Below are 144,179 nucleotides of genomic sequence, written 5' to 3' on the forward strand. Positions count from 1 at the left end.
TTTCCACAGTTTATTGTGATCCACACAGTCAAAGGCTTTGGCATAGTCAATAAGCAGAAATAGATGTTTTTCTGGAACTCTCTTGCTTTTTTGATGATCCAGCGGATGTTGGCAATTTGATCTCTGGTTCCTCTGCCTTTTCTAAAACCAGCCTGGAACATCTGGAAGTCACAGTTTCATGTATCTGCTGAAAAGCTTGCTGGAGAATTTGAGCTACTTTATAGCGTGTTGAGATGAGTGCAATTGTTGAGTTTGAGCACTTTGACATTGCCTTCGTTTAGGATTGGAATGAAAACTGACCTTTTCTAGTCCTGTGGCCACTGTTGAGTTTTCCAAATTTGCTGACATATTGAGTGCAGCACTTTCACAGCATCATCTTTTAGGATTTGAAATAGCTCAACTGGAATTCCATCACCTCCAGAGCTTTGTTCGTAGTGATGCTTCCTAAGGCCCACTTGACTTCACATTCCAGGAAGTCTGGCTCTAGGTGAGTGTAAGTGATCACACCATCATGATTATCTGGGTCGTGAAGATCTTTTTTGTACAGTTCTTCTGTGTGTTCTTGCTACCTCTTTCTAATATCTTCTGCTTCTGTTAGGTCCCTACCATTTCTGTCTTTTATTGAGCCCATCTTTGCACGAAATATTCCCTTGGTATCTCTAATTTTCTTGAAGAGATCTCTAGTCTTTCCCATTCTATTGTTTTCCTCTATACTCAAAATTATGTTATAGAAGTCAACCTGAGGCATCCTGTAATTAAGGAGGTTAGATATACACCATCCATCCATGTGAAAAAAGTGAAAAGTGAAAGTGAAGTTGCTTAGTCGTGTCCGACTCTTTGGGACCCTGGGGACTGTAGCCCACCAGGCTCCTCCATCTATGGGATTCTCCAGGTAAGCATATTGGATTGGGTTGCTGTTTCCTTCTCCAGGGGATCTTCCTGACCCAGGGATTGAACCCAGGTCTCCCGCATTGCAGGCAGACGCTTTAACCTCTGAGCCACCAGGGAAGCCCATCCATGTGCTTATATCAAATCCCCTAGGCCTGCATTTGTACCACATCTAGCTGGAGGTGGGATTGAAATCTATGTCATAGAATACAATGCCATCACTTAGTCTGTAAGAAAATTACCCATAAATTGGCCTCATTAATAATCTCCACTGATACCCACTGAACATTCTACTTCTCAGTTAATTCGTTGAAGGAATATATATATATATGCATATATATCAATAAGGAAATTAAATATCTAAATGTTGAGATTAAAGAATATAATTCTAGGAAGTAAATAAATGTGTATGTATATGCATAAACACACATGCTGCTATAATCATCTGACCACATATATCAATATTAGTTTATTTTCCAAATAATTATTTCTTTTCAAAAACAAGTCTTGATTCTTATCATTTTTGTGACATTTCTCTTTAATATGTGAATATCATAATGGAACTTAACCTTTTCTTAATATTTAGAGTTGACCTTAAAGTGAAAGTTAATATTCTGTCCTGTAAAACAGTGGTACTGTATCACAGGTTCCTGTCCACGTACATAAAACTTTCTCATTCTTGGGTTATACTGAAAGGCTTCAGTCTCAGGGGAGAAGGTGTCCGTGTTATTTACTTCTTTGCTGTTGAGGATTTCTGTTTCCTCAAATGAGAGAACTAGAGATAATCATCACTTCTCTCTGCTATCATGAGTCTGCCTCTGTGCTCTTCTTTTCTCCTCGATCTCACTCCCTACACCACCACTGGATTTTCTGATGTTAAATGCTTGTTGGAAGTATTCATCCACTCAATTCTTCATCCTGCTAATACTGAATGAGCCTCTCCTATGTGCCAGGCACCATCCTGGAGATAGAGTAGATCCCATTCTCATGGAACCCAGAGCCAATGGGTGCAGACAGAGATTAGCCAGAAAACTGCACAAATAAATGCAGCATCCTTTCTGAGGAATGAGAGACTAGGGTGCAGCAGGGAACCCAGAACTAGTCAGGGAGACCAGAGGAGGCTTCTTTGAGAAAGTGGTGCTTGAGCTGAAATCTGGAAGCATTAACTGGTGAAGAAGAGCATGGAGAACATTCCCAGCAGCAGGAAACATGTGTGCAAAACCCCTATGGTCTAAGAGGACAAAGAGAATCCATGACACAGGCCCCCCATAGCCAAGACCCAGGCCTTTCAGTCTCCAGTCAAAGAGAATGGGGGGAGGCTGAGGTATAAGTGTGTGAGAGACAGATGACAACAAATTTTGCATTTGGAAACACCACCTTGGCCACAGATCGCAGGATGGCTTGGATGCATATGTATGTCTAATAGGAGAGCGTGGAAGGACATCCAGTGGCTTAGACTAAGGTCAGAGTTCTCAGTCTGGGCTCCACAGAATCTGTGAACTTAGATGGGAAAACAAGCACTTCTTTATTTTCACTAACTTCTAACTGAAATTTAATCTCCTTCCATGAGGACTGTGTAATAGATAATAATCCACCGTAGTATCAACACCACCTGTGACCTTGTAACCAAGAGAAGTCACAGGTGTGTTCAGGTCACATTACAGCTGCTGCAGATATATCAAGATATCATTTACACTCAACATTGCTTGAAAATTACTAGAGCTGTCAGGCCTGCCACTGTATCATGTTATTATACAATGCATTAATAAAGAAGCACATATTTTATTATAATTCCATTTTTAATATTTTGATATCTGCACTTTAACATAACTGGCTTCCTTTGTAATCCTATGTACTTTATTTCATGAATTTAAGTCTTATTCTGAAAAGAGGCCCATGGGCTTCACCAGGCTGCCAAAGGTCTCTGTTGCACAAAATAAATGAACTCCTATGGGTGAAAGGGAGAAGACCATTTGAGAGCTACTTAGAATGGCAGTGCAACATAGCCTGGACGGGTGTGCTAGGTTGAAGGCAAGGGCCTTGGGATAATTATTAGAGGTCTGGTTCATGCAAGTGGAGAGACAGTAGTGCACTAGTGTTTTACTCAAGTGAGAACACAGTAGAAGAAAATCACAAGCACATCTACAGATGAAGTGCAAGGGCTGTAGTTAATGGACTCAGGGGCATCTAGTTCAACCAATTTTATCTCACTTTTGGGATCATGGCAAAGTCTCAGATAACTGAATATTAGTAAGTAAGGTGTCACCATGAAAAGACACACATATATAATAGGAAACCTCATCAAGAAAAGTATAAGCTTCTATTCACAATGTCCAGTTACAGAGTGTTTTTAATTTTCACAAATGAATCAGTTATCACAAACTCTGCCACTTTCTCTCCAAGACTACTTTCCAGGGGATTGGATTTCTTTCCCTGGAGGAATCCAGTTTTCATTAAAGTTAAGGAGTGGATGTCATCACTCAACATCTTCTTTCCTGGGGGGTGGGGGGGTCTGAATCTCCATTCTGGATGTTAAAGATCAAAAAATCCTACTGTGGCTCCTTCAGGAAAATCAGAAACAGCACCAACCTAAATATCTTCATTACTTCTATTTCCACCCATGAAGAACATATTGACCATGCCAAAACAATTAAACAGACTTAAATCATGAGCCACAAGCCAAACAGTTTCCTTGGTGACTTCACCCAAGCCTCCTGCCAGCTAGCCCATCAGGCATCTGCTGAATTCCAGGCAAGGGAAGGGCTGCAAACAGGGAGTTTAAATTCAGTGTATGTCTCCATTCCTGTCTACCTTCAAACTTGTATAAACCTTCTAAATACTTCTGCATACAGAATAAAGTTTTAAACGTGAGAGTCAGGGAATGCAAATACTGGTTTGGCCATTAGCTCTGCAGAACTCAAGAGAAATTTTCACATTTTCTCCTGTTTTTCCCTTTTGTATGTGGAAAGAACACTTCGGGCAAGAATAACTTCAAAAACTGGTAGATGGTATTTGAGAAAAAGTAATCTCCCTTACCCCCTTACCATGCCCAGGTGTCCATTCACATTGTGCCAGAATTAGAACTCTTGCAATAATTTTTTTTCTGTTCATCTTTGGTCCACTTACCAGGCCCCTACTCTCTCCTGCAGAAAAATCTCAAAGAAACAAAAGGCAGGGAGATTTTCCTTTTTTAAGTCTCCTCCCCTAACAAGAATTCTGTGATTGACACTATGCTGTGCAGAATCCATTTCAGTTGTCCTGCCTCCAAAGTCCCAGAACTTAATACAAAAGGTAACATTTTATTTCATTAGTGAACCCATTCAGTGTTCTCTTATTACTTTTGATCCTGTGCTCAAGATAAAAACACTTTTTTTCCCTAGAGGTGTTAACTGTTATAAACAGGCTGCTTTCTGAGACAGCCAGTTCTTCTTTGACCTACAACACATTTCAACAAAAACGTTTGAATCAAACTGATTAGCTTTAAAAGAAAATTTCCAGATTAATGTCTGTCTGGCAGACTCAACTGCTTGGCAGTTGCATGAGCTTAGCCAGGTGGCTAAACACATTTCTCAAACTTTATTTTTCTTATTTCTTATTATATAAATGATATAGAAGAAATGTTGAAGTAGGAGAGAACTTAGAGGGGGGAAAAATATAGTGTGCTTGTACGTATCTGCAGACTGTCATCTACATTCAAGGGTAAAGAAGGCATATTTGCTTAACTTGTTTATCTAACAAAGCAAAACAAAATCTGCGTGTTGGAACTGTTTGGTTCTAACAAAGCGTTGGTTGGCTGCAAAGCTTCAAAACACAAACTTAAAGAAATATACCCCACTAGCTGATAAAAGACCACAGAAAGAGGGGTGCCTTCTGAGCAAGAGAACCAGACTCCCGCAGCCAAAGATCTCTCTCTACCCGCTTCTCCTGCTCTCTGTACCTCTCTGCTGCCTGCCTTCACTCCTGCTGGTCACCTTTACCTGTTGGCTAAGACCAGAGCCACTTACGGTTCACACAGTTTCATCTTCCCAGCATCTAGGCAAGAGAGTAAAGAACCACTTTCTCTCTCCTACGAGCTTCTGTTTCTGTAAAGCCAAGGGAAGACGCTGATTGGTCTAGCTGAGGAAGCATGTACATTCTCGGACCAATCATTGTTGCCAGGGAATAAGGTGCTGTGATTGGCCCAACTCGGCACCAACTTCTTGCCTGGTGGCAAGCACAGTGCTAGAGAGTTGAGGTCAAATTTTGTAAGTGCAGCTCTAGCTTCCTGAAATACAGTCTCAGAAGGAAGGGGGAATACTAAGCAAACAAAATAACAAGTGCTTACCCCATTTATGTGGCTATCATGACAATACAGTCTTTGCCAAGTAAGATTTTGCCCTGGTTTGACATTTAAGATGCCAGAGATTAAATTATTATAAACTATTTCATATCAGAGGCCTTGTTTCCCCAAAATACAATTATAATTGAGTGAATCATTAATAATGATATAACATGATAAAAAGAGTAATTCTCTAGGGCAGAGAAATGGGGAGGTGTCTGGTCAAAGCGCACAAAGTTTCAATTATGTAGTTTCAATTATGCATAGGTGCTGGAGATATAATGTACAGCATGATGACTAACTAATAATACTGTTCTTGAAATGTGCTGAGAGATTAGATCTTAAATGCTCTCATCACACACACAAAGATGGCAACAATGTGGGGAGATGGATATGTTCATTAGCTTGATTGTGGTAATCATTTCACAACATGTATATATGTATAAAAACATCATGTTGTATATCTTAAATATATACAGTTTTTATTTGTAAGTTATACTTAAATCTGAAGAAATAAATTGATATAGTTCATTTTCAGCATTTCTTCAATTAAAGGAATAATTCTATAATGATGTAAGCTGGACTTCCCCCCCGCCCCATTTCTAGCATTCTCTTGAGGATATTTTACTCAAGTAGGTCTTTCTGGAAATAAAATAAAACAATGAGACATTGTCTCATCATTTACACTAGGCTACATTAATAATTTTAGAGCACCATTAATAATCTTTCCACATTAAAATAAATGCTCTAGAATTGTTGTCATTCAGCTATGTCAGCAGTGCCCAAGACACTAAATGAAAACACTATGAACACCTTTTATCAGTGGAAATGGCTGTGTCCTTCAGCACACAGATGTAAGAAAGCAACACTAGGAGCTGATATAAAGGTGTCTTTTCTGCATGGTGTTGGGACACCGTAACCGCTGACACACAGGACTCTGAACCAGAGAGCCGGAGGGCACTGCAGGCTGGTGACTTCTTTGGCTTTTAGAATGACAGCTTTGGGGTAGGTAAACTTTAAGGTGCTTTCCAGTTCTAAAATATAATTCTAATGGAAAATAATGTAGCATAATTGGAACACATCAAAGAGCCAGTTACTTAATCATTGGGATGAAAGCTAGTTGTCAGCCTCTCATCGATAAACAGCCCATTGCTGCCCTCTGGGCTGGGCATCAGGGATGCAGAGTGAGTACATTGCAGTGTTTGTCCTCAGGGAGCACACAGGCTGGAGCTGTGGAGGGGAGACAGGTGTGTAAACAGATCATTAACAGGCGATGTGGCAAGGGCGCTGGGAAAAGAGCAGACGAGCAGAGGGGAGGAAGGAAAAACTCAGCCTGCGAGATGCTGAGCAGAGGAAGCGCTGTCTACAATGAGCCTGAAGAGCCAAGTTCAGTAGGCCGTCTATGCAGAAGGCCCAGTTTGAGGGGGAAAAAATCTGGCGGGAGAGGGAGGAAAGCACGTGCCAAAGGAGCCCAGGATGTTCTAAGAAAGGAAGTCTGGTGAGAGTGGGGCAGATATGAGGACTTTCTCCTGTTGGCAGGAAAAGCCTCTAAAGGGCTGCACACAGGAGTTAGGCACCCTGGGACTTGCCTTATAGGAAGCTTCCTGGTAGCAGTGTGGAGGGTGGATCGAGGGAGATGGGCCTGAGCACAGGGACCCGGACCCTGTGGGAAGCTCCTGCATCATTAGTTGAATGAGCTGGTGAGGGTCTGGGTTAAGACAGAGGCAAAGGAGAGAGAAGACAGGTGCTGCTAAACAAAAAGAAGTTTTTCCCAGGGCCTAAGAACTGAATTACATTTATCATGTTGAGTAGGAAAACCTTTCCTTGGACTCTCTTAGGTTAATGAACTAGGGGCCTGTGAATTAAACTGAAAGACAGATTAACAAGAGAAAGAGCACAGAACTTGCGTTAACGTCGACATGCATAGGAATCCACAGAAAAGAAGTGAGGTAAGCCAGAAAGATAAAGAACATTACAGCATACTAACACATATATATGGAATTTAGAAAGATGGTAATGATAACCCTATATGCAAAACAGAAAAAGAGACACAGATGTACAGAACAGACTTTTGGACTCTGTGGGAGAAGGAGAGGGTGGGATGTTTCAAAAGAACAGCATGTATACTATCTATGGTGAAACAGATCACCAGCCCAGGTGGGATGCATGAGACAAGTGCTCGGGCCTGGTGCACTGGGAAGACCCAGAGGAATCGGGTGGAGAGGGAGGTGGGAGGGGGGATTGGGATGGGGAATACATGTAACTCCATGGCTGATTCATATCAATGTATGACAAAACCCACTGCAGTGTTGTGAAGTAATTAGCCTCCAACTAATAAAAATAAATGAAAAAAAAAAAAAAAAAAAGAAGTGAAACTCAAAAAAAGCAATCAGATTCAAAGGTTTATATAGCATTTTAACATGGGGAAGGGAGGTTGAACTTCAAGGGAGGATTAATCATGGGGAAGTGACTAGGATATATAGGGAAACTAAAGGAAGATAAGTTATTTTATTTTTATTTTATTTTACTTTTAGTTTTATTTCTGCAAGTTTATCTGGGTGTCAGCTCCCCATCTTGCTCTTCCCTTCCTGGTGGTGGGGCAGGACCTTCACCAAGAAAAATCTATGCCCTCCTTTTAGGCAGATAAAAGAAGGGCAGGAACTCTTCCTGTATCTGTTAATTCCGATTGCCTTCAGCTCAAGAGTATCCTTATGCCAAATTGGTATACTCGGAGGTGGCATATTCTGTTGCTCTGCATGTGTGGTTTTAAGTTTAAATTCACTGAGTCTCACCTCCAAAATGAAGATAAAACTTTTCAGATTGCACTTAAAATGGCACAATCCACTTAAACCACTCAAGAAAATAGTAAGCATTCAACAAATATATCAACATCATTTCTATTATCATGACCTCCTATCCAATCTTCCCTGAGGAGACATAACCAAGAGAAGATGACCAGTCCTCTTGACATTGGCATAAGGTCAGTGTAGACTGGGACTCAGTGGGCAAGAGAACCCAGAATGATTAGGAGTCAAAGAGCCAGAAAACCAGGGAATAAGTGTTGTTCGGGTATCCCTGGGTCAAAGCTAGAAAGGCCAAACTCTAACATCAAGGTTAAGGGACTAGCATGGAGGCCAAAATATAAAACAAAGACAAGAAGGTCAGGCAGACACAGGGACCAAGTAAGAAGCCTAGAGCAAGGTCTGCAAAGAAAAAAGACTGTTCAGAACAACTGGTGTGTGGACAGGGCTGAAGAGCCCAGGAAAAGGATGGCCCTGATGGGTCAACTTGGTTTGAAAGACAGGATGGGCTGGAACAGACACCATGGACCAGCACCTACCAGTGACCCTGAGGACACCTCCCAAGAAAAGACCCAAGAGCCTCTCGTTGTAAAGAATCTCACCAGTTTTAAGGTAACAGCGGCAGCATGCAGGCATTCTCATTGTTTTTCCCCTCCAAGACTGGAGACACATGGGAAGAGACGGTTCCACAAAGTGAGATCTGATCTGCCAGACCTTGTTCTAGATGGGTTCCTGTATTAACCCTTTCATCCCCACAACCCCATCAAGTAGACACCGTCCTCATCCCCATTTTACAGGTGAGTCAGGTGAGGCTTAGAGCTACTGAGTAACCTGAGTGAGGTCGTCTAGCCTGTACAATCCCAGCTGTCTGATGCCAGAGACCCCCACCCCGTCTGCTCTACTGCCTCGTGCCAGGGCGAGACCTGGGTAGAGGGCCGGAGGCAGAGATGGAAGCCCAGCCTGGACAATGGATGCCTCTTCCCTTGAGGTGGAAGAGAAAGTGGGGATGGTTAAATAATTTGGAGTTTGGGGGATAGGAAGGAAGCTGCTGTTGTTGAGACTTAACAGCCTATATTTTCTCTGAAAAGCCTAGCTTGGTTTGTGTGAAAGAGTTGGCAGAGGGTGATGGTGGGGAAACATGTTCTAAGGATTTCCTGGAAGGGGCCCAGGGCCCTGAAAGGCTGAGAGAAGGGCTGGCTCTGGGTTCTAACCCAAGCAAGAGTGGGCTTTCCCAGATCAGGTGCAGCTTCTAAAGTCAGGAAGCCATGGGCGCCTTAAAGAAGACCCAGCCACAGAGTGCTGGCCTTTTAAAATGCTGATCCAAATAAATAAATAAATAAATAAAATGCTGATCCAGAAGTCCAACACAGACAATACTTGTGGGAGCCCACCCTCTGACCTAAGCTTGTTCTGAAGGTGCAGCCTTGGGCATAAGATCATTCCTGTCTCCTATCCAGTGGCTTTGGGCAGTTTCCCCAGCATCACCCAGTCATAATTGAGCACCTCCAAGTGTCAGGCACTCTCCTAGCTGCTGGGGAAACCACAGCAAACAAAACAGGCAAAAATGCCTTCCTCCAAGAAGCTTACATTCTCATGAGGAAAAGAAAATAAAGCAAATAAATAAAAATATAGTTTGCTACATAGTGTCAGTACAATGGAGGAATGTAACACGGGAAGGGGTGCAGACAATATCAATGGTTGTTTGCAGTTTTAGATAGTGTAACCCAGGGGCACCTCCCTGAGAAGATGGCAGTTAAGTCAAGACCCAAAGAAGGTGAGGGAGCAAGCTAGACAGTTATGGTGGGAACAGCATTGCAAACACAATAAACAGCCAGGGCCAGGGCCCTGGGGCAGGAGTGTGGCTGGCTCACTTAGGGAACTAGGAGCCTTGTGTGGCTGGAGAGTAGTAGGAGAGTTGGCCAGAGACTCAGCACAGAGCCAGTCCTGTTGGGCCTCCTAGAGCACAGTTAGACTTCTCGCTTTTACCAGGAGTGAGAAGACAGGTCAAAGGTCTTGAGCAGAGGCGTGATGACGTCTTTCCTGGGTTGTAACAGGATCACTCTGGCTGCTGTGTGAAGGTGGAGCAGAAGCAGGGAGAATGGTTGAGAGATTCCTGAAAGGGTGCAGGCAAGAGATGCTGGGGACTTGGAACTGGGTAGTAGTCGTGGTGGTGGTAAGAGGCTGGATTCTGGATATCGAGTGAATGCGGAGCCAGGATTTCCTGGCCAGTTGGGTGTGAGATGACTCCAGGGCTTTTGGCCTGAGTAACTGGAAGATAAAGCTGGCATGTCTGAAATAGGGACGATTGCAGGCAGAGCAAGCCAGACTAAAGAATCTGGAGTCGCAGAGCCTGGTGTGAGCGCTCAAGAGAAAACATGTCATGCTTTCATTTCAGACATTCAGGGAGCAAGTGGTTTTTAGTTTTAGTTGGAAAAGGTAGTTAGGTGTTTCCCACCACTTCACTTAAAAGGATGAACCAAACTATCAGATTACCAAGTCCTCGCCAAATGTCAACAGTTGGCTGGCACCAAACGATGTGAGCTAATACATAGCCCTGAGCACAAACAGTGAAGATCCAGAACGTTGTGATAGACACGGAGGGCTGGATTGAATCGGGAAACCAGGTCAGCACCACAGCACACTGCCTGGCACCACCTGGAGCTCAGCCTCATTCTCTCAGAATGAACCTTTAGTTAATGGTGCTTGGTGTTTGACTTCTTCCGTCACAGCTGAGAAGAGCCTTCCTCTACCTCGAGGGCAACCAGTGGGGCCGGGAGAGGACCTATGCAGGGGACAATGTGGCCAGGCTTGATCAGCAGCTGGAGACCTCTTTTCTACCCCCACTTGATTGAGATATAATTGATGTATCATGTTGTGTAAGTTTAGGGTGAGCTTCCCTGATAGTTCAGTTGGTAAAGAATCTGCCTGCAATGCATGAGAACCTGGTTTGATTCCTGCGTTGGGAAGATTCACTGGAGAAGGGATAGGCTACCCACTCCATTATTCCTGGGCTTCCCTTGTGGCTCAGCTGGTAAAGAATCCACCTGCAATGTGGGAGACCTGGGTTCAATCTTAAATACATTGTGATGATTTGCTAGGTGTATATAGTGTGAAGAGCTTACCACAGTAAGGTTAGTTAATACGTCCTTCACCTCATCTAATCACCGTCTTGCTTTTGTTGTTCTGGTGAGAACCTTAAACTACTACACTCACAGCAACTTTCAAATGTACAGGATAGTATTAGTATGGGGCTTCTCAGGTGGTGCGGTGGTAAAGAATCCCCCTACCAAAGGAGGAGACACTGAAGTCTCGGGTTCAATTCCAGGGTCAGGAAGATCCCCTGGAGAAGGAAATGGCAACCCACTCCAGTATTCTTGCCTGGGAAATCCGATGGACAGAGGAGCCTGCAGGGCTACAGTCCATCGGGTAGTAAAGAGAGGGACACGACTGAGTGACTATCGCTTTCAGTTTATATGTACATGTACATTCTGAGAGTTTGCTCATTGACAGACATGAAGGAAGGTGCATCGGACAGACACAGAGTCAGCCTTCAAGGCGTTAGAGTCCTGAGAGGATGTCCGCATCTAAACAGATGGCCCCCTCCAGCGTCAGCAGACTCTGGTCTGTGGGGCATACATGTGGTAAACAGGAAGGGAAGAAAGAATCGTGTGCACATAACACATTCCACCACAACAGCTGGTTCATTTCAAGTAGATCTGTGGAGGTTGTTCTCGCTGAGAACATCTCTTTATAAACCAGAATGTTTTAGTTGCCATCCACAGTGAAAGCCTTGTTATCAGACCCTCTATCACTTTCATTAACATAGAATCTCTATTAATGATGCCTCTTTTTAGATAGTAGTCTAATGATTATTAACTTAGATTCTTCAAGGTCCCAGATGCTTCCTGAATTCTTTAGAAGAAATTAAACAGAACCATAATTAGTTTTTTTTAAATGTGGTATATGTATATATACATATTTCTATCACATTTTGTTTATCCTTTCATCTGTCAATGGAAACTTATGTTGTCTTCATGTCTTGGGTATTGTAGATAGTGCTGCAAAGAATGCAGGAGTGCAGATATCTCTTCAAGATAGTGATTTCATCTCCTTCAGATAAATATCCAGAAGTAAAACTGCTGGATCATAGGGTAATTCAATTTTTAATTTTTTGAGGAAATTCCCTACTGGTTTTCATAACAGCTGCACCAATTTACATTCCAGCCAACAGTCTCTCAGGGTTCTCTTCTCCACGTTGTTGCCAACATTCGTTATTTGTAGACTTTTGATGATAGCCATCATGACGGGTATGAGGTGATACTGTTTTTGATTTGCATTTCCCTGATGATTAGTGATATTGAGCACATTTTCATGTACTTGTTAGCCATTTGTATGTTTTATTTAGAAAAGTATAAAAATGTCTATTCAAGTTCTCTACCCATCAGATTGTTTATGTGTTGTTGGGTTCTGTTTGTATTGCTATTCAGTTGTATGAGTTTCTTATATATTTTGGATATTAAGCCCTTGTCAGATATATCCGTTCAATTCAGTTGCTCAGTTTGTGTCTGACTCTTTGTGACCCCATGGACTGCAGCACGCCAGGCTTCCCTGTCCATCACCAAGTCCCTGAGCTTGCTCAAACTCATGTCCATCAAGTCGGTGATGCCATCCAACCATCTCATCCTGTGTCGTCCCCTTTTCCTTCTGACTTCAGTCTTTCCCAGCATCAGGGTCTTTTCCAATGAGTCAGTTCTTTGCATCAGGTGGCCAAAGTATTGGAGTTTCAGTTTCAGCATCAGTCCTTTTCTCCCATTCCATAGGTTACCTTTTCACCTATTAGATTGTTCCTTTCACCATGCACAAGTTTTTTAGTTTGATGTAGTCCCATTTGTTGATTTGTGCTTTCGTTGCTTGTGTTTTGGGGATCATATCCAAAAACCTCCTTGCCAAGACTGATGCCAGGGAGATTTTCCTTTACATTTTCTTCTAGGAGTTTTACAATTTCAGTTATTATATTTAAATCTTTAATCCATTTTGGAGTTAATTTTTGTGAGTGGTGTAATCTGGGGTCCAATTTCATTCTTTTCCAAGTGACTGTCCAGTTTTTCCAACACCATTAGGAAAATTGATGACACGGTCCCTTCTCTGTTGAGTATTCTTGGCAGTTGGAGACCTCTTGATTGAACCTTTATGAAAATCAACAAGGAACATGCCAAGGCCAATTGACATGTCAAATCTGTTGTCCCCCTTTAAAAATTCACATTTATACACAACCCTATGGAGGACATTTAGCTAATATTGTGGGGTTTCAGCACTAGGATCCTGTAAAATCATCAACTTGATAATTTCACAGATGATGCAAAACAGTCTATAGCCAGAGTTACACAGCTAGTTAGGGGCAGAGCTGAAACAAAGATTCCACCATCCTGACCCCCATCACAGCAGAGCCTTCGCAGCCTGTCCACCAGCTCTTAGAGAGAAAACTTTGAACCTGTTTTCTTATATATACAGTTGAGACTATGATTGAACAGGGTTTCTATGAAACATCCTAAACTCCTAATTATTATTTTGCCCTGTGAGACTTCAGGGTAGTGTCTTCCTCCAGAGCACTGTTCAGTGTGGCCACATTTCCCAGCATCACCCCCTGTTGGGTGGCTCGGACATTCTGGGTTTTGTCAGTGCTATGATGTAAGAAGGGTCGAGAACTTTTCTGTTTTTTTATATTTTATTTTTTAATACTAACCTTAAAATATACCAATGTTGGTGGCCCCTCCTTTTTAGACCATCAACTCCTTGACAGTCTTTCTTACTTCTTAGAAAGCTGGGCTGAGAGTCGTCTCAGACCAGCCTCTACTCAAGGGCCAAGGAAAGATGCTCAGTATGGCCAACAATGGGAGGAAGGAGGATATAACTCTCAGACCTCAGTCACAGGTAGGGGACCATGTCAGGAAACACTTGGGTGCTATGAGAAAGGTGGAAACCGAACCTCCTTTAGACTGTAATTGGTTTCCTTGTAGTAAAGGTTGTTCTGAAGCTCTGAAACACTTGCATTTTTCTTGAAGTCTTTCCTTCTTCACTTTAAGTTCATTTTTAAAAGTCTTCTAGATCTGTTTTTTTTAATCTTAGACATAAGCTGTGTGTAAGGCTGACATGAAGGATCTGCTCAACAAATGTGTGTTGAAAGCAAATTGTAGTAAAAAGTCATATGATAAAATAAGTGATCACGCTCATTATCAGCTTTAGCTGAGCGTTCCAGAGGACTTTTCTAAGTTGTAAAAAAAAAAATTGTAAATGGGTTCATTCAGTAAAATAAAATGGCAAATACTTGCTAAAAGGTTAACTTTTTAGAAAAGAGTGAGTCTAAATTCAGCAAGTGTCATCAATGCATTATCACCAGAATGGTGTGATGTGATATATAGAATATTAGCTTAATAACCTGCAAAAAAATACCCCAAATCTCAATCACCACTTTATTTTTTTTATCCAAGGATAATGTAAGCTACATTGAAATTACTGTAATATTTGGAATACTGCCCAAGTCTTCTAGCTAGACATACACAACTGTAAATACGATGGGCTTATATACTTTGTTCCACTGTGCACCCTCACGCGATCTCAATTGCACAGAGAATACTTGGTTTCTTTGGAGAGTTATTTAGCTGAAGCTTTCATCTCTGTTTTTATATTTAAGGTCCTCCTTTGCTTCTTCTTTTTTTTTTTTTGGCTTCACTGCACAGCATGTGGGAACTTAGTTGCCCAACCAGGGATTGAACTAGAGCCTCCTACATTGGAAGAGCAGAGTCTTAACCACTGAACTAGCAGGAAAGTCCCCTCTGCTTCTTTTTGGGGGAAGGAGGGAACTAGGAGTCCACAGCATGTCACGTCATATGGATATACAATCAGTGTGAGTAGTGAAGTGTCCAACTCAGTCGTGTCCAACTCTTTGCAACACCATGGAATATAGCTTCTGTCCATGGGATTCTCCAGGCAAGAATACTGGAGTGGGCAGCCATTTCCTTCTCCAGGGGATCTTCCCGACCCAGGGATGGAACCTGGGTCTCCTGCACTGCTGGCAAATTCTTTACCACCAAGGAAGCCTCATACAATTAATATTAACCCAAAACAATTCAAATATGTTCTTCATAAAACTAAGTCTTTGTTACTCTTCATATTCTGCATAAGCATTCATACATACACACAAAGAAGCACTTTATATTATAAATCAACATATTTCAATAAATATACATATATTAATATATATGTCAAAAAAGAAAAAAAACACTTATCTCCTCAAATTAACTACATGAGTTTCCAGGAGTATTCACCAAAACTGTACCATAGGAATTATTCCAGCCCAAATTCCTGCCCCTTTACCACACCAACACAACGAATTCATCACACCTGCCAAATGACCAGTCTGTCAGTGAACTTATGTATTGCATTTGTAAGCACACATTCTAATCCTTACCCATTTTCTGTCTCTCTGTTTTGTCGAGAATCGTGCTTTAACCTGTCACCATTCAGAACACTCAGTGACCAATATTTCCTCCATGTGGAGCCTCACTGTTCCTTGACTGAGGCACACAGATGACTTCCCAAGGCTTACCCCTCGCAGCTGGGCATGGCCTTGTGATCACACCTGACCATTGGGCTGAAGGGAGGAGGGAGTACCCTTTCTGAGAGAAAGCACAGAAAACCCCATGAGATCCTCCAGGGTGACAAGGGACAGCTTACTCCAATAGCGCGTCTATATATTAGTTAAATTAATACAAGATGGCGGCACCTCCATTCCCATGAGTTTCTAAGTGGCTGTGTTCACAGAGCCTCCTGCCGATGGAGGGGAACACATAACAGGTTGCTGTGTTAGACTGCTAAGCTTTGGCGTTGTTCGTTTCTGCAGCATCCTGATGAATCCAATGACTTTAGCTGGCGTTGATTCTATCGGGGCACCAGGTATTGCCCCAATAAACATTCTGCACCTTCTCCAGGAAGCTCTGTTTTCCCACCCCGGGGAAAGACATAAAATTTAGTTGCACGGACGCCTCCAGGAGGTAACTTCTACCTGAAGAAACACCACCTTCCTCCAGTCCACCTCAGCACATCTCTGCCGCTCTTCACAAACATTTTGTATTAAACACGTTTATGGGCATCCTGGAAAGACAGTTGCTGGGAATCCCTATGCAACTAGAAGTCCCTGGCAGGACCTTCCTCCTGGGTAGCTCATGCCCAGACACCATCTCCCTGGGGGAAACGATCCTGTCCTCTGCTGGCCCCCGCGCTCCTCACTGAATTCAATTTACAGCCTCCTTCTCTACAAAGCAGATGAAGACTTGCCTCAGTATACAGAGGAGAGAGGGTAGTTCTCCTCAGTTCATAAGCAAGCATCTGTAATTCTGCATTCCTCTATCCTCTTCCAAAGAAGGAATCAGCTGCTCTTCACTAGGGCGGTCACAGGGATGACCTCACTTATCGTATCATCTGTTCCAATGCAGGCAATTCCCGGCACATGGTACCAGCTCAAACTCCTCCACACTCCACTTCTGATTTTCCAGGGTTTCCTTGTCTGCCAGTTTAAGCCTGCCCCCTCCTGTTATTTTTAGATTTGATTTTTACTCCTTATAAAGGGCCAAGGCTGGGGATAGGGAGAACTTTTTTTTTCCTTTTTAATTAGAAGCAGATGACAAAGAAACATCAGTCACAGAAAATAATAGAAGTCACACTGTCTCTGGCTCCCATGCCTGCATTTCCCCCATCAGCCACCACTGAGCAGAAAAGCAGCAATGCTGACCCAGTCTCCTCTGCCTTTTCTCGAAGATACACATTATCTAAGCTGATGTCTACTGAGATTTCATTAGCAAACAGCCTGTGCTGTTCTTCCCCCTTCCTGCTCGCTGAATGACTGCACCTCAGAGCTGCTGGCAACCCACTCCAGTATTCTTGCCCGGAGAATCCCATGGACAGAGGAGCCTGGAGGGTTATAGTCCGTGGGGTCGCAAAGAGTCAGACATGACTGAGTGACTTAGCACAGCACAGCGCAGTACAGAGCTACAAGAGAGCGTCTGTGACTCTCTCCACGTCACCGGGGAGGAGCCCAGAGCCAAGGGTGGTCAAGGGCAGTGCCCGAGCACGTCCAGCCTTTTGAGGTCTCTCCAGTCTCACTGCCCAAACACGGAGCCTGTTTGTTGAATGCATGTTTCTCTGCTGCTAAAAATCAAAATAGAGCAAGAGCTCCTTCCAGGGAGGAAACCCCTGACTTGCATGCCGTGTTTCTCAGGCTTTAGAACCCTGCCCAGGCAGGCAACGGTTCAGGGTTGGCTCCTTCTCACTTGCACCCATCTTGTTCCCCTCCTTTCCAAAGACGGTATTTTCTTTCTCTGTCAAGTAATTGTAGCCTTGTGCATACACCGTGAGCCTGGATATTTGTTTGCTTGCTTGTTTGTTAACTCAAAGGTAGTTTAGTTCCAGATTTTCTTACAGGACTTCATTTAGATTCAGTTTCAAAGTCACATTATTAAATGTGTTTACAGTTAAGATGTGCTGTTATCAGATATGGGCTTCCCAGGTGGTGCTAGTGGTAAGGAACCCACCTGCCAATGCAGGAGACCTAAGAGATGTGGGTTTGATCCCTTGGTTGCAAAGATCCCCTGGAGGAGGGCATGGTGACCCACTCCAGTATTCTTGCCTGGAGAAGCCCAGATGGACAGAGGAGCCTGGTGGGTTATGGTCCATAAGGTCACGAACAGTCTGACATGACTGAAGTACACACATCCACATTATCAGATACAATAATTCAAAAGTCCTGGTCTGTAATAGAGACACAAACATAGAAAACAAAGGTATGGATACCAAGGGGTAAAGGAGAGGGTGTGATGGATTGGGAGCTTGGGATTGACATATATACACTACTACGTATAAAACAGATAACTAATGAGAATCTGCTGATGCACAGGGAACTCAATGCTCTGTAGTAACTTGAACGGGAAAGAAAGCCAAGGAAGGGGGGATATATGTATAGACAAGGCTGATTCACTTTGCGGTACAGCAGAAACTAACCCATTGGGAAGCAATGATACTCCCATAAAAGAGAGCAGGGCTTCCCTGGTGGTCCAGTGGTAAAGAAGCCTCTTGCCAATGCAGGAGACCCGGGTTCAATCCCTGATCCCTGAACTATGCCTTGGAGCAACCAAGCCCCTACCCCACAACTATTGAGCCTGTGCTCTAGAATCCAAGAGCCATAACTACTGAGCCCACGTGCTAGAACTATTGAAGCCCTTGCACCCTAGAGCTTGTGATTCTCAACAAGAGAAGTCACTGTGATGAGAAGCCCACGCACCATAACTAGAGTGTATTCTGCATGGCAATGAAGACAGCGCAGTCTAAAATAGCTAAATAATTTTTTTTTCTAATTTAAACAAATAAAAGGCCTGGTCTGTGCACTCAGGTAACTCACATGGAACAAGCTCAGTACTTGCTGTGGTCATAGCATGAAGTGCAGGTTGCTATCCTCAGACTTCTACCTTTCTTCCTTGTTTCCCCAAATGTAAAAGGAAGACCTTGAGGTGGGTGTGACCGGATGACGTCACTTACAGGGTGTCAGTGAGCCCGAGCCAGGGGAGGCCTGGGGAGGACCACCTTCGTTCCTGTCCTACAGCCAATGGAAAAGGCATGTGTTCTGAAATCTCTGTGCTGCTCACCAGGAAAATTAGGATACTTGATTGAAAAAGATAGAAACCCAAACTAGCTTGAGCAAAAAAGGCAAACTTCTGCTGAAGCTGAAGCTCTAATACTTTGGCCACCTGATGCGAAGAGCCAACTCATTGGAAAAGACCCTGATGCTGGGAAAGATTGAAGGCAGGAGGAGAAGGGGACGACAGAGGATGAGATGGTTGGATGGCATCACCGACTCAATGGACATGAGTTTGGGCAAGCTCCGGGGGATAGAGAAGGACAGGAAAGCCTGTTGTGCTGCAGTCCATGGGGCTGCAAGGATTTGGACACGAGTGAGCAACTGGACAACAGTTGGAAGGCTGGGAGGGGCAGGGAGGCCACTGGGTGCCAGATGGGGCGGGACCCGGAGCCTCAGGGCCCCCAGTGCTCCCCTCTCCCTCCCATGCTGAGTCAGCATTATTTCTCCCCGGCTGGCTCTGTTCTTAGCGTGGAACCATGAGTTCTTTCTCATCCCCAGTATAACCATCGGGGAAGAGATTAGCTCCCTCTTCCCAATTCCAGCTGCAAACCCCCCCAAGGAATGACTCCTCCACGCCTGGGTATTGAGGGCCTTTCTCAGAGGAGGTGAAACCATGCAAGGCCCTGAAGTCACCCAGACTCACACCCCACACCCCCAACCCTGCACAGTATGGGGCCGCAAGCAAATTTCTTAGTTTCTCTGAGCCTTGCTTCCTTCATTGTAAAATGAAAAATGAGTTTGGGGTGGGGGGTCAAAAATAATCTCTTCTTCAAAGAGCTGTTGAACATTTTACACAGATAACCAATGTCAAGGGCTGGTGCAGAGTCTGGATATATGAAGCATCAATAAATGTTCATTTTCTTCCAAGGTGAGTCTTAAAGTCGAAGAAGAAATCAGTACGTGAAGATGGAGAGGAGAATTATTTGGAGCACAGGGAACCAAATGGGAAATGCTAGACAATTCAGAGTAAGAGGCACTACAGGAGTTGTTAAAAAGAGGGTAATTGAGCCTTAAATCACTCCTACCCATAAATCACACACCAGACCCACATTTTAGAAAAAAGGGGGGCCAGGATTAGCTTTTGGGAAGCAGGAATGTCAAGTGGATCAATCAATCTGTAGTTTGTGAGACATTCTCTGCTATCCAGGGGAAGATTATTTCAGTAAAGTAACATTTTAGGGCCAACATAAAAGGAATTGTAAAAGATTTGGATTTTGATGAACTCTGAGGAGCAGAAGCTGCCTTTACTCACATTCCCTTTATAACTTCTTGGAGTCAGGCCAATGAACGGACCCAGCTGTGGGATAACTTGAATTTACTACTAGTTCTAGAAAAATATTCCCTGTGTTGTCTTCCCTCATACATTTCATCCTCTAGTTTTATGAGAGGAAAAATAGCCTTCATATTACACATTTCTTAGGTAGGATTACTACATCAATGGAGCGCTGAAATCAATAGATTGTAAAAACCTCCAGTTTTCCCAAAGCTTAGAGAGTTTCTTACACCTAAGAATGGGTGAGTTTTGCATTTGAATCAGTTTAACCCACACCAACCCCTGGAGTAAGAAATGGCAACCCACTCGCATTCTTGCCTGGAAAAACCCCTGGATGGAAGAGCCTGGTGGGCTACAGTCCATGGGGTCACAAAGTGTCAGACATGACTGAGCATGCACACAACTCACACCAACATCTGCTCTTGATAAAATAATTTGAAATTTAATGTCTTCCTGGGGGCACAGGATCAAATTCTACCCCCTCTCCCGGCTCTTCATCCCTTTCTTCCATAGTCCCCATGTCATCTCCTCCTCCAGTTCGTAAATGACCATGATGTCTGACAACACACTAAAATTTACCAGCCCAAAATGGTATTGATAAAAAATAAATAAATAAATAAAATTTACCAGCCCAGGACACACTCATGGTGTGTGGCATCCTACACAGTTTAACCTCAACACCTCTCAGGTTCATCCCACCTGCTTGAGCTTTGATTCAGTGCCGAGCCTGGCACTAAGACCCAGCCCCTCAGCGAAGCATTCCTTACTGTCCCAGCACACAGGCAGATTCTCCTCCAAACTCTCTCTCACTTACAGCATCAGTACTTTGATCTTAATCAAATGCTTCAGAGTTATTGCACTTCCATCTTTATGTGCTTGTGTCTGGGTCCTTGCTGTGTTTTTGTTCCCCAGCACCCAGCACAAGGCCAATACATGGTAGAGACTCCATAAATGCAAGCGTGCATGAGTGAGTGAGTGAATGGAATGCTTTTCTACACAGCTTGGCAGTTAAGCCTTCGGGAATTGGGGTGTATGTCAGATTTAGATCTAAAGACAGCAGATTTTGGCTCAATGCTGTCAATTTCTCTTAAAACAAATTGTCTCATGGATCTGGAGGAGCTAAGGTCAGCATATGGAGATGGGATGAAACAGCAGGCTATGAGGGATGAGCTGTGGCCAGGCACATATGTGAGAATGGGGACACGGGGTGTGCAAACATCCCAAATTTGGGTCCAGGAACCACATGACCTGTGCTCTGCCCCTGGTCAATCACTGAAAAGCAGGTTCTGGGATCTAGGGCAAGACACAGAATCTTCCCAAGCCCAAGAAAATTCATTGATTTTGTTGTTGTTTAGTAACCAAGTTGTATCCAACTGTTTTGTGACCCCATGGATTATAGCCCACCAGGCTCCTCTGTTCATGGGATTTTCCAGCCAAGAATACTGGAGTGGGTTGCCAATTCTTTCTCCAGGGGATCTTCCCGACCCAGGGATCAAACTCATGTCTCCTGCATTGCAGGCAGATTCTTTACCACTGAGCCACTAGGGAAAGCCCAAGAAAATTCATAGACATCTACCAATGTGTATACAAACTCCCACTCTCCATTAGTGGAAAAAACTCCAGCATCCATTTGAAAGCCTAATCTTGGACCCACTGTCAACCCAGCAAAAGATTTGCTCAGTTCAGTTCAGTTCAGTTCAGTCACTCAGTCGTGTCCGACTCTTTGCGACGCCATGACTGCAGCACACCAGGACTCCCTGTCCATCACCAACTCCCGGATCCCACCCAAACTCACGTCCATTGAGTCGGTGATGCCATCCAACCATCTCATCCTCTGTCGTCCCCTTCTCCTCCCACCTTCAATCTTTCCCAGCATCAGGGTCTTTTCAAATGAGTCAGCTCTTTGCATCAGGTGGCCAAAGTGTTGGAGTTTCAGCTTCAACATCAGTCCTTCCAATGAACACCCAGGACGGATCTGCTTTAGGATGGACTGGTTGGACCTCCTTGCTTCCAAGGGACCCTCAAGAGTCTTCTCCAACATCACAGTTCAAAAGCATCAATTCTTTGGCTCTCAGCTTTCTTTATAGTCCAACTCTAACATCCATACATGACTACTGGAAAAACCATAGCCTTGACTAGACAGACCTTTGTTACCCCAGGAGAAAATCACATGCAGGCCTGAGGGCTGCCTGGATTATCATGACAATGTGGCGGGGGACATCAAAACCAGACAGGTGATCTGCAGAATTAAAGACCAATCATTCCCTCTCTCTCTTGACACACCAGAGCCTGAGTATCCTTCTACACTAGAAACCAGATTGGCTAGAGGAGGGAAAAGGAGGAGAAATGTCCAACTTTTGAGCATTTACCAGTAAGAGCCTGAGTTAACTGTTTTAAACCAGAAAATGGAGGTACTGATTTTGTTTTCAATTTAAGAACTTTCCCCAGCCCCTAAATCATCTGTGGGATGGGGTTCAGAAATAAGACGAGGTAAATTGTGTTCTATAAAAGAAAACCTTACAATGCTGACCCATGTTCCACTACAGAACTGCTGCTTTAGCTAAGTCATTCCACGCTACCCATTAGGAGATCCAGTACTAAGGCCCAAGGCTGAGACTGGGATGAAAAGAGGGGGAAGTCCTAAAACACTTTTAGCGTTTCTTTATAAATATATCCTTTTCAAGACTATATATATATATATATATATATATATATATCAGGACTTCCCTGGTGGTCCAATGGTTAGGACTCTGCAATTCCACTGCAGGGCACACGAATTTGATCCCTGGTCAGAGAACTAGGATCCTGCATGCTATTCAGCACAGCCAAAAAAATAAAAAGTTATCAGAAGACCACCAGCAACTCCAAAACTCCAAACTCAAACATTTATTTTTCTAACATAGGATTGTGGGTCTCCTTCTTCACTTCCTGTTGTTTTAAGGTCACATTACCATATCTCCCCAACATTAGATACGTGTTAACAAAACTAAGCCCAGGCCCCTCCCTGGACAGTCAGGTTCATCAGGTTGGTGTGGACCCAAGAATCTCTGTCCTTAACAGGTGACCAGGGAAGGAGGGGAGACACTGCTTTACGGCAGTGGTTCTCAAAGTGTTCTTTGTCACTTGGGAACTTATGACAGATGCAAATTCTCCACCACTCCCACCCGCCCGACACCCCCCACCCCCCTGCCCCCGAACCTGCTGATTCAGAAGCTGTGGGCGTGGCGCTCAGTGATGTGGATTTGACTAAGCTGTCCAGATGATTCTGATGCACATTAAAGTTTGAGAACAACTGCCTTCAGGAAGGGACAAACAGGGAATGATGAAAGTTTATCACAACTAGATGTCACTCATGGATCCACACTCCACCTGCACCCAAGAACCTAACAACAATTCACCGTGTATCCTTGTGTCCGACATGGCATGAGGTTGCTGTGACAAGAGTTCCCAGACTTGGCGGTCGGTGACGATCTCCTGGGAAGATTTGAGGGCTCCTGCTGCCCACGTGGCTCCCCATTTTGATCAAATCAGAACAGTGGGGAGGGAGCCAAGCACCAGGACTGGTCTCAGGTACTCGGATGATGCCAGTGTGCAGAGAAGTTTCAGAACCACTGGAGCAGCCCTGAACGAAGCCCCTGGGATCAGACTTTCCAGAAAAGAGAAAATGCGGACAAGAGGCTGGATAAAATAGGGCTTTTATTTTATCCCCCAGCAGGGAGACTATCCTTTATGGAATAGAATGACTAGAAGATGCTTCCCAGGAGTCACTGGAGAATTGGGAACACACTCTTACCTTCTCGAATGTTCTTCCAGAGTCAGCAAGGAACGGGTAGATCAGAACAAGAAGGATGAAGCTCCCCACCCCTCCCCTTTGACGCTTTCATGAACACACTTAAGTACTATGAGCATATATAACTATAACTGATTCATGTTGATGTTTGACAGAAAACAACAAAATTCTATAAAGCAATTATCCTTCAGTTAAAAAATAAATTAATTAAAAAAAAAATCTGACTCCCTAGCTGGGCTTGGTAAATAGCTACTGAGCAACCGGGGCCCTGGGTACAGAATAACGGTGATGCAGGGTAGGCACTTTTCCCTGGTCACACCTGTGGGTAGCAGAAACACTCACCAGTCAAGTGGCAGAGGTGGCTGAAGGATCAAGGAAACCAAAGGACAGGAAAGAGGCTCACAAAGGGCAGACAAAGGATGCTTGAGGCTCACTGGGGTCAGATCTGTGACATGGTGACCCTTTATGAATTAACCTCACCATCTGGCTTAGTCTGGATGTCACATTCCGGATCATGGGGAAGTGAAGGGAGCCTTACAATGGTGTCCAGAGCAGCCAGGGTGAGGGAGGGGGCATGGCACAAGGGCTTGGGACAGGGGCATCTACCATTAGGCATAGATTTCCACATTCGAGCAACCAGTATGTACATGAGTGTGGACCAGCAAAGGATGAATCCTGATTTAACCCAGTGCAGACACAGAGCATAAAGATTTCTTGTGCTTTAAGAGATTTAAATTTTGTAAAAGCCCTTGGGCATCCTCCTTAACCCATCTTTAATGAGGTCCCAGATGTCTCAGTTGGGCCAAGAGCATAAGCACATCCGACTGCATCCAAGAGGACACAGCTCCCGTCCCTCCACGTGAAAGCCATCCTGGGGGCTCTGATTGGAACCTGAAGCAAAGTCATCACTCATGATGACTTGGTGCGTCCAGGGATAGGGAGAGAAGGGGAGAGATTCGTGACTCAAACTGATCTCAACTTTCACATTTGAGCTGGAGAACCACACCCAAAACATAACCAACAGGAGAAGCTCATTGCTTCAGTTTTGCAAGTTTCCTGTCTGCTAGGCAAGGTATCACAGTTTTGGCAACTTCTGTCCTCCAGCTGGAAGGGAGGGGTGGGGATGAGACCCATAGTGGGGACAGAGGATCTGGGGATTACAGTGAAAACAAATCACAAGTTTGCTGCTTCAAAGTCGTTAGCCAAATTATGGCACAGAGGTTCCTAAGGAAAAATGTGGACTGGAATGTATTGTTTCTGTGATGCTCTGGCAGCCATTTTGCACAGATTTAAGAATATAAGACACTAGAAAAGGGAGCATCCAATTCCAGTGACCCTGGTTTGAATTTTAAGCCAGGCGTTAAACCATCTGTCAATGGTTACAGGGTGACAGTGAAAATTGAACAATCTGGATGTAAAATTCATCTAATCCCAAATATCGAAACACAGCACATACAATCATAACAAAGAGCAGCCGTGGAGAGCTTACCTCATGCAAGCACCTGTCCTGCCCATAGTCTAGACCAGGGGACCCCGGCCCCCGAGATTTAATGCCTGACGCTGTGAGATAGAGCTGTTGTATTAATAATAAAGTGCACAGTAAATGTAATGCGCTTGAATCATCCCGAAACCACTACCTAGAAGGTGTATGTTTATTCCTTTACTTATAAATTATATGCATGTGCCTGAGCTTCCCTGGTAGCTCAGTTAGTAAAGAGTCCACCTGCAATGCAGGAGACCCAAGTTTTATCCCTGAGTCGGAAAGATCCTCTGGAGAAAGAAATGGCAACTGACTCCAGTATTCTTGCCTGGAGAATTCCATGGACAGAGGAGCTTGGCAGGCTACAGTCCATGGGGTCGCAAAGAGTCGGACAGGACTTAGCGACTAACACTTTCAACACTTTCATCTGATTATATACTATTTCCTGACACTTTAAATCATAATATACACAGAGGTTGAAACTCATTGTTAATGAAAGAAGATATAAATCCATATTTCAAAGGGACTTCTAACAATTTCAGAATTGTTTTAGCCTCTTTTCTCAGCCTCAACTAGATTATATTTACTTCTAATGAGGCTGACAAAGAGCTTACCCAAGCAGCGCAAGTACCTTCTTTGCCTGGAGATAATTCTAGCAGGACAAGCAAAACCGGCAGTTTTTCTGCAGAAATATTTTTAAGCTACTCTCCTCCTTCTGTGAGGATCTACTTAAACACGGGTAATACAAACCAGAAAGCCACTTAACTGGACACACGTGTCCTGCAAGATGCCCCAGCCTGCAGCAAGCAGCCAAGCAAACCGGGAGACTTGGGGGCTCCCTGACTGTGGGGTGTCGGCCCGCTGCTCCTCAGACATCTTCTGGAAGCGTCAGGGGCCCGTGAGGGAAGCACCTGACAAACACGTGTTAAATGGCACTAAATCTTCACGCCTCTCATTCTGGATTAAAAAATGTCTCTAATTAAACATTCTACTATGTTTTCTTCCCAAATCACAGTTGTTCTCATGTAAGAACACCTCTCTGGAACCAACCTGGACCTGTCTGGTTATATGTTTTCCTGGTCCTGACCCCCTACTCACGTTTTCCTCATCTTCCCTCTATTTTTATTTGCATCACCCACTACTGTGGCCTGGGTTCTCATGAAATCCTTTATGGAATGAGAGTGTGTGTACCTTTCAACATGCTATGAAGAGAACAGATATGAGAAGCTGCGTGAGAACACTTAACCTCAATGTCCTTACTGTTACTTTAGCTGATCATATATTTGGGGATCTGTAAGTGTGAGGTTATTCCATACACCCATGTCTCCAAACATGTCAAGGCCAAGTTCAGAGTGAGCTGGCATTGAGCTGGCGTTGAAGATCAACTGAACCAGAAATATTCTGACTTTAACAAGATAGTATCTACCTACTCAGCTTTAGGTTTGGTGACAGAAATCCTGAGAAAACAGTGACTTTAACCCACTAGGTTTTATTCTTTCATGTGAAAGAAGTCCAGAGGAGGCTTCTCTAGGGTTAGTCTGGCCGCTCCACAGAATCATGTGGGGCCCAGCCACCTTTCATCACCCACACAGTGTGGTGTCCGCCCCTGAGATCTAAGACGGCAGCTGGAGCTCCGGCCGCCTGGTCCACTTTCCAGGCTGACGGCACGAGGAGGAGGGGACAGGTGTGTGTCCCTGAGATTACACCACGGGGGGCTCCCTGCCATGTCCCTCATGTCTTCGCCACAACGTAAGTGAGATGGCAGGCGGGTGGAAAACGGAGGCGCTAAAATCACAGGGAACGGATCTGGGAGAATAGCAGTCTCGGCCACATCTGCTTGAAAACTTAAGCTTTTCATTAGCAAAGCACAGGATCCAATACTAGAATTGCATCCAGTAGAACTCTAATTCTAGGCCATCAACTTATAACTGATTGCAATCTTCATTTTTTTTTTTTTTTTCTATTTGAAGACCCATTATCCATTGCCATCAGGGTATTTCAAAACAAGAATCATCCTAGGAGAGTGAAGCAAGTCAGAAAGTGAAAAACAAGTACTATATATTGATGTATATATGTGGAATCTAGAAAAATGATATAGATGAACTTATTTGCAAAGCAGAAATGGAGACACAGATGTGGAGAACAAACATATGGACACCAAGGGGGGAAAAGCAGATAGGATGAACCGAGAGATTGGGATTGACATGTATACACTGCTATACATAAAATAGATAACGAATGAGAACCAACTATATTGCACAGGGAAGTCTATTCAATGCTCTGTGGTGACAAAGAGGGGATATGTGTATACATAGAGCTGAGTCACTTCACTGTACCACAGACACTAACGCAGCATTGTAAAGCAACTACACTCCAATAAAAAAGTTTTTTTTTTTAAAGAATTATCCCAGGAAAACAGTGTACATTGTAGAAGCCCTGAAATATGTCTCTGTGAATGCACAGTTGATACAAACATATCAAAAGACCAACTTTTTCTGTCTAATAAAAACCACAATGAGCACCTTCCTAAGATACTTTTATATCAAGTTTTGCAAACCTGACCCTCCTTCAAATGTATTAGGAAGGTTAGCTACTTTATGGCATCCACAGTGAATCTGAGGCAGGGATTTGGGGGTGGGAGAGACATCCATCTTATAATATGAATAATCACACTCTAACACATCTATATCAGAATTTGAAATGGTCACTTATCAGATTTTCCTAAATTAATGCCATCTCATGATCCTTTCAGCAAACTAAAAAGAAGCCTTTGAAACAAACCTCAAATGTGAATCTCATCGGGGTCCTCATTTCCCTTTTGAAGTCTCATCTTAAGATGAGTGTTCTCCAGTAGAAGCCCCACTGGGGAGATGCTTGGTGGGTTTCGCTACTTCCCTGTCGCCCTTTCAGCTCAGGAGATGTGGGCAGATGCTGGGTGGTGGTCTTGCTTCTTTTGCTGAACATGAGTTGGGAGAGGATTCCTCATGAACCTCACACATCTCTCATCTCTCAGATGCCAAATGTTCCAAGTAGAAAAATATGTTGACTGGTCACTGAATGGAATAATACAGGCAGTGTTGCCTTCATGAGCTCACAGCTCATGGGTGACATCACACTCTAACCAGGAAGGCCTGTGCAGTTTATAACTAATCCACTGGCAAGCCAAAAACAAAGTTTTGCCTGGAGAACTCCAGACCTGGAGTACTTGCTCCCTTGACTTTACAGGGAAAGTCCAGGAGTCTGGAGAGTTCCATTGAACTGAAGACTAAATAAAACATGCTGCGACAAGGGTTGAATTTAACTGGTCCCTTCCCAAAGTGAAAGTTGCTCAGTTGTGTTCAACTTTTTGGACTATACAGTCCATAGAATTCTCCGGGCCAAAATGCTGGAGTGGGTAGCCTATCCCTCCTCCAGGGGATCTTCCCAATCCAGGGATTGAACCAGGGTCTCCTGCATTGGCAGGCAGAGTCTTTACCAACTGAGCTATCAGGGAAGCTATCAGACCAGCCCATAACTGGTCTCTTACCAGTAATGAAAAGGCTATCACAAGAGGTGTGGCTTCCAAAAACCTGCCACCGTGCATGTGAGCCCATACACCCACCTGCTAACGTTACCTCCTACCCACAAAGGGGTGGGGCGGGGCGGAAATCTCCTCCTCTGCTTTGCATTTTTTTCCCCTCTGAATTTTAAGGGAAAGAGAAAAAATTGTAAAATCAGAAGGCTGCCTATCCCCTGAGACATTTAAATTTCAGCTGGACCAAGCTCTACCCCTGTATCACAGGCAACAATTTCACCCTGGCGGGGAAGTGGACTAAGTGACTTAATGGGTATTTTCCATCTCTAATTTCCATGATTAAAAGAAAGAGGTTGAGAGGGGTACATGTGGAGCCTATTGCGAGTTTGCCAATGAATCCTAATTTAGATCAAAGAGAGACTATGTGACACTGAGCCATAAACACCCTAGTGTGCGTTGCTTCAAGGAAGTTGTTAGTGCGTCCCCGATGGCTATTATGGGATATAGTTGCGCTCTATAGGCTGCACCCTTTAATTACTAATATAGAAGAAAATCCCATATAAGAGGGAGGAATGTAAATGAGACCTCTGCTCTTTTGAACATTTTATGCACTTGCCAAATTAAAGTTTGCTGTGGACTTTGGTTTTCCCCTGATCGCTGTGGGTAGTGATCATTTGGCTCGTGGGATTAAATCCTCCTTCCCCAAAACTATTTCCGATCAGTGTGCAGATTTCCAACCTTTGTGCATGCTCTGCCTGAGACATGGATCATCAGAACCAGATTGGGAACGATTTCTTTGAAGTTTTCAAAGGTCGGGAAGAAATCCTCTTTCATCCTCATCTTTTTTCGTGCCGGGTGCTCTCCAGGGCAGGTTGAGGGGGCTGCCAGAGAGAAGGGCCCCAGGGTCCAGAGACACAATGTCACCCCACACTCATGCAGTGCCCCCAACACACGCATGTGCTTCTGCGCTCTGGGGACATGGATCTGGCTCCATAAACGCAACCACAGTCACCGACGTGGGCCTTGCTCACGTTGAGTTCTAATGCACAATTTCAGGGTGCGATGACCACAAATGTCAACTTGAACAACACAGTTTTACTGATACTTCCATCTCTAGGATTCTTCTGCCCTCTGCCTTGTGTAGGGCAAAAGGACTGAGAAAAACTTTGCATTTAAATGAAGAGCTGAGGATAGAGCCAGGCCCTGTGCAAAAGCTGAGATGCTTATTAGAATGACTACTGCAGATATTAACCATTCAGGGAGATCTGCCATGCCCAACACTACATCTTGTGCAGTAAAGCAAACTCCTTCCTTGCCATCTGTCTGATACTACAAAGAGATAATAATAATGAAACCATTGCTTAATGAGTAAGCTAAGTGGAGGATAATTCCCTACTAGATCCGTACTGTGCTCTTCTCCAAAGGATGCCATACTCTCAATGAGCCAGAGAACACAGGGGAGAGTGCGTGCTCAGGCACAAACGAGGACGCCTAAAATCAAAAACCAATGCAGCATATGTCAGTATTTAAAGCCCCATCAAAGAAACATCCAACTTTTCAGCTGTAACCCAAATATAAATTTTCCTTACCCTGTCAATTAGCAGATTACAAAACTTCTGTAGCAGGAAGACCATTCTGCCAACAACGCTGCAGTGTCTGGAATGGGTCCAGGTCAGCCAGATGGTTGGAAAAGGGGTGCAATGAGATGTTCCCTATCGGGAGAGGCAACCATTCTGCTGTGCAACAAACACAACCTTCAAAGGGCGGAGCCCCGAGGTGAAGTGCATCTCCACACATCTGGAAAAGCCTACCCACATCTGGGATCACCAAAGTACTCAGCGACAAGAAAGATGGGCTGGCTTAAGGGAAGCGTTTACAGAGGGAAAATATGCAAAATATTAAGTAATCAGAAACCTTGGTTTGGGGGCACCTAAAATATGCCTCCCCTCAGCCCTAAGCCAATGGGCATAAAAAGCAGAATCACATCTTCTCCAAGTAGGAAGTGACAGTTAAGTTGGATAATAGTTCTCTCTTTGGAACGCTGACTATACTATATGCAATTGAATGATGTAACTGCAAGGGGAAAACAAAGAATACATGTTATACTATTATTAAATGCCACCTGTACCTGTCGCTCTATTTGCAAAACTGGCTCACTTACAAATAGCACCTACTCAACTGCACAGAAAAGCTTGATTCAGAAGTTGATGATCAGTGAAGTTATCATGCTTAGTAATAACAGCAATAGCTCACTGGATTTTAAAAGTGAATTAAAAATGTAAACACCAATTGATGACTTAAAAAAAAAAACTTTTTAAGAATTTAAATCCCCTTCATTAAAATCAAAGAAGCAAAGTTACTTCATTAACTGAAATACTTTCAGGTCAGTAAAAGTGCCTTTGTTGCTATTTCTTTAAATTATTAGTGACCACGCCACCAGAGAAGGAAATGGCTACTCACTCCAGTATTCTTGCCTGGAGAATTCCACGGACAGAGGAGCCTAGCAGGATACAGTCCAGAGGGTTGCAAAAGAGTCAGACCGACTGAGAGATTAACACAGGCCACTTGTAAGCACCAACAATACATAACCTTTGACGCTTTACACGCGTCAACTTACTTAATCCTCTAAACAATCCTAGAAAATGAAATGATTCTCATCATTTCAGAGGTATTAAGTTAAAGAGCCAAGAAAGGAGCCTGGCCACACCGACAGGAACTCAAAGCACTGCTATTCCAGACCCCGGGATCCAGCTGGAAGGCCGCTCTCTCTCCACACCACTGCCATGCCACCAAGGAGGGAGTAGCGACCTCTTGCAAGTTCTGAGTCCAAATTTGTGTTCACAGAGAAGTACCACCTGTTGGTGTGCAGATGAATTGACCCAAAGCAAAACAACCAGTTTCTTTATGTCTTAATTCCTATTTTAGCTAGCTCCAGGTCTTGGCTAGTAGGACACGATTTTGCACCAGAAAGCGATTTGCACCCAAACCCAGGTTGAGGTCTCACCTTGAAGCAGCTGTTCCTGAAGGTGTTCCTGTAGCACTAGGCATCTGGTTCCACCCTGACGACCATCTTTGGGCAAATGAGAGCTATGCAGCACCTGAGGAGGGCCTGGTACTTCACTTACCATCTCCTCAGTGCCCTTCCTCCTGATTCTTTTCCTTCTGTTATTGGTGTCCACTCTCTCACAGAGGCTGGGGTGGCCGGGTACTCTTGTTGACATAGGATGGTGAGGAAGACATGAGGGTCATTACCCTGACTACACTGGCTAAATTCTTTCCAGCTGCTTTAGGGAACGTGGACTGTGCTTTCACACAGAGGATAGGTTTTCTTCATCGTGGTCTTGATCGAACAAAATAGCACATGTCATGCTCTGTCTACAATAGCCCCCTGATTAAAGAGACCATAGACCTGGCAATGCATTTGATAGCTGTAGAGATTTCAGAACCAAAGCAAGATTCACCCCCCAAGCCTGGAGTGAAATTTTATGACTTGTACCACTGTTTTCACTTCGCAATGACCTGTAAGAACGATGATCCAGTGATTAAAACAGCAATTAACTTGGTCATCAGTTTAAACTTTTCAACCCAGGCCCCTGCCCTATATCCACATCCTGAGAAGAGAAGAAAAAAGAAAGCACAAAAGCCTCATAGAAGTAACAATTGCCTACTTTAATGTTGGCAACATATAAGTAACAATTATGTTGTTAATTGATAGTTATTTCAGCAAGTTGTCATCCATGTAGATTGTTCAGATTAGCAACACTGTTTTTGCATTGTGATTCAAACAAGGACTAGCCGCAGAAAAACTTGTATTCTGTGGTAGATACATTCCAACAACTCAGAAAAGGGGACAAGCTCTTTTAAAGATACACATAACTTCTAAAAGAGTTTGGGGGATACAAAGTCTTACTAAAATGTAGCAGGCGACTGGATTAATGAAATGCAATGTTTAACTAAAGCAGTTTCTTTCTATGTAAATGAAGTATTAATTAGACAGAAGGCCCTGAAAGAAGGAGTGATAGTTAGCAGCAAGGTTATCAAGTATCTCAGGAAAAACATTACCCCTACCTGGATAGAAGGAGGCTAAGAGACTCACATCAGTCCCCGGAAGTCTCTCTCTCTCAAACTGAGGGCAGGGGCTGGTTTCTTTTTAGGACTGAAAACTGGAGCAAGTAAAACCTCAAAGAAGTCTGGCCTGAAGGAAGGATTTAGAATAAATTCACAGTCTTTGGAACTCCATGGACTATACAGTCCAAGGAATTCTCCAGGCCAGAATACTGGAGTTGATAGCCTCTCCCCCTTCTTCAGGGGATCTTCCCAACCCAGGGATCGAACCCAGGTCTCCCACATTGCAGGTGGATTATTTACCAGCTGAGACACAAGGGAAGCCACCCAAGACTAAACAGCAATGGTTAACTCTACATTTTTTAAAAGAAACTCCAAAACTCTACATCTTACTTAGTTTTCTGTGGCTTTCCAGTCTTACAAAAACAGATTGAATTTAAAATTTTTTTATTGTATAGAAGTTTAAAGTTATAGAGATTTGATTAGTGACATAAAAAAATGATCCTGAAACTGGAGGGCAGCAACTCAAGAAGGTCTAGTGGCCTCTCCAACCCCATGGGGCAGTCCTGGCCACAAGTGGCAGCTGTCCAAATCTTGGGTGACTTGTTGGAAATAAACAGAGTCTAGAGGCCACTTCATAGAGTTTCTCCTTTTGGTGTTAGGCCTGGTAGGTCTCTACTAAAACGTAAATGCTGTGGCCCGATCTATAAATGTTCATCCAAGTTCTATCCAGAAGAGTGATATATTATTAACCATTAGCAACTTAGCACCAATTTATTACCCAGATTAATATCTGTCCCCTGGGAGGGGTCTTGGAGCAATGGGACAGAATGTAAGTATGGCTGGGAGGAAGACAGGATTTTAAGTCTAAGGGGAGAGACCTGGATTGTGTGCTGACTTCGGGGGTCCAGTTAAGAAGTACCAGGTGGAGAGAGGAGTAAGGAGCAGAGAGAAAAAGGAATAGAGAAAAAAGAATGCCACAGTGCCAAGAACAAGATTCCTGTCTGCAGCCACCATTTGCATTAATCACATCAGCCTTGTTTAAGAAGAACATCGATTCAGGCCACCACACACAGCTGTGTAGGACAAGACCTGCACAAGGGTGCAAGTAGGAACTGGAATCCAGACAAGTCCCCTGGCCCAGCCCTGAGCCCTGGAGGGACTGCATCTCCCAGGAGTCACAACCTTCTCTAGCTGGTGCAAATATTTTGCAGGGCCAGGCCTGCATCACTATTAATATCACAATATCACATCCTCATCAATAATTTTCAAGCTTTTCACCCATGGAGGGATGAGAATGTGTTGATACTTCTGACAGCACAATCTTCTCCCACCCGGGGAGTGTGACAAGGGACCTCACGGCCTTCCAATGGCAAGAGTGCACCCAGACCACCGTCCCCCAGTCGCTCTCCTGACACTCAGGCTTATCTGGGAGGTGGCAGAAGGCAGCGGACGGGAGGCTGTGGCCCAGGAAAGAACATCGCAGCAGTTATCAATGACAGAGCTACTGGAGCCAAGTGTGTACTGGAAACATCATGGACACTGATCTGTTGTCAGGGTGGTCAGAGGACAGTGGAGGAAGCTTCCATTTTACTAGGCTCCTACTCGATGAAAAGTGAAAGTGAAACATTTTTATCTGCTCTCTTTTCTGCTATATTATTTACTGCAAACCACCCCCCACCCCTGCCCCAGATCCAGGATCAATGGTAGGGAGATCTCTGTGCCCTGTAAGCTATTTCTCTCAATGCTTTCAGGACATTAATTTGCAGGGTTGTTTCTAGCATATTTTGACAAGGAGTAAGTAGCCTATTAGCTCATTATTTCTTCAGAGGAGCACTAAGAGGCTCAAGAGAAAATCCTCCTGGCCTTAGAGTATCTTACCTGATGAAGATAACCAGGAAATGCTCATTTGGGTTTTGCCCACACACTTTTCTGTAGCTGAGGCTCACTTTGGACCTGTGGTCATCTGGGGTCCCCCAGGATTGCTGTCACCTCCGGAGAGCTGTGAGCATCCTTGGTGAACCCAGATGGGAGACCAGATTCCAGTCATGAAAGAAGCTTAGGCGATCACCATTGCATTCACTTCCTCGGTTTTTCTGTCAATATTCCAATTAATGACATAATGCAGACACTGAATATAGAGGAAGCAGCCACCGAGGAGATTTCAATCAGAGGCACCAACTGCCCTTAAGTTCTTCCTCCCAACTGTCCACACTCACTGCCCAAAATGTTTGCACAGGTTTAAGGGGTTGTCTGTCTCAATGGTCCTGTTAAATGCAAGCCTGCTGCTTTGGAGGGCCAGTACATTGACAGACCCTATGACAGTCACGCAGCAGGTATTTACTGATGACCTCTTCTGCCCAATCGGGTCGTATGCTAAGCCCTGGGGAGACAGTGCTAACCACATGGACCATGGAGTTGCCCACCTAATCTGCCAGTCTCGTCTATCCAACTTTTTCATCTTCAGCTTTTGTTACTGCTCCAGGAAGCCTTCTGTGAGCCCCAACTCTGGTTTAAATAAGCCTCTGCTCTTCTCCCATACCAGTCTGCATATCTGCCTATGGCACCCAGCACTAAAAGGGAACTCTCAGTTCCGAGGATTTCAAATAGGGGCAAAGGTGATCGTACATCTCAAAATCTTTCATTTTCACTTCATTTGTAAAGGACCAGATAAAACCACTCTAGAAGCATCATTCTTAAGTGCTACTCAAGGGAGGGGGGGAAAATTGATATTCATCGCACAAAATATGGAAAAAATAAAATCTACATTGCTCAAAAAGGCAAAAGTGGTTGTGGGTCAATGAATCTGATTTACATCACTAAAACCCATAAAAATAGTTAGTGTGTTCATAAAACACCTCTTGACTTTTTGTAAGAAACTTTAGGAGGTAATGAAACACCAGACAATGGGAAGTGCTAATTAACTCCGGCAAAGCCATGCAAAGCTTGGCTTTATTGTCTTAATCAGATACATCCGAACACTGCACCGTGGACAGTGCCTCCAGCCTGGGTTCCCATGTGTGCACTAAGCTGATTCAGTCGTGTCCCACTCTTTCCAACCCTAGGCCTGTAGTCCGCCGGGCTCCTCTGTTCATGGGATTCTCCAGGCCAGAATGCTGGAATGGGTTGCCACGCCCTTCTCCAGGGGATCTTCCCGACCCAGGGGTTGAACCCACATCTCTTAATGTCTCCTGCATTGGCAGGCGGGTTCTTTACCACTAGCGTCACCTGGGAAGCCCCCAGGTTCCAATACTGATGGGCAAGAAGACTAGAGCTCTTCCTGCAACCAGACTTGCAGCACAGGTTTCCTCTGTGAGTTTCACAATGTACCCTGTTACGTGTTCCTCACATTTCTGGGTCACCAGGTAGAATGCTTTCAGTAAATGGATCCTGTTATGGAGAATTAAGACTGTTAGGGACCCAGATCCATGTTCAAATATTGAAATTAAAAATCAGACCTATAAATCACAGTGAAAGATGTGAAACTAAAGTAGAAGGGAGAAGAATTATCAAACAAGGTAAGAAAAGTTCCTTTATGTCTAGTTTCTCTCATAAAGTATGGAGTCTTGGGGAAATCCACAGAGTTCTAGACTCAGGAAGCCCTTTTAACTCTTTCTCCTCTTTTGCATTTTCTTTTAAATCCATACTAATCTTGGCCTGTGCTCTCAGATTTCCCAAACCCATTAGCCATTCTGTATTACCATGGTGTTTATTATCATCTTGAGCTCTTGATAAAAGTAGAGGCACTTTTCCATCATGGTGAAACATTTGCTAAGTTCTGACAAATACTATTTGCACATATCCAAGAGGAGCCAATTTTGACTATTATAAAATAAGACTACGGAGTAATCTTAGTCACAATAATTTTATTATTCATGGTGACCCATTTTATTTCACAAAATAATTCAAAGGGAGGAAAGGAAGTGCACTAATTAATAACTGCCAAAATATATTGAGAGGTATCATGGCAAAAGTAAAGTTATTAGATTAATCTACAGAAACTTTGATTTCTCTGGATTCACCCCTCCAACAATCTTCTGTTCAATATTTCTCTGTTGACAATATCTTATAATGCCTAAGAATTGCTTTAAGATTTTTGAAACAGGAAGATCCTTAGCATATATTTGTACAAAAGGTGTACAGACACGAATACTGTAGTTATATATCATAATAAAAGATATAATTCAATGTCCTACAAGACAGCTTGCCTGAAAACATGGAGGAGATGATTTGGGCATGTGCTCAGGGACGGAGCAATTTGGTAGTTAGAAAATAATTTAGGTGCAAGCAATGTGGTCTGCTTTTCCAAACCACAGAGCAAATGTAATTAAAAGGGGGAATGGAAAATATTGTGGTTTTGACTTTTTAAAAGTGGGTATGGACTTTTCCTGACTATAATCTTCTCTTGTTACAAATGTCAGCATAAGGAAGTATGGATGCAAAGAAGATGAAACGATGGCAGACCTGTGCAAACTCTCCCTTTTAACCACCTGGTATGCAGACAAATGGTGAGAAAGACAGACATAACTCTAAACGGTAAGGCTGGCAAATTCAGATACTTCATCCCCTTGATAAAAACCCTCTACCAGCCTCCTTTCAGTCTTTTAACTGAACTAACATGTAAGAGAAGAAAGAAGTCGAGAGAAGGAAAATAATGAAACTTGAGGTTAACATAAAAAGAAAAGACGTGTTTCGATAAAACATGGCTATCCCCTCCCTCTTCTGCTGTCAACAAATTGCTGCAAAACTGCCAGAAGAGATATATGATACAGTGCTAGGGAAAGCACCATGATCTCTATTATATGTTATTCTACTTGGAATTTCTTTCTTCATAAAGTTCCAATTTTACTTGAGATTTTCCAATAAGCACAAGGTCTTGAAAACATATTTAGGGCAGCATATCGTGGTTGTATTTTACTGTCTAACACCACCAGTGCCATCCTCAGGACTAGAGAGATTGGCCATGTTTCTCTTGTTGAGATCAGGTTCCTCAAGGTGTGATAGTGAAATAGGCTGAGATCATGAGACCCAAGAGGAGCCTAGTGCCAGCAGCTGGGGGTGTAGGGGATAGGCGCCGGCTGAGGGAGCCGGATGGTAAGCTGATGATACAGATATGCAGAGATGCTCTTTGTTTTGAGCTCAGACTGACCATTGCCATCAATTCATATTTCTCCCTGGGATGGAAGCTGAGAATAAATCCACTCTCTGTCCTACTCAGCGGGCCCCATCTGCTCTACAAGGCATAGGAGATTTTCTCAATGACATTTCACAAGCTAGGACTGCTCCCCTCCTGTTGCACTAAAGATGCAGTAGAAGCATCTCAGACAGAAGGAATAGCATTCAGCATCCTCTTAAGGCCAGGCACAGTAGGCGCAGTGCCTGGGCTCACAATATGTTTAGGGGTCCATGAAAATGTTTTCAATTTCTTTTAAAATCAGGAGAATAACAAATCTAGCCATTATGGCATATACCCACCCCCCAAGTTGAAATGGGCATTCAAAATAAATACTTGCACACAAAAGTTCATAGTAGCACTATTCACAATAGTAGAAAGGTTAGCAACTCAAATGCCCATCAGTGGATGAAAGGATAAATAAAATCTGGTAAATCGTGGTGAAGGATCCACGTGCCAATGCAGGAGACATAAGAGACCCAGGGTTCCATCCTGTGGTTGGGAAGATCCCCTGGAGAAGGAAATCACAACCCATTCCAATATTCTTGCCTGGGAAATCTCATGGACAGAGGAGTCTAGCAGGCTACAGTCCATGGGGTTGCAAAAGAGTCAGACACAACTTAGCAACTGAATAACAACAATAAAATCCACACAGTGGAATATTATTCAGCTGTGAAAAAGAATCAAGTTCTGATACATGCTACAATATACAATATAGTTGAACCTCCCAGAGAATATCCATGGAAAAGAAACCGGACACAAAAGGCCACATATGTATGATTCCACTTACATGAAACATCCACAATAGGTACATCCATGGAGACAGAAAGCTGAAGAGTGGTTCTCAGAGACTAGGAGGAAAGTAACTGCTTAATGGGTACAGGGTTTCTCTTTGTGGCAATGTTTTGGAACTAGACAGAGGGAGTGGCTGAACAATACTGTGACTATATAAAATGCCACTGAATTGGACGTTTTTAAATAGCTGTGTTAGGTGATTTTCTTCTCGATAGAAAGCAGAAAAAGAAAAAAAATCCAACCTGAATTATATTCATCTTGGTACCAATGTCGTCATCAAATACATGTTTTTTGGTTTTTTACTATTTGTGAAGGAGCCTAAAAAGGCAAAAGTGCCTAGAACCTGCAAATGTCATAATGCATACCTGACAGAAGGCATGAGCCCAGAGGCAAGCTGGAAGGAACGTAAGGTGTCTAAGGAAGTGAGAGAACGGTTTTGGCTGGAACACCCAGCAAGAGAGGGACAGACGCATCTGAGGAGGCCCAACCAGGCCAGTGCAAAGACTCAGGTTGCTATCTGAAGTGCCAATAAAGAGTTTTAAGGAGATATATATATATATATTTAAATCATTCTGGGATGCTATGTGGAGAGTAGATTAGTAAGGGTTCAAGAAGAGTAGTTAGAGGGAGCCCAAATTAGAGGATATTGCCATAATTCAGGCAAGAATGATGGCCACTTGCCAGGATGCTGGCAGAGGAGATGTAGAGAGAGCCATGCCTTTGAGACACCTGGACTATCAACAGAACTGATATAGGGGATGAGGAGGGGGCTGTCCAGGTTAACTTGCACTTTTCTGGCTGGCATAAACATCTAGATACATATGATGATGCTGTTCATTCAGATAAATCCTAAAGGTCCAGGTGTAGGGGCAGCCATTCAGAAATTGAGTTTTGAACACATAAATTTTGATTCCTGTAAAATTTCCAACAGAGGAACCTAACAGGTAGCTCAATATCTTAGCTACAGCTCAAGTGAGGAGGAGTAGAGACAGAACACTCGGGAGCTGGCCACGTCTGGAGTCAGAAGAAATCCCCTGAATAAATGAGGTCATCCAGTAGAAGAGCATAAAGTGAAAAGAGAGATTGGCTTAGGATCAAGATGTTGAGAAAACCCAACAGTTAAGTGTCAGGTAGAAAAAGAAGAAAAGCCAGCAAAGAAGAGGTGACATAGAAGCTGAAGGAAACCCAGGAGGGCCACAGATGTCAAGGAAAGCAACTGTGTCAAGAAGTGGAGAACAGCGAACAGACATGAACACTATTGGGGTCAAGTAGGATGTGAATGTTTGGTCTCAGGATTCGGTGACATGGAGGTCATTAGTGACCTCTTCAAGAGCATTTTCAGTGGAGTGATGGGGCAGAAACCAGCTGCAAGGGAACAGAGAAGAGTGAGAGGAGGGGAGGTAGAGAGTGTGGACCACTCTTTCAAGAAGCTGACTTCACTCATCCTCACTGCTTGCCTAACCAGCAAGAGAGAAATTAAGGCAGAAGAAACTTGGTCAAAAACAAAGAAGCTAACAAACTGGTGCTGCCAATTCTTAGAGATCCAAGATAAGCATGTCCAAAGCCCTTCTGCAGTTAGAGGCCTGACTGTCTAGGAGCTTGAGAGAAGCCACCCAGGGATCCTACTAGTTTTATGACTGTTTGCAAAGGGACAGTTCTCTGTCCTCACAAAGTCAAACCAAAGAGGAATAAAAGTTTGCAGCTTATTCCCCATCAGCTCTCTCAAGTTGTGGGGGAAAGCCTCAGGAACTAAGCCTTGGTCTTCCCCTCGTGGCTCAGTGGTGGAGAGTCCACCTGTCAATGCAGGAGACACCGATCAATCCCTGATCCAGGAGGATCCCACATGCCACCGAGCAAATAAGCCCCTGGGCCACAAAAGTGAGCCTGTGCGCAGAGCCCAGGAGCTGCAACTCGTGAAGCTCACGTGCCCTGGGGCCTGTGCGCCACCACGAAAGAAGCCGTCACAATGAGAAGCCTGTGCGTGGCAACCAGAGAGCAGCCCTCGTTCTCCACAACTAGAGAAAAGCGTGCACAGCAGTGCAGATCCAGCACAGCCAAAAATAAACAAATAAACACATAAAAATTAAAAACAACAACAACAACAACAAAGACTCCAGGGGAGAGTCCCAAAAGCCACCTTCAAGTGCTGGTAAAACTCCATACCAGTGCGAGGAAGCTGACTCCTATGAAAATTCAGCTTCTTTCTGCACAGATGGTTCAGAGCACGCCCAGCACCAAGGCTGAAGGCCAAGTCCCGTCCTATGATTCTCCTGCACAAACCTCCACGCCAGTGACTCTTAACTGCTCACTTCCTTTCTCCAAGCCTCTCCTTCGTCCCAATCTTAAATTCTAGGACACAAACAATATCTCAAAGCTGTCCCTTTATCTCTTGGCAGTTGAGGAAGAAAGCAGGCTGGCCGAGAGGAGCCAGACATTACAAGCCCCCTGGCTTTGACACCTACTGCCCCTTCCACCTTGTGTCACCGAGTGATGATTTTACTGAGCAGGATTGTTAATTTTTCCTTTCATCCACTGTGAAGAGAAAGTTGGTTGAGTGCATTTACTGTTGCCTTGTAGTCTCTAATTTCCACTTCAGGGGTGACTCACTGTCTCCAGTAGTGGAATAAATTTGAAAAGACTCTGGCCAGAAAGACCCCCATAAGCAACTCTCACTTTGCTTTTTCCCGACCCTGAATTTGGCCTATCAAGTAAGCCTTAAGCTTAACAGTAGAGCCTGAGTAAGTCAGCCGTTACGCTCTTTCTTTGAATGTCATAAAAGCTTTCCTAGGTGCCCTCATGTATATAACCCTGTGCCAAGCAGACAGAGGGCCCACATCAGGCTCTGGCATGCTTGGTGTGTGATGTTCCAGATGTCACATCTGTGGACAGTTAGCGGGGTTATGCTGTAGCTCTTAGAGGATCATGTGTTTAAAAAAAAAAAAAAAAGCCAATCTCCCCCTAACTTTGAAATAAAGGGACTACGTTGCTATACTGGGAAAAGTACATGAAACTAGAGAAACCAGACAGAATTTTTTTTTAAGTCAGAAAGGTAATTGTAGTCAGAATGTCATCAGCCTAACTACATCCTTCAGGACAGGAACTATGAATTGATCATTTTTTATCCTGAGTACCAGGTAGATAGCAGCAGCAGCAATAGGGTTACGTGTGGGAAAGACAAGTATTAGAACAGAAATGCCTCTTACCACCAATTCTAGCTAGTATTAAGCTCCTAATGCAACAAGACATTTAAAAAAAGAAAAAAAAAAGAGAGAGAGGTATCAGAATTGGAATTGAAGAGACAAATCTTTCATTATTTGAGGTCAATGTGACTGTCTCCATAAAAAACATCTTAGGGCATCTATAGGTAAACTATTAGAACTAGCAAAGGAATTATGTGGAATAGCCAGACAAAATCAATTTATAAAGATCAGTAGCATTTGTATAGATCAACACTGATCAATTTAAACAATAACTCTGCAAAAGCCTATGCCCCAGGGAAAAAAAATTACATAGGAATAAATCTAAGAAAAGATTAAGATCTTTCAAAGAGAAAACAGTCACTTATAAAAAGGACATTAAAGTAGACTTGGATAACTGGAGATAAAGAATGTCCATGGATAGGAACAGTCAGAACAACTCTGAAGGACACATAAGGGGTGGGCAGAGACAAGCCCTCTAAGACATCAAGATGTGAAGGCCATGGTATCGATGGTATGGTCTCAGCACAGGACAGGCAGAAAGAAATCAAGGAATAGACCCATACACAAATGAAAACTTGATAAATGAGAGGTAACATTACAATTGTGCTGGGCAAAGCAAGCACAGCACAGCATTACGATTAGTGGGGAAATGCTGGGTCATTCAATAACCTGTGCTAAGACAACTGGTAATCCACATGGACAATATTAGGAATTGCATACCAGAAACAAAAACAATTTCAAAGTGGACTAACGAGCCAAACTGAAAGGCAAAATAATAAAATTTTTAGAGAGAAATATTTTTATGACACCAGACAGAGAATTTATTGGGAAAGACAGAAAAGCTACAACTAGAGATTCAATAAAACTTTGGTAGAACACTACCACACATAAAAGACACCATAAACAAAGTTAGAAGATGCAGACTGGGAAAAGATATTATTTTCCCATATGTATCTAAACTAATATGTATCTGGAATATTACTATCGTTAAGAACGCTTAAAAATCAATGTAAAATAAAAATCACCAAAAAAGCAAATTGGGAAAAATTCATATAAATAATTTTCTTCAGAGGAAACATGGGTTAGTAATAAAAATATGCTTGTTCAACCTCACCAGAATAGAGAGAAATCAGAATCAAAGTCATGATTTACTTGCCATTCATATAGGGATGGAGATATACATATGCATATATAATACATTTAAGTGGCAACACTAGGGTCTCTCCAAGAAAGGATTACCCCAGTTTGAAGCGGGCTTCTGTAGCTGGTAGGCTGATCTGACTACTTGAATTTGAACCGGAGTAGAAAAGGAGGAGAAAGAATGGGAGAAAACAGGGCAAAGAGGCCGCAGTGCAGCAGACTATATACTCCCAGCCTCCCTCTGGGTGAAGCAAACACCCAGCTGGGCCTGAGCCTTCTCTTCAATATTCAATCCAAGAGGGCTGTATACTGTGCGAAGAGACGCCTACAGTGAGAGGCCGTGGGGAGCGCCATACCAAGGCAGGGGTTGAATGAGAGCTAAAAGCTGGAACCAGTGAGGAAAACATGCATTATTTCTGCTATAGTTAACATTACATTTGGTGATGCCTATTAGTGCTCGTATCTTTATAAATACATGACTGTTTCTCTGATTCCCTTTTAACTTCTTACACCTGCTTGTTTTACCCCCAGATGGATTTTAAAGCACTCTGTCAGACTGCAAAATAAAATTGCATTGTTTTTTTTCAGTTGGAAAGAAATATCTGCTGAGGCCAAGGATTTGGGAAGAGTGTGGGGAAATGTGAACTCCTAACCACTGCTACGAGGAATGGACTTTGGCACGTACAGTGGAGATCAATTTGGCAGTATCTGGCAAATTTGAAGATAATATCTTACTGGCCAGTGACTGAACTTGTAGATACATATCTAAGAGAAACACTCACACACATGCACAAGGAAACATATCAAGTATTTCATTGCAGCATTGTTTATAATAGACAAATATTGTAAACAACTGAAATGTGCATCAACAAGAAAATGGATAAACTGTGATATACTCAATGAACTATACAGCATTTAAAATGAGTAATTTAGAGAAACATGTAACACAAGTACATCTCAAAAACATGAGTGGAAAAAAACAAGTCCCTGAAGATTACGTACAGTAAAATACCATTTCATATAAAGTTTCAAAAACATAAAAATCACCCTATATATGCACACATACAGTAAGCATTTAAAATCATTCATGGTATCATTCTGGCAAACATCAAATTCAGAACAGCAGTTATCCCTGGGGGTGAAGAGAGAGACAGAATGATATAGGACTATATAGATTTCAACTATAGCCATAATCGTTTCTCTTTAAAAGAAACAAGCAACTATGTGTAAAATGATTAAAACTGTGAAAGCTGGATACTGGATACACAGGTTATTTGTTATACGGTTTTCCATATTTTTTCTATATATTTGAAATGCTTCACCAAAAAGGCACAATATAAATACTAGCAATTTTGTTAATGTTTGCTGACAACTAAGTGGATCTAAGTGAATGAATAAATTAATATACAAGATGGGGATAATTATTTCCAAGTGTAGGAAGATTATTGATTTCTCTAAGGCTAACATTTACTAATACTTAACTATGTGCCAGGCACTGTGGGAAGTGGTTTTCATGCATTAACTTATTTAATGTCCTCCATTATCCTTATGAAGATGATACTACTATTACCCCCACTTTACATTCTAAAAAACTGAGGCCAAGGGTGGAAAGGTAGAGTCCCTGGTCACATAGCTAGTAAGCAGCAGAGCCAGGACATAAACCCACATGTGCCCCACTAAATGATTCAAGATGAAAAAGCTACACAAAGTTATCAACAGTAAAAATGGCAAAGATGCAAATAACTAAGAATTTTTAAAGGATCTGCATGTGAGGAAGCTGAGTAAACACAATTAAAAGCGAATCAAACTGCACCTGAGTCCAAAGACATAATGAAAATATAGACCATGTGGTGAGAGATGCTAAACAGAAAGTTAATGTTGGAAAAAGTCAGTGATTCTTAAGACCAAAAACAGACACAACAAAGATACAGCCCTTTGATAAGAGTCCTCAGATTGCAGATGGACTTCTAGGCCTTTTCATCCGTTGTCCTGGGCACATATTAGCTCTTCAAGACTCACCCTTTCTGACTCATTCAGGCTCTACACTGAGTTCTTCCTTGTCTAAATCTGACTGGTCTGGCACTAACCATGACTTTTTGTTGGTATTTTCTACAGCACCGAGTCATCAACTATTTCAAGCAGTGTATTTTATTTAAGTAGAAATTGTATCTCAATATGTTTTAGTTGGCACTATTTGGAAACCAGTAACAGCCTCTCAAGTTTAAGAAATACCTAAGGTAAAAGTGAGGTCTCTGGAAGGTTTTGAGATTATCTCATGAGAACCCAGGAGCAGGAAATGAACAGGCATAAAAAATTGGAATAAAAGCACAAAGTATCAGGAATCAAGGCAGCTGTTCTCTTCATCTTTTTCTTCTGGTATTGTACGGTCTCTCATCTTTTATTCCTTCTGCTTCACATGTAGGTTCCAAATTCAACTTCCCAAGACATTCGTTTTCCATTTCAAAACTCTTGGGAGAAAACATCTAGTTGGCTCAAATTTGACCAGATATCCACTCCTTGTCCAATCATCTAAACAGCTCGCCCCTGAAGGTGGCAAAAAGTAGTATTCAGAAAATGGGACCTAAGTTGGGCAGATATCCTAAGAGCTATACCCTATTTTTGGAGAAATAATTTGTGCTTCATTCTGACTCCTTTCTGATGACGCAGTCACTTCAGACACATTGTTCACTGTCAATTTAGATTCTATGGCTCTCTTCAGATCTTGGCACTGAAAACTCCCCCTCATTCTCGAGATGAGAATCAGTGCATGAGCCACGTTTAAACGATGGACACCCCTTCACTACTGAAAAGTGAAATCTTCAGAGTTAAAGAACAGATGTCTGGGGGATGCAGGGAGGAGACAACATTTATTCTCTGCTTACACTTTAACCCTCCCAACAATCCTACGGATACTATTGTTATCCCCTTTTTCTGGGTGATGAAAATTAGATGTTAAAGGCAAGAAACCTACCCAATATTACATCTAATATGCAGCTTAATATGGACTTAGGAGACGCAATGTTGTTAAACAGCTGGGGGGTGGGGAGAGGAAAGCCAAAAGAAATGGAGACTTTTCAGTTTATCATGTATCTTAAATTTATAATAAAATGGTATAAATGTTACATATCAGCAAATCATGCAGTTTTTTCTAAATTTCAACTCCAATTTTGATATGCATTTTTCAAGGCAAATAAGTTATCTCTGAGTAGCTGAGAGGCTAAATTCCTTTATACTCTTTATTTTCTTAGTATTTATCAGTGTCACTTTATATAATCGGAACTTTTTCAACTATTTTGTTAACCCTGACTGAGCTGTACATCTGCCCATCTTTCTTCTCTTCACCACTAAACTTATGAATAGCCTATACGTGTTGTCTCCATAGCCTCTTTTCCTGTGTCATCTTTGACCCAAATTACTCTCAACTACTAACCAAGATCAGTTGACAACTCATTGCCAGGCCAAAATCTTTTCTCTTTTCATCTGACTGAACCTCTCGACTGCCTTTGTTGTCACCATCTTGACACTCAAGTTTCTATGTCGGCCTCCTTGACAACTCTTCCTCCACCAATTCCATAAGTGTGGCCATTTCCCAAGGTTCAGGGCCCAGTTCAAACAGATCACCAATGTAGAGTTTATATTGTTTAAACATTAGCCTACAATGAATTAAATGCAGATTTTCTAAGAAGGCCTGTGATCCCATAAACATTAGGAATCACCAGTAAAGATTAAACTCTGAACTCCTCAATGTGACAGCCCCTCCTCCAATATATATCCCCATGCTATCTCTCACAATTCCCCATCATCCAAAGCAAATCGAATTGAGCCATTTCCTCTGCCTGAATTTTTCAGACTTCTCCATGCAGAATTCTCCATCTAGTTTATAGAGCACTTTGTATCTGCCACTAGCACATATCCACAATATATATGATTATATACAAATCTGTCTGAACAAGACAAGGTGGCAAATCAGTATTATATGTCTCCCAACACAAAAAAGATGATTTTACTAAATATGTTCCCTGGTGGCTCAGACGGTAAAGCGTCTGTCTACAATGCGGGAGACCTGGGTTTGATCCCTGGGTCGGGAAGATTCCCTGGAGAAGGAAATGGCAACCCACTTCAGTACTCTTGCCTAGAAAATCCCATGGACGGAGAAGCCTGGTGTCCATGGGGTCGCAAAGAGTTGGACATGACTGAGCGAATTCACTAAGTATCAAATTTTGTTTCCAAGGTATCAACCAATTTTGTTTTGTACTGATTATCAGACTATAAAAGACTTACTTCTTACTCACTCATGGCAAAAAGTTTTAAAAATACTATGTAGTGAAACAAATTGTTCTTACATTGAAAACAATTATCTACTTAATTAAAACTGAAAACCAAACTGCCTACTAGTAGGGTAGCATGACCAACACATATATTTTAAAACCAAATGTTAGTAATAATCTCACATTTTAAACAATACTGAGTGAAATTTTTAATAAGACAAATTTTCAAGTAATAGGATCCTAACTACAATTAAGATACAAGAGGACACTTGTTCTACTTAAGATTCTAACTCAGGAGTGTTTATTAGAGCTACTTGATGAGTTGTTAAAAATATAGTTGACCCTTGAACATGGGGGTTAATCACATTACTTACAATTGGCCCTCTCTATGACTGATTTGTAACGTGTGGACTCGACCAACCAGACTGTACTGTAATATTTACAACTGAAAAATAGCCATGTATAAGCAGACCCTTGCAGTTCAAACCCACCGCCATTCAATGGTCATGTGTATGTACTCTCCATCTCCAGATATGTAGATTTAGGTCAGGGATGAAGTTAGGTCTGTGGATTGTTAAATACTCCCAGCATTTTCTGATGAATACTATTTTCTATGAAATATGTTTGACATGCCTTCACCTTAAATATATTTTTACTACTTAGAATGTGTTTTCACTATTCTGAAATAATTTAAGCATCTTCAATATTTTGCCTAAAGTTACTTACAGGGCACCTGACTTTTTGCAATTGAGGTACTTTTCTAAAGCTTTATGTTAAGTGAATTACTTCTCAAAGTCATTAAGTATCAATCTACAGAAAATAAAATTTTCTCAAGTGATATTTTCTTTAAATTGAGGTATAGTGTATAGACACCTAGTCCACTAAATGAGTATGTTCTGATAAATAGGGATTATTTGTATGTAAATATACTGAGTATGTACTAACTCTAGCCTTGACAAAAACAAAGCAATTGCTGAAAACAGCTATTGAAGAACAAACTTACACTAAAACATTACACCCATACATAATACGAATAGATTTAACTAGAAAAGAATTACCTTAGGGTAATTCTTCAAATATTAAGTTTCCAGAGTGTATTAAACATTTTTTCTATTAAAAAAACAAATATTTAAAGTCACCTTGGCTGAGGTTGAATACTAACTTTCATTCCTTTGTTAGGCAAACACCCAAAACTTACTGGTATATTCCAGGCAGGTTCTCAAAAAAAATCTAAAAATTTATTTAAATAATTTTTAAGACTACTTACATTGCATTCATGCTCTAAGAAGTGATCAATTTTGCTTGGAAACTCAGACTGAAAACTCTCTATAAACTTATTGTAAATTTTCAGTGTTAAAAACAGCCCCAGAAACTAACACAAGATTGTAAATTACCCTCCAATTAAAAAAAAAAAAACAAAAAACCAACAACAACAACAGCTTTACCATCACCCTAAAAGTTTTTTAATCTCCTGATTTAATGGGTGTTTTTCTCAAGTGAGCAACCTTCTCACATAATCCTCTTCATACACTCAACATAATTTTTTAAATTCTAAAAATTATTTAAAGGAGTTTAAAGATTCAAATTCTAACCATGTAATTCCAAAATAAATGTACATTCATTAATTACCACTATTCCAAGTAATACTTCTTATTCCGCATCACAAGCTTAAGTCTCACATTTAGAAAAACTTTTGTTTTTATGTGTCTCTAGTGTTGTCCTAAGCACTCAAAAATATTAGTATTACTGACAGTATCAGGTTGGGCCTGGAAAACAGACAATGGAGATCTTTAACCCTACTCTATACATGTAGAAAGTAACTGGATATTTTAAAATATCTAAAATATTCACATTAATATCCTGTTTATTTTTCCTTCCCTCTTACCCTGCCTTTATGATTAAATATATATAAATTAAAAAACTTTTTCAAATAACTCTTGTCATGGTTACCAAAGCTGTTTTATGTTATCATTTTTAAGAATCAAGTAAACTCAAATTTTTGATAAATCAAAACATTCTGCATTGCTTTAACAGGGGAAACAAAAAACAAGGTTTGCAAAATGGATTGATAAAATTCCTATGAATCAATGTGGGCTAAGAGTTAAAAGATTTTTCTCAGAAGTTCTATCTAATAGGCTTATTCTTAGATGAAAAAAAAAGTGATCTCCAGGAGCCTCTACTCTTCCCTTTTTAAGTAAATATATATGTCTACAATAATTTCAGTGTGTCTGAAATCAAGAATCTGCAAATAAAATGCTAAGAAAAATAAACCACACCAAGTTTCTCACCCCATACCACTGCAATTATTTTAAATGCACAGGAATACAACAAACTCAAAAGAAAAAAAATAGTGTTTTATTAACTACCACACTGTTATAATACACTTTAAACGTACAATAAGGTAGCCTTTAAATTTGAGGTGGTCTTAAGAATAACAAATGAACAGAATTCCAAATTTTTGAAATAGGTGAACTGCTGCAGTTATAGGTATACATTTAAGAAAATTGTATAGCTCTTACAAGACCAGCAATGAAACTTTATTTTGTACATTTTTAATAATTGAAAATATAAACAATAATTAAAAAATAAAAAGAAAATACAGCATAATAAAAAACATACATTTCTCAATTAAATGTACTGGATACATATAAATTTTAAGGGAAAAAGCAAAAAAAGGAAAATGGTTTATATTTAAGTGCAGACTGACTACCTAGACCAAAAAAAAAAAAAAAGACTTAAAAAAATATCATAAAACCTCTAGTTCTCTATGACTAATATCCATATGGTTGGAGTATCGTCACTATGGAAGTGATTTTGTTATGTTTGCATATGTTATACTTTACTGGTAATTTACATGATGGCTTTTAAGGCCCTGGCAGACATGTGGTTTTGGGAAACAAGATTGGATTTTTAAAAAAAAAAAAATCACTGCTAAGACGCAATAAACCTTATTTTTTTGGTCCTCCAATATTCAAGAAAAGGGATAATTCACTATAACATTTTCTTACCACCCAAATGCCTCAACCTATACATTTTAAACCTTTTTAAACTGGTTATATTGCCCAACTTCGTTATTGAAAGGATATTAACAAGACATTATTTTGGCAAATTAAATCTTAAACATGGCTTTTCAACAGGATTTAAAAGGTGACTATCCCTAGAGTTCCATGTTAAAATGTATTTTTCAAAATCTTACAAGAGTAATGCTTAAAATATTGTACATAGTTAACCTAATTAAAATAATTAGCTTCAAAATGACAAATTGATAAGCTAAGTAAAGCCTACACTATGTAACATTTGCTTGGAAACTTGATTTGTCAGTTATGCATAATAAAAATTCCAGTCATCAAGAAAATTACAAAAATTTTTTTTATCATAACATGATTTCTTTCACCCACCAACTTTTTTATCTTACAATAGATAAATACCAACATGTTCTCATTTTTACACTAAACCACACAGGATTGGTGCATTTGGTTAGACTACCATTCGCATTGTTAAATTCAATTTTCTCTTTATATAACTTGGTAAAATTTCATTTCTTCTAGATTCCAAAAGTACCTACAAAACCCATGCAATTTTACCATTTTTAATATACTATGGAATATCATACAAAGTAAGGCATTTCAGTGTCATGTATAACCAAGTTACTGTCAATCCAAAAATTTTTGCACATCAATAAAAAGATATCTAAGAACTTAGGAACAATATTCTTCTCACTACTGTATAAAAATAACCACAATGAATAAGTATTTGTGTAATATTTACTCCATTGTCTCATTTCCAGAAACTGTGACAAGCTGTAAAGGTATTTCAGTGTTGGTAAGGATATCTTGATTGCTGGTGGTGGAAGTATTAACAGTTCCTATCCCTGAAACAGAACCTTGTTGAATATTTGCAAGGATAAGTGTTGTTCCTCCTGCAGTGATCAAAGTATCATCTCGTGCAGCTTCCACAGATGCCAGCACTGTACTGCTAGAGTGGATACCTTTTTTATTCTGATGTGTTTTAATATGTTTGGCAAGGTGATCACTTCTCATAAAGCGTTTTGAACATTCTGGACAAACAAACTTCTTCTCACCTGTTAAAGAAATTGAGTTACTTAGTTTTTTAAATTCAACATTAATAGACTCATTCTCTGAGAAAGAAAATAAGTCAAGACTGACAGTTTTAGGGACAGGGAGCAGAATTCAATTAGAATTGTATTCGATTTATGAGCTGTCCCTGCAATATTTTCTCTTCAAAATAAATTTATCATCTTTATTTTTGGATGAAAAGCAATCTTCAAACTTATTAAACTATACACTGATATCAAATAAGAATCTAATACCTCAACTATGCCAACAGTTTGTTTTGAAACATCTGTTACAAGATACCAGCTTAAAAATGATGACCTGTAACATATATATTCTTTAAAGAAAACTACAGTTTTAAGCTATACTTCAGGTATTATTAACATGTCAGATCCTGATATTTAACCTTCCAACTCATAAATGAAAATTCAAGTAAACACACAAAGTACTTCAAGATTAAAGCCAAGACACAAGCTTGAAGTCTAATAAAGACTGGGTAGTCCCAAGAACTGGAGATGGTTACCTGATCTGATTTCACTTGGAATAATCAAAAGCAAGCTTAATACATCATGACGTTAAAGTTAATAAGACTCTGATGCATAAATTTATTTTTCAGCATGAATAAAAAATACTTTTTAAAGTATTTTAAAACTACATTTTTAAAACACAAAAGACAGACAAAACTTCTATTATGCTGAAGACCCACTATGTGGGAGGATTACTAGAAGGGAAGGCAAAAGGCCAAACTAAAAGGAACACACAGAGAACTCACACAATAAACAAATCCAATACTTTCTTATTTTCTTCAAAATGTCTTACCTATCTCATTTCAGCAACTTTCCTCTCAGCAGGTCCTCATCAGACCTCATGCCTGAACTATTACAGTGACATGCTAGGCTTTCCCTCTCTAATCCAACAAATCAATGCCAGAAAAATCTTCCTTAAATACCAAATTTTGTTAGAGTTACAAAAATTTACCATTGTACTAAGTGGTATAGGGATGTAAGAGTAATTTGTAGATAACTAAATACTTCAAGGTCTCCACTACTTAACTTCCAAGGACTCTCTAACGTGGCTCAATCCTACATAAAAGAAATGTATTAACAGAATCTCATCTTCACTCATGACAAATGGAGCTCTCACTTCTTCTATTTGCATACTATTCTATTCTTCCGGGAAGGTTATTTCCCAAAGTTTCCCTTGAAACATTAGTTCTGGGAGATGCTCAATGACAAAATGGCACAATGAGAGGCTGCCACTACCTCCCCTACCTGAAGATGTATAGTGCTCATTAACATATTACTAAAGGTGCTCCTTGAAGGTACTTGTATAGTAAACCTCTTTAACACAGTGTTTCCTACACTTTGATCATAGACCTTTCTTCCCTTCTACACTGTATCTTTTCATATCCTGCTGATCAAATTCCACTGAGGAAAATTCTAGTATAGGCCCATCTTAAGGTCTTAATGCCCAAAAATGCCTTACTAGCCCAGTGATAATGATCTCTGCCTCTGGGCATACTTTATCTACTTTTTTATATTGTCAGTTGCAGTTTCAAACAGGTTAAGTTCACCTGTCTAACTACCTGATGAGACAGAAATTAAAACAAGTAGAGCATAAAATACACTGCTACATATTTCATGGGTTACTTTATATATTTAGATCTAAGAGATTTCAAAGTTTCATCATAATTCTTCCTTCTAAGCTCTCTAGGCTTTGTAAATACATTATATATTTATCAATTCTTCAAATGTTGAGCACAGACTGGTGATCATCTTGATCATTATATAGTAGTAAGAGAAAACTATCTGTGTATGTTACATTAAGTTAGAATTCAACTTGGGTCATTCCTAGGTCCATTTCATAAATGACCATACAAACACTATGTAAACACAATTAAATGAAAATCCTGACATCAAAGATGCCATGGTTATTACCCCTCAAAGAAAATAGTTTTCTACTTATTTCACATATATTAAAACATGACATCATCAGAGGAAAAGGAATTATTATTACAGTGTTAAGGAGGAAGAAAATAATGATCAAGAGTAAAGGCATACAACTAATTTAGAACATTGACATAATTAACAATGATAAGATAAACGTGACTTAAGACACTGAATAAAATGAAAACAAAACAAAAAACTGACTGAAAAAGAGAATAACACTAACCAAAGTCTGCATAAGATAAAACATTATTTTATAAGGTAAGCCATATGGCTTGTTTAGAATTAAGTGTTTTTAAATTGATGTTGAAGATAGAAATGTGATGTAAACAAATATTTTAAAAGATTCAGTTCAGTAAGCTATACTTAAAAAAAATTCAAGGTAGTATGCAGCCCTATAATTAATTTTTGTCTGTTAAAAGTAAAGATTAGTAACCTGTATGTGTTCTTCTGTGCCTCTGTAATTCATCACTTCGAGTAAATCTTTTACCACAGAACATCCAGTTACAAATAAATGGGCGCTCCCCAGAATGCCAACGAAGATGAGCTCTCAGATGTGAGGTCTTCCCATAGACTTTACCACATCCTGGTATATGACAAATGTGTTGCTTCTTTTTCCCAAGATTGGTACCTCTAAAAAACACACACAGAATAATATATACTTAAATGAAAATATTCAAACAGGCAATACCACTCATCATATTCAACATGTTGAATTTCAAATAGAAGACATTATCACCATGCGGTCAATCAGAAACCATTTAAAGTCAATTTAAATAAGAATTTGGAAGTTTTACATGTTCTTTTACTCCACAACTAATGTGAATGCTGTCCAAACGTAAATATGTTCAAGAAATACATAATTTAAAAGGACATTTCATACATAGAGTGTATAATAAAGCTATTTATTATCTTGTCAGAACCAGTCACAAATTCTATGCATAGACCCAATTCAATTAAATTAGCTGAACAGGAAAACTAAATGGTCTATTCAAAGGCACGATGTCAGCTAATTTAAAAAGTAAATAAATCAACAACAGATGCATTAACTCATCACAGGCACAATTAATTAGGTGCCTTAATCAGGCTTTAAATTAATATGATATATGCATTATTTATTCACATATTTGTATGGCCACACCCTGAATATACACTGACTTACAGAAAACCAGAGGAAAAAAATCTAGACAAAGCTATCATCTTAGATCCCTAGAATTGTATGAAATTAACTTACAGTTAAAATTCCCTTACTAATAACCATGCAGATACCCCAAATTATAAATCAGAGACATAAATAAAATGCAGTTTCTCCACACTGCAAAGTTTTATATCTGTTACATTTCAGTACTTGATACCAAGAACAAGGCTTAGGAGATATGTGCTTAGATGGGTGAACACAGGTATCTTAGCCTAAGCAAGAAGGAAACTTTTTTGATTCCAGAAATGCTATTCAAATTGTATTAAACACTACAGAAAATGTTATTACTCAACCTCGACAACAACAAAAAAGGCTCGTTACTGAATAAAGACAAATAAATGAGTTTATATTTTTAAAAAATGACATTTTAGACTCATCAATTGTCGAAATTTTATTATACAAACTTCGCAGTTTCTCCGAGATTAAAAAAGATACATTTAAGACCCCCACCCCTCCTCCCACAATCTCAGTCTAGGTATACAGCCTGTAAACTGTCCATAAGCCTGCAAATCCTCCTGTATATAATATACCTATTGTTTCTCAAATTTTACTGGAAAAATGCATATTTCCCCACATTTATATTTAATGTACTCACACTCAGTAGCATGTGAAATTGCCATAGGACAAACAGTGCTAAACGGTGCAGTGCTGGCTGTTAGGTGCCATAGGTGTTCTGAACAGGGAGACATCAATGTGGGCTCCAGTAGTTAGAGAAGGCTTCGTGGAGAAGGTGGGTAGGATTTAGATAGAAAGGAGGGAAGGCATTCCAGGCAGAGGAATAGCATAAGTAAAGACAAGGAGGAGTCATGCTGTTGTCTCAAGGGCAAGGATGTCATAATCTAACACAATTCTAGCTTCAGCTCCAGTCCACCCCCAATTTCTACAACTCTCTTCGAAGAGCTGAGTTGAGTGAAATAGGTTTTGCTGGCTCAGCTGCAATGCCAAAGTCTTAACCAAAGCCAACAGTATTTCCATTTAGTTTAGCTCTTTTAAATTTATTTTTGAATGACCCTAAGAAAAAGAGCAATGTCTGTGGCTATTGGTGTATAAGCCGATTTTACATATTGTGTTCACCATAGCAATTTCACAGAGAACCCAATTCAGCTGATTCTATACTCGTAACTTCCTGCCTCTTCTAAGCCTACCACTCAGGTGAATCAGTGTCTTTTATAAATTCTAAAGTGCTACTGCACTAACTCTGCAAAATTCAGCCTGAGAGCAGGAACAACGCACAAGACTAAAATAAACTACTGCAACAAGTGAGTTTTCAAAGAACCAAAATGCCAGGAAAGATATTTTTTCATCAATTGAATTATAAGGAAACAAGACATATTTATTGTCTGAAAATGAGACAGGCATATAAGAAAGAAAAAAAATGAAGACAAGGCACACAAAAATATACAATATAAGGGAAAAGCCCAATACCCACGTTCAAGTTTCTATTTAAAGAAAAATTTCACTCAGGATATAGACATGCTAGATATGGACTTATGGCATGTGATACGAAGAAAAAGAACTTAAGTAAATTTCTTAACAACCTTTAAGTAATAAAAGATTACCATTAAGTTTTCTTCTTGATTTATATATTTACACCACTATACCTATTACATGACCTAAAAAAAATCTAACAATTTTAAGTTCATGTTCTTGACTTCTTAAACTCACTCCCAAAACTTTAATAATGCAAAGACAGACCAATACAATGAAGCAAGCTAAACTCTGAGTGGAAGGATTAAGAAAAGTAAACTGAGGCTTTTGCGTGGGACAGGAGAAACAAAACACAAACTGAAATGCTGACAGGAAAAATAACAGATTTTACAAAATAACTTATTTTTCAAAAAATGGGTTGAGGTCTAATTCACACAAAACCTATATAACAATAATGTCCTTAGAATTTATTTTACTATCGTCTCTTCTACCAGAGTATAGTTTCTGAAGGCTGGTTCTGCTTAATAAATATTAGCTAAATGCCCAAATGAATATAATTTTTAAATATTTAATTATATTTTACACCTTGGTCAAAAAGATAAAACAAAATTTAGGTCTTTAAAGATGCCACTTTACACACACTATTATATTCTTTTAAAGAATATTGCTGAAAGAAAAAGGCCAATATTCTAAAATGCTTAAAATGCCAACTATCTCACCTTTGCAGAGTGGGATTTACTATATGTTATGCTTCTATTAACTGGATGTAGCAACTGCCAATGATATGACTGTGCCTCTCATGAATCTATTAGCTGAATTTTGTGCAAATGAGCTCTAAGAAACAATATAGTTTCTTTCTTAAGAACTTCAATTTTAATTGCTCAGAATAAATTATTTTAAAATGAACTCACAGAAGTTCTAGAAAAATGAGTATTTTTAAAATCCTCAGTTTGAGGAAGACTTAACAGCATGCTAACAATGCATCTCAAGTAAAAATTTTGTGCTTAAAAGAAGTGTGCAAACTTTAAGTGAGAATTCTCCTTACTTGTATAAACTGTATAAACAATCACATTTTGCAAACCACTGAAAAAATTGAAAGGCAACGTAAAACTGGAAAAAAATATCTGCACATATGACACAGACAAATTAATAGATTCACAGAAGACAAAAATAATTTACAAAATTTTTAAATGGTAAAATAACAACAAAAAATGTTCAATCTCACAAAGGAACAAAAATATACTACTAAGTAAAACAATAGTGAGGCATTACTTTTCATCTCTCAGACTTTAAAGGTCTTAAAAAATGGTAAAATTCATTGTTGGCAAGGGTGTGGGCAAACAGACACTCTCATACATCACCGATGGAATACAAATTGATGCAACTTTCTAGTAGACATTTCCCTTTGATCCAACAATTCCACCACTGCCAACTTATACTGATGAAATAATCAGACAAATGTGCAAAGACATATGTGTAAGAATTAATTGACAATAAACTCTCAAAAAGTTTTTAAATTCTTATACACCCACACACTAGAATACTATAGTCATAAAAAACTGATTGAAGATTTTTGTAGATGTGAAGTATGATCACAAAAATTTTCAAAATAAGAAGAACAGACATGTAAAGCAGAGAAGGAGACTCTACTTTAAAATATATTTAAAGTCTGGAAAGATAAATAGAAAAATGTTACAATAGTCATCCTGAAGTAGGGTAGAAATCTGGTATTATTTTAATATTCTTCTATAAATTTCTGAATTTTTTGAGCATGTTTTAGTTCAATAAATGTAAATTTGAAACTTTAAATTTAAAGAAAAAAAAATAAGCAAAACACAGGCAAAGCCACGGCCCTCAGATTTGACTTTCATGAACAATTTATCTTGAAAGTTCCTCTAAAAATGAGATAAACTTCAGAAATGTTGTTGTCTAACCAAATTCCACACTAATTTATTTAAATTGGCCAAAACACTTCAAAGAACAAATAAAACAAGTGAATAATTACTATTAGTAAATACAAATGCCTAAGGATCAGATGCAGAAGCAAATTTACTCAGGAGGCAGTATAGTGGTTAAGATAGGTCCTAGAGTAAGAAACTGGGTCCAAATCCCAGTTGTACATGCTCTTAAAAGCCATTCATCCTCTCCATGCCTCACATATATAAGACTATCTAGAACATAGTAAGCTCTCAGTATTAACAATTAGTCATTATTATTAATGTGAATGGGCTGCCCAGTGTACAAATCAACTTTTCAAAGGCAGGTAGGCTCTATTAGATCAAGTTCATTAACTCTATTAGTAGATTCCACCCCCACCCCACCCTGGTCTATTTAAATAGCTCATTTCTGAGAGAGGTATATTAAGATATTTCACTATGACTGGAGGATTTGGTTAGTATGTTTTTAAGAGTGCTATCAGTCTTTTCTCTATATACTTCAAAGTTATGGGGAAAAGGTACCATGGCTAGTAAATCTTATTGATGAAAACTTCATGTTATTAAGAAATATATCCCTATCTATCCATTTGATTAGGTGAAAATATCAAATAGATATCAAATGATACCATGTCTGCTATGCATATTTCCTTTTTGTTAACATTTGCCCAATAAATCTCTTTCATTCCTTTATTTTCAATATTTCTGTGCCAATTTAAGACGTTCTTTATTATCAATATAAGGCTGGAGTTTGTTTTTTAAGGATGATCGGAAATTCTATTTCTTAATTATTAAGCTTAATCCATCCACATTTAATTCAATTACTGATGTTTTGAGTTTGTCATTTTTTTCTTAATGTTTATTTTTAAAAACACTGAACAGAAATATTACAGTTTCACTTTTTAAAAAATTCCACCATTAATGCTTACTATTCATTTCTGTTGAAAATGGAAAATACACTGTATCACCAATTTCTAAACTTATTTTCATATAACAGTTAATCCAACTTTTTAATCAGTATTTAGGCAAATCTCATTGCTGGTTTGCAAATTATCTGATATGGGCCTGTTAAATGGCATCTTATTATACTTCTTTTTAAAGTAAACTAATTTTAGTTTTTTAAAAAAGGCATTCAGAACTAAAAATGTGATTTCACATATTTTGTTCACTAACTTTTTCTGCCACACTCATACAAACAAACACACAAGATGATCATGTAGTGAATAATTTCCCTTAATTAGGTGACAGGGCATGCAGCATTTCAAAAATTAGGATGATGATATCAGCAGCCTAAAAAAAAAGTATGTTGCATGTGTGCATACCTCCCACCACCTTCTTTACAGTTGGGACAGGTGCAAGCTACCCTTCGAAGTCTTTTTCCTTCTTGATGTTGTTGGTCCCCTTCTTCATCTACCACCTGTACTCTTAAGTGTGTTAGATCATTGGTATTCAATGTAGAATCACCACTGAGCTGCCACTCTTCAGGATCAGGTTCTTCTTCCTTGATCCTAATATCTAAAGAAAAAAACAAATACAGATGAGAAGCAGCCCACTGGCCCAAAAAGATAGCAAGAGATCTGAGCTTCTCTAAAATAAAATGAGTAAATACTATGTATACGTAAAAAAAATCATCTGTTGGTGGAGCATAATCATTGCTCCCTGTTGTGGATTATTCTTTTAAAACAATTTGTTTTATTCTAAATATCAGAGATTAAGCCAAAAAGCATGAGAGCTTGTTTTTTAAAATTCAGTAAGAAAGCCAATTTTTTTTTTTTTTGAGCAAGCTAAGTCATAGAACAACCTGAAACTTAATTATAACTGTTCAAATAGTCAATATATCTAACGGTCAACTCAGATTGGAACAAATTCTAATGCCTTAAACCTCTCTTGTACAGTATGTATCCATTATACCCATTTGTAGAAACTATGGGAATGGAAAATGTACGCATTATGGGAATGCAATTATGCCTATCTGTACATACTATGAAATTATTACTCATTAACCTAACCTTTAAAGTCAATCCTTGCTAAAATATCCATAATGGTCGCAACCACAGTATCACTGTGGAAGGAGGTACCTATGTATGAGAGAGTTTTTATTTTCAAGGAATTTTATTATGAACCAGACTGAGAAACAAAATGAGCATGCAATGGTGAAGAAGAGTGGATATGGCAGGAAGCTACATCATTTTCTCAGCATAGCCAAACGTCTTTCTTTATATCAATAATGATATGATATCATTTTCTAAGTGAGCTAAGAGATTTTTTCAATTCAGAAAAAACAAATTCTTTTAAAAAACGATACATGGTTTAGAATACTGAATAGAATCATCTTTGGTAAAACACAAATTTCTGCCCATTTTTATTTTGATTTATGTAAACTAAAAATCTTAATAGAAAATTATTTTAGATCTATATTAGTCATTAATAATTGGAGCCAAAAGTAGCATGAAGAAAAAAATATGCTTTATCTAGTATCTCCTGAATTTATACTACTGAAAACTAGAATGTACAACCAAGAAAAATGCCTCAAATAGTTTAAATTTATCAGAATAACTACAACTAAAAATCAAGGAGGGAAATGGGAAGAGAGAGCACTCTGACCTGGGCAACAGGCTATATTGTGGTGCTGCTCACTGCAACAGTAAACACTAGAAAAGGTTCAGGTGGGGGTAAAGGACAGTTAATGAGTTCAGTGTTGCTGGTCATGGAGTCTGAACTGGTGTCAGGCAACCAGTAGAAAAGAAAAGGTGGACCTGCACAGATGGGAGTCCATCCAAAGAAGTAGGTTAGAAAATTCAAAGGCTATGAGTAGAATGAGAACAGAATTAGCCTGTGAAGAACGCAGTTATTTAAAGAACAGAGAAGAGGAGGAACCTGTGAAAGAAGGAAGTACCCAGGAAAATGTGCTATAACAAAAGAAAGGAAAGACAGGAAGTGGTCAACATCAGATACTGTAGAAAAATAAAGACATCAAGACAGAAACTAAGAACATGGGCAATAAGCAAAAGAGTGTTTCATAACAAGTACAGGGAAGTTTTCCAAAACATCTGGCTTGAGAGGAAGACAGAAGCATGGCAGTACAGGCTGCAGGGGACCAAAGAAGAGAGTCTGGGGAGGGAGTGTTTTGTTCAGTTTGTGAAGGCAGGAAAGACTTGAACATGTGTACATGTTTATGAGAACGATCCATTACAGAGGGAGAGACTGAAAACACAAAAATGAAGTCTCTAAGTAAAGTCAGGAGGGGATGATGATCCATAGCACTTACAGGTTAACTGAGGGAGCACAGCCACCTCTTTTTCTATTACATGAGAGAAGAAAAGATATAAGCACATTCTTTCATTCATTCAATAAATAATCAGCTACTATGTGCCATGAACTGTGTTAGACCTCAGAGGCAGAGAGAATTTGATGGCTGGAAGTTAAGGGGAAACTGCTTTCTATTTCCCCAGTGAAAAGATGAAGAATTACGTATAAAATTCACCCAAACACACAACATAAATGAGCACTGATCACTCTATAATCAGGTGTCCACCTGCATCATTATGACAAACATTTAAATACTTGCACAAACACTTCAGAGTATTAGCTTTTTTACAAGTTAATTAAAAGTCTCAGCATACAAATAGCATGTATCCCACGTTGGATAAATTTTAAGTCCATAAAATGAGGAATTTTTAATATTTTTAATTGGATTATAATTGCTGTAAATATTGTGTGGGTTTCTGCCATACATCAACATGAATCAGCTAAAGGTATAAATATGTTCCCTCCATCCCACCCATATGGTAGTGTGTATGTTTCCATGCTTCTCTCTCAATTCGTCCCACCCTCTCCTGCCCCCACTGTGTCCACAAGTCTCTTCTCTATGTCTGTGCCTCCACTGCTGCCCTGCAAACAGGTTGATCAGTACCATCTTTCTAGATTTCATATATATGTGTTAATATATAGGATTTGCTTTTCTCTCTCAGATGGTTTTAAAGCTACTCATTTTACAGTATTTGTGACAAGATAGCAAGGAAAAAGGAGGACAGAATGCTAAATATAGATAAAGGAGTCTAGAGAGACAGAAGAAAGATTTAAAGAAAACACACAGAACAAATAAAGCAACTGATGAGATCGGGCAAGAATGAAATACAACCTGACTGAGGGGATAACGATATTAAAAGGGCATTCCTACTCCAATTGCTAATTCTCTTAATGGAACCTATAAAATAATTTTAACATGACCGAGCAACTAACACTAACCTTTACTTATCCTTCAAGATTAGTTCAAATGCCACCTCCTTTATACATGCTTATGTTAGAATTAATTCTATTTCACACATCCCTTTAGATAATGCTTCACTCAAAAGTGCTCAGAAAATACAATCTGACTAAATAAACAAAACCTTCCTTAAGGAGGATTTCCAGTATAGCTAATAATCTACCTGGAAAGACTGTCCCCCTGGCTTCACTATGCTCCTTCTATCTATAATTAACACATATAGATAAGATTTTAAAATTTTCATTTTATCCCAAATGGATACTTCATTTTCTAGCATCACTTAGTGAAAAAAAGAAAAGTCAGTCCATATGAACAGGACCACTTAGTGCTCACTAAAGACAATAAATTAAACTGCCCAACAGGTGTTATATCCGATTTTTTCATTTTACTTGATTGATCATACACACACTGGGATATTCTAGAATACTAATCATAAATTTACCTAATTCTAAATAACCCCTTTGCCAACCTGCATTATCAATTTAAGACAGACAAACCTTCAAACTATATCTTTAGTACCAGGCAGTCAAGTTTGTATCTTCCTCAGTATCTTAGTATAGATAATAGAAAAATATTTTTTACCAAGCTGTTATTAGAGCCCCACATAGATCCAGTTACTCTTAGAAATCTGTTTATAAAGCTCAGGAGAAGGGCAAGTAATAACCATTAAAATGGGCCACAGAAGTATAAAAAGGTATTCAATATTATTAGACACCAGAAAAATTTAAATCACAGTAAAACACCCTACACATCCAAGATGGCTAAAACTTTTAAAAACAGACCAGGCCAACTGTTAGCAAAGTAGTACAGCAACTGAAACTCCCACACTGCAGGTGGGTATGTAAATCCATAAGACGACTTTGGAAATCTTTATCTCTTAAAGCCGAACCTACGTATACCCTATAACCCACATAATTTCACTCCAACAGATATGCATATACACGACACTAAAAGGACAGAAATTCACCCTAAACTGGAAGTAACTCATACATGTTAGTGTTGGAATGGGGGGGGGGGGGGAATCATGATATATTCATTCATACAGTGAATATGTTAACACAATGAAAATGAACTTACATGCAACAGGAACATCACCAACGCCTAATTTTAAATAGAAGCAGACAAACACACAGACTCTCACATATAATGCCTATATCTATAGACAGATATGCCATTTAAATAAAGCTCACAAAGCTCAAAGCAACAGGAAATACTACTACACAGTGACTGCCTACCTTTAAGATGAATAATGACTGGGTACAGGGAGATTGCTGAATTGCTGGCAATATCTTATTTCTTGATCCAGGTGGTAATTTCTCCTATGTATTCGTTTTATAAAAATTCATCAAGTTATACACATATGATTTGTACATTTTTCTGAATGTATACTATACTTTGAATGATTCTAAATACAAAAATTTAAAGTAACCTACAGATTACTTAGGGAGTCTTAAAGACAGTCAATGTTGTGGTTATGTCTAGTTCCTATATAACCAATGACCCTCTTCTCCCACCATTGGAATTTATAAACAAAAAAACCTTAAGATGACTGTGCTCCAAAAATTAAGTCCTTAATTTGAAGTTTATAATATAATGTTATTCACTCTACAAATATGTGAGTGATTACAATATGCCGGTCACTGTTCTAGGTTTCAAGGATAAAAGTTAACAGGAGTTAAGCTCATACCTCTATCCAGTTTACTTTTTAGTGAGGGACAACAGGACAAATAGACGAGTTAATGTGGCTGACTCTTGAACAACGCAGAGGTGTAACTTACAGCCCCTCTATACACATCTGAGGGCGCAACGAACTGCAGATCGTGCAGTACTGTTGTATTTACTGCTGAAAAAAACTGGGTGTTAATGGATTTGAGCAGTTCAAACCCAGGTTCAAGGATCAAATATACAGTTTTGTTGATTGGGTTAAAAAGTACTTGGTTGATGTGTCTGTGGCTCGTGGGTTGTACTTTTTTATTATTACACTTTGTGTGGTGGTGAATTGTTATGGTAAAAAAGTAGAGTAGGGACAGACCAAAAGTAAAAGGAGTGAAGTACTTGTTTTAACTAGAGTGGCCAGAAAAGGTTTTGCTAATACAATAACATCTGACCCTGAAGGAGGACAAAGAGCAAGAAGGTGGGGGGCAAGTATTCCATGTAAAAGGAAGGGCAAGGTGGATGTATGCTTATTGTGTTCAGAGAAATACAAGGAGGCCTATGTGGCCAGAATGAAATGAATATGAAGAAGAGTAGTAAATGATAAGACACCTGAGATAAATGTGAGATATGATATATATGATGTTATACATTGTGTATTACCTCGTAGGTCACTAAAAGCTTACATTTTATTCAGTGAGTAAAGCCAGCGAGAGTAGAGGGGTGATACAGTGGCCTAAAATTAGTTAATGAGGAAGTAGTAAGGAATGCTCAGTCAGGAAACAGTTTGTAGGTAGAGTCAAAGGTATTTGTGAACAGATTTGATAATTTTATGTGAGGTGTGAGAACAAGGAGTTAAATACAACTCCAAGGTTTTAGCCCTGTGCAACTAGAAAGATGGAGCTGCCATTAGCGGAAATAGAACAGAGCAGAGGTGGAGAAAGGGCTTCCCAGGTGGCACCAGTGGTAAAGAACCTGCCTGCCAATGCAGGAGACATACAAGATGCGGGCTCAATCCCCGGGCTGGGGAGATCCCCCGGAGGAGGGCATGGAAACCCACTCACGCCAGTATTCTTGTCTAAAGAATCCCCATGAACAGAGCAGTCTGGCGGGCTACAGTCCATAGGGTCCCAGAGAGTCAGACATGACTGAAAAAACTAAACGGCAGCAGCAGAGGTAGAAAACCGTGGGAAAGAGGGACCACTCAGGAGCCCATTTTTGGACATCAAAGTTTTGAGGTCCCTATAGAATATTCAAATGATCGTGTTGATTAGGCAGCTAACAGATCTGGAGTTCAAACAGAACTATGGTCCACAGATAAAACTTTGGGCATCATCAACATAAAAAGCTGGTTACTTAGAGGCACCTGGAATGGAGTATATACAGGTAAGAAGCCCTGGAGCACTAAGTGAACAGAGGAGGTTAAAAAAAAGAACAGTGAGACAGGAGGAAACTGGTGTCCAAAAGCCATGAGAAGAAATCTTTTCAAGAACAACATAATCCTAAGTTCTCTAGGACATTTGTGTATACATTTAAGAATTTTATAAACTTAACAGCATTGGTTTTATCATGCCTATTAATATTTTCTACCTCAAAATGCTTAAATTTCCTCTTCATCTGGCCTGATATATGACAGACTACTGTCAGTTTATAGTTTCAACTATAGCTCTGTCCCATAGATATAGCTGTTTTCAAAGTCTACCCAAGTAAAACAAGTTTGTACAAGAAATATATAAATGGGGAAAAAAAAATGTCCAGGGTGTCCCCAGTGGTCCAGTGGTTAAGAATCCATCTTGCAATGCAAGGGACACTGATTCGATCTCTATAGTCTGGGAAGATCCCACACAAGGGACAAGTAACCCCATGTGCCACCAACTACTGAGCCTGCACTCTGGAGCCCACAAGCCGCAACTGCTGAAGCCCATACATTCTAGGGCCCACGCTCTGCAAGAAAAGCTACTGTGAAGAACAACACTGAAAACAGAGTAGCCCCCACTCTCTACACAGAACTAGAGAAAGCCCACAAGCAGCAATGAAGACCAACTGCAGCCAGAAATAAAAAAAAATTGAAAAAAACTTTTTTTTTCCAATTTCCTGCACACCTCAGTAAAAGCTGAAGGAAAAGAAAAAGAAACAGGGACATCAAATCATGAAAACCATATATGTACACACACACACACACACATACACACACAGAGCATGGTTACAAAGATAGGACCAATTTTCTTGTATAGTAAATGGACAAACACAAAATTATAGAAAGATATATTTTAACATGTCATCAGTATACTTTTAAATAAAGAAAAAATAGAGGCTGTATAATCAATATTAGTTAAGCATTAATAACTCAGGGAATGTCTAGATTTCTATTAAAAATATTACCAGAAGAAATACTAAACGCTTCTTCTGAAGACTATTTGCTAATTATTTGTCAATAGAGCTAACAGAATATTTATAAGTTCTTTGCTGGTTTATTAAGCCTGAAACATGCATATTTAATTTAAATAACACTAGATAAATATGAATTACAGTACTGTTGATAAAATGAGACATTTTCCTTTATCAATAGGATATCATTAGGACTTTGTTGTTCTTATCAAAGGCTTTCATGTTCTCTGCCTTCAATTTTTAAAGTACTGATGAAATTAACTTCATTTGATTCTAAAAATTTATTTATGTTTTCTCTTTAATCAGTTTCACCTGCTATAAAAATCACCTAAACAGAATTACAGGATAATCCTATAAGATCTCATATATTATTTAATTAGACTTTCACATTCATAATTATTTAAATTCCTATGAACATTTCAGGGCTACCATGTGTTTTTCTAGTTTTTCTTTCAAGGGGATAGTTCTAAACTATAGACATGGATTCCTGAAAATATAACTTCTCTAATCTGATCAAAAGAATTAACACTTTAGTGGAAAGTTTTAAAGCCAAATTTTATTTCTTTACCAAATATAAACTATATATATATATATACATATATACATATATATATATATATGTATGAAATCTCTACTTTAACACGAAGCAATCTCTTTCCCATAAACCCTATATTCTTAGCTTTGGATCATTACTCTTCTATGACTGCTCCCTTGCCCTCAAATTTAATCTTTAATTCATCTCTATTTATCTTTTTCAAATCCAACCCTCTTCTATTTTTTATAGTCTTTCCCCAAATTATTTTCAAAGCTTTTCTACCCAACTAAAGATTATACATTAATAAAATTATTCTTCTTAGTAAATCTAAACAAAAGCTTTTATAAGATACACACACATAGATGTAACTGGAAATGACTGATTTTCTAATATGCCTTATAGAAGACCTCATGTTATAGACATACCACAAATATATGAGAAGAAAAACTATGACCTGCAATTAATACACTGTAAACAGTGAAATATTTATTTAATCTGCAGTACTAAGTATATGTTACTGTTAAAGAAACAGTGTTCTACTCTACCAGATGATAAAATGTAAGGGTTACTGTTTGTTGAACACTATCACAAGTACTTAATATACATTAATTTACTTCATACTCCCAACTACCCTAAGGTTTTAGCAGTACTTTTTCCGTCCTATCTATGAGAAACCAAAGAGGTTAACTAGTTTGCCTTAAGTCACACAGCTGAAAATTGGTGAAGCAGGGACAAAAGACAAAGAATTATGCAAAACCACATTGCAGGGATTTCCCTAGTGGTCGTGTTTAAGAATCCACCCGCCAATGCAGGGGACACAAGTTCAATCCCTGGTCCAGTAAGATTCCACTCATGGAGGGGCAACTAAACTCTTGCACAACTACTGAAGCTGGTGATCTACAAGAAAAGCCACCGCAATGAAAAGGCTGTGCACCACTAGAGGAGACTCCACTCGCCGCAACTAGAGAAAACCTGCACACAGCAACGAAGACGCAGCACAGCCAAAAATAAATTTAAGAAAAACATACTGCAAGTATTGCTAAAAATCAGTTCCCTCCCAGGGCTAATGTCCAGGAATAGTAGTCTAGCCTTTTTACATATGAATATGTAGTTTTAATTTAGCTTGTTCAAATTAAATTAGTGACTTAAAAAAATCTATTGATAAAGAATATATATACATACAATGAAATATTGTGCAGCCTCAAAATACATTATATATACATACAATGAAATATTGTGCAGCCTCAAAAAAGGAAATCTTGTCATGTGCTACAACATGGATGAATCTTGATAACATCACACCAAGTGAAACAAGCCAGACACCAAAGGATTAAATGCTGCATCAGTCTACTAATATGAAGTATTAGAAGTACACAAAACCTGAGAAACAGAATACAGACGGTGGTTGCCAACGGCTAGGATTACAGTCCATGAGGTCGCAAAAGTCAAGACATGACTGAGCGACTGAACAGCAAAGGCTAGAGAAAGATGGAGAATGGGTACTGTTTCAGTTTCACAAGGTGAAAAGTTCTACAGCCTGTTGTACACTAGTGTGAATATATTTAACACTACTGAACTATACACTTAAAACAGTGAAAATAAATTTAATGTTATGTGGTTTTTACTAACAATTTTTAAAATCTGGGGAAATTTCCCTTTGCTTCCCACTCCCACAGATGACCTATTTTAGGAATCTTACTGATAAAATCTTCAATATCACAGATAAAAAGTTCAAATTAACTATGAAGGATACACATCATTTAGCCTTTGCTAAGGCTCATCCCTTCCTCCATTAAGCTGAAGAGACTCGTTTTCCTCTCTAATTTCAGATTGAAAAAGACTACTTTAAAGCTATTCCAAAGTTTCTTAAAAAAGAAAAAGATGTTTTCCTCCACCACTCCCCTAGGTTAAAATAATACCCAAAAGAGAGTTCCCAATAAGTCCTGATGGCCGTCTAAGAAACAACAAGTAATTTGTTACAAGAGGTCTCACAACTGTCACTATTCAAATCCTAATAGTACCCACACATTCATCCTAAAAGTAGATTCAATTTTTAGAGACAAGATGATGATCAGAAGTCACATATTATGAGTAATATTAGTACTTAAACTGTAAGATATAATTTTTGTTTTTCATTCAAAACAAACCAAGATCATAATATAAACTGGATCCCTACAGTAGTTTACCTCCCAAGCACCTAACAGTCATTGGAATAAGCAAAATACCTTCTTAGTCTAAGGACTAAATACAGTTTTGTTTTGTTCTTTTAAGTCTTCTTTAGTAAGACTAAGAAGGGAAATATACAAAAACAGCAGTAAGTTACATATGATTTTTTGTATACTCACCTCTCACAATCTTAACTCTTCAGTTTTCATATCATCCTTCTAGTAGATATTAAACGTATCCTCTCCCATGATCACATATATATATTTTATGTTACTCACCAAGGGTGTAAAAGATAGCACTACATTAATTCTACCACTAATCCATTCTAATTTCACACAGCAAGTAAATTCTCTTCCAAATTGGTTTGCACTCAGGAATTCCCTGGTGGTCCAGTGGTTAGGACTTGGCCCTTTCACTGCCAGAGTGGGGTTGGGGTTGGGTTCACTCCCTGACTAGGAAACTAAGATCCTGCAAGCCATGCAACGTGGCCACCCCACCAAAAAAAAAAATTTTGGTTTGCAGTCATCTCTTAAAATATTCTTTTAAAAAATAACTGATAAGATATATACTATATATTTGTATCATAATTTGTTGAAATAATAAAGGCAGTGGCATATAGCACATTACTATATGCTCATTTTTTCAAATTTAAACAACCGGGGCGGCGGGGTTCCTCTTTTAAGTTTTAATTATCAAAAAGTCCTTTAAAAAAGTAAACATTAGAACAGTGTGATCTACTTCAATGTTTTAATTATTTATCACTAAAAAACCAGAAAACTTCTAAAATTCAAAATCTGCAGCGCATGAGTTGTTTAGGACGGTAGTTTACCAGGTAAACTACAGGTTACCATATTGTGAATGGAAATCTCTCCAGACTTAATCATACATTTACCTACTTTCTTTAGCAGGAAGTTAATGACTCAAATTCATTATTAAAAATAATTTATGGTATTAACATTGTATTAAAGACATACAGAATTGTTTTTACTATTATTATTTCTTCTATATACTTGTGGGGTTTGTTTTGGTTTGGTTTTTTGCCTTCTTCCCAACATTCACCATTCATTGCCCATTCTAATGTGTATCTTCCAAGCCAGTTTTAAACTGGGAAATTTGTGAGAATTGTTCAAACTGTATATAAAATATATTATGCCTAAAGAAAGAACTTAAGGCTTTTCCTAAGAAGCCCAAACCCCCCAAAATGAAGATGGCCCCAGCAGCAATACATGCTCCAGAATAGGGATTTTCTAATTATAGTTCCTTAAAGGATACTGTAAATGTCAGCAGAAAGATGACCATGTATAAGCCTCAGGCCCTTATATAAATCAGAGCAACCCCATAAAGTCAGTTTTATACACTGGAGTTCTACCTAAGGCTTCATGAGCAAAGGTTCTACTTTAGCACTGAACTAAAACTGATGTTGCTGCCACTGATATTAGCGTTAGGAAAAAAAACAGTGTTTTGGGGTTTTTTCCCTACCACCTCATTTTAAAAAAATATTGCCTTTAAACAAAAGATTCCCTCAATCCTGTGTTTAAAGTGCATATTACTTTCTTCCTAAGGTTTATTCACTCCACTTTCTACAGATTCAACAATCTTAATTTTAGCTGCTACCACCAGAAACAGGAAATAGTGCTTTAAATCGGGGGTCCCCAGCCCCTGGGTCATGGACCAGCAACTAGTCTGTGGCCTGCGAGCAACTGGGCCGCACAGCAGGAGCAGAGCTTCCTTTGCATTTATAGCCGCTCCCTATTGCGAGCATTACCAACTTATCACAATGTAATAATAATAGTAATAAAGTGCACAATAAATGTAATGCGTTTGAATAATCTTGAAACCACAACCTCACTCCAAGTCCATGGAAAAAATTGTCTTGCATGAAACTGGTCCCTGGTGCCAAAAAGGTGGGGACTGTAGACCCAGTAAACCATATATAGTTTAACCATTATTTCTAGTTTTAACAATTATTTAACAATTATTTCTAGTTAAAATGTTACAAGTTTCACCGTTCTCTTATTTTTTCCTGTGTCGTCTTCAATATATAATCTCTCTGCCATGTTACACATAAGTGTCCGTGGGTGGGCTTGGCTTTATAAAGAAATACAAGCCAAAAAGCTGTATCTTGGCAGTTTTAGAATTTGTACATTTTCTTATGCCCTCAAAGCTTAGTGTATTCACCATTTACTGAGCACCTACTATGACTAAAATGATAACATAATACATCAATAAGAATTAGTGAGGTGGTGCTATAGTTAACAAACAATCCAAAAATCTCAGTGGCTTCACACAACAAAAGTTTGTTTCCCATTAATTTTACATGTCCAGCTCTGGCTGGCAGGGGAAAAAAATCTGCTTATCACAGTCTCTCAGGACTCTACTTGACACATACTTCCAAAACTGTCTTGCCAGGAAGGCAATGTGGTAAATCATCCCACTCTTAAAACTTCCATTCACATTTTACAGCCACAGTAAGTCAGATGGCTATGCTGATTTTAAAACTGACATGAAACAGCAATCCTATCATGTGCTTAGAAAGAAGTGATATATTTACCGAAGAATCATGACTCCCAAGTCCCCATGCTGGTCAAATATTCAATTTACTTTTCCTCCCACATTTGGATACATCTGTCCCTTTAGTTAAACCCCATGTAGTTAACAGTATCAAACTCAAAGCTCCCGGGTCCAGGTATGGCCCTTCTTTACAGAGACCTATTTTCTAAAACAAGTTATCTACCTGCTTTCACAGACACAATACACAATGACAGAGAAAGGCAAGCATAACCATAATATATATAAATATATATTCTTGTCCAAAAGAGGAGGAAGAGGAGATAAAATAGTCAGTAGTTCGGAGCAATTCATAAACCCTGCTGAACAGGTAGGATAAGTGTTCTCTGCTCTGGGGCAGAGGATTCTCTGATCACTGGGAGGAGTTTCTCTGTCCAGTGTTCTCTAAGTCTTTCAGCTCTGCCTTTCAGGAGATGTATTTCCTTGCCTGCTATCCTCCTCCACAGGTGAAGTGGACACAGGGAGTGTGCATCTTTAGCTAAGCATCTTTAGCTAACTCTCAGCCTGCTGGCAGAAGATCAGTGGATGGCAATCACATTGTGCAATTACACTTTCTTTCATACTTTCCACTCTTGTTTCTTGGGCTGTACAACTCTCCAAAAACTTAGAGGCTTCCTTACCTGTTTGATTCTAGCCATTTTCAAGTGCTGATGTCTAGAACCACAACTTTTTGTCTAGACATGTCTTTTAGGCATTCTACATTTCTTTGCTTTCATGTCCCATAAGACTGTATGGGGTCTATTCCTCTCTACTTAATTGTGGGTGCCTTGGAACTACTTGGCTTTAATAGGGAAAAGACATACTTTTAAAAAAAAAGTCTCTTTTCCCTAACCCAGCTGAAAGGCACTAGTCCCTTAAGCAGAGAGACCTCTACTCTGAAACACCCTAATCCATTCAGACTTTTTTTTTAACAGTCAGTAACCTTGATTGCCATAAAAGTTTTTATTTTTTTACTTTTTTTTTTTCATTTATTTTTATTAGTTGCCATAAAAGTTTTAATTATCTGCTCAAAAGATGTCTCAGTTTCATCTCTTACTGACAGTGAGAAACAATTGCTTTTTCCAATCCTACAATTCCCCAAATTTCTGGAGTCTCTTTACTGCTCTTCCTTCCTACTTACACAAAGTAGCTAGTAGTATGTTACAGCTCATTTCTTTCTTATATCTTTTCAGATGGAGCTAACAGCAGCAAAAATAGTTTGTTTTCCAACCTCATCTCCTAAAGCTATAAATGCATTAGGTACATTACTAGCCTTCCAAGTTATTGCAGGCAAGTTTTACCAAATGCTTCCCTAAGCTGCATCTTCCCAACCTCTAGTATCAGTTTCCTTGCTGCCCTGATCCTTGACCAATGCCACATTTGAGGGGCTTTGTTAGAGCACCCTACTGCTTATATCAACTTTGCTTTTAAGTCAAGACAGGTTACATTAATTTTGTTCAATAGAAATAGCTTTCAAGTCACATATACAATTTTAAAGTTTTCAGTAGCCACATTTAAAAGGCAAAATGAAACAGCAAAATTATTTTTTATGTATTTCATTTAACACAATATATACAAAATAATTTACATTTTAACCTGCACACAATATAGAAACTGTTGAGATATTTTACATCCTTTTCACACCAAATCTTTAAAATCCAATTGTATTTTTACATTTAATCACATCTTAAACCAGTCTAGCCACATTTCAAGTGCTTAACAGTATCATGGAGCCGGTGGCTACCATATTAGACCATGCAGGGCAAAATAAAACTGCAGTAGCAAGCAGCCCCTGAAATCTCAGTGGCTTAAAACAAAGGCTTATTTTTTATTCACGTCCACCATAATTTAGCCAAGAGTGTACTACATGCTTTCCTCACTTACGGATCAAGACTGGTAGAACAGTCAGTATGGCATATTTCATTGACGAAAGCAAACTACAAAACTGCACCCAACTTGGTTGTGCCCAGAAAGAAAACCAGAAATATACGGTAGATACAGCTTTAATGACTATCATAACCAATTTTTAAATCACAATTTAAAACTCTCAAATTATATCATCAAGGAATTATACTTTTAAATTTTCCTTTTTTCCCAATAGATACCTACTTCAAAAAGCAAATAAAGTAGTAAACTACTACTACTAGTTAGCTAGTTAAAATAGAACTCTAGGACAAATGCAGTTTCTCTGCCATTAAACATATCTTTCTCAATAAAGTTTCTGGAGATTCGGTTAAAGCAATCAAAAAGATATGACTAGAGCTCAAATACTATTTCTTTTACTTCATTTTGGTAAACAACTACTTCAAGTACTCTTTAACTTCTCGTATCAATTCTTTTCAAGTGACTACTGCCACTGAAACAAGGTTGAAGAAAAATTAAATGGAAGAGAAAATGCCACATTTATTCCGCTACAGTGGATAAAAGAGAGGAATATAATGTTAATCCAGACTAAAGATAATTTTAGTACTTTTTTCAAAAAGATTTCCTTATCACCTTTAGAAGTTAACCTTCTGTCATTTAACACTATAACAAAACAATCAATTGCCTATTTATTCATCCAAAACAAAGGTATTATTTCAAAGCTTAAGGCTTTATTTTCACAGGTCTATGGCTAAAACTCCCTTCTTCTAAAAATAAATGCTTACATTCTATTTTATCTTCACTTAAGCATCCAAAGAAAGAATTTTAGCCTATTAGAGGGCCCAGTATACTGGCTGGATTACATGAAGTTTTAGGAATTAAAGGGTATCCCAATGAGATAAAAAAAATGGTAAGCAATAGATCACAAGGAAAGACTACTGTAAATAACACAGGAAATTTTGGTTAGGGAATAAATGTGCACTGGTATATATGTGGATTGGTTTCAGATAACTATTAATAGCTCCCTACAAACTCTTTGAAGTTGGGTGTTCTTATTAATTGTGATTCAGGATAAAATAAGCATTTAAATAAAGCACAAATAATAATATCTCAAACCAATAATCAATGTAGATGATTTTCTAAGAGAAAATAGTAAGACAAAGCCAAGTCGCAACCAACCAAACCAACCCAAAACTACACTAATTCCAAATTAAACTTTCTGATGACAGCCATCAGAAGATAGAAATATCTGTTTTCAAAAAAAAAAAAGAAATATGTTTTCACGCTACTCAAAGAACTCTACTTCTGCACTAAAACTATTATTATAAAAGAATATCTTAGAATGGTATAAATTATACACATTCTTCTGCATTTTTTATTGATGCTAACAGAGCACTTTATTAATTTGTAGTCCCCATCCCCAAGTCTCCCATCTTCTTTTGTAACTTTCTCATTCATTTATCCACTCATGACTTCATGTTTTCACCTCTGTTCTACAGAATTCCAGTCCTCTGTCCTGAGCTCAGTCCTCTCTCTCTACCACCAACAGTCTTTCCAACCTAGCACCACAAATTCAATCCATTAAAACTGGTATCCTTTTCTTCCCCCAGATCAGTTTCCCTTCCCAACTCTGCCAATGACATGATATTTTTAAAAGTAAGGACTCATCTTTTATTCCCACTAGCTTATCACTAAATCCTATAGATTCATCTTCTAAAATGTCTAGCATTTTTTACCTCATTACTTTATTCTCATGTAACTGAAATAGCTTCCTACAATTCCTATCATCTTCAGTGCCAGTTTCTTCCCATTCCAATCTATTCCTGAAGTATATTTTCCAAGGGCTGCATTTATTCATGTTATTTGTTTAAAAACCTTCAAGGGCTTAAGTTGAAAATATTAAAATCCTCACCAACAGCACTCAGAGCTTTTACTCTTACCCAAATGAGCCCTATCAGTTTCCAGTCCCCAACACCATCGAAGCCTTCTATCTACACTGTTACAGCGTTTCCCAAAGTGTTTCTCACAATTCACCTAATGAAACACTCAACTCCAGATATGTATAATCGAAAAAAGATGCTGCTTGCTTCCTTTCCTTAGACAGGTTTATTTTCCACTATGCTAATGAGGATTCTCATAACCTATTTAATAATACCCATTTAGTATCTTTTGTTTAGTCACTAAGTTCATGTCTCTTTTGTGACCCTGTGGACTGAAGCCCTGCCAGGCTACTCTGTCCGCGGGATTTTCCAGGCAAAAATACAGGAGTGGGTTGCCATTTTCTTCTCCAGGGTATCTTTCCGACCCAGGGATTGAACCCACATCTCCTGCACTGGCAGGCAGATTCTATACCGTTCAGCCACCAGGGAAGTCACCATTAATATCTTTACAAGTCATTTTTGGGGGGGGAAATGCTGGGTTATTAAATTGTCTTCTGGATAAGCTGAACTCATATGACTTTTTGACATATTCTCACTTATATGACTTTTTGCCTTGTAAAACACATCTTCCCCTCCTTTTTCTACCTATACAAATCTATATTCATCTGCTGAAGTTCTCCCTTTTCCATAAAATCTGCCCTGTCAAAACCCTCTTTGATATTAGACTCCTCTGAACTTTAATTCTTCTAAATTTCCTCATATGCAGACAGGACTAAATCAAAATTCCTTTTGCTTCTTCCCCCCCTCCCCAGTTTTATAGATTCATTTCTGAACCATAATTCTCAATGTCACGAGTCTTTAAAAAGCTACACATTTAACACAATTACACAGCTGGAAGTAGTATACAATAAACAAATACCAGATATTTCACACAACTGAACAAAGTTAATTATTTCAGAAGCAAACAGGTAAAATTCACATCATGTTACCACACAAACCTATGTTTATTCTGTACCTATTATTCATATTTCATTTATTTTCCAAAAAAAAGCACAGAGATTGAAAGATGAATAAGAAATAACTGCTGAAGTCCAAAAGAAGACAAACGTTAACTACAAAACACAACAAAAGAAACACATGCTATTAACAAAGTAGTAACTTAAAGGAGTCAGGAAAGGCTATGGGATGAGGTAGTATCTGAGCTAAGCATCAGAAGATGTCAACTCAAAGGTTACTCCTCTATGTTCCTAAATGTGGTTCAACATTAGTATACGATTTACCACATTACATTAGAATCTTCTACCTGACTGCTTAACCCAATGGTTCTCAAAGAAAAGAGAGGAAATTTTGTCCTGTGGAAGACATCTGGCAATGTCTGAAGTCATTTTTATTGTCACAAATGAAGGGTTAGGAGTGCAACTGGCATCAAGTGAAAGATACTGCCAAACAGTCTACAATGGAGAGGACAACCCCCACAACAAAGAATTATTAGGTCTAAAATATCAATAATGTGAAGTTTTGAGAACACCCAGGCTAATCTTTATAGAGTATGAACAATTTTGGTGTAAGAAGTATCTTATTCATCCTCGTATGCCCACCACTGGACAGAGCAGGAAGTTTATATACGGTGATAGAGGCAGTAAGGGCTTTCCCTGACAGCTCAGCTGGTCAAGAATCCACCTGCAATGCAGGGGACCCTGGTTCGATTCCTGGGTCAGAAAGACCCACTGGAGAAGGGACAGGCTACCCATTCCAGTATTCTTGGGCTTCCCTGGTGGCTCAGCTGGTAAAGAATCCACCTGCAATGTGGGAGACCTATGTTCGACCCGGGTTCGACCCCTGGAGAAGGGAAAGGCTACCCACTCCAGTATTTCTGGCCTGGAGAATTCCATAGACTGTATATAGTCCATGGTGTTGCAGAGTCGGACACAACTGAGCAACTTTCACTCACTCACAGGCTCAATAAGCCTCATTTTAAAGGCAATGGAATACAATTTACATGTCAATTATACCTAAATATAGATGAAATAAAAAACAAAAGGCAATGGAAGAGTCAGTGAAGATTTTAGAGAAGGCAACAACCTGACCTATGTTTAGGGAAGATAACTGATGTAAAGGATATGCTGAAATGATTTCCAGTATCTTCCAAAATTAAAAATGCACATAATCACCAAGTATGTATCTATTCTGCAGATACACATGCTTTCCCTAATGGGGAAAAATATGTGTATAATCACTGCAGTATAATTTGAAGTAAGATAGAAAATGAATACACATCAGTAAGGATATTATTAAATGACAAGATACCTGTTCAACAGAATAGTGTTATTGCAATTGCCAAGAATGAGATAGCTCTATTCTTGTATAATTAATAGAGGCAACATAAAAATTTTTAATGCAGAAAAATGAGTACAACTTTAGGGAATGGCAGAGAATATATAGGTATGGTAGTGTTTGTAAATGTATCCTTCCACCAGAGATATTCCATACAGTTAAACAAACAAACCTGGTAACAATGGCTATCTCTAGGGAGAAGAACAGGAGGGCTAAGATAAGGAGGGAAAGATCTTTAAATCACCCTTTAATATATTTTCTGAATGTATGTCTTGCGCAGGTATTACTTATTATCCAAGAAATAAATTTTCCAAAAAGAATTTTGAATGTACTGGAGAGAGGAAAGATTAGCGGAATGAAAAACAAATTAACTATTTTAACAGCCCAGGAGAAGAGTAAAAGCCAGACTAGTAAAATGAAAATGGACAGGAAGGAAAATCACAAAAACATGGCAGAGAAAACCAAAAGGACTTGGAACTTTCTACCAGGAAACAGATAAGAGTTAACCCTGCACCTGCACGCAAGCAGCTAAAGGTAACAGGAGAAAGAAAATAATGGTACCAATTACTCAAGAGAGCACCCAGGAACCCCTCGCTTCCCAATTCTCTCAGATGACCATTTCATGCCTTTCTCCTTCTTAAATTTCTAACACCTGTCCTCATCCATCTCATCTTATTACAGAAGGAAATTAGAAGCAATCCAACAAGAATTATCTTATCTTTCAAACAACTGTCCCATATGATTATTCCCAATCTTACATGTGGCCAATCTCTATACCTGTGTCCTGTATTTCATGTTGCTTGCCTTCTTAAATAACTTTGCTCTATTATACCTTCTTCCTACATCATCAATTTCTTACTCTTTACTAAGACATTCCCAAAAAACCCACCCTGACCTCAAGCCTACCTCCAACTACTGTGTCCTATTTCAACATTTATCATAACAGGAAAAAAAAAACCTTTAAAATATTTGTTTGTAATTATGTTGCCACTCCCTCTTCCCTTCACTTCCTTTTAACTAATCACTCTATCCAGGCCTTTCTTCCTAACACTCCACTGAAACCGCCTGTTACCAACAACTAGACTCCAATTCTTCCATCTTACCTCCACACTGTCTGAAGTCCAGAACTGCCCTTTGAGCGGATGCTCGCCTGGCGTCCAGGGCCCTCCCCTGCCCCAATACCTCCTGCCTCCCGCTCGCCCGGCGTCCAGGGCCCTCCCCTGCTCCAGTGCCTCCTACCTCCTGCTCCCTCGGCGTCCAGGGCCCTGGCCCTGCCCCTGCCCCGGTGCCTCCTGCCTCCTGCTCACCTGGCTGGTTCCTCCTCTACTTCCAATCCCCTCAATGTTGAGAACGTCCTCAGATTCGGCCAGATTTCCCTTATTTCGGTCATTTCAAGTTTCAGTTCCTAAATTTATGTTTGGTTCTTTTACAAATCTGCCATGTCATTTTCATTATAATCTCCAGCTCTGTGCTAAAACTTTTTAAGCTTGACTTTTACCTTCTAGACCATAGTAAAAACAACTGTTTTAGTCTATGTTGGTTATCTGAAGGTCCAGGAAGTCTCATTTCTGTTGTGTGATGTTTTCTGCTGATTCTCACTCCTGGCATGTCATCTCATATGCCTGATTTTACCTATGATTCTGTGCTAGACACTGCATTTAAAAATCAAGAAAATAATCTGAGGCTCAACATGACACCATTTTCCAATCTCTTCTTTGCCTGTATTCTTTCCCTAGTCCCACTTCAAAATCTCTTGGGGGCTTTTAATACATCTTTCCTAAGCCTAACGCAGAGTAATTAAATTAGAATTGGGAGGAGGGGGAACACAAGTTGATTGCATTTTTAATTCCCTGTGAAGGTCTACTATGCAGCCAAATGTTAAAAATCTATGATCCCAATTTTTTCATCCAGTCACTTCTATCTACATTAATGGCTCCCCAAACTTATCTCCAGCCCAATCTGAGCTCCAGATTTTGATAAACAACTGCTTACTTGAACCAATCACTTGGAAATCTAATAGGTATTTCAAATTTAACAAAGCCACAACAGAACTCTTAATTCTCCCTTCACCCCACCCTGCTCCAGACTTTTCTTATTACTAGCCTAGACAAATTAATTATCTCCTTTTGCCTATATTACTGCACTAGCCTTGTCCTTACTGTAGCCATTCCAACCTCAAACTACCATCCTCATTGGCCACAGGATCTGCCAGTGATCGTTTTAAAACATAAAACCATCCAATGTTTTCATATTAAAAAAGAAGAATCTAAGTTCCTTACCATAGTCTTTATTATCTTGCCCCTGCCTACTTCCAATCTCATCTTCTGACTCCTCTCATTCACTAAACTCCAGTATATTTACTCATTGCTTTTCTTCCAGATATCATTAAGACAGGTTTTTCAACGTTCAAACCTTAACTTCTATTAAAAAAAAAAAAAAAACCTGAACTTCTATTTCACCTACACATAGGGAGATATTTCCTAATCATCCTAGATAAAATAACAACAATTCTCCATGGTTTTTCCATATTCCCTACTATTCCATAACCCTACCTATATTTTCTTCAAACACTAATCATGTAAAATTACTGTGCATGCTTATTTGTCTTTTTCCACTGAAACACAAAATTTATGAAAGTAGGGACTTTGTCTCTTATACTGTTGCAAAGTATTGACTTCTCAAGTTGCTGGCAAGATGATGGTACTACTCATCAAAGGAGAATTTATGTATTTATTAAGTGTTACACATTATGTACCCTCACATAAAATAAAGTTAGATATAAAATTTATGCCCCCAAACCACTAAAATGACCAAGGAGTTTAATGACTAGCTTTAATAAGCTATTCTCTTAATTAAAATAATACTGAACTACAAAACAATGCATCAAAGAAACTATACAATGAAAATCATACATTAATTAGTGATTTACATGCTGTTGTGTCCATTAAGAACTCTAACTTACATTATCATTATATTATGTGGTAAATTTGGTTACTCATAAATTAAATACACTATTTCAAAAAGCAAAGAGAAAAGTATTTAAAAATAGACATGAGCAGCCATCTGTTGAAGATGCATCTAATGAGTTAAACTAGCTGATCCCTCTAAGATGCCATGGTTTCTATCATACGGGTACATAATACTGTTATAAATACCATATAATAATGATACTGCTATTATATTTACCAATGTTAAATTAAAAAGATATGAGACTTTTGTAGGTATCACTGTCAAGGGATTACTCACGGATCTGTAAACACTAATTTTTCATAGAATACTAAGAAAATAATAAGGGTGACCAAAAACTTACATTAAAATGACTTACTTTAAAAGTCACATAGTATAGTCTAGACATTTTTCTTGGCATAGGAATTATAATTTGAAATTTCCAATTTCTTGCAAAAATTGTTGAATAGCATCAGATGACTTGCAAACAATACAAACGAAACTAAAAAATTATGATCAGAGTTTCTCAATTATTTTACTAAAAAAAAAGTCTAAAAAAAAAAAAAGTCTAGTTAAGATCTTAGATTTAAAAAATAAATTTTTTAAAAAAGAAAAGAAAAACTCACATGTAAAACTCACCACTGACCAAACAATGGCAAAAAAAATGAGAGAAAATATCTCTGGTATGTGACAAGACTAAAGTCCTTAACATATAAAGATGTCTTTTTAAAAGTGTCTTACAAATCAGTAGAGGGGGAAAAAGAAGCAAAAAAACATGAAAGAAAGGGAACTGACCAAACACAAATAGCCAATAAACATTCAAAGCTGATCAGATTCCCCAATAAAAAATGAATGTATTAGATTCTATTTATACCACCCCAAAACTCTGCCTCTGCCATTTGATAAAATGATATCCCAGTACAAAAAAAACCAAAAACAAACCCTATACTTGCATACAATGCTGGTGAAAAAGCATTTCTACAGTATATATAAAAGCTTTAAATACTTCTGCATAAGGAAATAATCAGAAGTGTGAGCAAATTATTTCTATGTAACAGGAAAAAAATGAAAAATATCCTAAACACCTAATAAGAGGATCATCTAAATCATGAAACATTTGCACAAAAATACTTAGTAATGAAATCAACTAATCATGTAGAAAACTAATGACATGGGGACATGTATACAACGTATTATTTGAAAATAAAAATTATAAAATTGCTGCGCACATGACCCCAATTTTATAAAGACATTTAAAATATGAAATATGCACAAAGAAAAGATTCGAAGATTATATGGCAGAATACTAGCAGGTAATTTACCAACTTTACTAGCTGTAGGATTTTTTTTCCTGTTTTCTCTTCAGAACTGTCCTGAATTTCTGTATCTGCTATTACTCTTTGTCTTTGCTACACTTCTCCTTTTCTATTTTCTGCTGGATTGATAATTTACTAACTCCTGCCCCAGTACAGAAGCTAAAAATTGCATCCTGGAACAGAGAGAGCACAGAGGATTTTCAAGGCAGTAAAAATACTCTTACAATACCATAATGATGGATATTATTATACATTTGTCCAAACTCCAAGACTGTACAACAACAAGAGTGAACCACTATATAAACTGTGGCCTTTGTGTGATTATGATGAATCAATGTAAGATCATCAGTTTTAACAAACATACAGCTACGGTGAAAGATGTCAATGATGGAGGAGGCTATGCATGTGTAGGAGCAGAAGGTATATGGAAAATCTCTGTACCTTCTCTTCAATGTTGCTATGAATCTAAAACTACTCTAAAAAAAAGCCTTAATTTAGAAATATACATATATAATTGCATTTCTGTTCTCTTGATACTTATATCCAAATTATAAATAGATGTAAAAAGACTAAAATTATTCTCTATAAAAATGATCCTCCTAAAAATGACAAGAATCTTTAACCAGAAACCAACCCCTACCAGTCCCACACCCCTATTTTTGTTTTAGGATTAGCATTCCATTTCTTAACAATATAAATAAGCATTAACTACCAAGAATAATGAATACCATGTATTAAAATACAACTGATTAAAAAAATGAGTTCATAATGATATACTAAAAAAAATAAAGAGAACCTCTGATGGATGCTAAGACACCAACTCATTCTGAAAACAAATAAAAGGAATGGATTTAACAGCTTATCCTGCCTTTCTTGTACAAACTGTGCTTTGGGGGTAACCAAACAGCTAACAAGACTGTTCAGAAAAAAGAATCACAGCTTAACACAAAAGTATTGAGAAAATTAGAAAAATCACTGTTTTGCAAATCTTAATGAATCCAAATGACAATGAGGAAAAGCTGAGACTTAAGAGGCACATGAACCGATTAAAGACACGGCCCTTGTTTGAATCCTAATTTGATCAATTCTAGAAAGATATTTTTAATCATTTTGGGAAAACTAAACATTGCAAGGATACTACCCAAATATTATTTATTTACTTAAACATTTAAAGGGTTACTATCAATTTAGGGTACTGTATGTAATGGTACTATGGTTATGGTTCTTAAAATCCTTATTCATTAGCACAGCAGTTTCCAAACTTTAAGTCTTAAAAATTACTGAAAACTTTAAGGAGTTTTTGTTTCACCCTTTGCCAGAGGTGAAAGAGAATGACTGATCATGAAGTGGCATTCTGGAATGGAGAGGAGAGACAAAATGATACTATACCTTAATTATGGTGGTGTTTGTACAACCGTGTACAGTTACTGAAATTGTGTAACTCTGCACTAAAATTTTACAGTGAATCTTACTGTATGTAAACTATGTCTTTATAAAAATGGGAAAGATTCATTTTTTAAAAACTTGAAGATTTCAAAGGGTCTTTGTTTATGTATCAGTATTTACCATATTAGAAATCAGAACTAGGAACATTTAAAAGGTTTATTAATTAATTTTAAAGTAACAAACTCATTGGTGTTAGCATAAGTAACATCATCTTATGGGAAATATGTTTTTTAAAAAATCAGAATAGGATTTCCCTGGTGGCTCAGTGGTAAAGAATCCGCCTGCCAAGCAGGAGACACAGGTTCGATCCCCGGTCCAGGAAGATCCTAAATGCCCCAGAGCAACTAAATTTGTGTGCTACAAGTTCTGAGCCTCCGCTGTAGAGCCTGGGAGCCACAACCACTGAAGCCTGTGTGCCCTAGAGCCCATGCTCTGCAACAAGACAAGCCACCGCAATGAGAAGCCCATGCACTGCAAATGAAGAGTAGCCCTCGCTCACCAGCCAGGCAGCAATGAAGACCCAGAACAGCCATAAATAAATAAATAAATAATTTTAAAAATTAGGCTAGTTTGCCTTTCTTGCAAATATCTTTAATATCTGGCTTTTAGAAAATAGCTAGATAATACTAAGTAAAATAAGTCAGAGAAAGACAAATATATATCACTGATACAAATTAATGTATTTACAAAACAAAAATAGACTCACAGACATAGGAAACAAATTTATGGTTACTACTTAATGGGAAATGAGAGGGAAGGGATAAAGTAGAGTTTGGGATTAACAGATACACACTACTATATACAAAATAAACAAGGACCTACTGCACAGCACAGGAAACTATATTTAACATCGTGTAATAACCTATAATGGAAAAGAATCTGAAAAGATATATTCATGTGTGTGCATGTTATGTATATTACGTGACTGAACTGCTCTGCTGTACACCTGAAACTAACATCGTAGATCAACTATACTTCAATTAAAAAAAAACAGCTAGATCTTCACATTTGCTTCTGTGCTGAATCTGCTGTTATCACATATCATACAGCCTTTGAAACACTCCACTGTATATCACTTGTGAGATGAAAGTGAAATAAGCAAATAGCATCTTGCTATTATTAAGAAAATAACTTTGACCTCACAGATACCTATGCAAAGGGTCTTGGGGACTCCAAGACCACACACTGTGAATCATTTTATCAGTACTTTTGGGTAAAGTTATACATTGTCTGGAATTTACTTTAAGATACTGGAGCAAAAGTTTACATAGTGGGAATATAGCAAAGAATGCCAGAATATTGATAACTGTTGGAAGCTGGGAGGTAGTTACATTAAGGTTCATAATACATTTCTCTGCTTTTATGTATCTTTGAAGTTTTCTGTAATTTTAAAGTTACTAGTATTTTACAGTCATTATTAATTTTCTACCCACTTTAATCACTATTATGTCCTCATTTTCTCTGGATCCATTTTTCTACTTAATCCTTCAGCAGTTAGTTTTATGAGGGTCTTTGAATAATAAACTCTCAGTCCTTGATTATTTTAAACATCATTATATTCTAACTCTTAAGCAGGATTTTAACTACATATAGAATACTTGGCTGCCAGTTCTTTTTTCTCATACCATATTACTACACGATCTTCTGGTATGTGTGTGGCTGATGAAAAGATTGTACGTCTGTAACTTCTTTGAGAGCAATCTGACTTCTGTTAAAATTTAAGATTATCTCTCCCCAGAATTTCAACATACGGGTGGACTTATTTTTACCTTGCTTAATATTTGAAAAATTTTCATCTGTAAACTATCTCCAACACAAGAAGATTCTCAGCCAACTTATCAAATATGGCTTCTCTTGTCATCCACTCTATTCTCTTTTTCTGAAACTCTTATGTTGATGACTCTCAATCTTTCAATTGTCTTAACTACCTGTTCATTACCTCTAAGCTATATTCTGGGTAAATGTCTTAGTACTCTACTATTCACTCATTTTCTCCTATGTCCAGCCTCAAGGTTCTCCTGTTTGTCTCCCCAAATTTTTCTATTTCATCTAGACAATGCTAATAAGCGTTGATTATGCTAAAGCCTTAACTGTGGATCACAACAATCTGCGGAAAATTCTTCAAGAGATGGTAATACCAGACCACCTGACCTGCCTCCTAGGAAACCTGCATGTAAGCCAAGAAGCAACAGTTAGAACTGGACATGGAACAACAGACTGGTTCCAAATTGGGAAAGGAGTACGTCAAGGTTGTATATTGTCACCCTGCTTATTTAACTTATGTGCAGAGTACATCATGAGAAATGCTGTTCTGGATGGAACACAAGCTGGAATCAAGATTGCCAGGAGAAATATCAATAATCTCAGATACACAGATGACACCACCCTTATGGAAGAAAGTGAAGAACTAAAGAGTCTCTTGATGAAAGTGAAAGAGGAGAGTGAAAAAGCTGGCTTAAAACTCAACATTCAGAAAACTAAGATCACAGCATGGGGTCCCATCGCTTCATGGCAAATAGATGGGGAAAACAATGGAAACAGTGACAGACTATTTTTTGGGCTCCAAAATCACTGCAGATAGTGACTACAGCCATGAAATTAAAAGACGCTTGCTCCTTTGAAGAAAAGTTATGACCAACCTAGACAACATATTAAATAGCAGAGGCATTACTTTGCAAACAAAGGTCCGTCTAGTCAAGGCTATGGTTTTTCCAATAGTCATGTATGGAACTGAGAGCTGGACCATAAAAAGAAGGCTGAGTGCCGAAGAATTGATGCTTTGAACTGTGGTGTTGGAGAAGACTCTTTTGAGAGGCCATTGGACTGCACGGAAATCAAACCAGTCAATCCTAAAGGAAATCAGTCCTGAATATTCATTGGAAGGATTGATGCTGAAGCTCCAATACTTTGGCCACCTGATGTGAAGAGCCAATTCATTAGAAAAGACCCTGATGCTGGGAAAGATTGAAGGCAGGAGAAGGGGATGACAAAGGACAAGATGGTTGGATGGTATCACCTACTCAGTGGACATGAATTTGAGCAAGCTCTGGGAGACGGTGAAGGACAGGGAAGCCTAGTGTGCTGCAGTCCACGGGGTTGCAGAGTCTGACACGACTGGGCAACTTAACCACAAAGAACACATTCTACTACCAGTAAAAAAATTAAAAGTACTATAAATTAAACACTGACGTGTCATGGTCTGTAAGATAAACTCAAGATCTCAGAAATGTTAAAATGTTAAACATCATGTGTCTTAGAAACAATGAAATATGTTTCTCCTTTCTAGGATTACTGGCTTTTTCTTTTACATATCTACCTTCTGTGTTTCACAACTTTTTTCCTAAGATGCTACAGCTTCCTTTATCTCACTGACATATTAGCTTTTCAGATTTTTAAATTATGTTTCTTCAGTTGGACATGAATTCATCTCTTAATTGTTGATTTTACAGGCTGTCATAGATTCTGCCTTCATCACTTACTTTGGAATTTTGGTTTCAGACTTACATTGAGTAAAATTCTTCTCTATGCATTACAACCCCATTTTTCCAAGTGTCTCTATCAAGTCCTTCTAGCTCTAGTGCAGACTTAGGTCTTTTATTGGCTTCAGAGATAGTACTGGATATCATAAACCTAGACACCCAGTTAATAGCTGAATGGTTCAGACTGGTTCAGAAATCGATTGTAAGACGGTGCTAGGGTCCTCCTATTTCCCATGTCCTCTTCTCATCTATGATTTGTACAGCCTCATTTAAGCTGAACCTTAGACTAACAGACCTTCCCTGGTGGCTCAGAGGGTAAAGAATCCACCTGCAATGCAGGAGACGTGAGGGATGCAGGTTCAGTCCCTGAGTTGAGAAGATCCCTGGAGGAGGGCATGGCAACCAACTCCAGTATTCCTGCCTGGAAAATCCCATGAAGAGAGAAGCCTGGCAGGCTATAGTCCATGGGGTCAGACACGACTAAGCCACTTTCACTTTTAGAGTAACAGCCTGCAACTTTGTTTTTAGCTCACCGCTACAAAAAGGAAGCCTACTCCAGCCACTGGTTTTAAGCAATGAATTTGACTCTCAGCTTTTTCTCATGTGGGGTCTTTTTAACTGTACTAAATAGTATGAAAATGCAGCAAAATGATATATAGCACCAGAAGATGAGCCCCCCAGGTTGGCAGGTATCCGATATGCTACTGAGCAAGAGCAGAGAAATGGCTCCAGAAAGAATGAAGACGCTGGGCGCCAAAATGGAAATAACACTTAAGTTGTGGATGTGTGTCTAGTGGTAAAAGTAAAGTCTAAAGCTGCAAAGAACAATATTACATAGGAACCTGCAATATTACATCCATGAATCAAAGTAAACTGGATGTGGTCAAGCAGGAAATGGCAAGAGTGAACATCAATATTTTAGGACTCAGTGAACTGAAATGGATGGGAATAGGTGAATTTAATTCAGATGACCATTGTATCAACCACTGTGGGCAAGAATTCCATAGAAGATATGGAGTAGCCCTCACAGTGAATAGAGTCCAAAATCCATAGTTGGGTGCAATCTCAAAAACAACAGAATGATCTCAGTTCCTCTCTAAGTCAACATCACAGTAATCCAAGTCTATGCCCCAACCATGAATGCTGAAGAAAGCTGAAACTGAACGGTTCTGTGATGACCTTCAAGACCTTTTAAAACTAACACCAAAAAAAGATGTCCTTTTCATCATAAGTGACTAATGCAAAAGTAGAAGTCAAGAGATACCTGGAATAACAGGCAAGTCTGTCCTTGGAGTACAAAATGAAGAAGGGCAAAGGCTAACAAGAGTTTTGTCAAGAGAACACACTGGTCATAGCAAACATCCCTCCTACAACAACACAAGACACAACTCTATACATGGACATCACCAGATGGTCAATACCGAAATCAGACTGATTCCATTCTCTGCAGCCGAAGATGGAGAAGCTCTATATAGTCAGTAAAAACAAGACCTAAAGCTGTGGTTCATATCATGAGCTCTTTATTGCAAAATTCAGGCTTAAATTGAAGAAAGTTGGGAAAACCACTAGGCCATTCAGGTATGACCTAAATCAAATCCCTTATGACTATACAGTAGAGGTGATGAACAAATTCAAGGAATTAAATCTGGTAGAGTGCGTGAAGAACTATGGATGGAGGATGGTAACAGTGTACAGGAGATGGTGATCAAAAACATTCCAAAGAAAAAGAAATGAAAGGAAGCAAAATTATTTTCTGAGGTGACCTCACAAATAGTTAAGAAGTGAAACGCAAAGGAGAAAGGGAAAGATATACTCAACTGCACACAGAATTCCAGAGACTAGCAAGAAGAAAGCCTTCCCCAGTGATCAGTGCAAATCGAAAAAAACAACAGAATGGGAAAGACTAGCGATCTCAAGAAAATTGGGGATATGAAAGGAAAATTTCACACAAGGATGGGCACAATAAAGGACAGAAATGGCAAGGACCTAAAAGAAGAGATTAAAAAGAGGTGGCAAGAATACACAGAAGAATTGTACAAGAAAGGTCTTAACGACCCATATAACCACGATGGTGTGGTCACTCACCTAGAGTCAGACATCCTGGAGTGTCAAGTGCCTTAGGAAGCATTACTACAAACAAAGCTAGTGGAGGTGATGGAATTCCAGTTGGGCTATTTAAAATCCTAAAAGATGATGCTGTGAAAGTGCTGCACTCAGTATGTCAGCCAATTTGGAAAACTCAGTAGCAGCCACAGGACTGGAAAAGGTCAGTTTTCATTCCAATTCCAAAGAACGTTAACGTCAAAGAATGTTCAAACTACCATACAATTGCACTCATTTCAAATGCTAGTAAAGTTATGCTCAAAATCCTTCAAGTTAGGCTTCAGCAGTATGTGAATCGAAAACTTCCAGATGTACAAGTGGGTTTAGCAAAGGCAGAGGAACCAGAGATCAAAGTGACAACATTCGTTGGACCATAGAGAAAGCAAGAGAATTCCAGAAAAACATCTACATCTGCTTCACTGACTATGCCAAAGGCTTTGACGGTGTGGATCACACAAACTGTGGAAAATTCTTAGAGAGGAGTACCAGACCACCTTACCTGTCTCCTGAGAAATCTGTATGCAGGCCAAGAAGCAAGTTAAAACCAGACATGGAACAACGGACTGGTTCAAAATTGGCAAAGGAGTATATCAAGGCTGTATACTGACACCCTGCTTATTTAACTTATATGCAGAATACATCATGTGAAATGTCCAGCTGGATGAATCAAAAGCTAGAATCAAGACTGCTGGGGAAAATACCAACAACCTCAGATATGCAGATACCATTCTAAAGGCAGAAAGTGAAGAGGAACTAAAGAGCCTCTTGATGAGGGTGAAAGAGGCGAGTGAAAAAGCTGGCTTAAAACTCAACATTCAAAAAACTAAGATCATTGCAGCCAGTCCCATCACTTCATGGCAAACAGATGGGGAAAAAGTAGAAACAGTGACAGATTTTATTTTCTTGGGCTCCTAAATCACTGTAGATGGGGACTGCAGCCATGAAATTCAAAGAGACTTGATCCTTGGAATAAAAGCTATGACAAACCTAGACAACATATTAGAAAGCAGAAATACCACTTAGACAAAAAATGTTGAGATAGTCAATCCATGGTTTTCTCAGTAGTCATGTACAGATGTGAGAGGTGACCATAAAGAAGGCTGAGCACTCAAAAATCGATGCCTTTGAACTATGGTGCTGAAGAAGACTCTTGAGAGTTCCGTGGACAGCAAGGAAATCAAACCAGTTAATCTTAAAGGAAATCAACCCTGAGGATTCATCGGAAGGACTGATGCCGAAGCGCCAATACTTTGGCCACGTGATGTGAAGAGCAACTCATCAGAAAAGACCCTGATGCTGGCAAAGATCAAGAGTAGGAGGAGAAGGGGGCAGCAGAGGACAAAACAGTCGGATGGCATCACCAACTCAATGGACATGAGTTTGAGCAAACTCTGGGAGATGGTAAAGGACAGAGAAGTCTGGTGTGCTGCAGTCCATGGGGTCGCAAAGAGTCAGACACGACTGAGCAACTAAACAACAAAAGATAATTAAACAGGATATAATTCCTGACATAAACACTTTGATGGACATGTTCACTCTACCAAAAAATAATTAACCAAAAACTAAAGATAAAAAAACTGTACAAGCAGTGCAGTTATGTGACAGTATTTTAAAATGTATATAACACTCAGTCTTAAAGGATAAGTCAAAATCTGACAGGACTCAAATGTGAGAAAACTGGGTTAGGCCTTGGCTTAATTCAGGAGACATTTTCTGACTGGAAAAGATGTTGGAAGGTAATTTCCAAAAGTAAATTCATCCTCTGTCTCTTCTTAGTTTCACACACATAAAAAATGGCAGAGTAAAAATTAAATTTCAAAAACAGCATGCATTTCTAAGTGGGCAAGGAATAGAAATAAAAGGAGTGACTGGGGTTGCAGCTTGGGGCCCACTGAGTTCTATGTTGCAAGGAAAATGGAGTTTGGTTTCTAAGGGGTAAAGAGCACTAAACATACCCCTCATGAGGAGGGGCCCTGAATCAGATTCACACCTTAAAACAGGTCAGAATAGAAGTCATTTCTGTTAAACGGGAGCTTTAAAAAAAAAAAAAAAAGATGATGATTAAATTCCAGAACCCTGGTTTAAAAAAAAAAAAAACAAACTATGTGGTTTCCTTTATGTGGGAAATGTGTTTCATGGTTTCCATACTAAACAAAAATAAAATGCAAACAAATGGTATCAAGATTTAAGCAGTTCATCTGGCCATACTATGTTCTAACACTTTTTTAACTGATTATTCACATAAGAAAACATGTCTTACAAGTTTTTTGTCAATTAAAAAGACAGTATACCAAGGAATAGTTTTATTACTAGATTATCCCCAAATTCCAATTTTTTGGTTTTTATTTTTAAATATGCTACAATGTACTATGCAGCATTTTCATTATCATTCTCTTTAACTTTTGTTTTCTCATTCCTTTAAAATTGGGAGAAAATCCTAATTTAATGGCCTTCTGGAGTGCTTATTTTACTCTTCCTTGCCCAACACTCAATAAACTATCATCTTAAAAATTCAATTTTGCATTTAATTCAAACAGTGTTACTATTTTGATACTATTTTGGAAATAAATTACTGAGTACTTCTTCATATCAATCTAATTTCATGACCAATATAAATTCACAAAATCACAAATAAATTCTCTAGAGGTCTTCTAACACGTACAGATCTCCATAATTTTAATTTTGTGGAAGCTTTAAAAATTGGTTTTAAAAACTATCTATGTCTTCAGGAGTCTGTCATTCTACCAGTATTTTCAAACTTTTTGGTCTCAGGACTCCTTCTAAACTCTTAAATATTACTGAGGTCCCTAAAAAGCTTTTGTTCATGTATGATACATTTTTTGATATTTACTGTAGTAGAAATTAAAAGAGAAAATTTTAATGTTTCAATTAATTTGAAAACAATAAACCCATTACATGTTAACACAAATTACTGTTTTGTGAAAAACAACTATTTTCCCAAAATATATACAGAAGTTAATGAAAGGCCATGTTTTATATTTTTGCAAATCTCCTTAATAGCTAAGCTAAAAAAAGACAACAGGAGTTTCATATTTTCTTCTGCAGTCTGCAGCAGCATGTGGTTTGGGCTGAAGCATATGAAGAATATCTAGTCTCACAAAGATACATGGATGGAAAAGGAAGAAGTAATCTGTTAAGTCTTTCAGCCAAATGTGCCCCACGTATTCTTCTTTGATACTATACCAAATTTGACTAGTGACAGTTTCTTAAACGTCAGTTGCAGTGTAGAATCTGAAAACATATTGATAAACTTTCCACATGCTTATTGTTAGTCTATCTTTCACCCACGCATGATTTGTAAGATAAGTTGGTCATTTGAAAACCACTGATTCACTGAACTATCATAAAGATCTTGCAAATGTTGGCGTATTTCATTACAATACAGTATTCAAAAAAATCCTATTTATTAATTTCACACTGTCCATCTCATCAGAAAAGAATGAAATTATTAATACATTATCAAGTTCATAGTAGTAGATACAAGTTTTCCTAAATTCTTATTTTCATTGGAAAGTCCAAATTTTATCATTGGAAGCAAACAGATTCTTTTCCTTTGAAGGACAGGCTCACTTATTTTTTCAGAAAATATCTGTCACTTAAATACATGAGTCACTCAATAATCAGTTTGTCAGTCTTTCAAGTATTGTGTTTCCTGAAAGCATCTAGCTCAGCTTGCAACTCACACGACTGCTCAAGTGAAAACAATATATATGTTTTTTAAAATATAATCATCTTATTTTGGGATGCAGCAGAAGTGCTTTATTATAGTACAGTTCCCATTTTATCACAAAGAATACTACAAAAACATGCAGCAGGAACTATAAACCAGAAACACAATGAGATACCACTTCACACCCATTGTCTAAAATCAAAAAGGAGGACAATGATGTGTTGGTGGGGGTGTAGAAAACTGGAACCCTTTTGTTGGTGAGAATGTAAAATGACAGTCACTTTGGAAAAACATTTTGGCAGTTCTTCAAAATGTTAAACATACAATCTAGCAATTCCACTCCTAAGTATATACCCAAAAGAAACAAACACATGTCCACATCCAAAAACTGTACAGAAATGTTCACAGCAGCATTCTCTCAATAGCTAAAAAATGGCAATGCTGTCAATCAATGGATAAGTGGACAAAATGTGGTATATCCCTACAATGGAATATTATTCAACCACAAAAAGGAACAAAGTATTGGTAAAGACTACAACACAGATGAAGCCTGAAAATATGCAAACAGTCAGAAACAGAAAGCCATTTATTGTATGCTTCTACTGATAAGATGTAATAGGCAAATCCAAAGAGACAGAAAAGTAGATTAGTGGTTGCTAGGGGATAAGGGAATGGGGGAATGTAGAGTGACTACTAATGGGTATAGGGTTTGGGGGTGGTGGTGAAAATGCTCTAAAATTATACACTGGTGATGGCTGGACAAGTCTGTCCCTGTATTAGAAACCACTAAATTGTATACTTTAGTGACTTTTATAATATGTGAGTTATATTTCAATAAAGCTATTATTTTAAAAAGGACATGCAGCATTCAAGGGTCAAGATTTAGTGAAAGTAACTCTTGATGTGTTCATCAAGGTTATTGTTCAGTGAAACTAGCATTTTTCGTTAACTGCAAGTGGATGGTCATCAATAATACTGCTACTATTACAGTTTATCATCACAGCTTTGATTTGTGCTAAGATACAGCAGTTTTAGCAACTATCAGTGAAAATGTCAACACAACAAAAAAGGCAAGTAATTTTACTATTATTATGAAAAGCAGTTTGACATCAAAGACTTCTGAGAGGGTCTCAGCAATCCTCAGTGGTTCACAGACCACACTTTTGAGAATGCAGCTTTAAACCACAGCTTCAGAAGGCTCAAATGCAATTAAAGGCTTCCTAAGAACACATGGAGACTTTGTTGCTCAGTTGTGTCCAACTCTTTGCAACCCTATGCCTGTCAGGATCATCTGTCCCTGGGATTCTCCAGGCAAGAATACTGGAGTGGGTTGCCATTTCCTCCTCCAGGGGATCTTCCCAACCCAGGGATCAAACCCGGGTCTCCTGCATTGGCAGGTGGATTCTTTATCGCTGAGTCACCTGGGAAACCCAATTTTCTGTGTATATATCACAAATTTCTCTAAAGAAAGAGGGTAATACCATTAATTCAGTAAATTAAATCCAAGTTCCCAGCTTGAGTTTGAAAGGGTCAAAACAACAAAAGAGTGAAAGTAAGAATTTTGTGTACAACAAAACATTCAATAAAATACTAAGTAAATAACATTACTAAAGTAATGATTATACTATCTCTTTTAAAACTGTATCATTTCATTCTTACAAAACAAAGAGGACACTTCTGAAATTTCTACCCATACAATCAATAACAACATATCTAGCACAACTATGTTTAGGACCTACTTCACACTTCTAAGAATAAATTATCACAGAATTGAAGAATTTTAGGTCTACAAGACCTAGACATAGTTATGTAGTCCAACAAGCACATTTTACATGCTGAGAAAACTGAGTTTGTAGGAGCAAAAGTAACCTAGCCACAACCACACAGCTAGCTAGTGAGTGAGACAGCATGAACACTACCTACTCCCAGTACCATACTTTCACTATGCCAGTCTGATTGCCCAACCAAATAAAATGCATAAAACATAAAATTTACATCACACCAAAGACAGCCAAGACACCTTACCTGTCAAATAAAAATTCTGTGATGCTTGAGAGTACCGATCAGATGTTAAGAAAATACATAAAACGGAGTGACAAGAAACAACAAATGTAACTGGCATAACAGAGAAATCAATCCTTGACTTACAAAAACTATCATCTTTCAATGAAGAACAATTCAGAACACATTTTGATGTTGATTTTTTTATACAGACACAGGGAAATGTATCATCATCTTTAAAGATCACCAGATTCTGATAAACAGAGAAAAAAATTTCCCTACATATTAACATATCAGTGAACTTATCTATGGCATCACATGACTTAGAAGACTCACCTGCAGGACTGTCAGCATTCTCTCCTGGGTGTAGCTGTATACCAGTAGAATCTATAGAGTTTACTGTAACTGTCTGTAGATTTGGCAACTGACCAGTGCTTAGACTAACTGGAGTTGAAGTCAAGGCTCCACCTGCTGCAACTTGACCAAGCGTGAGTGTCTGAACAGGCGTCAAAGTTATCTGTTGGGCAGCAGTATTCTGTATTTGCAAATTCTGCAAGTTCTGAACCCCTTGTACTTGAAATGTTTGCCAAGTTATCTGTCCAGAAGGGGTCACTGTCTGTGCCTGAATTAAAAAGGTTCCAGGATTCAGCTGCAACTGAAGATTTTGCAAAGCCTGTTGTGATATATTCTGACCACTGGCTTGCACACCATGGATTGTCTGTGGTGTAATACCTTGCACAATTTGGGCTTGACTGGTTGGCTGCTGAGACTCTTGAAGTTGTAGATGTTGTACAACAGGCTGTGCTGTAGAAACCTGAATATTCTGAGCCTGTGTCTCTTCAGAAACAGGCGACTGGATATAATTTCCCTGAAGATCTGAAGAATGGACTTGCCCACTAGTAGGAGTCAAGCTATTTGTATTTTGTTGTAATATACCTGTACTATCTATAGTAACAGGCAACTGTGATGAAGAGGATGTTGGCACAAATAAATCTGTATCAGTATTAGTCTCATTAATATCAGGAGAAACCCGCTCACCAGTCCTTTCTGAATTGTCTGAACTATCCATAGCTTGTCCTGTGTTTATCAAATGTCCATCAGCATTAATGCCTGCAGTCATTGTCTGAGAACTGCCCGAGAGTCCCAAAGAATCTAGATCAACACTATTGATTGGTACAAAGGTAATATTTCCTGGAAGACCAAGAGGCACATTAGCAACTACTTGGGTTTGGCCAGGAAAAGATGAACCACCAATTGCAACTCCCTGAACCTGGACTTGACCAGTCTGTGGTATGAGATTCTGGATATTAGCAGGAGGTGTTCCAGAGGCAAGCAAGGTTTGATTAGAGCCAGGAATGATCTGAATTTGACCACTTTCTTGATTTATACCCCCATTATCTGAAGAGCCTGTGAAACCAATCTGAACCTGCTGACCATCTGATGACTGAATCTGTGGTATTACTTGATATTGAACATTGGACACTGTACCATTTGATGAATCTGATCCTGGTGCAACTGAAAATATTTGCTGATTCTGCAAATTCTGAAGGGGAAGGACATACTGCCCACTGGAAGTAGCAGCACTTGGAATCTGTACTAGATTGCCAGCTTCATCTTTTATAGTTGTAGGTGTGGCTGACAAAACCTCCCATCGGTTTGGTGCTCCTCCTAACTGTGCAGAAGCCAAATCACCTGTCTGAATGAAGAAAACAGAAAATGTTATGTGATATGTATTTGTGGTATATTTAATCCAATTCTCAAAAAACTTTAAAAACTGATAAAAACCCTTATCACCTGAAAATTCTCTCAGTAACACAACAGAGCTCAAATACAGAAGTACTGTATAAACTACGATAATCATCATTTTCTATTTTGCTAGTTATTGCTAAGATAAACCAGGATATTTGAACAGGAAAAAAATTCAATTAGAATATTCCTTATTTTATGACTACAAACTGATTTTCCAATCCCTCATCTATGATCCCTCTGATGCTATACAGTTAAAAATAAAAGTAGAAATAGGTAGAAAAGATTATGAACGCCTCAAACCAAATATGCCTCAAACACGGAAGACAGTTCAAAAAGTATAAAACCCACTAAAAACATTATCATTAAATCAGGTGCATCATATTTGTGTACAAAAAAGAAACATTATTAGAGCAGTGTCATCAGTTCCTAGAACCAGAAATAAGATTTGTATATTTTTGCTATCAACTTTAAATCAAACAATTAAAGCTACTCTTTCATGGCATGTAGTAAGGTACTCTGGAGTAAATACAAGATGTGGGTGATTCCTTTAGCGAGCCATCAACTTCTTTACTTTTGCATGAACTACTAAAAAAATATATGAGACCTTACAAATGTTTAATGAGGAAAGATTATTGCCCTGTGACCACACTGGAAAGTCAGTCCATCTAAAAGGTTTTTCTAAAATCTAAAAGCTGGAGGAAGTAGACTGTTACTTTACCTACTATTTCTCTTTAAGTTTGCAGTAGGATATTAAACATTATATTTTGCAATTCTGTTATCTGCTAGAATTTCAGGTATCATCTCCATTATGGATTAGACAAGACTAGAAAAATACCACTGTAGGAAAGTACAAAGCAATAAAACCCAACATATCAATGTGAAAGGGTAAATTTTTTAAGGGAATAATAACAAGTACCATGGTAGGGACTTGTAAGATTATGTAATCTACTGCTTACAACTATTCTATGAGGTAGTATGATTATCCCCATATCACAGATGACAAAACTGAGAGACAAAATCAGACAGCTATCAAATGTCAAATGTCCAACACAGGATTTAAAACTAAGTCAGTCTAACTCCAGAAGCCATGCCCTTAAATACTATACCATACTTGTCTCTCACTAAGACCAAGGGTAAACGCACAGGGAATGAGACCTGTATGAATTGATCACCATCAAAATAATGCCACCCCTACCCCATTTCCTTCTAGATCTGTATGTGATTTCCTGTAACTCCACACATCACTAGACAATGAGAACATGAAGATATCTAAACCAGAATTCTCAATGTACAATCCATGCCTGAGGTGCAAATATCTAAAATAGCATATCTAAGTAGCATATCTAAATAGCATAGCTATCTAAAATAGCATATCAACTTTTTGAGAAAGTTCAATTGGAAGGACGGGGCTGGGGGGGTCTGTGACCATTAAAAACAGGCGAAGACAAATAGTATTCTCTCAAAATGAACCATTCCACAAAATTTAATACAAATATTATAGAACCAGAGTTTTATAGAGACTCACTACCTAATTTTCATGTGCACACACAGCTGAAATGTATATTTCAATGAAGGAACCACATTTAATGACTCAAATCCAAAATATTTGAGCATATCTGCCAAGATGAAATAACCATGAGTAAGCCCATGAGATACAATTTTTATCTTCGACTGATTCGCTATCTATCCAACCAGACATACACATACATGTTACTACTATGTGAACAGTGGTGTACACTATGCATAGGATCAAAAAACTTTGGGGAAATAGAAAAATGAAAAAAGACAAGACTTCACAGAAGAGATTTTTTAGGTAATCATGAATAAAATTTAAGATTTCACTGCAGGCAGTGAGGAAGCAAAGATATAGGCATTAAGGTATAGAAATAATTAACTCACAGACAAAAAGAAACTTAAAAAAAAAAGGATAGTTTGGAGTTGAAGAGAGAATCCAGAAAAGACTCATATTCATAGAACAAAATAATGGGGGAGAGGACTAGACATTTTTATCAGGTCCTGTAGTAAATGGCTCCATAGATCATACTAAGGAGGTTGGACTTTATCCTACAGATAGTGAATGAAAACTATAAAAGCTTTTGAGGCAAGTGAGTGGTGCAATCAGATCTGTGTTTTAGAAAAGTAAACTAAGACCTAGTGAAGGAGACTGAAAGGCTGAAGACAAAAAAGTCACAGAAACTGTGGGACCAAGTACAAATGTCCAGGCTTGAACTAGAATAATGATCTCTCTTCTAAACACAAACATTTAAACTTATCAAACTTAAATTGTTGAAATGAAGCAGTGGACATTAAAGTCACACAGTTAAAATGAAGCAGTGGACATTAAAATCATGTATCATTCTTCAAATTCTACCTGGTATAGAAATTACAAGTTTAAGTCATCTTTCCCAGGATTAGAGCAACAATTTACATTTCATTTCAGTCTCTTGGCATTTTAAACTAAAGACATTCATACTGAAATCTAAAGTATAGTGTTTCAAATCCAACTCTTATTTTCTTAAGATTATTCTTTGGGGAATCGAACTTGAATTTTTTCTGACCAGCATTATATATACCATCTTTCAACTTACATCAAAGAAGATACCTCATATACAAGTTAATTTTACAATACTGCTAACCCTAGGTATCCACAGGGGATTGGTTCCAGGACCCTATGGATACCAAAATCCCCATGCTCAATTCCCTTACATAAAGTGAGATGCAACAGGCAAACCTCCAAGGATTCAGAACCCACAAATACAGAGGGACAACTGTACTGGCATGTTGTCCCTTTTCCTCCTTAAAATTTATGGCATCTGAGTATTTAACAAAATCTTTATAAGAACAGGTATTAAACCATCAGTGAACAGCTTTCTAGTTCAAGAAATTCCTTGAAAATAAATACAACTATTCAGATGACATACTACGCAATCACCCCCTTCTCCAGAAGCTAAGTAAACTACAGTACTTTTCCCAACAACGCAGGCCATTAATCAAAGGGAAGTCCCCAAACCTAGGCTAAAATGATGTACTTGAACTTTTGAGTAAACCTAAGGTTAAAACATATATAACAAATATTTATGAACACTGAAACAGAAAAATACTAGACTTTCACGATTTAAGCTAAGACAGCAAATGCTTAGAGGAAAGGAGTATATTGCACTAGGAAAGAAAAAATTCAAAACTGGGTTCTAGCCCTAGCTATTCTATAATCACCTAGAACTATAGGTGATTTAGATCAGGACTCAATTTCCTTATGGGAAAAATATTACCTTGCAGGGTCATAAGAGCCTAAAGAAAGTGTTAAGCTTTATAAACTGTAAAGCACTATATAATCCTAAAGTATCCTTACAATGACTATGATTACGGGACAGATTTGAAAAACATCCAACTGTGCCTAGCAGAAAGATCAATAAATATTTTTTAAGTAAATAAAAATATCTTATTTAAAAATTGCAAAGAAAATGATAGGAAAAAAATGGGATCAATAAAACTGATCTTGAGATATTGTTGTCTTCAATGAAAAACTCTGTACCAGTTTCAAATCAACTCCACAAAAAAATATGCCCCAAATGTTTCAAAACTACAAACCCTACAAAGATGATTTCTTTTAACAGAAATTTCATCAGTAGTATACTAGCAAAATAAATAAACTAGAACATTTGAGACCAAAAAAAAGTTGTAAGAATGTTTGATGTTAGGCTACTAGAAACAGTATAGACAGAGAGACATAAAAAACACATAACCCAGGCAAGAATTAGTATTTGGTTTGGGTTCAAGATAACCCTCCACATTAAGCTTACACACTAAGAAAAATCGTGTTTCTCTCAGTAATTCTAATATTCTACTGACAAAACACCAATTAACATGGACACTGGCATTATTTAAAACGTTGTAATTGAAGGTAGTCCAAGTTTCCCTCTGTATACAAACACATAATCACATGGTTAAAAAAAAAAGACCACAACCAAGAGCAGCCCTGGGACATTACTACAGCAAATTCATTACAAGGGCATTCTCCACTGCAACCAGGCATAAAATGGGGGGACGGGGGAGAAGAGGGGAAATACAAGAATTTATCTTTTCAGATAATAACTGTGTAAAGGAAAAAAGAACAAATTCATACCAACTTATTACATCTCATTTGGAAAGGATTAATAACCCCTCAGTTCCCACAAATGGCTTTACAAAAGCCAGAAATAGGCAAGAAAAGAATAACTGGAAACAAGTGTGAAGCTAAGGTGGGAAAAAAACAAGAAACATTCTAGAGCAAGTACTGAAGTTTCTTAAAATCTTCAAAGGGAACAGTAAAGAACATATACTACAAACATAAAAACAATTACCCAATGAATTCCTTACAATGATAGTGTAAGTCTTATCTCTGAAGAGTCAAAATAATTTTTATATAGTTATTATTCACTTTGTAGTTCACAAACATTTATGTAATAAATGAAACATTACAAGTTAAACTAAAATTTAGGCAATGTCTTTCATAACACTTATACAGATTAATACTTAAGTGCAAATGAGTAATTCACAGGTTCACACAAATGTAGACTGGATGAGTTAATACCTCAAAGTTCTTCCATTTCTATTTCTTGATTTACTACTAAAACTAACTACACAACTTAATAATAAAACATAAAAATCTTGCCATCAAATCAATTTTGAGAGTCTATGCTGTGGGACATTACAGGTGAGGCTGCTTTGTGATTAGACCTATTCAGCACTATAATGAGGGTGCCAAAAATTCTTGGCCAGGATCCAGGATGAACACAAATCATAACAAATTCTAAACTGAAAATATGTAAAGCAAGTCTGTAGTTCAGCTATTGGCTTTTCAATGCCCCTTTAATCCTAAAATATCAAACTAGTATAAGGTTGCATTTAAAAAAGTTTTAAGTAGAATGTTGTATATTTCAACTTGATCTTAAACATAATACTACTATGTGCAATGTGGTATCCTGAGTTGGATCCTAGAACAGAAAATGGAGTGATATCAGAACAAAGTCTATAGTTAATAACACTACCAATGTTAATTTTCTAGTTTTGACAAATGAATCATGGTTAGTTATATCAATATTAGAGGAAGCTGGGTGAAGGATAAAAGGTAATTTTCAGTTCTATCTTTGAAACTTTTCTGTAAATACAAAATAAACCCAAAATAAAACTTTTAGAGAGCACACCTACAAAAGCTCTCCGTAAACCTCTCATAATTCCTAGTAATTTGAGGAAAGTCACATTATCCAAGCACATTTTTAAAGTGGGGAAAACTCCTATGAAATCACTTAAATTCTCTCTTATCTACTGAGATGTCCGTATCTACAATTCATTTTTGAACTGGGAAAATAATTTTCCCATTTGGTAAGGCAAACACGCTCAAGACAGTCATACTATTTTTTACTCAGTGAAAAATATTATGCACAAATACCAAACATACAATGAAAAAGTGCTTACAGTGATTGTGGTTCATGCTAATCTGGCGGGAAATGTGATGTCAGTAGAGATTTGGTAGTTCAGAGGAGGAGCTGAAGAGGCAGGGAAACAACTTCCCTACAAGTCTATGGCCACAGTAGGCTAAGGTTGGAGACAGTATCCTATTCCTCCAGTTAGACTTACATATACATGTATATATACATATATTCTACTCCTAACTTCCTCCTTCACTTCTCTCCTCCCCCAATCACTGTGCTGATACCTAAACTTGGTTAAGTTGCAGTTATAAAGTATTTTGTTCTTATTTGAAAAACTTAAAAAGACAAGTAAACACAATCTGCCTTGCAATTTTACTCATGTAGTGTTTTGTAACTTTTCTTTGGCACTGTGGGCCTAAAGGGACATAGTTCATGAAAGAGGTTTACCAGTTCATAAATTTGTTTGAAAGTAACAATGCATCTCACATACACAATTTTATGCCTTTACATTTCAACCTGGTTACAAAAGAACAAAACCTAAAATCATACTTTTAAGTCAGTAAATCTATTCACATCCCCCTACAGTGTAATTTCAAGCATTAAAATTACAAATACAATATTTAACAGTAATTATTCAGCTGAACAACAGCTTCACTTTTAATGTCTTGGAACACTAAGAATTTCCTGCAGACTACAACAAACTTTTTCGTCTACAGTGACAATTCAAAATACTACAACACAGACCAATTCCTATAATCCACATTAAAAAAAAAAAACACAATAATGTAAGCGGTTTCAATTATTTTAATAAGTGAACACATCTCCATGTTAAACTAATGCAACAACAAAGATTCAAACGAATGTAAACTTCACAATAATCTTAAAAAACTATTTCTAGCTAATTTGTATTAAGCCCTCCTCTAACACTGGCCAGCTCCTCCCCCTGCCCCAGACAAACTAAAAACCCAAAAAGAATCCCACCACATTCCATCAGACTAGCAACCACAATAAATGAAAATATAGCTTTGTCAACCAAATTCAACTGTAAGCATGGTGTGCATTAGCATTTATGTAAATATAATTCCTTACACGTACTTGTTTCTTCTTATTCAACTTCAAAAGCCAAAATATTATCTAAATAACTTCACCGATTCCAACGATCATTTAAACTCCATTTAAGAACAATTACTGTAAATTTAAGTAGCCTGCAAAAACTAAAATTCTATCATTTCGAATGGCCATTAAAAAAGCACTCAAAAGGTGTTCATTCCTGTATACAAAAGAGTAGTTCAAAGAGTAAACCTTCATTCCTTAAAAAAAAAAAAAAGATTTAACATTTAAGTCAGTAAGATCTAGTAACTCCCAGCAGAAAAACCTCCGAGTCCAAAAAACACTAGAAGCTAAAGACACTGGCTCTGTAGTTGATACTATCTATGGCCGATAGGCTGTGCTTGAAATTTTTGTAGCGTTCGGCGAAGGAGTTTTCAGCACTGATATGAATTTGCTCAAACATCCATTTTGGAGGCCTCTACCCCCACCCTCTCAGACTTCATTTTGTAGTGAATGTGGATGGAGGTGCTGCAGTGACAATTTAGAGAAAGCCTGGGCTGGCTTCTGATCCAAACCAAGCACGCCAAAGAGCAGGAAAGGGTGCCCCGGCCGCGCGGCCGTCCGTCTCGCGGCAGGCGCGGGCGCCGGGGAGGCCTGCAGGCGGGCGGGCGCGCCGCGGGCCCGGGATGGCGGGCGCTGGGCCTCGGCGGGGGCGGGCCGCGCGCGAGAGACTTACCGCTCCGGCGGCGGCGGCGGCGGCGGCGGGGGCCCCGGCTGCGGCGGCCGCCTCCTCCTCGTCGTCGCCCGGCGATGGCGGCCCTATCTTGCTGCAGGTAGCGGCCAGCAGAGCGAGCGGTGACGGCTGAGTGTCCTACCCCCGATGGGCGGGTTCAGAGAGGGAGACAGGGGGAGGGGGTGGCGGTTAGGGCCGGGCCGCCGCTCGCACAGGAAGTGCGACTCTGGCCTCGCAGGCAGCGCCCGGGCGAGCGCCAGCCCGCGCTCTCCTCCTCCTCCTCCTCCTCGACTCCGGCTCGCGCCCTCCCGCTCGCACGCACACCGGCCCCACCGTCCGCGGGAAGGCGGGCGGCGGACTGCGCGGCGGGCCTCCACCTTCCGCCCGGAACCCACCCCCGGGAGGGCGCACACTCTCACAAGCGCGCGCGCACACACACACACCACACACACACACACACACACACACTCAGTCTCTCACACAAAAAGGCGGCGGGCGGGGCAGCGCGGGCGGGGTCGGAGCGTTGGCGCCTCGGGCGGGCAGCTCCCGGGGCGGGGGGAGGGGAGGAGAGAGGCGCGGAGGGAGGGGAGAGGCGAGGGGAGGAGAAAGCGGCGCGAGGGGGGAGCCGGTCCGGGGCTCAGCCGCTCCTCACCTGGGCCGCCGCCGCCGCCGCCGCCACCGCGCCGTTTCCGTGCTGCTGCTGCTGCTGCAGATACTCGCCGTGGCCGCCGCCGCCGCCGCTGTCCACGTCCAAGGCAGCCATTTCCTCTTGTTTCACGGGCTTTTCGGGAGCTGCAGGCACAGCGCGGGGGGGTGGGGGTGGGGAGGAAGGCGGGTGGAGGAGAGGGAGGGGGCCCGCGGGCCGAGGCGAAATTACTCCGAAAGCCCGGACCGAGTCCCCTTCCCCTCCCCCACCCGCCCCCCGGCGGCGGCGGCGGCGGCGGCTCCCTCCTCCCCTCCTGCTGCTGCCCCCGCCCGCCGCTGCCTGTAACCCTCCTCCTCCTCCTCTTTCCCTCCTCCTCCTCCTCCCCGCGCTGCCCCTGCCCCCTCTCCTCTCCTCTCCTCCCCTTTCCCTTCGCGCCGCTCGCTCTCACTCGCGCTCGCTCCTCTCGCACCGTCAGTCACTCACACGCCCGCCCGACCGCCGCCCGCGCCCGCACACAGGGGGATGCGCTCCCGGCGGACCGGGCCGCCCGCCCCGGGCCCGGCGGGGACACTGCGTTGCTGGGGCTTGAAGGGTGGACGGTAGCTGGCGGGGAGGGGAGGGAGGCGGAGGGGATTGCGGCTTTCTGCCTCTCACAGACACTCGGTCGCACACAGGGGGCCGGGAGCCGGCGGCGGCAGCCCCCGGCTGGCTGTTGTCGGCGGCGGCGGCGGCGGCAGCAGCAAGGGTTGCTCTCTCTCGGTTTTACGTACCGGTCATAGTGTGTTTAGGGCACCTCAGGCGGGGCTCCCCGCCGCCTTACACATGGTGAGGAGCGAAGGCGGCGGCGGCGGGAGAGGATGCGGGAAGCGGCGGCGGACACGGCCGGAGCGGTCCGGGGATTTTTTTTTCCTATTTTGATTGACTGTGCGGGAAACACAAAAGGTGGAGCCTCCAGCCCAAAAGGGGGGAAGAGGGTGACAGCCCGCCCGGAAGTTCCGCCCCTCTTCTCCGCGCTCATTTGCCATCACGGTCTTCGTCGCGAGCTCTCATTGGCCCAGACGCCCGTCCGTCACTCGGCCTGGCGGCACGCTTCCTGTTTGCCCCCCGGGTGGAAGGGGAGAGACAATGAGCGGCCGTGGCGGCGTAGGTTCCCGAGAGCGGCCAAGGCTAGCCTGTTACCCCGCTGTGCCCGCCTCGTTCGTCGGCTGCCGCTGCCAGGGCGAAACGCAGGCCTCTTCCACCTTGTAGGCGCTTGGAGCACGCCCCGGCAAGCCGTGGGGGAGCTGAGCTGAGGAGGAGATCCCGTCCCCGAAGGCTCGGGCTCCACTCGGCGCTTCCTCCATCCTGGCAGTAGCCGGATCTCCCCAGGGCCTCTCGCTCTCCGAGCCGCCGGTTCCTTTCGCTGCCGGGAGGCCGCTGCTGCTCAGCCCCGGGGCTGCTGCTGCGGCCGCTGCTGCTACTGAGCAAACCAGGCCCGCCCCGCGAGCCCGGGGGGAGGGAGCTGGTATTGGGGGAGACACCCCCTCCGAGGCTGGAGGAGGATTTTCTCTCACACACTTTCAGCTCTTAGATTCAGTCTGAGCCACCTCGTTCCCATCGCCCTTTGCCCCTGGTTTCCAAACTGTCTTCCACTTAAACGTACCCTGGAAGCAGGCATTTTAAACAGGAATCTCAATTCACCTCACAGGAGAGCTTTCATTCTGGCCAGTGGCACCGAAACAGACAAGTATATTTCATTTAACATATAGTGTATATATTCAAAAGAACAGGATCCTTAAAAAAAAAAAATTAAGTCATATAATCATTTTGTTACACAAACATGTTATTTAATCGTCTTGGTAGCAAGTGAAATATCTGAAAAAGCCCAGCAGTAATTGCCAACATTTTAAAAATAGTGAATCTCAGTGAAGTATCTTTTTATCTTGGACCATTCATTGAAAATCTCGTTTCACTTACTGGCTGGGTTAACACACCTTTGCTCTTCATAAAGCGTTAAGTCTAGCCACCCATAGGAAGCAAAGTACTTGGCCACAGAAGTTCCGTTCATTTCCTCACTGATACCAATTAACAAATGGAAATGAAAAAAAAAAAAATCATTTTCAAACATTTTGAAATGTTTGGTCCATAAACCATTCTGACAAGATGCAGAAACACTTCATGTAATCTAATTGAAAAAACAGTAATAACCTACCAGAGCTAACTATTCTAGTTTTATAACTGCAGTGCTTTTAAGAGACACAACTACCGAAAGTACCACTACTACATAATCAGATTCAGAGGACCTGCTCAGACTGCACTGAAAAGAATCACTGTCATGGAATATCTTAAGAAAGCTGGAAATGAAGGTAGTCTCTGAAAAGAACATGTTCTCTTAACTACTTCAGTACTGTAGCCAAAACTTGAAATGCGGTTTGTGTTAATTAAAAGGTATTTTCTCTGTGGAAGATAGCCTCTCAATGGCACCCACTGTTATGTTACATAGGAACTCAGAAATTGCACTTGCTTATCAGGAAGGGATCACTGTGCTAGGTATTATTTATACTGTCTTCTTTCCAAAGATGATTGGAGGAACCCCTTGCTGGCCACTGGTTACATCACAGCAGGAGATCTGAATGTCACTTTATTTTCCCTTTTTCTCAATTTCCTCATTTTTTAAAATCTTACATGTGTTTTTATAAGTTAAATCCTTTGGAAACTGTGGTGAATGTCAAAGGACCTCAAAGACTTCTATAGACCCACTGGCACGAACCCTTTCACCCATCTTCAGTACCCTTTTTCTTTCCAAAGAGAAGAAGAGAAGAAGCCATTAAATAATACTTGATTCACATCTGCAAGAGCCTAGCCATTCTGTATTGAAAACAATGACAGCCTGGTTAACTGCATCACACCTAAAGGACTCCCCTTTCCTTCACAATCCCTACTACCTTGCTTCCCTTCTGAACATCTATTAAGTGAACAATATAAAGTTACCAGTATTCACCCATTGTTGTCGAAAAAGGTGGCAGTTTTGTATAGTTGCACCTAAATCAATGTCTACTTAACGCAACCTTTGTTCCTGTGATCCTGATCCACCTTTTACCTACCTCTGAATCTCTTTAACCTGTGCACACTGGATTTCAAGAATCTTCAACTTGTTCGCCTTAGGTAATCACTAACATATTTCAGGAATATTCTAGTTGAGATTGACTAGGTGTACTTAACCCCTTTCATATTTCATATCTTCCCTGCTTTCTCAAAAATACACCTCAAAAGCTATATCCCTTGGAACTAACACTTTTGAGCTTTTGCTGTGTGCCAACTCCTTTGCATCTTTAACCATCACAACCCTAAGAATCATGAGTATCATAAGTATCATGGGTTCATCATTTCATAGATGAGGAAACTGAGGCTAGCAAGGTTTTTAGACTTACTCAGTGTCATTTTCAAATAAATAGCGGAGTCAGGCTTTAAATCCACATGTCAGTCTCACAAATCAACATATCAAGTCTTAAATGATCAGCTTAAGAGACTTACCCATTATGTAAAAAATAAAGAGATGAGAAAAAAATAAAACAATAAAGTAGATAAAAACAATACATATTTATAATGGAGATCATTTTTAAAGCAAATCTTAGAATGTGAACTACTTGTGTTAGGGGTCATATATCTTGAATGCTCTAACCAATACTGAACACGCTGTGGATGTTTAATTAATGCTAAACCAAAAAACTGTCAAGACTATTATCTTGTGGAAAAATGAATGATGAATAAAAAAATTACAATTAACCAATACATACTATATGATACAACTTCTTTGACCTAATGATAGGTCACCTCTTTCAAGATCACCTTTTCCAACTGAGTTAGACCCTCATTTTCATTCAAGCTCCATACCAATGATATCACTGTGGTGCAAAAGGACAGATATTTTTATAATTCATTTTATTATATATATATATATATATATATATATTTCATTTTATAATTCATGAAATCCCATTCTCTTTATCCAGGCTATTGACATCCCTGGGTATTCTAAATTTTCTAAATTATTAGCAACACTTCTAAAGTCATCTTCATGTCAGTCCAGGAAGCTTAGTCCACTGACATACTTCTAAGCTTTTGCAATTTTCAAAGAAAAGATGGATTATGTGTTTCAACCTTTTTAATAATCTGTGTTAGAAGAATATAAAGTACAGGGAAGTATCTTGTCAGTTTTCTTAGGGTAATATAAAATGCTAGAAATTCTTTTGGTTGTACTTAGGAAACATGGGGTAGCTTTACTTTAAAATATACTTTAATAATACCGTACTTAAAACTAAATAAACCTGATGCTGTTAAGGTGAGTTGTCCCTCAATGATGAAGAGTCACTTTCGACATGAAGTGTAACATACTTTATTTCATGATTAAATCCCTATCTTATAATGGATTTTTTTTTTTTTTTTTTTTTTGGCCCACACCTCATGGCTTGTGGAATCTTCTGGGCCATGACAGTGAAAGCACTGAGTCCTAACCACTAGACTGCCAACAAATTCCCTTTTTCTATCCTTTAATCCTATAAACCAGACATATCTACCAACTATTCTCAAAATAGGCAACCATGCCTAAGGCCTAGTTAGAGGAGATAAAAGAAAGGGGAAAAAATAAAGAATGGAATCGCAGAGAGCAAGTTGGATAGAATTTTTGAAAATATTGAAAATATTTAGAAAATATTGAAAAGTTTTTATTTTATAATACCTGCCACAAGGAATAGAATTTTTCTAATTAACCAAAAATGGCTGAAATGCACCATGTCATTACTCCATTTCAATTCTAGAGGTAAAGTAAGAAAATGAAAGCAACTATACACATACACACACGTTTATTATATATATAAATGTGTGTATATATATGCATATATATACATTATAATTCATAGTTAATAAATTATGGTATATTCATTAAATAACAAATTTAATAAAAAGAGATGATTCATCAAAGATAAATCTCAAAAATAATAAGTGAAAAAAGTTATAATAGGATAAACAGAATACCACAATTACCCAACATTTAAAAACACAACTTATATTCTATGCCATATGTAGATACATGTGGAGAAGAACTATAAATCTTGCATGGGAATGATGAATACTAAATTTTAAATGGTGATCCCCCTTGGCATGGAGAGGAGGATGGGATCTGAATGGATTTGCCGAGGTCTTTGTTTATATTTGCAAGTTTTGCTTAAGCTAAGCTGAGTAGACTGTTTTATGATAGTGTTGTTTATTACTACCCTGTTTGCCTAAATATTTCATAGTCATTATTTTAAACAAAAAAGAATAAATTAATACACGAGTGTATGGCAGAGGTAGTAAATCAGCATGGCCAGGCAGCTGATTGACTGAAGGGGCAGAGGCGAGGGAGAGAATGATTCATATATGACTAAGTTTTCCAGCTTTAGTAACTGGAAAGATGAGCTGGAATAAAGAACGTAAAAAACTGAATGAGTATGGGATGAACAATCATGAGTTTGATTTTAGATGTTGAGTTGGAGGTTGGAGTTTGGAATTGGAGGTTGGAGGTTGGAGTTTAGGTGTTGAGTTGGAGGTGCTAGCAGGATATCCATGAGATATCCAACAGCCTATTATGGACTTGAACCCATAGCTAAAAAGAGAAGCAAATGTAGGTCAGGGATTTGGGAGCCTATATAATAACAGAAAATAGATATATTGCTCTCTGTCCCCCCCATCCACCCCTCCTTCCTGGCACAGAGCTCCTAACATCTTGTGATTTCCTGAGTGATAAGGGCACTAGGAGCATCTTTTGTTCAAATATTTGGTCTTTTACCCTGGATCTTGACACAGAGCTCCTAAATCCCTTGGAATTTCGTGGATGATAGGAGTATCTTTTGTTCTAATGAGTAGACTGAGTGGGGCTCCTGGATGGGGCTGAGCATCATAGATAGTTTTATTGGACAGCATTACAAAGATACAGAGAAATACTCATTTGAGAGAAAGTCAGAGGGCAGGTGACTTTTCAAGGGAGGAGAAAATTTAAGGAGGAAATGTTAACAGTGTCAAATGCTGAAAAAGAATGAGAATCAAGGTAGGGGCAATCCATGGATTTAGCAATAAGGAAGTCATTGGAATCTTTAAGATAGTATTTTGTTGACACCATCCATTATAGTAACCACTAATCACACGTGACTAGCGAGCACTTGAAATGTGGCTATTGTGACCCAAGAAATGAGTTTTTTATTGTTTTTAATTAATTAAAATTAATGGGCCTCCCAGGTAGCATTAGTGGTAGAGCACCCACCTGCCAATGCAAGAGACGAAAGAGGTGAGGGTTCGATCCCTGGATTGGGAAGATCCCCTGGAGTAGGAAATGGCAATCCACTCCAGTGATTCTTCCCTGGCAAATTCCATGGACAGAGGAGTCTGGAGGTCTGCAGTCCATGGGGCTCCAAAGAGTCAGACACACCTGAGCAGGAGCACACATAATTTAAATTTAGATGGCCACACGTGACTACTAACTACCACACTGGTCAGTGTACATTTAGGGTTTCTTTTCCTCCTTCCAGGCCCTAAGTGATGAATGTTACTCCAGACTTGGGTTTGGATTCCCTGAGCTTTTCTTTACAAACTCATCCCCAGGAAGCACCACCACTCCTGCAACTTCAGCCATCTCTAAATTCAATCCCAAATATCTGTATCGTCTTCTGTCCCCTGAGTTCCAGTTCCATTACATCAAGCACTGTCAGTTCCTCTAGAATGTCGCCCTTTAACCTCAAACTCAGAACGTTCAAAGCTAAACCCGTAACTTTCTACAGAACCAGATCCCTTCTCCCTGTAACATTCCTGTCTCTGACAGCAGTTTCCTCATCCTTTTCTCAGAGGTCCATACATGAAATTGCCTTGGACACATTTCTCTCTTCTTTCTCACTGGCAGCCAGTTCCAAGATGCTAACAAGTTTTCCTGCAGAATCTCCTTCAGCTACCCACTGAAACCACACAATTTATTGAGCTCTATTCCATAAAGAAGGCTGAGTGCCGAAGAGTTGATGCTTTTGAACTGTGATGCTGGAGAAGACTCTTGAGAGTCCGTTGGACAGCAAGGAGATCAAACCAATCAATCCTATGGGAAATCAATCCTGACTATTTACTGGAAGGACTGATGCTGAAGCTGAAGCTCCAATACTTTGGCCACCTGATGCAAGGAGCCGACTCACTGGAAAAGACCCTGATGCTGGGGAAAGATTGAAGGCAAATAGAGAAGAGCGTGGCGGAGGATGAGATGATTGGATAGCATCAATCCAACCGATTCAATGGACATGAACTTGCTCTAACTCCGGGAGATGACAAGGGACAGGGAGGCCTGGCGTGCTGCAGTCCTTGGAGTCGCGAAGAGTCAGACACAACATAGTGACTGAACAACAACAAATTCCATAAGATAGTGTATAGCCCCTACCTCCAAGCAGCAGATAATCCATTTATGAGAAGAAAGATAAACATACACACATTCAGATAAAATAGAAGAGAAATAACAAAGTCTAAATTTGGCTACATGCATTGATAAGGGAGTATCTTCCAAATTCAGAAATCACTGAGGGTTAGTTGCCTCCTTCTGAAAGAAATCAGAGCATGCTTTTCCCTGTCTGGACTTCTGTAGCTCTAGATAGTATTCCAGACTTTCCTGCTCCCACCCCCAAATTAACCTTCCATTGCCTCAAAAATGTTAGTGATTCCCATTATCTAACATATACAAGGGTCTCTCTCAAAACCCTTTACTGCCCTACATGTAATCGCTCTATGCTGTGTGTTAAGTTGCTCAGTCGTGTCCAAGTCTGTGTGACCCCATGAACTATAGCCCACCAGGCTTCTCTGTCCATGGGATTCTCCAGGCCAGAATACTGGAGTAATTGCATGCCCTCCTCTAGGAGATCTTCCCAATGCAGGGATTGAACCCACGTCTCATATGTCTTCTGCATTAGCAGATGGGTTCTTTACCACTAGCACCACCTGGGAAGCCCAAAAATATTGTATGGAGTAGTTTGCATGGGGGATTTCTTGCATCGTAGCACTTCAAGCCAAATCTGAGACAGAAGAAGAGACCAAGAGAGAGAGAATATGGAGAATACCAACCTTCTGTTTCCTTTCCTATGTTAATCACTCTGTCATGTCCAACTCTTTGTGACTCCATGGACTGTAGCCCACCAGGCTTCTCTGTCCTTGGAATTCTCCAGACAAGAATACTGAAGTGGTTAACCATGCCATTCTCCAGGGGATCTTCCCGATGCAGGGATCAAACCCGGGTCTCCTGCGTTGCAGGCAGATTCTTTACCATCTGAGCCATCGGGGAAGCCTGAACCTTTATCACCAGGCTTGTTGTGCCCTCTCGCCTGTATTCTTGAAAATTCTGAAAAACCTTTAAGCCTCAGTTCAAGCCTTAACCTTATTTCCATAAAGGCACTGCTTCCAGCAATTAGCAATTCCCTCACTTTTAACTGTCTGTGTGCCCTTAATATTACACTTAATTCACAACCATATTGTCATCAGTTTAAATCCTACACATTTTGTGCCCAAGCATGATATCTCACCCTTCTTCTGTGACTTGTAAGCAGTGATTCTCAAGGAAGGAGAGCGTATGGTTTGAAAAGAAAACAGCTCTTCATTTGTTCCACTGGAACTTTTGTTTTTTTAAGGTATGACATTAACTTATTTGAATTTCAGATATTAAAAGAAAATGCTAGGGCTTCCCTGGTGGCTCAGTGGTAAAGACTCTGCCTGCCAATGCAGGAGATGAGTTTGATCCCTGGTAGGGGAAGATTCCACATGCCTTGGAGCAACTAAGTCAGTGCTCCACAACTATTGAGCCTGTGCTCTAGAGCCCAGGAACCACACTACTGAGCTGTTATGCTCTAGAGCCTGCTCAGACAGTAAAGTGTCTGTCTGCAATGCAGGGAATATGGGTTTGATCCCTGGGTTGAGAAGGTCCCCTGAAGAAGGGAATGGCAACCCACTCCAGTACTCTTGCCTGGAAAATCCCATGGACGAAGGAGCCTGGTAGGCCACGGTCCATGCGGGTCACAAATGAGTCGGACATGACTGAGTGACTTCACTGTGCTCTGCAACAGGAGAGGCTACTGCAGTAAGTCTACACATCACAACCAGAGAGTTGTGCAACTAGAGAAAAGCTCACGCAGCAATGAAGACCCAGCACAGACAAAAATAAACAAATAAATAAAGGTGTAACCAAAAAAGAACAAGAGAGAAAATGCTAGATTTTTTAAAACTTTTTATTTTGTCTTGGAGTAAGCTAATTAACAATGTGATAGTTTCAGGTAAACAGCAGGGCAACTCAGCCATCCATATATATGTATCCAATCTCTTAGAAAAGGTTAGATTTTTACACTTTATCAAAAGAGACATATTTAAGTACAAGAAATAATTATATTTGTTGTGCGAAGAGAAGATAATCAACAAATATCTGTTGAATCGCTCATTGATTTCAATACACCACGAATTTGGATTCTGTTACGGTGAAAGTTTCAGACATCTTATTTTGATGGAGAAACTGCTAATAATATGACCTGCTGATTGTAAAGAGATCACAAAACTAGTATTGATCAGCTGAACAAATCATCAAAAATTTGTAAGGAAATCTTTAAATATTTTTATTATATACCACTTGATGTATATAAAATATGTACAATGTATATGTAAGTTATAAAGCATAATAAATAAAGTTGCTCTACAACCTAATTTAATATATTTTCTGGTATTGATGCACTACCCAGAATGCAAGTGATCTATCATCCCTGACAGCAAGTGTCATTATTATTTTTTTTTTTGGCCCCACCTCACATCTTGTGGAACCTTAGTTCCTGGGCCAGGGACTGAACCCAGGCCCTTGGCAGTGAGAACTCAGAGTCCTAGCCACTGGACTGCCAGGGAATTCCCAAAGTATCATTATTTTTCCTCTAATTATACATATTTCAGTGAGTTATTTTCTTAGTCTACTATACTAAAGACAGAATGTTTTTACTTAAAATATTAATATTTAAATTCAGTAGTCAATATTCCTTTCTTACTTATAGCATTTGAATTATTTTATTTATAGCATGTTTATTTACTTACCTAATGAGTTTTCACTCTTTTACTCTACTTGAACATTGTGATTTCATATTACTGTGAGATAATCTTTCTACTTCATATTTCCTCCACCCTGAACTGAATAAGCCACTTATCTGCTTATGTTCCTAGTCTACTCAAGTCATTTCATTCCTGTTTTGTATCAATGTCCCTCCCTCTGGTTTTGTATAACAAGCTTACTGCCTGTTCCTTCTAAGTCACTGACAAATAAAATGAATAAAATTGGTCTTAATATTGATCCCTAGAGCTTTGTAATCCATCCATTCCAAACTATTCCACACTTTGATATCAAAGTCAATGTGTAATCTACTTAAGTAGTTCATCCCCATACCGTACTTTAACTTCTAGATTAGTTGTTTCTATAGTATTCTTTGTATGATCCCAAATAATTGGTTCATGGCTTCCCTGAGCTGATATTTGTCGTTAGACCCAGAGATTATTTCACATAACTGTGGCAGATAAGATGTGAATTCATGCTGACTTTTTAAATTAAATCATAACTTTCTGATACTTTCAATCATTTTTCCTACAGAATTTACCTATGTCTTGTCCTCCATGAAATTTAAACTTAATAATTCTAAACCTGTACTCAAGAGAAAAGGGGTATTAAAGAAATGAGCAAAACCTTAATGGAGATTTTATTTATTATAACTGGTATAGACATAGTCTATCAGTATTTCAAGTCACCTTTATCTTTATTGATGAAATCAAACATCTGTGAAGAATCAAGAAGATAGTATCTGAATTACAATTGTAAAAAACCTAGTAGTCAAAAATTCACGTACTTGTGCTTTAGAAGGATGTCTCACTATGTGCTCGGTCACTCAGTTGCATCCGACTCTTTGCAGCACCATGAACTGCAGCCTTCTAGGTTTCTCGGTTCATGGAATTTTCCAGGCAAGTATACTGGGGTGGGCTGCCATTTCCTTCTCCAGGGGATCTTCCCGACTCAGAGACTGAACCCAGGGCTCCCACATTGGCAGGTGCATTCTTTTTACCACCATGCCAGTTATACTTTGATTAAAAAAAAAAAATACCGATTCTGAATTATTGGAATTTCCTGTCACAAAAATACTAAAAAATGAACTTCAAAAACATAAATAAAAAATTAAAAGCTGATTCTGTGTGTGTGTGTGTGTTTTGCTGCACTGAGTCTTAATTGTGGCACATGAATCTTCATTGCCAAGTGCAGGACCTAATTCCCTGACCAGGGATGGAACCCAGGCCCCTGCATTGGGAGCACAGAGTCTTTAATCACTGGACCACCAGGGAAGTCCCTACCTTGATTTTTAAATGAGAGGGAAAAAAGTAAGAATCTTCACTTTAAAAAATCTAGTAGGAAAAAAAAAATCTAGTAGAATACTGAGAGTGGAAGATTCTATAAGGACAGCATAGGGACCCCTGCATAGAGGGGTTTAAGCAATCATGGAAACTTTTTTGAGCAGGAGATGGGAGCATGTGAACAAAGGCTTAGAAATGAATATTTTGAAAGTACGTAAAATCCAGGGATAAAGCAATGGAATGGAAAGAAGTACAAACTTTTTAAAGCTTATTTAATGTATGCTAAAAGTGAATGCACAAAAAGGCCAACTAAATAACCACACAGAATACCCTGCAAACAAATATCTCTGAAAACATAAACAGCAAGATAATAAAAAGACAAGCAGTGTATATTTCATATATGGAAAGTCCCTCTCCAAGACAAACCAGGGTGGTTAGTTACCCTACAGTGTTAACATCTTATATGACCATGGTATATTCGCCAAAACTTAGAAACCAACATTGGTGAGTTATTTCCAACTAAACTCCAGACTTTATTTGGATTTCACCTGTATGTCCTCTAATGTTCTTCTGTTCCAGGATATAACTCAAGACACCACGCAGTGTTTGCTGTCCTGTCTTCATGTCCTCTGGCCCATGATGGTTTCTCAGTCTTCCCTTGCTTCTCACAACCTTGACTCTTTTGAGGAGTAATTGTATTCCATAGAAGGTTGCCCTCAGTTTGGGTTTGTCTGATGTTTTTCTCGTGTGTAGGCTGGTGTAATGGGCTTTGGGGCCCTACTTTATTTTTAAACTCTGCAAATGTCAGTGCTCATTTTCATGGTTGCATTAGTCATTGTGGACTTTAATTTCCTCAGAACATCATTTTAATTTTTAAAAAGGGATTAAATCACTTGTTTTAGTTCTAGAGAGAGTTCTCACATTACAATTTCACAAAGAGAAAAATCAAATTGCTTCAAATTAAAAAAATTCTTATTTAAAATTGGAAAATGACAGAGCTCATTGCTCAAGTTACCTTTGAAGCCATAAGACTTCTTCCACTGGCACCATCCTCAGGGGGTAAAAATATATCACCATTTGACTAAATAAATAATGCCATGAAGGTTTATTTTTCTGTTTATGGAAAGAAAATATATTCTCTGTAGAAAATTTATAAAACAGAGATGATGACAAGAAAGAAAAATTAATTACAATTCTACTATCTTAGAAAAACAACTGGTTATAACTGTTAACCTTCTTTTATATTCTTTTAGTCTATTCATCAGATTTTCTTTTGTAAAACTGCATTGCAGTTATATGCTAATTTTAGTTAACTTAAAATTTGATATATTATGAATATCCTTTTATACAATTAAATACCTATGACATCATTTTTAATACTTGCATATTTCATAGTATGGTTATATTATTTAACATCCTTGTAGCTAAATAGTTACACAGATCTCTGATAATTTCCTAAATATTAATTCCTTTTTCATTTTTGGCTGTACCATTTGGCCTGTGGAATTTTAGTTTCCTGACCAGGGATAGAACTCATGTCTTTCGAAGTACAGAATCCTATTCCCTGGACTATCAGGGAATTCCCTAAAGTTAAATGCCTTTAAGTGGATCTACTATACTAAAGGGTACATACATTTTTAAGTTTTCTGATATACACTGCCACATTGCCCTCCAATTTATATACTCACTAGCTACTCATAAAAGTACCCATTTCTCCACATACTCACCAACGCAGTTTTTATTTTTAATCCTTGCCAATCTGATAATCAAAAATATGGCCTTTTTGTTTAAGTTGCATTTCTTTGATTACTAGGCAGGGTGAGCATTTTTATATAGTTAGTACCATTTGTATTTCATATACTGTGCATTTTTATGCTATTATACCTTTGATCAAGATATTCACTGTTTTCTTCTTGATTTGAAAGTGCATTTTTCAGAGGAAGGGGGAAACACCCTGATGCACAGCTTGCAGCATCTTGGTTCCCTGACCAGGAACAGAACCTGTGCTCCCTGCAGTGAAGGCAGGGAGTCCTAACCACTGGACCACCAGGGAATTCCTGAAAGGGCAGTTTCAAATGACCTTAAACTTGTCTTATATGTGTTTCAAACATACTTTTCCCAGTTTTTAATTTGTATTTTGATATTCAGAGGTGTGAAATGTTCTCATTTGTTTCCTGCCTTTGATAGGTGTTTTTGGTGTGGGGTTTGGTTTTGGTCTGTTTTTATATTGAACTCAGTCCTGAATCCTGCTTGTCCCTACTCAGGGCACCCCAGGTGAGTCTAGGCATCCTGTTGTGCAGCAGTTTCAGCACAGGTTGACAAGTTCTCCTTCCTAATAAGGCAATGCCCTGAGTCCTCAAAACCCCAAGTTTTAGGAGAGAAAAAAGAAAGAAAGAAATGAAAGCAAATTCAAAAGCACACTGACCAGGCCCTGAAAACTGCCAAATTCAGGCTGCCACCAACCTCCAAGGAAATAAATTCCAAGGCTAGTAATAACTGTCAGGAAAAAAAAAAAAAAGCCTACCTCTTAAGACAATTCAGCTCTCAAGCCTCAAATTTATCTGTTTCAGTAGCTTTCATGCTGTGTGGAGTAGGGCTTCCCAGCCCACTGTGTGTGAACACCCCTGCCTTCAAACCCTTCCCTGGGGCTCCTGGCTCCTACAGAGAGAGGAGAGCTTGGGCTCTGAAGTCAGATTCAGGAAGGCCAGGAGTTCTCTTCCTGTTTCCCCTTCCCCTTGCCAAAGGGGGACATGACAATCTCAAGGCAGATGTCAGGACTGAAAGTTATTAGAAAGAACTGGAAAGATTCAAAAGACTTCTTCTCCCCCTGCCTTAAAAAAAAAAAAAAGTAAACATTTAACACAGCAAAGTTTTACATAAATTTAAGCCAAGAAAAAATAATAGAAAAGAAAAACAGGGGAGGAAGGTGGGAGTGGGGTACAGGAGGGAGGGGACCCATGTATACCTATGGCCAATTCATATTGATGTACGGCAAAAACCATCACAATATTGTTAAGTAAATATCCTCCAATTAAAATAAATAAATAAAAATTTTTTAAAGAAAAGAGAAACATAAGGCAAGAAGAATTCTTGGTTCACAGACAGTAGACATTGTCACTTTTGTGTTGTGAATTAAGGAACCTGCTCAAGGCCTCCTCCTCACACATTTCCCAGAACATCTCCCTACCACAAACTCACCATAAACGGTTCCTTTCTGAAGTGCCTGACCTGATACCCATATAGAGTGGGTGTTTATGAGTAACTGTTAGAAATTCTTGGGAAGTACTGGAGTATTGATGGAAAAGGAAATGGCAGCCCACTCCAGTATTCTTGCTTGAACAGACAGAGGAACCTGGCGGGCTGCAGTCTATGGGGTCACAGAGAGCTGGACACAACTGAAGTAACTTAGCAGCAGCAGCACTGGAGGATATGAACTAGGTGTTCATCTTCAGAAATACAGGTTGCCCTTCAGAACATAGAGGAGTACCGCTATAACCCCAGGGTACAGTTCTCCCTGATTTGCCATTTCCTGTTGAGAAGGGGATCTGATGGGGTAAGAGCGCATACAGCTTTGATTAAAGTGGGAGCAGCAACTGGGAGAGGGGATTGCCTTCTCCCAGAGTAAGAAACACATGCTTACTCTGCACACCCTGTAATCTAGACTTGGTCCTGAGGGAGATACCACACTGACTTCAGTGGCCTTCAAAATAGGAAAAGGGAGGCGGTTTTCACCCCAACCTACTCATGACTCCCAGAAGCCCAGTCTAATTCCAGAGCTGCAGATCAGAACAACTCAACATCCTAGGTCACATCCCTGATTCTAAAAGGCTCCAGCCCAGCTCCCGCTCAAGGAAGTTGTGATAGAGAATTATTTTTAACACTTGCAAACTGCCTGCTTTCTAGAGTTTCCTTGTTGGTGACCTTACTTTGCTGTCTGGCTTCAATATTAACTCAGCATGCAAGGTGAGTGGAGGGATGTCCCAGCTCAAGCTTAAACTGGGCTCACAGCCAGGGTTCAGATTCGTCTGGGCAGGTCTGATGGGTTTGCCAGGCAGGAATCTCTCAGCACCAGGGATGCAGGAGGCTCATACATAATAACATCCTAAGGCAGTGGGTGTGGCAGGACACATCAGGGGTACCAGAATCACCAGGGAAATGTTAAAAAAATATGTGCACCCTGCACAAATGCATTTCCCATTCTGATTGTGTGTGTGCACGCATGTGTGTGTAGACACATAGGTATACATTAGCAAGGAGCACTGCTTTGGTGTCAAGATTGGGCCCCAAGATTGGTTCTCTGGAGGACTCCAGAGAATACACTATGACTTCTGTACGTGAGAGCTGCTCCCAGCGTGCTAACAGTCAGACCCTGCTATGTAGCTCTGAACGCTGATGGCTTCCACACTTCAGGGACTCTCTACATCAGGAATCCTTAAACTGGAGACCACGGATTCCTGGGAGTCCAAGAAGGCTGCAAGGGTCCACGAAGTCTTGAAAACTGTGTGCAACTCACTGGGTATATATGTTTATTTTTCTGGAAATAGGTTCCACAACTTTCTCAGATGCTGAAAAGAGGATATGATTCTCAAATAGTTCGGAACTGGCAAGGCCCCCCAAAAAAAATCGGGGCAAGAAGATTGGGTAAGGTTTAGAAAGCCACTATAATAAATGTGGACCAAAGCCAGAAAAATACTGTTTTTTCAGTTGTCAGTTGCAATGACTTATTTTCACCTTGAGGCATCAGTGACCTGGTGAAACCTTGAAAATATGAAATCCCACCTGTGCTTCCAGCCTACCTCAAATGTCTCCACCTCCTCTTTAACCAAAAAGTATTGCTTCCTTGCCTAAGCCTTGTTAGTGTACCTCTTGAAACACTGAACGCTTTCCCCCTCGTATTTTAGACAGGCATGTGTACACATCATGTCTCCTCTACAAGGTACAAGCTTTGAGAGTAGGAATCGTGTCATACCCATCTTCTTCCCGTTACTGTGTCCAACATAGCATATTTACTTAGTTATTACTGGAGGCAGGAATGAACAGATCACAAGTCTATCCTATATGCCAGACTTTTTTCCTCTCTCTACTAAAAGCAACAAACCCTATTTTCTTGTAAATTATGCATTTTGAATGTATTCAAGCATTCAATGTATTGTCATAGTTAATTGATTTGCTTTTTTACACCTTATCCAATATTTACCTGCTTTATCTGTTTACTTGGTAGTAAATTGCTTAAAGGGCAAGGATCATGTGTAACTCAAACTAGATAAACCCACATGCCTCTTAGGAAGAATGCATGGGGCTAATCAAAGAGTTCAGTGCCCTGGCCAGCACACCCAAGAGGAAATCTTTCATCAGAAGACATGGACTCAGAGGGAACAGAGGTTGATAGAAAAGAAAAAAGCAACTATTAACAGAAACTAAGGAGAAGAGCAAAATCATCAAGTTGTGGAACTGAATTCTAAAGAGGAGATAAACCAAAGAGAACAGCCTGAACCTGCATACGAAAGAGGAGTGTGAACCAGAAACAGCCCGGCCTCAGAGGAGGCGTGGCTGGCCCGCAGCTCAGCGTTTTGGCCCTGGCTCCAGGCAGGTTTTTCAAGAGCTGCCAGGTTTTTCCTACCCCTGTTACCCTATTTGGATTATTCCCTATTCGTGTCAGGCTTTTCTTGTGTTCAAAAAACCCTGACTTTTTTATATGCTATTATATGTGCAATGATGTTAATCAAATTGTTTTACAAAGTTAACTCTGTTTGCAGAGTGGAACACAAGCCAAGCAGAGAATTTCTCAACTTCTCTGAGCCCATCCCTGATTATCAGAGCAAGGCACATGCAAAGACAAAGCAGCTCTCTCCTCTTTTTCTCCTCTTCGACCTCAGTTTAATATTTACTTACAAACATATCCACCCACAGGTTACTACACCCTTAGTTCTCCACAGTCAAGTCTGGAGGGTTGTGTGGTCTTATTGACCATTTCAGTTTAATGACTGAATTGTACAGTATGATGACTCTGGGGAAGTTTATTCATTGATGATGGGCAGAGCCAAAAATGTCAGACCAACCATTGTACAGACAAGGGTCACACCAAAGAAAGTGCAAGTAGAAGGAGAGAAGGCCAAGCCACTTAGTGTCTATGTGGACGGTAGCTTAGCCAGTGAGTCATAATTATCCAGAGACCAGCCTTAGGGCACAGGGGGCATTTTGGGGGTGAATGCAGTTAGGTAAGTTAGATATTCTCACATTGTTTATTTAACTTATCACAACTTTGAAGTATTCATTCATCATTCAACAGCATGTAATGAGTGCCTAGGTGCGAGATTCATCACTAAACAGAACAAAAATCCCTGCTGCCCTGGTGAAGTTCATGTTCCAGCAGCAAAGAGTGCCATCCGGGCATCATCTGTCAATCCTTGTGCTAGGTTCGCATCTTCTCTAGGTCTGAACTCTCAGGGGTCCTCATCTTGCTTGTCTCCATTATCTGCATCTCTGGGCCCCAGATGAGTTTGCATTCAGCTCCCTAAATCTCTAGAAAAGCAGGGTCTTTACATTTCTGGGTCCCAGGTACAAGTCGACCCTCTCCCGTATGCATGTTTAAATATGACATTTTCCTCACCACCTCAGCCTGGCCATTGGAAATCTGTGACTACTGAGAGAGACTTCCAGGACAAAGGCTGGGGAAAATATGGCAGATTATGGATATTTGAATCCATGTACTTCTCAGATGAGGAAATTGAGATGGAGAAAGGTAAAGTGACTTGCCAGCATCACCCATGGGAACCTGGTCCTATCCCCTGGCTCCTTCCTCCCTGCCTAGTGCTTTTCTATCACATGATAAATAACACAATCCTTGGAATCAAACATCACCCCAAACAGGATGAAAACAAGGCCTAGGAACTGGAGCTGGGTGTCGGTCCTGAAAGCTAATGAATCTATCGGCCAGACTATTGCTAAGTTAGAATTTTTAAATCTGTGTTGCATAAACTAATCCATGTATGTGTTTTCATAACTGCTTTCTCAGTTTGCTAAGATGAGCCAATTTTGAAAGGGTCCAATGTTGTCACAGCTGGGCTGGACTCCACTAAGAGGAAAGAGAATTTTTCTAGAACTCATTCAATATTAGGATAAGGAAAAACAGTTGCTTGAGCCAGCAAACCTGACAAATATGGGAGAGAGGGAGCTGAAGCCATGGGAAGCTTGAGCGTCCTAACTCACCGAGATTTTCTTTTAAAGAACTCTCACAAAATTTAAAATTTTAATAAGAAACCATATGATGCAAGACACATATACATAATTCATGAGCTTTTAGCAATCATTACCAAACTCATCAGTTAGCAGTTAGGGAAGAACATGGCTTGGAATAAGAAGTCTTATATTCTTCACGTGCCAGTTTTATGACTTGGGACAAAATCCTTAACTTTCCTAAGCCTTGGCCTCTCTGCTCATAAACTAGACAGAGTAAAACCTACCTGGTGGCTCAGTGGTAAAGAATCCACTTGCCAGTGCGGGAGACACGGGTTCAATCCGGTGTCGGGAAGATCCCCTGGAGAAGGAAATGGCAACCCACTCCAGTATTCTTGCCTGGAAAATCCCATGGACAGAGGAGCCTGGTGGGTTATAGTCCAGGGTTCGCAAAGAGTGAGACACAACTTAGTGACTAAACAACAACAGAAAACAACATCTTCCTTCCTCTCTACATTGTGAAAATTAAATAAGCAAGCATGTGAATATGCTTTATAAACTGTAAATAACTATAAGAGTTTATTATCAATGAACATTCAACTTGAAAACTCTCCTAATTAAACTCAATCTTAACTTTAGCAACAATGTGAACTTGAAACTGCTTGGGGGAGGGGGGGCGATGGTTGCATATTACCAACATTAATATTTTAAAATTCAAAGAAACAAAAAAAAATTCCTACAGGTATAATCATATGAATAAAAATAACTTTTCTTTTTTAAATAAAAAATACAATTTCTTTCCCTTGTCAAGGAAAAGTTTGGTTTTTTTTTTCTGGAGGCTTCCCTGGTGGCTCAGTGGTAAAGAATCCTCCTGCCACTGCAGGAGACACGGCTTCCATCCCTTGTCCAGAAAGATCCCACATGCCGCAGAGCAACTAAGCCCATGTGCCACAACTACTGAGCCTGTGCTCTAGAGTCTGGGATTCGCAACTACTGAGCCCATATGCCACAACTACTGAAGCTCATGCACCCCAGAGCCCATGCTCCGAGACAAGAGAAGCCACTGCAATGAGAAGCCAGCACACTGCAACTAGAGAGTAGCCCCTACTCGCCACAACTAGAGAAAAACCCTAGCAGCAGTGAAGACCAGCCAGCACAGCCAGAAATAAATAATTTTAGAAATATGTTTTTTAAAAAAGAGCCACTGGGGCGAATTTTTTTAAATATACACTTTATGGAGCAGATAAGATATTATTTACTCAATTACTGTAGCTGCCTAGCCTTCGAAAGGGCTCACACTTTTGACTGCTGGGAAAATCTTGTGTTGTCACATCCTCTACTTTCATTTTACATCATAGAAACATGTGTGACTTGGTCCCAAACTGCATGAAGAACTTTTTTGCTGAGATAAGCAAAGCTGTGTCATCTGAGTACCTCTGATCCTGGACTGATTCTACAGCTCTGCCCAGACAAGCTGACTGATGCGCAGGTACTTATGAGTATGCACGTAACTGAGGGACGCCCTTACAATGCAGTCATTCTTAAGGAGCCTGCATCTGCTGACCTCCAGGGCATAATTAGCATTATTTTATTTTTAAAACTGCACCCTGTGCATCACAGCCCTTGGGTACTTGTAGAGAAAATGAGCACATTATAACAAAATATTACAAAACAACAACAAATAGCTTAAACCCACTAAAAATAAGAACCCACAAAATAGCCTTATTCCTAGGCCACTGGGTAGGAGCAGAGTCCTTTAACCACTGAGACTGGGATGCACTAGAAAGAAGAGACTGCTTAGGCAATGCAGGAGAAGCCAGAGTTGGTCAAGGGAAGAGGGTTGGAGGAGGAAGACATCAAGCTGTATTGGGAGCACATGACTTTTCAGCAGGCTCACCAGAGGTCCCTGTGTATGGCAGAGGGCCAGTACTACCCTGACAACCACAGGTGGGTAGGATCATGTTTGGTTTCTTGAGATGTGTAGTCCAAGTTTACATCACTAACTGAAGACGTCCCTGTTTCACTGCCAGACTTAGAACCTGATATCATCTCTTTCATTTTTTCAAATAAGAGAAGCTCTATATTATTTTAAAACTTAAACTTTTCTATTTCATATACACAAATCATAAGAGTAAAAATGTATAAATAAGTGTACACAGGCATATGCACACACACGTATACACATGCACTCCCACATGTGTACCTGTGAACTTGGCCTTCTACAGACGACAACACAGGGTAACCTAATTAATCTACTAACCAACATGCAAAGCCAGTAGGCGTTCTTGAAATAAGAGTGTACTCTAACTTTTCTTTAAGCCTCCTACAAAGTTTTGCATTGCTATCAAAATATTTTTGGAAATTCTGTAATGTTTCTCCTTTTCCCTTAGCTTCTTATTTCTGGCAAGGACTAAACCCCAAAATATCTTCCCTCTGGGACACTGAAATAACTGTCCCAAAGCAGCTGCCAGAGCTATAGCTATTCAGAATTTTAGGACAGATTTCCAAGGAAGGCCACTTGCAATTTTAATTGTTGAGAGTCAAAAGCCCCACCCTCTCAGAGTCTCAAAGAACAGGTGTGCGGGGTAGTGGGTGTGAAGGGTGGGGGTGGTAATGAAAGAATCTCCTTCATTTTCGTTCACGACTGTCTGCTGTTTCAGTTGTGTTTCTTCCCTCTCTTTGTCTTTGCCCTATCCCTCCTCTGGGTTTTATTTTAAATGTCAAGAAAAAACCTACGAACCACTCCCTCTCCTTCCAGCACTCTGCGGACTTTCCAAAAGCCCTCTTACTATAATTGTGCCACAGAACTGGGTTCTTTGTACCCAGGACCACCTCCCTCAAGCTTGGAACAAGTTAGAAGAGGTATCTGGGAGATAAAGAGAGAAAGAAAGAGGTCTCCACCACCAAGTAGAGCGGCCTGACTGGCCCAAACTGAGGGCCTCCGGCAGGTGAAGCAGATTGGGCTCGTTATATAGCACATAGGGACCTTGACTGTGTTCGTGTCTAGGCTACCCAGCTTTTCCATCAGTGGTTCTCAACCCTGGTTGCATCTCTGAATCACCCAGGAATGGTGACCAAAAGTACCTTGGTCATACAAAACAGAAAAACAAAACAAAACCCAAACAAACAAAGGAAATTCTGTGCAAGTCTGATGCACTGAATCTGGACCTGGCCCTGAGGGTCTCAATTTTTTTAACAGCTCCCAGATAATTCCATTGTGCCGCAGAGTTAAGATTCTGCTCGTGGAAGTTATCCAACTCTGAGCTTACTCCCTTCCTTCCAACTATACCCCAGGAGATTTCTCTGCCTGTTCTCACACCAAGGATTTCTGGGAGCCAGGAAATAAGAGTCCCGCAGCCTAGAGAATGCAGTTTAGTTTTCGAAGGGAAAGGAGTTGAAAAGAGAGGTGGTGGTGCCAAGGCGAGGAGGAGGCTGGCCGCGGTGGTCCCTCCCGTCTCCCTGGATCTGACGGCACACAGCTGGTTCCTCTCCCCAGGGCCTGGTCCGCTTAAGACTCAGAGGACAAGATGTTTCAGGCATCACAACGCTCACTTTCTCTCTTGCCTGTGTAGGAGTGGGGAGAACTAAGTTGTGGGGGATGCTGGAGACTCGGGAGCTGTGATGCTGAGACTTGGGAAAAGATTACAATCCCCAGGCAGCAAAAGGACGATTTGTAAATGAAGTCACATCTATGCTGAAAAGGTTAGGATACAATAACAAGTATGATTTTACATGCAGATTGTAACTGGAGAGACACACAGCTGCTGCCATGACTCAGCCCACTCCGATCACGGGACTCAGCTGGCCCGGAGGAGGCAGCTCTAGAAGCCCCCAAACACCACGACGGCCACTCAGACCCTCCAGCTGCTCCCCATGCAGTTTGAAAAGAACCAGGAGGCCCCTCCTTGGAGCCCAGAGTTCTAACAAACCCCCGGGGGTCCCAACACCCCCTGGTTGCTGAGGCAACTGGAGGGTACCATCCAATTCTTCTAGGCCTGCCGGTGCTGGGAGAGAGGTCTGTCCCGCTGCTCGGCTCTCACTCACAGACTCTTGGCTCCCTGCCTGCCTCCCTCTGGCATGTTTATGCTGCTGCTGCACTCTTGGCTTCTTCTACACAGAGAAGGTCTCCCTGCCTCCACCCTCTTTCCTCCAGTCTCTCTCGCTCTTCTGAGATAGATCAGGGGTCATGTGGGAAAGCATGTTCTTACAGCCTACAAGAGACAGTTTCAGAGTCATGCTTGCCCTGCAGCCTCCAGAGTCCACGGTGTCTAGGAGTGTGGTGGTGTGTGAAGGAGTATTTGCAGTGACTATTTGCATTCTCTGGGTAGAGTTGCTAAATTCTCTCGGTAGAGCTTCTGGGTTTCCCCTGGCATGGTTCTGATTAGTGAGCATCCAAAACTGAGCTCCTGGTCCTCAGAGACAATCGTGCAATTGGATCGATGCAGATGTGCAACTTGAGTGAGATAGGGAGGAGCAGGGGTTTACGTTTTCTTGTTCAATTAAAACCCTCCCCATTCACACAACCTTGGTGCTTCCAACTTAAGTTCCATTACTTCAAATCTGGGGAGATGTTTCTTTTTTTTTTCTTTCCCAAAAGAAGTTCAAGCAATGACCAAATGAGAGTGAATGATCTCTCTTTCAGATAATGACCCTCCAGAGACCAGACTGAGCAGTGTCCCACCAAACCAGCCTGTGTCAGCCCAGGCTGGTCATCGTCACTCCTTCCAGCTTCATACCGTGTAGCCTGACTCCCCTGGGGCTTTGGGATGGTCCCTTCTTAGAGTTTCAGCATGATATTAGTAAACATGTGTACCTCCCAGCTTCACAAATAGTCTTTATTTTAATCAAATGAAACCGCATCACCTCCTGTATTTGCATCTGACCCAACAGTCAGACCTGGACACCAAGTGTGATACATCTTTAAAACTTATCAGAATGATCACAGACTGAGGTAGGGGAATAGGAATGCCCGAAGACAGGCCCTCCTACAGGAGACTGGCAGGAACGCCCTGCCTGGAACAAACACTCCTGCTGCAGGGATGTCTTGCCCTGTTTCGTTTTTAGAAACCAGAAAAACATGAAATGTAAAAAGGGTTCCAGTTCTAGCCATCCACTCAGGCCTGGCCCCAGGCAAAATGAGGACATGAGCCAGCAGGGCCAGGCCAGGCTTCCGGCCCCTTCTGCCCCTGTGAAAGCCAAGAACACAGCCCGGGACACCCTACCCCCAGCCCAGAGAAGACAGAGCAGCTCAGGGGTACGTGCACTCCAGAGATCTCTGTGGACAGGACAGAGAGCCAAAAAGAGAAGTATATCAGGGAGTCAATATTACAACCATATGATAATAATAACAATAATAATGGCTCTGAGGATTCTTATCCTACTTCTGTTACTTAGAGGCTTTATAACCTCAGACAATCATTTAATCTCTCCTTTTCTTCACTTGTAAAATGGTTATGATTATCTACCCTGTCCTTGTTGCAAAGTTGTCGTAAGAACCAGTTGAGATCATACGAAAGTTATTTTGAAAATTGTAAAGTTGATTTGTAACCTGTTTAGAATATTTATTCTTTTTGAGACTACTTAACCAGATATCATACCTAAATATTCATACCTAATAGATAATATCTTAGCTATTATTGTTGTTGTTTAGTCGTGTCTGACTCTTTTGTGACCCCATGAACAGCAGCCCTCCAGGCTCCTCTGTCCATGGGATTTTCCAGGCAAGAATACTGGAGTGGGTTGCGATTTCCTTCTCCAGGGGATCTTCCCGACTCAAGAGACTAGACCCAAGTCTTCTGCACTGGCAGGTGGATTCTTTACCACTGAGCCACCAGGGAAGCCCCTAGTTAGCTATTGATAAGGGCTAAATATGCACAATTTGGTGGGCATATCTGCTATCCTGTATTTTTCTTATACTAGTCCATACTGTTACTGAAGATATGGAAATAGCCTCATTGCACAGAACCAGTTATAATGCCATTTGCAAAAGTGGGTTTCTACCAGTGATGTGGCCTGGTTTCAAGGGTCCTTACCAAGCACTCTGCACAGCTCTGAATGGGTGGTGCGCATCTTTAACTAGACCACATAAAAATGATTTCTATTCTCATTGAGAACAGCTATCTCTGTGATTTGTGAGTAGGCTGTTCAATGAGTTCAAAAAAACATTTCCTTCTAGCTCCAGCTGGCAAGATGTCAAGACTGAAAAACACATTTCCTGGTTCTCTTTCTTGCCCCAGTTGGGATGAATGACCCTAATTCTCACCACCCCATTTCCTTAAGGCATTAGTGGTGATTGAATCTCTGCCCATCGCAATGAGCCTCACACAGATAATTTTAATGCACAGCAGCACCCGTAATAGAGAGAACTATGTTGTGAAACTTCAAATTTACTTTTAATTCCATCTTTGACAGACCAAATTGCAGCCATGGGTTACACTTTGCTATGGCCACTTAACGCTAGCTGGAAATTCAGGCACCCTTCAGTTTGTAGAAGTTTCCCTCTCTCATTAGCCCCAGATCACTGGTGGCTTTCAGTCCGTGGAAAGGATTCATCTTGACAGGGAAGTGATATAGGAAGGACAGCCAGAAGCCAGCATCCCTGAGGAATTGGGGACCCAATAGGAGAAAGACAATGAGTTAGCCAAGTGTCCTTTTAAGTGTATATACATTCACTGTCCACTTGTTAAGTACTGCTGAGTGAGGACAGAGTTTCATGAAACATACAAAAGCACTGCAAGTAATAGTCACTCATTCTTAAGTGACCAAGCATCATTTATCTGCTGGAAAGTTTCAGAGAAAAGAAAGATTAATAGCAATGTCACCACTGACTATTATCTCTCTTCATTCTTTCAACTAACCTATGAGGTACTATGATCCCCATTTTACAGGCAAGGTAATAGGAGGCTTAGAAAGGCTCCCTAATAGTAGATACTGAGCAATAGATCAAAAATTCAACTAACCTATGAGGTATTATGATCCCCATTTTACAGGCAAGGTAATAGGAGGCTTAGAAAGGCTCCCTAATAGTAGATACTGAGCAATAGATCAAAAATTCAACTAACCTATGAGGTATTATGATCCCCATTTTACAGGCAAGGAAATAGGAGGCTTAGAAAGGCTCCCTAATAGTCAGTAGATACTGAGCAATAGATCAAAAATTCGAATCCAGATTTATCTGAGTCCCAAGACTTTTCTCTTATCCACTACACTCAGCTGCCTACTAAGTTGGCCAGAGAGGCCAGTCAGGAAACCTTTAGGAAAGTGAGGCTTTAATTGAGTCTTGAAGGCAGTGTATGGTTTGGATTGCCTTGGATTAAGCAAGAAGGGAAGAGGGCATGGTCCAAATTGCAGAGTTTCGTGTCCCCAAGACATGAAACACTGCTTCATATACAGCATATGCTCAATATCTATTTAATGAAGGAATGAATGAGAAACTGTACAAATAAAGACAAAGAGATGGGTTCAAGGTTGGACAGCAAAGAGCTGGGAAAGGGAAAATGAGAAAGTGGAAGGGGAAAGAAGAGCGAAGACACTGGAACACACTGTTCACTGTGCCAAGAAGCTGAAGTCATCTAAGCTAGGAGGGTAAGGAGTTTGTATCTAATTCTACACGTTTTAAATATAATTCCTAAAGAGGGGCCTGATAAAGTGAAATTCATCTGGCTCTCGTGAGCAGGAGGGGCTAGAGGTGAAGGGACCAGAGACAGTGGGACCAGCAGATGATGAACACTGGGGACCCACTAAGAAGGATCTGGGGGCTCTGATTGGTGAGCGAGGGTAAGAGTCAAGCACAGACGTGTGTCATAGTCAGACTAGAGACTTAAGTGTTTACAGCAGGAAAACATACAATCTCTCTTCATAACCAGCGTACTCCAATATGGAGGTACTCTGAAGATATTCAGCTAAGCCTCACTGTACAATTACTTTTAAAAATCTTTGTGGCTTCCTTGGTGGCTCAGGAGGAACCCACCTCTTAATTCAGGAGACATGGGTTCGATCCCTGGTCCAGGAAGATCCCACATGCTGCGGAGCAACCAAGTCCGTGTGCCACAGATATCGAGCCTGTGTGCTACAGCCTGGGAGCCCCATCTACTGAGCCCACATGCCTCAATTACCAAGGTCCTCAGGTCCTAGAGCCTGTGCTCCACAAGAAGAGCCACCACAGTAAGAAGCCTGCGCACTGCACCTAGAGAACAGCCCCTGCCTGCTGAAACTAAAGAAAAGCGCACACAGCAACAGACTCAGCACAGCCATAAATAAATATATGAAATTATTAAAAAAAAAAAAAAAAACCAACCTTGGATACCGGGTCAAAGGAATTGGCTCTACTGGTCTATGCAAGAGGGTACATGTGCTTTTAATGATCTTCATTGACTTGAGTTTTTAAGTCCTCAAATTGGATCAGTTCTTTGGTTTAACTTAGGTGGATCTTCTTACTAATAAGATTCATGAACCATAATAAGCCAGAACTTCCCCAGCCAGATGGCCAACTTATTGAGAACAAGTCAGGGCTTTCTCCTTTTCAGGGACCCTCAGTGGGTTCAGCCTAGGTATATAAGAAATGAACGCTTCACAAATACATACTGTCTTGACTTTCCAGTCACTAAGAGAGCTTTGTCCTTACATCCTATATAGACTGGGCACTCAGCTGTTTCCGGTAAATGCTCAAAGAGCAGATGAAGCATCAAACACTCGTGTCTAACATCAGTTCTCTGACCACACCTTGATCACATGCACCACAGGGGTTTTGCCTTTAAAAAATGCAGCTGAGGTTAGACATTAGTAGTATTCTATGAATAGAAGATGTTTTGAAAGTACAAATATATAATGTCCATCAATCATTCAACAAACGTTTGCTGTGTCCCTCTATATATATACCAGGCACTGTTATATATATATGGTGAACAACATAGGCAATCTTGCCTTCATGAAGGTTACTTTCTAGTAGAAAGAGGAAAATGATAAACAATAAATATAATAAATATGTATATTAGATTGGAAAGTGATACATGCTATGGTGAAAAGAAAGAGTGTGATGGTTGTGGGTGGTATCACAATTTTAAATAAGGTGGTCAAGGACTTCCCTGGTGGTCCAGTGGTTAAGAATCCTCCCGTCAATTCAAGGGACACGGGCTCCTTTCCTGGTCCGGGAGGATTCTACAGGCCACAGGGTAACTAAAGCCTGCGCCCCAGCTACTAAAGCCCAAGTGCTCTAGAACCTGTGCTCCACGGCAAGAGAAAGCCTGCACATCGCAACGAGGAGCCCAAGCGCCACAGCAAAGGCTCAGGGCAGGCAAAATAAGTAAGGTGGTCAAAAAAATGAATAAATCAGGTGGTCAAAATTGGCTTCATGGAGGTGGTGATATTGATCAATGACCTGAAGGAAATAATTGTCTGTGCTGACCCTTAGTTATAATACTTAAAAGTCTTCCTTCAAACTTGAGGTAACAATTAAGCTTTCACTTATATCAGGGATAGGAAGAATTGGGGACTGACCTGCTGATTATGAAACTAATCACACACGTATTTTATACATTTGGATTTTAACACCAAAAGCAATCAGGAAAGTTAATCTTCTGAGGGAGACTGTGTTAAAATACCATCCCCAAAATCTTTCTGTGTAACAAAACTCCCCTTGTTAATACCCTGGCCTCATCTGTCAACGCTAGTCTCTCTCAGGTCCCATTCTTCCTCTGAAGACTACAATAACAACTGCTCTCTTATCAAGATTAAAAACAGAAACCAAATTTTTATAGGGGATAATTAATAGCCAACAGCAAGTTTTAGCATTAATGCAATGGCATATGGGGTCACAAAGAGTCAGAAACAACTTAGAAACTGAACAACAACAACAAATATGAACAAATTACAAAAATTTCCTTTGCTAAAGAAACAATCAGCTGTCTTACCAATCACCCAGCAACCTTTATTTCCCCTTTGGTACTATATATGTGGCTTTTACAGGGGGAAGAAAGAAACTGAGAATTATGGGTTGAATAAATTTGTTATCTAATGATAACAATTCACGTTTAAGCGCATCAAGTTAAACTGTGATCTCTGTTTCAGGTTATAAGCTTGTGATATGTTTCTTTTCAAGACTTTCAGATTTCAAATGGCTCCCAAATCTAGAAAATTATCTTACTGGTCAGCTACCCAAAAGACTGACCTTGAATGAAATCAGTTTAGAGAGCTTTTCCCATGGGGGATCTTTTAAGAACCCTGAAACATAATGTGTATCTGAGGAATTAGCTAATCCACTACATGTGTTTCTGTTACATGATAATAACCGGGTTTGTGAGTGGTGCTCGTGGCTGCTAAGTGGTTCTGCTCAAAGATTCACCCTTCTCTGCTCAAAGATGTCTGCCTCCTGCCTGCATTCCTCTGCTTCTGCATAAATCTTCAGCCTGACTTTGCTCAGCACAGCTCATGCCTTCCCCAAGTCTAGGCTTCGAAGACCACAGTGTGTGGCTGAAATATTTTTGAATACTCATGTGAAAGGAACCCAACTTCTGCTTTTGAGTCATTTAGTAACAGTTGTTCTATTTCCTTCTCTTCTATTAAGCAATTCTATTTGCACAGGAAAACATAACCAACACGTGATTTTTTTTTTTTAACCAAGTAATAAAAACAAAGATAATAAATTAAACAATGCCAGATAATTACATAACCTACTCCATGCTCTCTGGTCACATCTGGCAATTGCTGTGAGCCCTTTTCAAAGGAGAAATAACAAAGAACTTAAAAGACAAAAAAAAAACATTTTTAAAGAGAAAAGAAAGCAGGGTTTTGTTGTGACCTGACCTGATAAGAAACACTTCCTGCTTCAAGCGAAAAAACCTTCAGACTATTGGACACATTATCAAACTGATGTTGAATATCCCTGTTTATTTTCTCCATCTTTTGCCAGATGCTCAATTCAACTTGTTCTAGAACCAGTAAATATTTCCCGTTAAAGCGCAGACAGGAAATAGATGCTTTCTTCCATGGGAAGGCTCAACATACAAGCACTGTCCCCTTGGCCAATCCATTCTTGAGGCTCCATCCATGACTTTCTTTTTTTTTTTTTCATCCATGACTTTCTATATGCACCAAGCAAGCCTGTATCTCACTATAATCTCAGCCATGCCTCTATCGTGTAGGTGAATTAACTGAGACAAGATGAAGCAACCTGCCCAAGATCCAAGTGCAGGTGTCAGTGTGGAGCTAGAACTCAGGTCTCACTGCCAAGGGGCTCTATTGCTTGAGGTTACACAAGCAATTAATGAAAAGTGACATCATTCCCTACTTTCCAGCTTCCAGCAACACCCAACTCCCTCACCCTCGAGCACCCTCCCCCAACACAAACACCTCGCTTGTGCCTCACACAGAGTGGGAATGTCTGACTGCTATAACATGCACTTGTATCCCCCTTCTTCTGTGTTATTGGGTTGAGTGCCGCCCATCTTAGATACAGGGCTGATATCCAAAATACTTAACAACTGGACTTCCCTGGTGGTACAGGGGGTAAGAATCTGCTTGCCAATGCAGGGGACATGGGTTCCATCCTTGATCCGGGAAGATTCCACATGCCGTGGAGCAAGTAAGCCCAGGAGCCACAACTACTGAGCCGGTGCTCTAGAGCCTGTGAGCCACAACTGCTGCTATCCTGTGCCACGACGACCGAAGCCCGCACGCCCTTGAGCCCGTGCTCTGTGAGGAGAAGCCACTGCAACGAGAAGTACGTGCACTCCAACTAGAGAGTAGCCCGCACTCTCTGCAACTAGAGAAACCCTTCTCACAGCAACAAAGACCCAGCGCAGCCAAAAATAAATAAGGACCTAGAGGCTCCCGTCCCCCGAGATAGGCCCCTTTAGCTGCCAGTATGTGGGGGGATTACAGGGACCCCAGGAAAGCCCTGCTTGGGGCAACTTCTGAAGGGAAACTTGTAAAGGATCCTGTCTTCTGTAATTTGTGCACCATGTACACAATGCTTCCAATTTATTATTCATTCAACAAATATTAAGTACCTACAGTGTGCAGAACCTTATAGAAAAGCAAAGGCAGTCAGACATGCCCTCGGGTCCTACCTTATTTCCTGGTTGGATAGGTAAGAAATGTATCTCAATAGCTACAGTATAAACTAGAAATTTGTCTATGTTTTAGAATAGGTCCAGAAAAATGAGCATTGGCAAAAAAAAAAAAAAGGAGCGCTCCTTTCTGGTTGTAAATCATGGAAGGCTTTCTGCAGGGTTCATTTCAGCTGTGGTTTTTAAAGGGTGGGGGAGGGGTGAAGATCATTTTTGTAATATACACAAATATTAAATCACTATGTTGTATACAAGGAACTAAGACTGTAGGTCAATTATACTTCTAAATCAAACAAACAAACCAATTCATAGATAAAGAGGTCAGATCTGTGGTTACCAGAGGCAAGGAGTAGGGAGAGTTAACATGAAGGTGGTCAAGAGGTACAAACTTCCAGTTATAAGTACTAGGGATACAAAGTACAGTATGATAAATATAATTTACACTACTGAGTATTACATGTGAAGGTTGTTAAAGAGAACAAATCCTAAGAGCTCTCATCACAAGGAAAAATTTTTTTTTCTTTTATTTTGTATCTATATGAGATGATGGATGCTCACTAAACTTAATGTGGTGATCATTTCATGATGTGTGTAAGTCAAATCATTATGCTGAACACCTTAGCCTTACACTGTATGTCAATTACATCTCAATAAAATTGGAAGAGAAAAGAAAAGAAATGAACGAATGAATGGTGGAGAGGATTTGGCAAGGAGGAACTAAAAGGGACGAGTATTCCTGACAACGGGAAGAAGATGATGGTACACATTTCTGAGAAATGGTAGGGTAGAGAAAGGCAGCAGTGGCTGGACTGAAAGGTGTGGGGTGGTGGGGAGGGGGCTCTGGTGATGGCTGAGTAGGCATCTACTCCAATTGACATGGTCAACCAGGTAAGGGGACTCAGTGACAACCACGTGCTCTGGACAAGGCTCCCTGGGCTTCAGCACATGCTCCCTAGGGGCCCTCTCATCCCTAAACTGTCCAGGTACACCTGTCTCTATTCTGACCATCCTAGAGAACAAACGGACATTTGCCAAGTGGCCTCCGGGATTACATGCCCTCGCCTGGCTCCGACCAGCCGGGAAAGAACTGGCGACTGAATGCTGCCCCTGGGAACAGGATGCATTCTCTCAGCCTGCTTGGAGGCAGCCCAGCTCTGAATTTGGCTCCAGTTCAGTCCAGTGCTGGAGCCAGGAGGGAGGATGTGGCGATGGACGGTGGGTGCTCCCCGGTTCCTAGCACTGACTCAACCGAGGCCGGAGGTGGGAAAAGGGAGGGTTAGTCAAAGGCAGATTTAAAAGAGGAGTAGGCAGACAACACAGGCAGCAGTCATTTGAGGAAAATGATGGATCTCTCAGTCTGCTGTGGACAAATTGGGAGAGATTTAAAAGTTGTTTTTACCACCTCCTATAGTATATAAGCGTCCCTCAAAATGTTAGTTGAATGACAAAAACTAGCTACAAGTTAATTGGAAAGAACACAGGTTCTGGAGTATCCTGATCTGGTCCAAGCTCCTTCCTTGCCAGGAGAAGAGCACAGTTCCTCTTTACCTAGAAACACTGCATTGACAGAGAGGCTTCATGAATTCATGGTCAAGTCTGGGAAAATGGAAGTTATTGTTGTTTAGTCGCTGAGTCGTGTCCAACTCTTCTGCGACCCCCATGGATTATAGCCCACCAGGCTCCTCTGTCCATGGGATTCTTCAGGCAAGAATACTGGAGTGGGTTCCCATTTCCTTCTCCAGGGGATCTTCCTGACCCAGGGGTCAGACTCTTGTCTCCTGCCTTGGCAGGTGGATTTTTTTACCTTTTTTTTTTTTTGTCAATGCCCATTTGTCACTGTCTTTTTTTAAAAACAAAAAACACCTTTTTTTTTTTTCTTTTTTTGGTCAATATCCTTTTTTTTATCTTTTTTGGGGTCAATCCCCATTTTCCTGAGCCACCACGGAAGCCCAAAGAGAAGTTACTGAACAATAACTTGTCAGTGCTTTTCCATTATAAGGCAAGAAAGATGGAGCTCTGTTCTCCATGACTGGTAGAATCTTAAAACAGAAATATCTGAAGAGCAAATGCAGGTTAGGATAACTAGCTACCTTTGTCTGTGGGCTGTGTTCCCTGAGAACAGCCAACTCCCTCTGTTCTTATTCTACACCCACCAATCTGCCTTCTGATCTGCATTCTGGTTTCCTGAGTAGACTTGCTTTAGAGTATCCTGTATATATAACTAGCTCCAGTTTTCACACAAAATATTTCTCCTATTGCATTGCTTTTCATATTGGAGCCTCAATTATATTCTCAGAAGTCTAGGAATTCTCTAGAATAATTTAAAATTTTTGTGCTTTATTTTAAAGCTAACATAAAAAATTTTAACACAAGCATCACTTGGATTAGCGTCTTTTCTAGAGTAACACCATGTAATATCAATGTCCAGACTAGATTTATGACTGTTTTGATCAAGTGATCACCTAAAGTTCCATAATTTAGGTGGGATATATTTTCAAGTGGGATATATTCAAGAGTCTACAAGTTTTCAAGTTTGAGAAATATTTCCTATTATAAATAATCTAACAAGCTGGTCTATACATCAGTTTCTTATAATTTTGTCTATAATGAATTAAGAGGTAGCAAGAATACACAGAAGAACTATACAAATAAGATCTTAATGACCCAGACAACCAAGATGGTGTGGTCATTCACCTAAAGCCAGACATCCTGGAGTGTAAAGTCAAGGAAGAATTATTATGAACAAAGCTAGTGGAGATGATGGAATTCCAGCTGAGCTATTTCAAATCCTAAAAGATGATGCTGTTGATGTGTTGCACTCAATACGCCAGCAAATTTGGAAAACACAGCAGTGGACACAGGGCTGGAAAAAGTCAGTGTTTATCCAATCTCAAAGAAGGGCAGTGTCAAAGAATGTTCAAACTACTGGACAATTGTGCTCATTTCACATGCTAGTAAGGTTATGCTCAAAATCCTTCAAGCTAGGCTTCAGCATTATGTGAACCAAGAACTTCTAGATATACAAGCTGGGTTTAGAAAAGACAGAGGAACAAGAGATCAAACTGCCAACATCCATTGGATCATAGAGAAAGCAAAGGAATTCCAGAAAAACATCTACTTCTGCTTCAGTGACTATGCTAAAGCCTTTGACTGTGTGGATCACAACAAACTGTGGAAAATTCTTAAAGAGATGGGAATACCAGACCACCTTACCTGTCTCCTAAGAAACCTGTATGTGGGTCAGGGAGCAATGGTCAGAACTGGACATGGAACAACTGATTGGTTCCAAATTGGGAAAGGAATACGAAAAAGCTGTATATTGTCACCCCGCTTATTTAACTTATACACAGAGTACATCATGCAAAATGCCATGCTGGATGAAGCACAAGCTGAAATCAAGATTGCTGGGAGAATTATCAACAACCTCAGATACGCAGATGATATTACTCTAATGGCAGAAAGTAAAAAGGAACTAAAGAGCCTCTTGATGAGGGTTAAAGACAAGAGTGAAAAAGCTGGCTTGAAACTCAACGTGAAAAAAACTGAGATCAAGGCATCCAGTCCCATCATTTCATGGCAAATAGATGGGGAAAAAATGGTAACAGTGACAGATTTTATTTTCTTGAGCTCCAAAATCACTGCAGACAGTGACTGCAGCCATGAAATTAAAAGAGCCTTGCTCCTTGGAAGGACAACTTTGACAAATCTAGACAGCATATTAAAAAACAGAGACATCTCTTTGCCAACAAAGGTTCACACAGTCAAAGCTACTGTTTTTCCAGGAGTTATGTACAGATGTGAGAGCTGGACCACAAAGAAGGCCAAAGAATTGATGCCTTCAAATTGTGGTGCTGGAGAAGACTCTTCAGATTCCCTTGGACTTTAAGGAGATCAAACCAGTCAATCCTAAAGGAAACCAACCCTGAGTATTCAATGGAAGGACTGATGCTGAAGCTGAAGCTCCAATACTTTGGTCACCTGATGCAAACAGCCAACTCATTGGAAAAGACCCTGATGCTGGGAAAGATTCAAGGCCAAAGAAGAAGAGGGTGGCAGAGGATGAGATGGTTGGATAGTATCACCAAATCAATGGACATGAATCTGAGCAAACTCCAGGAGATAACGAAGGACAGGAACACCTGGCGTGCTACAGTACATGGGGTTGCAAAGAGTCAGACACAACTTAGTGACTGAACAACAACGAATATTGCTATGGTTTTAAAATAAACACAAATAAATCTACCAGTAGGTGAATATTACAATGAATATTACATTTTGGACTATGCTAATTGTGAAACACAAAGACAATGAGTACAGTTATTAAGTCAGGCAGTACTTCATAGCCTAGTATGAGGCAAGGAATGGGGAACACCAGGATCTAAGGATGTTGTTAAAACTCCAGAGGACCACATCTCTGGCATACCACTTTTTTAACTTGCAATATAGCCACTGAGAAATTAGATGTACTACTACTCAACAACAACATAAAATGAATTAATCCTTTCCAGTCTAATCACTCTGAGTGAAGGGGCCAGTAGTTATTTAACCTGTAAAGCTGAGGATCAGATCTGTGGTATCTGTACCAATATACTGCCAGTCAGTGAAGCGATTAGCTAGATGGCCCCCTCCTGAAAAGCTCTACTCTTTTCTATGTGATAGATGGATTGTAATTGATTAATCAGACAAACCTACCTTAGATTTAAGATAGAAGACATTCTGATCCTGGGTACATCCCTTAATCTCTGCTCTCAATTTTATAAAATACAGATGATGCTACCACCACTACCACTACCACTACCACCAACAGAAATCTTGTAACAATTTCACACTTTTCTGATGTGCCAGGTCCCTCTGGCCCTCTTCCTGCTTTAACGGGCTTACAATTTGCCAAGAGATCAATGAGATGAGGGAGGCATGGGAAGGAACATTTGGGGAGTCATCCCCGAGGTCCGGAGACTAGCTCTGGCAGAACTGGGAGAAGTGTCTTTAGGTAAATAGTTGCATCTGAAAGACACCTCAGACTTTGGGTGGGAATAGCAATAAACTTATTTTAGAGCCAAGTAACTAAGAGCTTTTCCTGGGGCTCAGTGGTAAAGAATCCACCTGCCAAGGCAGGAGACTCAGGTTCAATCCCTGGGTCAGGAAGATTCCCTGAGAAGAAAATGGCAACCACTCCAGTATTCTTGCTGGGAAATCCCATGGACAGAGGAGCCTGGTGGGCTACGGTCCATGGGGTCAGACACAACTGAGCACACACACAGACAACAAAGTTACAAAGGACCCCCTGGCTCTTGGAATTGGAAGTGGAGAGGCAGATCAGGCTTCAGGCTTAGCACAGTCCTCAAGGCCGTTTCTTTCTGCCAGTCTGCCCTGCTACCTCTGCAGGCTGACTTTCCTCATGGGCACACGATGGCTGCCATGTGCCTCCTCATTTGGATATGCTTCTGTTCAGCATTCCAAGGAAGAATTCTGAGGTCCACCTCGATTAGAGTCCTCCTTGATATTGTTCTTCTCCAGCATGCACATCCAATCTGTCAAAATGGTTCTACCTTCAAATCTTATCCGACATCAACATCAGGTTTTATTCTCTCACCATCTCCACTACTATCACTACTGCCAACCACCAACATTTCACCTGGATTACTGGAGTCATCTCCTAACTGGTCCCTCCCTGCGTCTGCTCCTCACCCTCCTGCTGAAGCCAGAACGATACCTTAAAAATGTAAGTCAGATCACATCACTACTCAGAACCTTCTAGTGGCTTCCCATCTCACTGGAGTAAAAGCCAACAATCTTGCAATGCCCTGTAAGGACACGATCTGACTCCCCTGTAACCCCCAACCTCAGCCTCTGCCTCCTCCCTTCCTCTCATTACTCCACCCCAGTCACACTGGCCCCTTGGTTCTGTTAACGGGCCAGGTGTGCTCAGCTTCTGATCAGAGACTTTATACTGGCTGTCTCCTCTGCCTGGAGCAGTCTTCTGAAAAACCACATGGCTCACCTAAGTTACACTGTCAGTGAGGCCTGTTGAAAACCCTGTTGAACACCCTGGACACCCTGTTGAAAACTGTAATGCTTGCAGACCCTCTTCATTCACAACCCTTCTACACTACTTCTCTATAGTAATGCTCACCTAGTGTATTCATTGATTTGCTCATTTCTTCCGCCCAGCTAGAATGTAAGGGATTTGAGTCTCTTTGTTTTACTGATGTAGCTCCAGATCCTAGAACAGTACACACTTCATAGCAGGTGCCCAAAAAGGACTTAGAATACCTAAGTCCTTAAAGCTAGGAGTACAACCTACCAAGCTTGGACCAAGCTGGGTGTCTCCAGAGCCTGGAATTTAGATTATGCTCTAAGAAAGAATTGAGCAGAAATCAACAGATAGTCAGTGGAGTTGATAGTACCTGTGATGCTTGCTTAATATAATTATTCTCAGGTCCCACCATAAACTTATAAATCAAAATTTTGAGGGGCAAGGGTCACAAATCTGCTTTTTTTTTGGGGGGGGTTGTCTCTTTTTTAAAATCAGCAGCTTCCAGCTTATTCCTTTGTTCACTAAAACAGAATAGTCTGGAGAACGTGTAAATGCTTGGCGGGAGCAACACAGGTGTACTGTGAGACATAACTGGAGGATGGCAAAGAAAACTGAGATATGATAAATTGCATTTGAACCCCTGGTGGTTCAGACGGTAAAGAATCTGCCTGTAATGCAGGAGACCCAGGTTCTATCCCTGGGTAGGAAAGATCCCCTGGAGAAGGGAATGGCTACCCACTCCAGCATTCTTGCCTGGAGATTCCCACGGATAGAGGAGCCTGGTGGGCTGCGGTCCATGGGGTCACCAGAGTCGGACAGGACTGAAGGGCTTAGCGCAGCACAGCAAATGGCACTGACCATCAGAAAAAGAACGGGGGCTTCCCTGGTGGCCCAGTGGTAAAGAATTTGCCTGCCAGTGCAGAAAACATGGGTTCAATCCCTGATCCAGGAAGATCCCACATATCTCAGAGCAACTAAGCCTGTGCACCACAACTACTGAGCCTGTGTTCTAGAGCCCAGGAACCACAACTACTGCACTCCTGTGCCACAACTTCTGAGGCCTCCGTGCCTGGGAGCCGGCACTGCAATGAGCAGCCCGCATCGCAACTAGAGAAAGCCCACAGAGCAACAAAGACCCAGCACAGCCAAAAATAAGTAAAATTAAATTTAAAAAAAAGAAAAAGAAGATAAAAACAGAAGAAGGGAGATGTGACATGTCATCTGCAAACAATGACCTTTTTCTTTCTTTCTTCCCAAATTGAGTTTTGTGCCCTAAAGACTGGGGAATGAATGCATATGGTTTAAGTGAAAATAAAAAGTTTAAGGTGTTTTCTAAGCCTCAACCACATGTAATAAAAGGACTTAAATATTTTAAAATTTTGGCCAGTCCTTGCAATGTGATGGAATAGGACTTGACCATTATAAACTCACTGTGCCTATCAAGGACATAAGGAAATCACAAGGCACACCCTTAATGTGTCAGAGAATGTAGTAAGATGACCTAATTAGGGCAAAGTATGGGGAAAAAATAAGTTTCACATCAGGAAGGACTACTACACTATACTACTACTACTATTAGCTAAAGACTTTTAATTGGCCCAAATAACTAGTTTTCTATGAAGCTTTTCCTGCCTACTCCTTCCCACTGTCCTTTAGACCCACTAGAACTGGCTACTCCTTTGTGTCCCACTGACCGCTACTCAGGTTTGTCTACTCAGGAATCTACCAAAGCCCCTGCAATAATTCTCTATAACTTCACTATTAAAAAAAAATTTATTTAGCTGGGCCAGCATGTGGGATCTTTTAGTTGCAGCATGCAAACTCTCAGTTGCAGCATGTGAAATCTTGTTCCCTGACCATGGATCAAACCCTGGCCCCCTGCATTTGGAATGGAGACTCTTAGCCACTGGACTATCAGGAAAGTGCTTGTAACATCATTATTTATATATACATGTCCATCAGTGAGACTCTAAGCTCTTGGAAGATAAGGACCAGGTCTTGACTGGTATTCACAGCATCAGCACAGGATGTGGCATTTGGTAGGTATTCAGTAAATTTTGATGAATTAATGAATGTGCAGATAAATCAAGGTGTTTTCCTAATTTTCAATAAAAATGGAAGGTAACTCTGAAGTAAACTGTCAATTTAAAATTTAGAAAAGGAAAAAGTGTTATAGTAATACAAGCAGAAAGCCACTGGTGCATCTGTAAGCCAAAAAAGAAAATCACTGGAAAGGTCAAAATGTATTAGATTGAGCTTGATTGAAATAACCATTAAGACCATTTTGCCTTGACTCTGGATTTAATACAAACCCTTCAATGATTTTCATTCCTAGCCTGGGATCTTGATCCTTCAAAGGAAATCCCTAAATAGGCAAGACAAGTACTCTGGCCACTCAACAGGAGATGTCTTTATCCTTCAAACTAATAAGTTGATTTTCTAGCACAAATCAGAAAAGATTGGCTGGTTGGGAAAAAATAAAACTGTTGCTTTAGTCTCAGGATTTTTTTCCCTTCGAGTATCCAAAATATGATCATTTTTATCACCTAAATTATATAAAGTACTTTTCTTGTGTAACAGAGAAATACATACTGACTGTAGGAAGGTTGGAAAGGATCAAAAAAAGTATAAGTAGGAGGAATAAAAACATTCATAATTCTACTCCAGCAGGGCATCAACTCTATAATTGGTTGTGTTCACTTCCAACTGTTGTTTTTACAGTTTTGTTTTTAATATAATCGTAATTACTATAATAATACCTTTTTATGGCCCTAAACGAACAAGATAATTTCATTTATTAAGGTTTTTTTTCTATTTACTCTGCCCCATGAAGAGTTTTCCCTTTCTATAACTTCAAATTTTTCTAGAAAAATCTCTTTCTAGGTATCAGAGAGATTTCATTAATCATTCAATCCACAAACATTTATTGAACACAAGCTATGGGAAATATATGAAACTGATGTCATAATATACACAGACATGTATGTTTAAAGAACTTAGAAAGCATGTTAAGGAAACACTCCACCTATATGTACACAAAGAAAATATGTCATGCCACCCCCTCCTTAATGGGTTAGGTGGCAAAGTCACAGGATGAAAAGAGGGGATATCCAGGGTAGCTCAGGAGAAAGGGGGCTCATGGTTCTGACAGATAAGGCTAGATAAACTCTACGTGAAAGATTTCATTGAATCCTCCAGTCAGTCTTGTTAGGTGGGTATTATTACCTTCATGTCACAGTTTATGCTCGGTTTATGCTCGCAATCACACATCTTAACCTGGAAGTTTACCCCGCACTTTTTCTGCCAGTTTCCCATTTGAGGACCAAGGATAC

General features: G+C 39.9%; 1 protein-coding gene across 1 annotated transcript; it reads right to left on the reverse strand.

Annotated features, from left to right (window-relative positions):
• Positions 1 to 49,725: 49,725 nt before the first annotated feature.
• Positions 49,726 to 105,082, reverse strand: SP3 (Sp3 transcription factor). The gene is made up of 7 exons (XM_043487570.1): positions 104,946 to 105,082; positions 104,182 to 104,321; positions 103,533 to 103,667; positions 94,923 to 96,282; positions 59,294 to 59,486; positions 53,848 to 54,044; positions 49,726 to 51,473 (listed from the first exon to the last, which is right to left on the reverse strand). Exons 1-7 carry the CDS (start codon positions 104,950 to 104,952, stop codon positions 51,157 to 51,159), a joined length of 2,349 nt encoding a protein of 782 aa, XP_043343505.1. The 5' UTR covers positions 104,953 to 105,082; the 3' UTR covers positions 49,726 to 51,156.
• Between the last annotated feature and the right edge of the window lie 39,097 nt (positions 105,083 to 144,179).

The sequence above is a fragment of the Cervus canadensis genome, chromosome 15 (assembly GCF_019320065.1).
Source record: "Cervus canadensis isolate Bull #8, Minnesota chromosome 15, ASM1932006v1, whole genome shotgun sequence".
Classification (NCBI taxonomy): Eukaryota; Metazoa; Chordata; class Mammalia; order Artiodactyla; family Cervidae; genus Cervus; species Cervus canadensis.

What these genes read in the sequence shown, in the direction of transcription:
- SP3 (XM_043487570.1), bottom strand. An exon ending in CGGCGGCGGCGGCGGCCCAG is followed by an intron (nt 103,668 to 104,181) that starts GTGAGGAGCGGC and finishes CATCGGGGGTAG; the next exon opens with GACACTCAGCCGTCACCGCT. An exon ending in GCACAGAAGAACACATACAG is followed by an intron (nt 51,474 to 53,847) that starts GTTACTAATCTT and finishes TTTCTTTAACAG; the next exon opens with GTGAGAAGAAGTTTGTTTGT.